Here is a 115,167-nt window from a genome sequence, read left to right as displayed (position 1 = left end):
CCCCTTTAAGGACCCGAGCATTTTTTGCACATCACTTTAAGCATTAATAACTCTGGGATGCTTTTACTTTTCATTCTGATTCCGAGAATGTTTTTTGTGACATATTCTACTTTATGTCAGTGGTAAATTTTGGTCGATACTTGCCTAATTTCTTGGTGGAAAAATCAAAAATTTGCTGAAAAATTTGCATTTTTTTAAACTTTGAAACTTTCTGCTTATAAGGAAAATAGACATAACAAATAAATGATATATTGATTTACATATACAATATGTCTACTTTATATTTGCATCATACAGTTGACATGTTTTTACTTTTGGAAGACACCAGAGGGCTTCAAAGTTCAGCAGCAATTTTTCAGGGACCAGTTCAGTTTTGAAGTGGATTTGAAGGGCCTTCATATTAGAAATACCCCATAAATTACCCCATTATAAAAAAAACTGCACCCCCCAAAGTATTCAAAATGACATTCAGAAAGTGTATTAACCCTTTATGTGTTTCACAGGAATAGCAGCAAAGTGAAGGAGAAAATTCAAAATCTTCATTTTTTTACACTAGGATGTTCTTGTAGACCCAGTTTTTGAAAATTTACAGGTGGAAAAAGGAGAAAAAGCCCCCCAAAATTTGTAACCCAATTTCTCTCAATTACCTCATGTGTATGTAAAGTGTTCGGCGGGCGCAGTAGAGGGCTCAGAAGGGAAGGAGCTGGGATTTTGGAGAGTGAGTTTGTCTGAAATGGTTTTTGGGGGGCATGACACACATAGGAAGCCCCTATGGTGCCAGAATAGCAAACAAAACCCCACATGGCATACTATTTTGGAAACTACACCCCTCAAAAAAACATAACAATGGGTACAATGAGCTTTAACACCCCACAGGTGTTTGACAAATTTACACTAAATTTGGACGTGAAAATGAAAAATTAGATTATTTTCACTAAAATGCTGGTGTTACCCCAAATTTTTCATTTTCACAAGGGGTAATAGGAGAAAAAGCCTCCCAAAATTTGTAACCCCATTTCTTCTGAGTAAGAAAATACCCCATATGTGGATTTAAAGTGCTCTGCGGGCGAACTACAATGCTCAGAAGAAAAGGAGCGCCATTGAGCTTTTGAAAGAGAATTTGGGTGGAATGGAAGTCGGGGGCCATATGCGTTTACAAAGTCCCCAGGGACGTGCACAGACATTTTGAAGGGCAGTGGCTCAGGTAAAAAAAAGAGGGCACTTTTCATAATTTAAAAACGTCTGCCAGACTTAATGGGCAGATGTGCTGCGGCCCAGGGTCACAGTGGACTCCCGCCAGGCCTCCTCGACATTCCTATCCCCATAAAAGTTGGTGTTTTTGTAAAATCGAGTGAAGAACAGTTTCTCTGAAGGTCTGCCATGTGTATATACACTTTGGCTGTGCTGTCAGTCTTATTTACAGAAAACATGTGACAGCTGCCGTATAATATACTGTATTATAGAGGAGATTTATCAAAACCTGTGCAGAGAAAGAGCGGTGCAGTCACCCATAGCAACCAATCAGATCGTTTTGCAGAAGGCTTTTCCTCTGCAAAGGTTTTAATAAATCTCCCCCTATATGCCCCCACCTGAGCTCTATATGACAGAACCCATCACCAATCACCCATCACCAATCACCCATCACCAATCACCCAGCACCCATCACCCAGCACCAATCACCCAGCACCCATACCCAATCACCCATCACCCATCCCCAATCACCCAGCACCCATCACCCATCCCCAATCACCCAGCACCCATCACCCATCCCAAATCACCCAGCACCAATCACCCAGCACCAATCACCCAGCACCCATCACCAATCACCCAGCACCCATCACCCATCCCCAATCACCCAGCACCAATCACCCATCCCCAATCACCCAGCACCCACCTTATGCAGGAATCTCCACACAGCTCTGGTTCTTACACTGAAGAGATGGACACCACACTAATATATACTTACATGCTACAATATACTAGAGTTTGCAAAAAAAAAGAATTATAAATATACAAAGCCGGCCAGGCATAGCACAGCATACAGGATGGAGGCAGGGAAGCTCCGCCTCCATTGCGCACAAGACTTGCAGGAAAATTAATACGTTTAAAATTGTCATTTCTGACCCCTATAACTTTTTTATTTTTCCGCGTATCAGGCGATATGAGGGCTCATTTTTTGCGCCGTGACCTGAAGTTTTTAATGGTACCATTTTTGCATTGATAGAACTTATTGATCACTTTTTATTCATTTTTTCATGATATAAAAAGTGACCAAAAATGCACTATTTTGGACTTTGGAATTTTTTGGCGTGCACGCCATTGACAGTGCGGTTTAATTAATGATATATTTTTATAATTTGGACATTTCCACATGCGGTGATACCATTTATGTTTATTATTATTTTAATTTACACTGGTTTTTTTTTATGGGAAAAGGGGGGTGATTCAAACTTTTAATAGGGAAGGGGTTAAATGATCTTTATTCACTTTTTTTTTTCACTTTTTTTTTGCAGTGTTATAGGTCCCATAATGCCATACAATGGGGGTACATGTGTAGGAGTATATGTAGTGTTTTACTTTTTATTTTTTTTAGTGTTGTGTAGTGTAGAAAACTCGCTGTAAACCCCCTCCCGTGTACATTTACATAGGGGGGGGGGGAACTCCCAGCATGCACTGACAGACCATACATGCTGGGAGTTGTAGTTATTCAAAAGATGGAGGCACATTGGTTGTGCAACACAGAGTTTGTTACTTAACTCAGTGTGCCTTCAGCTGTTGCAAAACTAGGACTCCCAGCATTTACAGTCTCTCAGCGCATGCGGGGAGTTGTAGTTTTGCAACAGCTGGAGGCACACTGGTTGCGAAATAAACTCTGTTTTACAACCAATGTGTCTCCAGCTGTTGCAAAACTGCAACACTCAGCATGCATTGACAGTCAAAGGGCATGCTGAGAGTTGTAGTTTTGCAACAGCTGGAGGCACACTGCTACAACTCCCAGCATGCCCTTTGGTAGTCTGTGCATGCTGAGAGTTGTAGTTATGCAACAGCTGGACGCACACTTTTTCATAGAAAAGAGGTGCCTCCAGCTGTTGCATAACTACAACCACCAGCATGCACAGACTACCAAAGAGTATGCTGGGAGTTGTGGTTGCAACTCCAGCTGTTGCAAAACTACAACTCTTTTTTTTCACCAAACAAAAAGGCCAAATATGGTGACAAAAAATTACAATCTTTATTAAACACTAATTAAAAAACATACATGACATCATTACACAAGTACAGGTAAAATCAGGTTACACATACAGAAGAAAAAGAAGAGGTGAGTATATCACATAAATGGTATAAGCACTGAAAAAGTAGAGGAACCTACATAATAATAGGTGCCTGTATGTGCAGAATATCTAGTAGGTGATGCAAACAATGTAAAACAAGTGCAGAGAACATGCCATGCACATAGGTATAAGGTAAATGGATTGTAGGCTGGAAAAAAATCAAAGGGTTAAAATTACAACAAGTGGCCAAGCCATGCACCCCCACATAAGATACCTCACCTCACCCCGAACGCGTTTTCGCTAATGGCTTTCTCAAGGGGCATGCATGCTGAGAGTTGTTGCTAAGCACTAGCAGGAGGTGAACAGGCCTCACCTCCTGCTGTATCCTTCCGCCGGGACTGCTGCCGCTGCTGCCACTGCTCCTGCTGCCGGGACCGCCGCTGCCGCCACTTCTGAGGGGACCCCCGCCGGACCAGCGAGAGGTAGGAGACCCCCGCCGGCCCCGATCGCCACCCCTCACACCGCCCAGCAGGCCAGTGATTGGTCGATCGTTCCGTGCCACCTCACTCATGCTGGGAAAGGGTGAATGGGGCTGTCTCGGGGTTTGCACGGGGTGCCTGCTGATAGATATCAGTAGTCATCCTGGTCCGGTCACGATTGTTCTTTTTTACATCTGCGTCGTTCACAGCATGAGATGTGTAATGATATGTATTTTAATAGTCTGTAAAATTCCATTTGTGATGATACCAAATATATATTTTTTTATTATATTGTTATTAGATTATATAGTTTGGAAAATTTGGAAAAAGAAACTGATTTATATATTTATTATGGTGGATATTTTAACCCCTTTAGGACATAGCGTTTTTCCGTTTTTGCACTTTCGTTTTTTCCTCCTTACCTTTTAAAAATCATAACCCTTACAATTTTGCACCTAGAAATTCATATGATGGCTTATTTTTTGCGCCACCAATTCTACTTTGTAATTACATCAGTCAATTTACCCAAAAATCTACAACAAAAGAGAAAAAAAAAATCATTGTGCAACAAAATGGAAGAAAAAAAAATGCCATTTTGTTAATTTTGGGGGCTTCCGTTTCTACGTAGTACATTTTTCGGTAAAAATGACACCTTATCTTTATTCTGTAGGTCCATACGATTAAAATGATCCCCTACTTATATAGGTTTGATTTTGTCGGACTTCTGGAAAAAATCATAACTACATGCAGGAAAATGTATCTGTTACGCCGAGCGCTCCGGGTCCCCGCTCCTCCCCGGAGCGCTCGCTACACTCCTCTCACTGCAGCGCTCCGGTCGGTTCCACGGACCCGGGGCGCTGCAATACCGCCTCTGGCCGGGATGCGATTCGCGATGCGGGTAGCGCCCGCTCGCGATGCGCACCCCGGCTCCCGTACCTGACTCACTCTCCGTCAGTTCTGTCCCGGCGCGCGCGGCCCCGCTCCCTAGGGCGCGCGCGCGCCGGGTCTTTGCGATTTAAAGGGCCACTGCGCCGCTGATTGGCGCAGTGGTTCCAATTAGTGTTCACACCTGTGCACTTCCCTATATCACCTCACTTCCCCTTCACTCCCTCGCCGGATCTTGTTGCCTTAGTGCCAGTGAAAGCGTTCCTTGTGTGTTCCTAGCCTGTGTTCCAGACCTCCTGCCGTTGCCCCTGACTACGATCCTTGCTGCCTGCCCCGACCTTCTGCTACGTCCGACCTTGCTTCTGTCTACTCCCTTGTACCGCGCCTATCTTCAGCAGCCAGAGAGGTTGAGCCGTTGCTAGTGGATACGACCTGGTCACTACCGCCGCAGCAAGACCATCCCGCTTTGCGGCGGGCTCTGGTGAAAACCAGTAGTGACTTAGAACCGATCCACTAGCACGGTCCACGCCAATCCCTCTCTGGCACAGAGGATCCACTACCTGCCAGCCGGCATCGTGACAGTAGATCCGGCCATGGATCCCGCTGAAGTTCCTCTGCCAGTTGTCGCTGACCTCACCACGGTGATCGCCCAGCAGTCACAACAGATAGCGCAACAAGGCCAACAGCTGTCTCAACTGACCGTTATGCTACAGCAGTTACTACCACAGCTTCAGCAGTCATCTCCTCCGCCAGCTCCTGCACCTCCTCCGCAGCGAGTGGCCGCTCCTGGTCTACGCCTATCCTTGCCGGATAAATTTGATGGGGACTCTAAGTTTTGCCGTGGCTTTCTTTCCCAATGTTCTCTGCATCTGGAGATGATGTCGGACCTGTTTCCCACTGAAAGGTCTAAGGTGGCTTTCGTAGTCAGCCTTCTGTCTGGAAAAGCCCTGTCTTGGGCCACACCGCTCTGGGACCGCAATGACCCCGTCACTGCCTCCGTACACTCCTTCTTCTCGGAAATCCGAAGTGTCTTTGAGGAACCTGCCCGAGCCTCTTCTGCTGAGACTGCCCTGTTGAACCTGGCCCAGGGTAATTCTTCCGTTGGCGAGTATGCCGTACAATTCCGTACTCTTGCTTCTGAATTATCCTGGAACAATGAGGCCCTCTGCGCGACCTTTAAAAAAGGCCTATCCAGCAACATTAAAGATGTTCTGGCCGCACGAGAAATGCCTGCTAATCTTCATGAACTTATTCACCTAGCCACTCGCATTGACATGCGTTTTTCCGAAAGGCGTCAGGAGCTCCGCCAAGATATGGACTCTGTTCGCACGAGGCGTTTCTTCTCCTCGGCTCCTCTCTCCTCTGGTCCCCTGCAATCTGTTCCTGTGCCTCCCGCCGTGGAGGCTATGCAGGTCGACCGGTCTCGCCTGACACCTCAAGAGAGGACACGACGCCGCATGGAGAACCTCTGCCTGTACTGTGCTAGTACCGAACACTTCCTGAGGGATTGTCCTATCCGCCCTCCTCGCCTGGAAAGACGTACGCTGACTCCGCACAAAGGTGAGACAATCCTTGATGTCTACTCTGCTTCTCCACGTCTTACTGTGCCTGTGCGGATGTCTGCGTCTGCCTTCTCCTTCTCTTCTGTGGCCTTCTTGGACTCTGGATCTGCAGGAAATTTTATTTCGGCCTCTCTCGTCAACAGGTTCAACATCCCAGTGACCAGTCTCGCCAGACCCCTTTACATCAATTGTATAAACAATGAAAGATTGGACTGTTCCATACGTTTCCGCACGGAACCCCTTCTAATGAGCATCGGATCTCATCACGAGAGGATTGAACTTTTGGTCCTCCCCAATTGCACCTCGGAAATTCTTCTTGGACTTCCCTGGCTTCAACTTCATTCCCCAACCCTGGATTGGTCCACTGGGGAGATCAAGAGTTGGGGGCCCTCTTGTTCCAAGGACTGTCTAAAACCGGTTCCCAGTAACCCTTGCCGTGACTCTGTGGTTCCTCCAGTAACCGGTCTCCCTAAGGCCTATATGGACTTCGCGGATGTTTTCTGCAAAAAACAAGCGGAGACTCTACCTCCTCACAGGCCTTATGATTGTCCTATCGACCTCCTCCCGGGCACTACTCCACCCCGGGGCAGAATTTATCCTCTCTCTGCCCCAGAGACTCTTGCCATGTCTGAATACGTCCAGGAGAATCTAAAAAAGGGCTTTATCCGTAAATCCTCCTCTCCTGCCGGAGACGGATTTTTCTTTGTGTCCAAAAAAGATGGCTCCCTACGTCCTTGCATTGACTACCGCGGTCTTAATAAAATCACGGTTAAGAACCGCTACCCCTTACCCCTCATCTCTGAACTCTTTGATCGCCTCCAAGGTGCCCACATCTTTACTAAATTGGACTTAAGAGGCGCCTATAACCTCATCCGCATCAGAGAGGGGGATGAGTGGAAAACAGCATTTAACACCAGAGATGGACACTTTGAGTATCTGGTCATGCCCTTTGGCCTGTGCAACGCCCCTGCTGTCTTCCAAGACTTTGTTAATGAAATTTTTCGTGATCTGTTATACTCCTGTGTTGTTGTATATCTAGATGATATCCTAATTTTTTCGGCCAATCTAGAAGAACACCGCCAGCATGTCCGTATGGTTCTTCAGAGACTTCGTGACAATCAACTCTATGCTAAAATTGAGAAATGTCTGTTTGAATGCCAATCTCTTCCTTTTCTAGGATACTTGGTCTCTGGCCAGGGACTACAAATGGACCCAGATAAACTCTCTGCCGTCTTAGATTGGCCACGCCCCTCCGGACTCCGTGCCATCCAACGTTTTTTGGGGTTCGCCAATTATTACAGGCAATTTATTCCACATTTTTCTACCATTGTGGCTCCTATTGTGGCTTTAACCAAAAAAAATGCCGACCCCAAGTCTTGGCCTCCTCAAGCGGAAGACGCCTTTAAACGACTCAAGTCTGCCTTTTCTTCGGCTCCCGTGCTCTCCAGACCTGACCCATCTAAACCCTTCCTATTGGAGGTTGATGCCTCCTCAGTGGGAGCTGGGGCTGTCCTTCTACAAAAAAACTCTTCCGGGCATGCTGTTACTTGTGGTTTTTTTTCTAGGACCTTCTCTCCGGCGGAGAGGAACTACTCCATCGGGGATCGAGAGCTTCTAGCCATTAAATTAGCACTTGAGGAATGGAGGCATCTGCTGGAGGGATCAAGATTTCCAGTTATTATTTACACCGATCACAAGAACCTCTCCTACCTCCAGTCTGCCCAACGGCTGAATCCTCGTCAGGCCAGGTGGTCTCTGTTCTTTGCCCGATTTAATTTTGAAATTCACTTTCGGCCTGCTGATAAGAACATTAGGGCCGATGCTCTCTCTCGTTCCTCAGATGCTTCTGAAATTGAACTCTCTCCTCAACACATCATTCCTCCTGACTGCCTGATTTCCACTTCTCCAGCCTCCATCAGGCAAACTCCACCAGGAAAGACCTTTGTTTCTCCACGCCAACGCCTCGGAATCCTCAAATGGGGTCACTCCTCCCATCTCGCAGGTCATGCGGGCATCAAGAAATCTGTGCAACTCATCTCTCGCTTCTATTGGTGGCCGACTCTAGAGACTGATGTGGTGGACTTTGTGCGAGCCTGCACTATCTGTGCCCGGGATAAGACTCCTCGCCAGAAGCCCGCTGGTTTTCTTCTTCCTCTGCCTGTCCCCGAACAACCTTGGTCTCTGATTGGTATGGATTTTATTACTGACTTACCCCCATCCCATGGCAACACTGTTATTTGGGTGGTCGTTGATCGATTCTCCAAAATGGCACATTTCATCCCTCTTCCTGGTCTTCCTTCAGCGCCTCAGTTGGCTAAACAATTTTTTGTACACATTTTTCGTCTTCACGGGTTGCCTACGCAGATCGTCTCGGATAGAGGCGTCCAATTTGTGTCTAAATTCTGGAGGGCTCTCTGTAAACAACTCAAGATTAAATTAAATTTTTCTTCTGCATACCATCCTCAATCCAATGGACAAGTAGAAAGAATTAACCAGATCTTGGGTGACTATTTACGACATTTTGTTTCCTCCCGCCAGGATGACTGGGCAGATCTTCTACCTTGGGCCGAATTCTCGTATAATTTCAGAATCTCTGAATCTTCCTCCAAATCCCCGTTTTTCGTGGTGTACGGCCGTCACCCTCTTCCCCCCCTCCCTACCCCCTTGCCCTCTGGTCTGCCCGCTGTGGATGAAATTTCTCGTGATCTTTCCATCATATGGAGAGAGACCCAAAATTCTCTCTTACAGGCTTCTTCACGCATGAAGAGATTCGCGGATAAGAAAAGAAGAGCTCCTCCCATTTTTTCCCCTGGAGACAAGGTATGGCTCTCCGCTAAATATGTCCGCTTCCGTGTCCCTAGCTATAAGTTGGGTCCACGCTATCTTGGTCCTTTCAAGATTTTGCGCCAGATTAATCCTGTCTCTTACAAACTTCTTCTTCCTCCTTCTCTTCGTATTCCTAATGCCTTTCATGTTTCTCTTCTTAAACCACTTATCATTAACCGTTTCTCTCCCAAATCTGTTCTCCCCACTCCTGTCTCCGGCTCCTCGGACATCTTCTCCGTCAAAGAAATTTTAGCATCTAAAAAGGTCAGAGGGAAAACCTTCTTTTTAGTGGATTGGGAGGGTTGTGGTCCAGAAGAGAGGTCCTGGGAACCTGAGGACAATATCCTGGACAAAAGTCTGGTCCTCAGGTTCTCAGGCTCCAAGAAGAGGGGGAGACCCAAGGGGGGGGGTACTGTTACGCCGAGCGCTCCGGGTCCCCGCTCCTCCCCGGAGCGCTCGCTACACTCCTCTCACTGCAGCGCTCCGGTCGGTTCCACGGACCCGGGGCGCTGCAATACCGCCTCTGGCCGGGATGCGATTCGCGATGCGGGTAGCGCCCGCTCGCGATGCGCACCCCGGCTCCCGTACCTGACTCGCTCTCCGTCAGTTCTGTCCCGGCGCGCGCGGCCCCGCTCCCTAGGGCGCGCGCGCGCCGGGTCTTTGCGATTTAAAGGGCCACTGCGCCGCTGATTGGCGCAGTGGTTCCAATTAGTGTTCACACCTGTGCACTTCCCTATATCACCTCACTTCCCCTTCACTCCCTCGCCGGATCTTGTTGCCTTAGTGCCAGTGAAAGCGTTCCTTGTGTGTTCCTAGCCTGTGTTCCAGACCTCCTGCCGTTGCCCCTGACTACGATCCTTGCTGCCTGCCCCGACCTTCTGCTACGTCCGACCTTGCTTCTGTCTACTCCCTTGTACCGCGCCTATCTTCAGCAGCCAGAGAGGTTGAGCCGTTGCTAGTGGATACGACCTGGTCACTACCGCCGCAGCAAGACCATCCCGCTTTGCGGCGGGCTCTGGTGAAAACCAGTAGTGACTTAGAACCGATCCACTAGCACGGTCCACGCCAATCCCTCTCTGGCACAGAGGATCCACTACCTGCCAGCCGGCATCGTGACAGTATCCGTTTAAAATTGTCATCTTGTGACCCTATAACTTTTTATTTTTCCACGTACAGGGCATTTTTTGCGCCGTGATCTGAAGTTTTTATCAGTATCATTTTTGTTTTGATCGGACTTTTTGATGGCTCATTATTCATTTTTTATGGTATAAAAAGTGACCAAAAATACGCTATTTTGGACTTTGGAATTTTTTTGCCTGTAAGCCAATGACTGTGAGGTTAATTAATGATATATTTTAATAGTTTGGATATTTGCGCACGTGCCGATACTACATGCGTTTATTTACACAGTTTTTTTTATGGGAAAAGGGGGAGGATTCAAACTTTTATTAGGGAAGGGGTTATATTATCGTTATAAACTTTATTTTTTCACTTTATTTTTTTTTGCAATGTTATAGCCCCCATAAGGGACATTCAGTACATTGATTCAATACACTGATCTATGCCATTGCTTTGCAATGCATTGATCAGAGTTATTGGCGGTTGATTGACCCATTTTTTTTTTGTCCCACTAGGGCACTTGTATAAACAATCATTCAATTGGTTCTATTGCCATTTTTTTTTTGTTTTCAAATATAAGACATTTAATTAAAAAAATAAAATACAAAAGCGATCAACAAAGTAAAGGCGCTTTTACTTTTTTTGTTTGTTTTTGTTTACAGCGCTCACTGTGCAGGATAAATAATGTTATATTTTATTATTTTGGACATTTTCATGTGGCGATACCAAGTATAGTTTTTTTTTGTAGTTTAGATTTTTATAACAGGGGATGAATTGAATATTTATATGAGTATCACATGATCAGTTCATTGATTTTGGAGAAAATTGTGTAATGCTTCATTTTCCCTGTGGTGGTGCTATAGGGAAAGTGAAAATATTAAGTGGAATATAAGTGGAAATATTCATTCTGGCCTGAGATTCCGAGGGTGGCTGGCGCCAACTGAATCAGACATAACTGTCCCTATAGACAACTATGTATTCTGCACAATAACTAGCCACATTTTTTCTGGTAGAAGCTCCGCCACTACAATCCTTTCATGAGCACTGTGCAGCAGAATCCCATTGACAGCAATGGAACTCTGCTGCAACAGAATATCCAAGTGGAATTTACAAGTGGAATTATGCTCCTAAATTCTGTAGTGGGAACCCAGCCTAACTGACTCCTCCAATGCATTACTGATGATCACTATGGATCTCAGAAGCGGGACTCCCTGCAATTTCCTTATTATCATCAAAACCCTTCTAACAAAAAAGGGATTATCCAAAGCAATTTCTTTAACACCTAGAGGACCCATGACGAGAACATAAAGCAAGCGCAGGAGCTGTGCTTGTTTCATGCTAGGGGGACCTTACTAGGGGAACCTAAGCAGCTGGGACCTTACCAGTAATGGTGGACACGAGGGATCATTCTGTTGTCCTTCATTTACCCTATAGATGTCGTAATCAATGCCGACCACAGCATCTATAGGCAAAATCGGTTCAGATGAGATAATCAGACCCCTACAATGCAACCGCGGGGGTCTGATGAGTGCGAGTGGTTGTCCAAAAGTTGCTAAATTGTGTTTTGTTTTACATTTAATGGTAAAATGTAAGGTGTCATTATGAAGTACAATTGTTCACACCAAAAAAGCAAGCCCTTACATGGCTCTGTGGATGGAAAAATAGAAGATTTGAAATGGATGGATGAAAAACACCAAAATGAAAATTGGCTGTATCGGAACGCTCTGTCCTGTCTCTGAAACCATCTAAATCCTAACTTACGTGTAAACTTTACATAAGTCAAAGATCTTGGTATATGGTATATATATCATTGGGCATGATGTCTGGAAATCCCTTTCCTTAGAGTTCTCAAGACATGAACATGGGCTGGAGGAAAAAGAGACCTTCTAACTCCCCTCCCCACTAGCAACATATGTTTTCTCTGTGCTGAGAATCCTCCGATGACAAGTTGTGAGGTCAGCTGTGCAGCTTGTCACCCATTTCCTTTGAAAACAGAACAATGTTTACCTCAGTACTTGTAGAAGGGTTTCAAGCTGACATTGTAAAGAAATTGTCGGGGTACTCATCTGCTGCCTGGTACTTCCAATTCCACTCTGCGATTGTCTTGGAGGCATATCTTCTGAGAGGGGACGGGTACCTCATTGCATGCAGATGAATCCAGGTCCACATGCGATGGATGTCTGACATCAGGCAACATTATGCAGCTATTGGTCATTGTATGCAAGATGATGTGCTCGCCCAGTATAGGAGTTGCACCCCTGTACCCATGCGACCTTGTCTGGACCCTGCCCCCCCCCCCCCCCCCCGCACTTATGTTCTACCTACTGCCTTAAGTGCCTATGTACTGCAGTATGATGTACATGAAATGTGTTATAGCTTTAAGACCTGTTGTCATGTGATTGTAACCCAGTGAGGTATCAGTGACCATGTGACCTACGGGTGACCTATGGGACCCCTCCTAGTCTCCCCCATATAAGCCCTGGGTGGAGCTAGCTCACTCTCTTGGAGTTCTGCTTTTTCTGCTTAGCCGAGTTGCAGTGAGGTCAAGTCCCCGGTGTGTGTCTGGAGTCCAGAGGAGGCCTGAAGTCAGTCAAGCAGCCACGGATTCTCAAGTCCATTGCCCCACAGGTCAAGTCAAAGCCTGGTAAGCTACAGAAGGGGTGAAGTCAGTCATAGTCTGTCATAGTCAAGTCAGTACAAGTCATCCTTTCTCAAGTCAGCATGGCCTGCATCCAATTTTTCCAAGTCCACTATAAGTCCCAGCAAGACCTAAGGTCTCTGAAGTCACTGGTTACCTCCGTGGGCCTAGCCAAGCTGTATAGACTGTTACATCTGTCTGACTTAGTAAAGCTGCCGTTGTTCCGTAACTTGACTTCAGAGTAATTATTTGCCCCCGTACCTAGCCCAGGATCCGGAGGTATTCGTTCAGGTGGTGTAAAGGATAAACAACGCCCTGGCATCACGAACACAAGGGGTTAATGCCATCTGCCCCTAGGGTAATTCCATTTGCCCTCACCACACCCTCTCCACAATGATGAGAGCAGCGAGCGATAGAGAGAAGTGATCAGCCAGCCATCTGAACACCCAGACCCCAATAAATCAAAACTTTCATGTCTCTATGGCATGTCATTACTTTTGTTAAAGGGGTACTTCGCTGCTAGACATCCTTTGGATAGGGGATAAGATGTCTGATCATGGGGGCGGTCCTGCTGCTGGGGCCCTCCATGATCTCCACCAGCACCCTGAGTTCTAAACAAATGCCAGGTTCCTGTGGCAGTGGTCGTGACGTCACGACCACGCTCCTCGTGATGTCACGCCACATCATCTCCATTCATGTTTATGGGAGGGGGCGTGTTCGTCACTCATCGATACACCTATTATGCAGGGCATTATCGGCATGACAAGGGATTATTTAAAGTTGTCAACTTCTTTTAAAGAAAAAACACCTCTTGTGGTGGTGGTAGGTGATTGGTGTGTGATGGAAGGAGGTGTGTCCCTCCTTGTGGTGGTGGGAGGTGATTGGTGTGTTTTTGGGAGGGGGTGTGTCCCTCTCTTGTGGTGCTGGGAGATGATTGGTGTGTGGTGGGAGGGGGTGTGTCCTTCTCTTGTGGTACTTGGAGATGATTGGTGTCCCTGCTCAAGCAGCCTTGTCCATGAGTCATTTCTGCTGCTGGACTGGTTAGTGTCCCAATAGGTATGGGGACCTCTAGTGGTGGGATTTTCAGGAGCTGTTTTCTTTATTAAATACTCAAAGTTTTTTTTTAACAACCATATTACAAATGGTCTTTACTTTTTATCAGTAACAACATAGAAAAAGTTTTTGGACCTGACAGTGCCCATTTAGCTTGGGGACTTTTTTAGTTTCTTTACACAATCTGTTCCACACATAGTTTGTTTTTGTGCATGCAGCAATGACTTCCTACCACCTGTCATCGGCTGGGTCCTCAGTGTTGGGATTACAGGGACGCAAATATGCCTATTGTGAGATATATTTAGACATTACATTTGTTTTTATGGGTCTGGACTTAAGTGGAGCTGAGCTGTAGATAAAGCAGGAATTTGGCTTCTGTGATTTCCACTAAGAACTGGTTCTATTAATAATTTTGTCAACCTCCTTTGTACAAGGCTTGGTTAACCAGGTAATGGAGAATGTGATGTAGTGTAGAATATACATAGTAGTGTGTGCAGATCAAACAAAAAATCATACACATTCTCTGGACCAGTGTTTCCCAAACAGGGTGCCTCCAGCTGTTGCCAACAGCTGTTATTGCATGATGGGAGTTGTAGTTTTGCAACAGTTGGAGGCCCCTTGGTTGGGAAACACTGCTCTAGACACAACCACCATCCTGAATCCTTTGGTAAATGTCTGATTCTAGTTGCTCATGACAATAGACTAGTGTTTCCCAACCAGTGTGCTTCCAGCTGTTGCAAAACTATAACTCCCAACATGCCTGGACAGCCTAAGGCTGTCCAGGCATGCTGGAAGTTGTAGTTTTGCAACAGCTGGAGGCACACTGGTTGGGAAACACTGGTTTAATCTAAACCCATAAATGATATCCTTTGGCTAGCCGGGTCATCACTGCTAAGACTAGTTTCAGAAGTTGGGGGCCAGACTGATCAGTGGGGAGATCCTGAGGGGTCCAAGCAGTTGGACCCCCCACGATCAGACACTTATCCCCTATCCTGTATATAGGGAATACATTTTTTTTATAACTGGAGTACTCCTTTATAGCTTCCAGCAGCTATTTCTTATGACTTTTATATGTAAGGACTTACTTTATCTGTTTAGTTATCTTTTCATTTTTCTTTAACCCCTTAAGGACTGAGCGTTTTTCCGTTTTTGCACTTTCTTTCCTCCTTACCTTTTAAAAATCATAACTCTTTCAATTTTACACCTTAAAATCCATATGATGGATTATTTTTTGTGCCACCAATTCTATTTTGTAATGACATCAGTCATTTTACCTAAAAATCTACTGCAAAACGGAAAAAAAAAATCATTGTGCGACAAAATTGAAGAAAAAACACAATTTTGTAACTTTTGGGGGCTTCTGTTTCTGCGCAGTACATTTTTCGGTAAAAATGACACCTTATCTTTATTCTGTAGGTCCTTACATGATACCCTACTTATATAGGTTTGATTTTGTCGTACTTCTGGAAAAAATCATAACTACATGCAGGAAAATTTATATGTTTAAAATTGTCATTTTCTGACCCCTATAACTTTTTTTATTTTTCCGCATATGGAGCGGTATGAGTGCTCATTTTTTGCACCGTGATCTGAAGTTTTTATCGGTACCATTTCCGTATTGATCTGACTTTTTATTCGCTTTGTATTCATTTTTTCATGATATAAAAAGTGACCAAAAATACGCTATTTTTGAATTTTTTTGCACGTACACCATTGACCATGCGGTTTAATTAATGATATATTTTTATAATTTGGACATTTTTGCACGCGGCGATACCACATATGTTTATTTTTATTTTTATTTACAAAAGTTTTTTTTTTTTTAATGGGAAAAGTGGAAGTGATTCAAACTTTTATTAGGGAAGAAGTTAAATGATCTTTATTAATTTTTTTTCCACTTTTGTTTTGCACTGTTCTAGCTCCCATAGGGGGCTATAACACTGCACACACTGATCTTTTACATTGATCTTTGTTATCCCATAGAATAACATAGATCAATGATTCTGCCGTTTGACTGCTCATGCCTGGATCTCAGGCACTGAGCAGTCATTTGGCCATCGGACACCAGGAGGCAGGTAAGGGGACCCTCCTTGTGTCCTACAGCTGTTCAAACCCCTGAGCTAACTGGCAGCAGTTAAGTTTAATTTTAGACTCGGCGATCAACTTTGAACCGCGATCAGTGCTGCGTGCTATTAGACACGGGTTCCGGCTGTGGCCCTGCGTTATAGAAAGGAAGTGGACTCAGGGCGTACAGGTACGCCCTGCGTCATTAAGCAGTCAATCTTAATACATTTTTTTAAAGAGAATCTAACAGCTAGTTCACGTGCACTTAATGCAGTATACAGAGTTATAGAGCGGATGAAGAGCTGAAAAATGAGGGGTTACTCATAAAAATCCATAGGTTAGGTGCTGTGTTTTTGTCACGCCGAGCGCTCCGGTCTGGTGCTCTGATCGCGAGCGCTCGTCGCCTCCATCCCCCGGCAGGACCGCAATTCGTATCACGGGACGCACCCACATGTGAATTGCGGCCCATTCGTTACCTGCTGCTGCCCAGCTCTCTGGTTCCCTGCACGTGCGCCCCCGCCTCCTATGGTGCTCGTGTGTGCCAGCTTCTCCGGATTTAAAGGGCCAGCGCACCACTAATTGGTGCCTGATCCTTCCCACATATTATTTAAGCCTGCTCCTCCCCTCTTCCCTGCCGGACCTTCAGTGCCCCTAGCCTGAGATTAAGCGCTCCCTATTGTCTGTTTGCCTTACGCGTATAGTTGACCCTTCCACTACTTTATTTGACTACGCACCTTTGCCGCCTGCCATGGCCTTCTGCTAAGTCTGACTATGCCTCTGCCTCATCCTTCTGTACCTCGTCTTGCCCAGCTGCCTGTGTGGTCGAGTCGTATCAGGGGTAGCGACCTGGGTGTCGCCTGTCGCAGCAAGCCCTTCCTGCCTTGCGGCGGGCTCTGGTGAAGACCAACGGCACCTTAGACTCCGGTCGCCGATAGAGCCCTTGTCATCCTCCACACAGGTCGGAGGATCCACATCCAGCACCATTACAGCTATGCTTGTGAATAGTTTCATCCCTAATGCGCCATTGGAGGGGGAGAGATGACTGGCCAAGCTCCCCTGTCTCTTCCATATTTCCCTTTTTGCCCCACCCTCTTCATAATTATGGTAATGAAAACAGCAGGTGAGCGCAGCCTTCATTAGCATAATAGTAAAGGGAGCTGGGCCCCCGGTGGAATAGGGAGAAGACATTGGAGCTTCGCCAGCCTGCTCCCCGCCTCCAATGCATGCTGGGGCGCATTAAGAATAAAACTATTTAAGAGCATAAGACAGCACCTATCTGGATTTTAGTGAGTAACCCCTCATTATACAGCTCTTTATCTGCACTATACCCCAGTGTGTGTGTATAGTGCGTGTGAAATAGCTGTCTCTGTAGCTGATTCTTTTTAAGATCTCAAGATAGAATTGTTTCAACATGCAATGCTCGTCCTGGAACTAATATTAAATTAAATAATATATAACTGTCCAAATAAAGTGACTATCACAAAGGATATACAGTCCTGACTAGAGACCCTGGGGAAGAGGGTACAGTCCTCCGCCATATAAGCTGATGAGTTGGCTGCAGGCAGGGTGACAAGGAGACGCGCTCACTGGCTCTGAGTAATGGATATTTTTCAGCTCACAGTCAGAGGATACAGAAGTAAATCAGCGCTGCCAGCAGTCCTGCTCCAATATAGAATATAAACACTTAATGTTTTTGTGTTGGTGAAATGTGTTGCTACTGTGGAATTCCTTCCAAAGTTTATTTCTAAGGAGCAATGTTTAGTGATGTGGAGATTAACCAGACAAGCGAAGGAGTCATGGAGACAAGTGCAACATACTGTATATCTGTAGTCACGCACCAACCTCGCTAAACACAGCGGCCTGAGCTATTGTCCTCATATAAATTATTATATGCATTGCTGAGGGGTAAGGGCTTGATGCTGAGCCAGTAATATCCACAAAAGAGATGAAAGTAAAGTATAAGAATTCTATAGAGAGGGTTTATTTTTTCCCCAATGCTTTACATCATCCGCTGCACCATACTGGCATTGATTTTACTGCATTCTGCATTCCACTGGCACTACTATATTGCATTACAATAATACCTTATTCACTGAATTGCCACTAGACTTACTACACTGGCACCTTACTTATTACATTTTACCAGTTGTGCATGTGTGGTGTCGGACAGGGTAATGTGTAATTAACCTTATAGCGACGCCAGGGCGTAATTGGCCTATACACCACCCAAGGTAGGCCAGCTTAACCTGTGCCAGGTACGGGGAAAATAATCACTCCGATGCAAGGTTACAGTAAACTGGCTTCCTTTACTGAGGTTGGAAAGATGGTACAATCCGTTACAGCTCAGATCAGCATGAAGGAGTTGCAAGGTGAATTTAGAGAAGCTTCTCGGCTTGCTGGGATTTATAGCTGATTGTGCTGTATATGACTGATTCAGCCCACGCTATAATTCAGGGACTTGACTAACTTGCTGACTTGACTTGTATAATATGCCCAAGCTTACCGCAAGGCTTTGACTTTCACCTCAGTAGTGGGGCTAACTGGTAGTAGATGCGTGGTTGCTGGACTAGCCCAGTTTAGAAGAGGTTTGCTATGGGAATTTGCTTCTAAACTGGGCGTTTCCCGAGACACGTGTCATCAGAGAGGATTTAGACAGAAAAGAACAACCTTAACTTCAGAAGCTCATAAGTACTGAAAGGATTAAGATTTTTTAATAGAAATCATTTACAAATCTGTTTAACTTTCTGGAGCCAGTTGATATATAAACATTTTTTTTCCTGGAGTACCCCTTTAACAGTAAACGTCGGCATCCCGTTTTTGATGATATGCCGATGGATATGATTAACATGTTCATACCCTGACATTATTCCACTGATGTCCAAAAGATGTGCTTGGACCCTGGGATTGTCACAGGTTTAATGTGGACCAGTAAGCTGAAAATGAAGTCAGTTTCTGCTCCCTTTTTCCTAAGATCAGGAGGAGAATCCAATGTAATGGACCACATGAAGGGCTTCAGATTAGATATACATTCGCCCCTTATATGATTTCAGGTTCAGCATACCTCCTCCAGTGTTCCCATAAGATGATTTGGCCTCTGTACTGAATCACAAATAACTCCACATAACGGAAAGTATGTGTGTGTGCATTAAGGATGAAGCCAACTCTATATGGCCTATCTCATCCCTGCCGTTCAGCGGACTCTATGCCAAGACAAGTAATGTACACTGCTCAAAAAAATAAATGGAACACTTAAACAACACAATGCAACTCCAAGTCAATGACACTTCTGTGAAATCACACTGTCCACTCAGGAAGCAACACTGATTGACAATCAATTTCACATGCTGTTGTGCAAATGGAACAGACAACAGGTGGAAATTATAGGCAATTAGCAAGACACCCACAATAAACGAGTGGTTCTGCAGGTGGTGGCCACAGACCACTTCTCAGTTCCTGCTTCCTGGCTGATGTTTTGGTCACTTTTGAATACTGGCGGTGCTTTCACTCTAGTGGCAGCATGAGATGGAGTCTACGACCCACACAAGTGGCTCAGGTAGTGCAGCTCATCCAGGATGGCACATCAGTGTGAGCTGTGGCAAGAAGGTTTGCTGTGTCGGTCAGCGTAGTGCCCAGAGCATGGAGGCGCTACCAGGAGACAGGCCAGTACATTAGGAGACGTGTAGGACGGCAACAACCCAGCAGCACAAATGTGCATGTGTCCACTCAAACTGTCAGAAACAGACTTCATGAGGGTGGTATGAGGGCCCAACGTCCACAGGTGGGGGTTGTACTTACAGCCAGAGAACACCAAGATTGGCAAATTCGCCACTGGCGCCCTGTGCTCTCCACAGATGAAAGCAGGTTCACACTGATCATATGTGGCAGATGTGACAGAGTCTGGAGACACCGTGGAGAACATTCTGCTGCCTGCAACATCCTCCAGCATGACCGGTTTGGCGGTGGGTCAGTAATGGTGTGGAGTGGCAATTTTTTGGGGGGCTGTACAGCCCTCCATGTGCTTGCCAGAGGTAGCCTGACTACCATTAGGTACCGAGATGAGATCCTCAGACCCCTTGTGAGACCATATGCTGGTGTGGCTGGCCCTGGGTTCCTCCTAATGCAAGGCAATGGAAGACCTCATCTGGCTGGGGTGTGTCAGCAGTTCCTGCAAGAGGAAGGCATTGATGCTATGGACTGGCCCGCCCATTCCCCAGACCTGAATCCAATTGAGCACATCTGGGACATCATGTCTCACTCCATCCACCGACGCCACGTTGCACGTTTCATTCCCCTCTTGGGACAGTCCAGGTTTTCACAGTAGCCCAGATCAGCAGAGGTGCTGAAGACAAATAGTTACTGGGCTTAAAAGCTAAGTGAAGGTCAGTCTGCAAGCTGAAAATGTGAGAAACCTCTGATGAGAGTTGGACTTTCTGAGGTGTACAGCCCCAAAAGCAGACATTTACCTGAGTAAAGTAACACATTTTTAGAGTGGCTGGTAGCAAGCCACCTGCATGAATCTGGTTATATCTGGTTAGTTAGCGCTGGACAAGCAGGATGTTGTATTACTGAAAAAGCCCTGATTAAACATTACTTCTGTGTAGGGGTGGGAATCGCCAAGAATTTGGTGATTCGATTTGAATCATGATACCAGTGTGGCGATTTGATATATCCCGATATTTCGCGATACCGTCTAGGTGACGATACATCGCGATATATCCCGATTCTGTCTAAAAAACAATGTCTTTTACACTTTTATTAAAACTTTATTTTTATTTTATTTTTTTATACACTTTATTAGTCTTTTAGGAATCATTAGATTCCTCAGACAGATGAATAGAGTTCTATTGAACTCCATTTATCTGCGATCCATTGATAGAGCCTGGTCCAGCCAGGCTCTATCAATGACAGAGCCACGGAGAGCAGGGAAGCAGAGGTAAGCCCTCCGGCTACCTCCACAGTGGATCGCCCGCCCGCGATCGCGCTGCGGGGGGGGGGGGGGGGCGATCTAGCCCACCAGGGAGCTTTGACAGCGGCAATCTAAAGGGTTAATAGCGGCTATTAGCGGCGGCCCCCGGCTACTGAGAACAGCCGGGGGCAGCAGAGTATGAAGCGGGCACGAGTCCGGAGCCCGCTCCATACACACTGCAGAGCACCGCATGCTGGATATTAGCGGCGGTGATGCATCAGCGGCCCCCGGATATTGAAATCAGCCGGGGGCCGCAGAGTATGGAGCTGGCACGAGTCGGAGCCCGCTCCATACACCCAGAGCGACGCCGCACCAGATCCGAATGACAAAATGTGGAATTTTTTTCTCCTGATGCCCGGGACATGCTGTTCTGGGGATCAGGAGGTACAAATTCCACATCACTAAAAGAATCGATTCAAAAATATTTTGAATCGATTCAGTATCGGCAAGTGAAAAATCGCGATAATCGCGGGAATCGATTTTTTCTTACATCCCTACTTCTGTGTCCCTGTCTTTGGCTGTTTGTTAGCTACAATTTGACTGGTTCTACAATGCTAATCTCCCACAGTAGATACTGATGTAGTAGATAGTGGGGGGTCCCAAGGAAGGAACTCTTTTTGTAATCATATTCTAAGAAAAAAAAAATTCTGTACACTAAAAGGCCTCTTAACTTTTTTTTTCTTGTCTCTTTAAACAGAACTTTTTACATAGAAAATGCACTCTATTCTGCAGGCATCATGTTATAGATTAGAAGGAGCTGAGCAGATCGATAAATATATATATATACATAAATATATATATATATATATATACATATTGTGAGGACTCGCTCTTGCAAATAGGTGCGGTTGCAGTATAGAGGCAAGGAAGCAGTATTTTCCAAATCAAAGTTCAGTGTTTTATTCACACTTGTCACACAGCAAACAGTCTTTAAATGCAGAACAAAGGAAAACTTAACAAAAAGTCCACCTGTATTCGTTAGGTGTTTGTTCATCAAGCAAGTCTTTTCCAGGCATCCAGGCAGGCTGCTCACCAGCTTCCAACCTTGGAGCAAACATAGGGAAGAACTTCACTCTCAGCACTCTCTGGCAGTGTGAGCTGCAACTAGCAAATCCCCCTCAGCTGGTGAAACAGGTTGCCCTTAAGGCCAACAAAAGGTGGCTTGGATTGTGGGGAATGACCCCCAACCTGCACTTGGTCATTCCCAGTAAGAGCCATCCCGGATTGGCCTTCCAGCCATACTACGGCCATAGTGTCAGTCTGCATCGCAGCACAGACACTGAATAAATACTGGCTCTTACTTCCCCAAAGCCAGGAGCCTTGGTGACACATATTGCCCATCCACCACAATACCTTCCACCTTCTCACATACCCCCGCCTTTGTTTAAGCCTGAGGGGGTGAACACTTGTACAACAGTGGACTCATGATAGAGCATCGGCATTGCCTAGCAAACGACCCGCTCTGTGGTCAACCCTAACTTGAAGTTCTGTAATGACAGAAACCACCTTGTGACCCTGGCATTTTTGTCCTTGGCCTGGCACATCCACTTAAGGGGGGAATGATCCATGACAAGACGAAATTTCCGGCCCAATAGATAATAGTGGAGAGACTCGAGTGCCCACTTAATGGCCAGGCACTTGCTCTCCACTATACTATACCTGGTCTTGGTCGGGGTCAGTTTTGGGCTGAGAAAGACAACGGGATGCTCTTTCCCGTTGACTTCCTGGGAGAGTACAGACAAAAACCTACCTAGAGGCATTCGTCTGTACCACAAATTCCCTTTTTAAGTCGGGTGTCACCAACATCGGAGACAAGTGGAAAAAGCCTGCTCTGCCTGTTCGTTCCATGCACCATGACGGACTTGCCGGTTTGTTAAGGGAGCGGCCACCATCGCAAAATGGGGGATAAACCTCATATAATAACCCACCATTCCTAAGAACGACCTCACCTGCCGGGAAGTGACAGGTTGGTGCCAATTCCGAATGACCTCTATTTTGTTTACCTGGGGTTTGACAACTCCACACCCAATGACGTACTCCAGGTATTTGGTCTCTCCCAACCCTATGGCACACTTTTTGGGGTTATCAATTAACCCGGCCTTCCTAAGGGAGTCTACCACTGCCTGTACTTTTGGAAGGGGACTCTCCCAGTCTGTACTGTGGATGATGATATCGTTCAGATAAGCTGAAGCATACCGACAAAGTTGCTGAAGTACAATATCCATTAGCCTTTGAAACGTAGCGGGAGTGCCATGTAAACCAAAGGGTAATACCTTGTAATGGAACAAACCTTCTGGTGTTATAAAGGCTGTTTTCTCTTTGGCAGCCTCCGTCAAGGGCACCTGCCAGTACCCTTTGGTGAGGTCCAAAACAGAAAAATACCAAGCCTGTCCTAACCTTTCAATAAGCTCATCAACTCGAGGCATGGGGTATGCATAAAACTTGGACAACTCATTAAGTTTGCGGAAGTCGTTACAGAACCGCAACGTATCATCTGGCTTGGGTATTAAGACTATCGGACTGGCCTACTCACTCTTTGATTCCTCAATGACATCCAGTTTTAACATCTGCTGTACTTCTACCGAGATGGCTTGTCGCCGCGACTCAGGTACCCGGTATGGTTTCAACCGTATTTTTACCTGGGGTTCAGTGACAATGTCATGGCAGATGACAGAAGTACGCCCAGGGAGGTCTGAGAACACCTCAGTGTTCCTACTGACAAACTCCCTGGCCTCCTGAGTCTGTGCAGGGGAAAGGCTGTCACCAATTTTCACTGTGGCAACTGCTTCTCTCGCACCAGACTGAGGGACGGGAAACTCCACCCCTAACAAACCTGGTCGGGGGCTGTCACCCACACTAGTCTCCCTATCTTTCCAAGGTTTCAACAAGTTTACATGGTACACTTGCTCTGGCTTTCTTCGCCTGGGCTGGTGTACCCTGTACGTCACCGCCCCTACCTTTTCGATCACTTCGTGAACAAGGGGAAGAGTTCTGTCACCTTGCCAGAAATTTACTGTCGACAGTTGATACCAGAACCCGATATCCCGGGTTAAATATCCGAACCCGAGCCTGGCGATTTTAAATTCTGCTCTGAGCTCGCTGAGCTGCCTCCATATATTCCCTCACCAGGGGCAACACTGTTTCCATCTGTTCCTGCAACTGAGTGACATATTCAATTACACTTTAATGCTGCATGGGCTGTTATGCCCACGCCTTTTTAGCTATCTCTAACAGACCACGTGGATGTCTGCGTTGATGTCTGCCATCTGCCGAAAGGGAACCCAGTGGAAGACTGGGGCACTTCTCGTACAGCGAACATGAGATAGGGCAATAAAAGATCCCAATTTTTTCCATCTCTAGCCACCACCCGCTTCAACATATTTTTTAATGTTTGGTTAAACCGTTCAACCAGGCCGTCCGTTTGCAGGTGATTCACGAAGGTCCGTAACTGTTTTACCTGCAGTAACTTACTGAGCTCTTTCATTACTTTTGACATTAACGGGTGCAGTCATTACCTCTTTAGGTAAGCCCACTCGGGAAAACATCTCCATTAGCTCCTTAGCTATTAGTTTGGCTGAGGTATGTCGCAGAGGCAGCGCCTCAGGATACCTAGTCGCATAGTCCAGGACTAAAAGGATGTGTTGGTGCCCCCTAGCGGATTTTGGCAACGGGCCTACCAGATCCATAGCGATCCGTTCAAATGGGACCTTGATAATCAGGAGCAGAACCAGGGGACTACGGTAATGTGGCAGGGGGCTAGTTATTTGGCAGGTTGGGCAAGATTCACAATCCCTCTCGACCTCTTTATACACACTGGGCCAGTAAAAAACGCTGCAAAATTCGGTCCTGCGTCTTCTGCTGGTCCAGGTGCCCCCCTAGAACATAATGATGGGCTAACTCTAACACCAGTCTCCGATATTTTAAGGTACCACCAATTGTTCCACATTCTCACCCCGCACCTGATTTACCCGGTATAACACTCCCCTGATGGACCACAAAGCGGCCCCCGGTTGTTGTGGTGCACCTTCCACAATTAAGACATTCTCCCTGGCTCGAGATAATGTCGGGTCTTGATGCTGAGCTGTATGGAAATTTTCTCCAGAGACATTGAGGTCTGCCAACTTGGGACCTGACGGCAGTTCCTCCACTTCTCCTACCATTACATGCAGTGGAGACCCCAACTGTGGTTGCTTCCAACTCAGGTTCCCAGGGTTCCGGGGTCACCCCTGAGTAGGGCCAGTCTATTGGGGACACCCCTGCCTCACAGGTCTGGGGAGCTCTTATCTGGGGCCACAAAGACACACACCCTGGAAAGCCTCTCCCAATAATCAGTTAGTGTGGTAACTTTTTAGCCACGGCCACCTCATGAGTCCATTGGCCGTTTGGGGATGACACGGTCACCAGGGCGATGGGATAGTCTTTTAGGTCACCGTGGATACACAATACCCCAGCCTGTCGTTCCGTCTAGTTAGTGTGCGGCACCAGGTTGGACCTCACTAGGGTCACCATACTCCCCGAGTCAAACAACGCCTCCACAACACAACCTCCCACCTTCACCTGGCGGAGGTGACCCGAGTCTCCTGCCCTGGGGATACCGGTGGCATACAGTCTCTGGGCATACAGGGATGGCCGGAGTGCATAGTTTTTGTGTCCATTGGTTCCTGCCGCTGGGGACAATTAGCCCTAACATGTCCCGGTTTGTGGCAGTCCCAACATAGCAACGGGGTGGGGCTTTTAGGGCTTTCTAGGCGCCTGGGCAAAGGTGGGGACCTTCTGGGTTGAACCGCCCCCTCCCGCAGTTTTACGGTTGCCTCGAACCTCTCTACGAGGTCAACCATACCCAGTGCGTTGCTAGGGGAAGCCTGGCCAATCCAGCTCTGGAGGATGTAAGGCAGAGCCCTCCAGAACATATCAGCCAGGAGATGGTCCAGCATGGCAGTGGGACTCAGTACCTCCTGCTGTAGCCACTTCTGCAGCTGCTGCAACAAGTCATAATATTGCGGCTGGGCAGGCTCAGCCGGCTTATATTCCCACTGCCTTACTCTCTGGGCCTGGACCCACACATTTACCCCAAGTCTTGCCAAGATCTCACCATTGATGATGTCATAATCCGCAGCCTGGTGAGGACCTTAGCCCACTGGTCCCGGGGTAACCTCTCCCTCACAACCACTTTTTCGAAGTGTCATAGATCACCAGGTAGGTCTCAACATCATCCGCGGGGGTCATCTTTGGCATCGCCATCCGAACAGCCTTCCGGGCGTCAGGGGTGGTCCGGGTTGTCACTGCGGCTGGAAGCGCCATCACCTGCTGTAGTAGTAGCTGGTTGGTCTCCTGCTGGTGCTTGTTGGCCTTGTTACGCCTAGCGCTCCGGGTCCCCGCTCCTCCCCGGAGCGCTCACGGCGTCTCTCTCCCCGCAGCGCCCCGGTCGGTCCCGCTGACCGGGAGCGCTGCACTGTCATCGCATCCCAGGTCACTTACCCGTCCCGGTCCCCTGCTGTCATGTGCTGGCGCGCGCGGCTCCGCTCTCTAGGGCGCGCGCGCGCCAGCTCTCTGAGACTTAAAGGGCCAGTGCACCAATGATTGGTGCCTGGCCCAATTAGCTTAATTGGCTCCCACCTGCTCCCAGACTATATCTGATCACTGCCCCTGCACTCCCCTGCCGGATCTTGTTGCCTTGTGCCAGTGAAAGCGTTTAGTGTGTCCTAAGCCTGTGTTACCTGAACCCTTGCTATCCATCTTGACTACGAACCTTGCCGCCTGCCCCCGACCTTCTGCTACGTCTGACCTTGCCTCTGCCTAGTCCTTCTGTCCCACGCCTTCTCAGCAGTCAGCGAGGTAGAGCCGTTGCTAGTGGATACGACCTGGTTGCTACTGCCGCAGCAAGACCATCCCGCTTTGCGGCGGGCTCTGGTGAACACCAGTAGCCTCTTAGAACCGGTCCACTAGCACGGTCCACGCCAATCCCTCGCTGACACAGAGGATCCACTACCTGGAAGCTGAATCGTGATAGTAGATCCGGCCATGGATCCCGCTGAGGTGCCGCTGCCAAGTCTCGCTGACCTTACCACGGTGGTCGCTCAGCAATCGCAGCAAATTGCCCAACAAGGACAGCAGCTGTCGCAGTTGACCGCCACGTTACAGCAACTTCTGCCTCTGCTACAGCAGCAACCATCTCCTCCGCCAGCTCCTGCACCTCCTCCGCAGCGAGTGGCTGCTCCTAGCCTCCGCTTGTCCCTGCCGGACAAATTTGATGGGGACTCTAAACTCTGCCGTGGATTTTTGTCTCAGTGTTCCCTGCATATGGAGATGTTGTCAGACTTGTTTCCTACAGAACGGTCTAAGGTGGCGTTCGTAGTAAGCCTTCTTTCAGGAAAGGCCTTGTCTTGGGCCACACCGCTCTGGGACCGCAATGATCCTGCCACAGCCACAGTCCAGTCCTTCTTCGCTGAAGTCCGTAGCGTCTTCGAGGAGCCAGCCCGAGCTTCTTCTGCCGAGACTGCCCTGTTGAACCTGGTCCAGGGTAATTCTTCAGTGGGCGAGTACGCCATCCAATTTCGTACTCTTGCTTCCGAGTTATCATGGAATAACGAGGCTCTCTGCGCGACCTTTAAAAAAGGCCTATCCAGTCGCATCAAGGATGTGCTGGCCGCACGAGAGATTCCTGCCAACCTGCAAGAACTCATCCATTTGGCTACCCGCATTGACATGCGTTTTTCTGAGCGACACCAAGAGCTCCGCCAGGAAAAAGACTTAGATCTCTGGGCACCTCTCCCACAGTATCCGTTGCAATCTACGCCTGGGCCTCCCGCCGAGGAGGCCATGCAAGTGGATCGGTCTCGCCTGACCCAGGAAGAGAGGAATCGCCGTAGGGAAGAAAATCTCTGTCTTTACTGTGCCAGTACCGAGCATTTCTTGGTGGATTGCCCTATCCGTCCTCCACGTCTGGGAAACGCACGCACGCACCCAGCTCACGTGGGTGTGGCGTCTCTTGGTTCTAAGTCTGCTTCTCCACGTCTCACGGTGCCCGTGCGGATTTCTCCTTCAGCCAACTCCTCCCTCTCAGCCGTGGCCTGCTTGGACTCTGGTGCCTCTGGGAATTTTATTTTGGAGTCGTTTGTGAATAAATTCAGCATCCCGGTGACCCGTCTCGTCAAGCCGCTCTACATTTCCGCGGTCAACGGAGTCAGATTGGATTGCACCGTGCGTTACCGCACAGAACCCCTCCTGATGTCTATTGGACCCCACCACGAAAGGATTGAGTTATTCGTCCTTCCCAACTGTACCTCTGAGGTCCTCCTCGGTCTGCCATGGCTCCGGCTTCATTCTCCCACCCTTGATTGGACCACCGGGGAGATCAAGAACTGGGACTCTGCCTGCCATAGGAAGTGCCTCTCCCCCCCTCCCAGTCCCGTCAGGCAAGCCTCAGTGCCTCCTCATGGCCCCCGTCCTGGTGTCACACTGCCCCGTGCCAGGCTTCGCCCTCTGCCCTCCCTCCCCATTCCCACTCCTGCTGTGCTGCCTGCCGTTGAGGAAACCCTCCATTCTTTCCCGGTGTCCTCATCCCAGGGGAGGCAGTTACCGGACAAAGAAAAGGGGAGACCTAAGGGGGGGGGGTACTGTTACGCCTAGCGCTCCGGGTCCCCGCTCCTCCCCGGAGCGCTCACGGCGTCTCTCTCCCCGCAGCGCCCCGGTCGGTCCCGCTGACCGGGAGCGCTGCACTGTCATCGCATCCCAGGTCACTTACCCGTCCCGGTCCCCTGCTGTCATGTGCTGGCGCGCGCGGCTCCGCTCTCTAGGGCGCGCGCGCGCCAGCTCTCTGAGACTTAAAGGGCCAGTGCACCAATGATTGGTGCCTGGCCCAATTAGCTTAATTGGCTCCCACCTGCTCCCAGACTATATCTGATCACTGCCCCTGCACTCCCCTGCCGGATCTTGTTGCCTTGTGCCAGTGAAAGCGTTTAGTGTGTCCTAAGCCTGTGTTACCTGAACCCTTGCTATCCATCTTGACTACGAACCTTGCCGCCTGCCCCCGACCTTCTGCTACGTCTGACCTTGCCTCTGCCTAGTCCTTCTGTCCCACGCCTTCTCAGCAGTCAGCGAGGTAGAGCCGTTGCTAGTGGATACGACCTGGTTGCTACTGCCGCAGCAAGACCATCCCGCTTTGCGGCGGGCTCTGGTGAACACCAGTAGCCTCTTAGAACCGGTCCACTAGCACGGTCCACGCCAATCCCTCGCTGACACAGAGGATCCACTACCTGGAAGCCGAATCGTGATAGTCCTCCTGCTGGTGCCTGTTGGTCTCCTACTGTTGCAAGTTGGCCTCCATGAGCGCTTTCACCACCGCCTCCATTTTGGCAACACTGCAAACACTGGATAGTCACTTATCGGCGGTTCGTTGCCCCTAGCAACAACACAAGTGGGTTCTCCCTGGCTTGGTTCTTGGCCACCGTGTACTGCAATTCAACTGCGGCCCTCACTGCGTTGCCCGCATCCTCCACCAAATGTGATGACTCGCTCTTGCAAATAGGTGCAGTTGCAGTATAGAGGCAAGGAAGCAGTATTTTCCAAATCAAAGTTCAGTGTTTTATTCACACCTGTCACACAGCAAACAGTCTTTAAATGCAGAACATAGGAAAACGTAACAAAAAGTCTACCTGTATTCGTTCCACCACGATACCTTTCACCTTCTCACCCTCCCCCCCCCCCATTCAACATCAGTTTTTTTCTGCAAATATTTTATCACATGCCCACAATTAAGTGGGTGAAGCGGCACTCATGCAAGCTCCCTGTCGCTCTATTCAGAGTCTATGAGATTGACAGAGGTTGCTAAATGCTGTAATGCTGTACTTGGCCCCATCGCATAGGCTTTGAATGGAGCAACAGCAAGAATGTTCAACATCCACTGGATGCAGAATGCACAACTGCAGTAAGAAGAAAAGGGAGACTCAGAGCCCCCATTGTTGTAACCAGTGGGGTTCCCAATGCAGGGGCCCCTAAAGAGCAGACACTCTCTGTATATGTGATACATATTCACGTAAGAACATCCCTTTAAAATTAGAGCAACAACAAAGATGGGATGTGTCTTTCACAATGGGAGTTGCTCTCATAATGGGGGTCCCGAGTGGTGGAACCTTCTCTATAATGTTCATAGGACAAAGCTGAACTTAAACAAGCACTGGGAATTTTTATTTCCTGTGTATGCCTTGTGCTTACCTGTTTTAGCTGATGTGGCAGGCATGCTAATGTTGTCTACACTTCCCATGAATCATATGGCTTTGTAGTGCGAGGGGTTGGAGTCTCATCACTGCACCTGGTCATTTAATTAGGCTTCTGGTGTTGGAGATCACCCAGGTGATCCGCTGGGACTCATAAGTGGGTTGAGGTCAGTGGACATTATGTGCAGTTTTGATGTGTTTTCTTGCCATGATTTTATCTATAATAACAATTGAGATGTTTTATGAAGATTGGAAGTCTTTTGGCTGTGTTCACATGTTAAATATTTTTACTGCATTTTTTAAACCTGTTTTACTGCGTTTTGTCTGTGTTTTTGCTGTGATCTTCCAAAATAGCAGTAAAAATTGCTAATTTTTACAGTGATTTGAACAAATGGGGAAAAAAAAATATTAAAAAAAAATTTGCCAAAATGCAACTTCTCTGATCCCATAGAGATTGCAGCAACAGTATACAGATAGAGCTGGGAAGGGTCTAGGAACGTCTGAGAGGGATCTGATAACTGATGATGTAATTCTGTAGTTCACAGGAAGTCAGCTGACCTAGGACAGACCACTTCTTCTGACAAATTAACTGTAATTTCCTGTGGGTCAGGCTGGTGATCACATGACCCAGTTACAGTACTAAAATTCATGGATGCAACTGTCCTGGAATAAAATAGATGACGCTTGCCACAACTGTCCTTTGAACGGCAATACCAAAAACATCCGCACAGGTGTGACACTGTTTTTGAAAGAAAGCAGCCATGTTTTCTTTTCCTGAACAAACCCCTGAATAAGACAACTCCTTAAAAGTTAACTAAGATACTCCAAAAGTTATGTTCATGCTGGTGGAAGCAGATCTTTGTCACTGGTATATGTTAGGGTACACAATAGAAATTAGCTGAAAAAAATCCAACTTGGCCAGCACATAGCTCCCCCAACATCGGTGGGGCTATTGCCTTCAGACATATTGGGGGAGAGTTATCAAAACCTGTGCAAAGGAAAAGTTGCCCAGTTGCCCATAGAAACCAATCAGATCGCTTCTTTCATTTTGCAGAGACCTTGTTCAAAATGAAAGAATCAAGCTTATTGGTTGTTATGGGCAACTGCACAACTTTTCTTCTGGGCAGGATTTGATGAATCTCCCCCATTGTCCCAGTGACTTTTCCAACTCTGTATGAAAGATAAATGTGCAAATTCTTCACTTCTAAGACTCTCTATCATGCATATTGCAATACAACTGTCCACAGGTAACGCGTGGTGCCACAGATAGTGTTAGGAAATACCTTATCACTTTGTGACGCCAGGGCACCATTAGCCTATACAAAGTCCGAGGTTGGAGACAGTTTCTCCTGGGCCAGACACGAGGAGTAAAGGAACACACCGACATCAGGTTAAGGATAACTGTCTTTACTGAGCAGGGTGCAGATGTTGATACACAGACAGTATGGTGCAGAGTGAGAGGATGCAGTGTAACCCATTGGGAGCCCTGTTGCCTTGCTGCGATAGGTATAACAAGTCCTTTAGTGGGCCCAACACCTGTGCCGCAGGTCTGCCCGCGGAAGTCCGAAGCCACAAGACAGCCTATGGTGTCGGGACACCACACTAGTCCATTGCTAACATGAGTGAGGTCAGATGTGATGGGCCAGAATCTTCTTGTAGCCCTGGTCGGACACAACAACACTCAGTGGGTAACACAGAGTTGTGTGGAAAGAACTTTCCTGAACACCTTAAATACCTTGTGACAGTTCCTTCAGGATATTGTATTACACACATGGCTATTTTAAGCATTATTACATTACATGGACTCTGCTGGATGCTTCTAGTGATCCCCTGTCAGATGCTTACACTACTACGGCTTCTATGAAGCAAAGTTTGATCAACTCAGAAAAGCTATTAACAATATAAATTGGGATAATGTCCTCAATAACAAGAATACTGGCACTAAATGGGAGACTTTTAAAAATATCTTAAATTCTCACTGTAAGATGTATATACCTTATGGGAATACAATGGTCAGAAATATAAGAAAAACCAATATGGATGAATAAAAATGTTAAGGGGGCAACAAATGACAAAAATAAAGCATTTAAACTAAAACAGGCTGGCAGTGAAGAAGCATTAAAATGCTATAGAGAAAAATGTAAAATATGTAAAAAACATAAAAGCCGCAAAAATAGAGACAGAAAGACTCATTGCCAAAGAGAGTAAAATTAACCCCAAAATGTTCTTTGACTATATAAATAGCAAAAAGATTAAAAATGAAAGTGTTGGCCCTTTAAAAAATGACAAAGAAGAAATTATAGACAAGGATCAGGAACAAGCAAATATATTAAACAAATTCTTCTCCGCTGTATTCACCGAGGAAAATGAAATGCCAGGTGAAATACAGCGAGATAAGGTAAGCTCCCCAGTACAGGTCACCCGTCTAACCCAGGAAGAAGTACAGTGCCGCCTACAAAAAATCTAAATAGACAAATCACCACCCCCAGATGGCATTCACCCCTGTTCTCTAAAGGAATTAAGTAATGTACAGTGGGGATCAAAAGTTTAGGCACCAAAAAATGGCGTCAGCAAAAGTTTGGGCACCCTGCAGAGTTAATATCTTGTACTGCCCCCTTTGGCAAGTATCACAGCTTGTAAATGCTTTTTGTAGCCAGCCAAGAGTCTTTCAATTCTTGTTTGAGGTATCTTTGCCCATTCTTCCTTACAAAAGTCTTCCAGTTCTTTGAGATTTCTGGGCTGTCTGTCATGCACTGCTCTTTTAACCCCTTAAAGGGGTACTCCGCCCCTAGACATCTTATCCCCTATCCAAAGGATAGGGGATAAGATGTCAGATCGCCGCGATGCCGCTGCTGGGGAGCTCCGGGATCCCTTCTGCGGCACCCCGCTATCATTACAGCACAGAGCGAGTTCGATACAGGGGACGGAGCCGCGTGATATCATGGCTCCGCCCCTCATGACATCCCGGCCCGTCCCCTTAATGCAAGTCTATGGCAGGGGGCGTGAAGACCGCCGCGCCCCCTCCCATAGACTTGTATTGAAAGGGGCGGACCGTGATGTCACGAGGGGCGGAGCCGTGACGTAACGATGCTCCGGCCCCTGTATTGCGCGTCATTACGTGCAGAGCGATCTCGCTCTGTGCTGTAATGAGAGCGGGGTGCCACAGCGGGGATCCCAGGGCTCCCCAGCAGCGGCACCACGGCGATCTGACATCTTATCTCCTATCCTTTGGATAGGGGATAAGATGTCTAGGGGCGAAGTACCCCTTTAAGTACCAGGCCATTTTACACCTTAGGACCAGAGCGTTTTTTGAACATCTGACCACTGTCACTTTAAACATTAATACCTCTGGAATGCTTTTAGTTATCATTCTGATTCCGAGATAATTGTTTCGTGACATATTCTACTTTAACATGGTGGAAAATTTTTGTGGTAACTTGCATCCTTTCTTGGTGAAAAATCCCAAAATTTGATGAAAAAATTTAAAATTTAGCATTTTTCCAACTTTGAAGCTCTCTGCTTGTAAGGAAAATGGATATTCCCCCCAAAAATGTTTTATTCACATATACAATATGTCTACTTTAGGTTTGCATCATAAAATTGATGAGTTTTTACTTTTGGAAGACATCAGAGGGCTTCAAAGTTCAGCAGCAATTTTTCACAAAATTTTCAAACTCACTATTTTTCAGGGACCAGTTCAGGTTTTAAGTGGATTTGAAGGGTCTTCATATGAGAAATACCCCACAAATGACCACATTATAAAAACTGCACCCCCCAAAGTATTCAAAATGACATTCAGTCAGCGTTTTAACCCTTTAGGTGTTTCACAGGAATATCTTAATTTTTTACACTTGCATGTTCTTGTAGACCCAATTTTTGAATTTTTAAAAGGGGTAAAAGGAGAAAATTTATACTTGTATTTGTAGCCCAATTTCTCTCGAGTAAGCACATACCTCATATGTCTATGTAAATTGTTCGGCGGGCGCAGTAGAGGGCTCAGAAGGGAAGGAGCGACAAGGGGATTTTGGAGAGTAGGTTTTTCTGAAATGGTTTTTGGGGGGCATGTTGCATTTAGGAAGACCCTATGGTGCCAGAACAGCAAAAAAAAAAAAAAAAACACATGGCATACCATTTTGGAAACTAGACCCCTTGAGGAACGTAACAAGGAATTAAGTGAGCCTTAATACCCCACAGGTGTTTCATGACTTTTGCATATGTAAAAAAAAAATAATAATTTCACTAAAATGTGTGTTTTCCCCCAAATTTCACATTTTTGCAAGGGTTTATAGCAGAAAATACCCCCCCCCCCAACATTTGTAACCCCATTTCTTCTGAGTATGGAAATACCCAATGTGTGGACGTCAAGTGCCCTGCGGTCGAACTTAAAATGCTCAGAAGAGGAGGAGCGCCATTGAGCTTTTGAAGAGTGAATTTGTTTGGAATGGTAGTCAGGGGCCATGTGCGTTTACAAAGCCCCCCCGTGGTGCCAGAACAGTGGACCCCCCACATGTGACCCCATTTTGGAAACTACACACCTCACAGAATTTAATAAGGGGTGCAGTGAGTATTTACACCCCACTGGCATTTGACAGATCTTTGGAACAGTGGGCTGAGCAAATGAAAAATTAAATTTTTCATTTTCTCGGACCACTGTTCCAAAAATCTGTCATACACCTGTGGGGCGTAAATGCACACTGCACCCCTTATTACATTACGTGAGGGGTGTAGTTTCCAATATGGGGTCACATGTTGGGGGGTCCATTGTTCTGGCACTATGGGGGCTTTGTAAACACACGTGGCCTTCAATTCCGGACACATTTTTCTCTTCAAAATCCCAATGGCGCTCCTTCTGTTCTGAGCATTGTAGTTCGCCCGCCGAGCACTTTGCATCCACATTTGGGGTATTTTCTTACTCAGAAGAAATGGAATTACAAATTTTGGGGGGCTTTTTTCCTATTTTCCCTTGTAAAAATGAAAAATTTAGGGTAACACCAGCATTTTAGTGAAAATTTTTTTTTTTCATTTTCCCATCCAACCTTAACGAAAATTTGTGAAACACCTGTGGGGTGTTAATGCTAACTATAACCCTTGTTACATTCCGTGAGGGGTGTAGTTTCCAAAATGGGGTCACATGTCGGTATTTATTTTTTTGCGTTTATGTCAAAACCGCTGTAAAATTAGCCACCCCTGTGCAAATCACCAATTTAGGCTTCAAATGTACATAGTGCGCTCTCACTCCTGACCCTTGTTGTGCATCCGCAGAGCATTTAACGCCCACATATGGGGTATTTCCGTACTCAGGAGAAATTGCGTTACAAATTTTGGGGGTCTTTTTTTCCTTTTACCTCTTGTGAAAATAAAAAGTAAAGGGCAACCCCAGCATGTTAGTGTAAAAAAAATATTTTTTTACACTAATAGGCTGGTGTAGACCCCAACTTTTCCTTTTCATAAGGGGTAAAAGGAGAAAAAGCCCCCCCCAAAATTTGTAGTGTAATTTCTCCCGAGTATGGAGATACCCCATATGTGGCCCTAAACTGTTTCCTTGAAATACGACATGGCCCCGAAGTGAGAGAGCGCCATGCGCATTGGATTAAATTAGGGATTGCATAGGGGTGGACATAGGGGTATTCTACGCCAGTGATTCCCAAACAGGGTGCCTCCAGCTGTTGCTAAACTCCCAGCATGCCTGGACAGTCAGGCATGCTGGGAGTTGTTGTTTTACAACAGCTCGAGGCTCCGTTTTGGAATCAATAAGTTTTTAATTTTTATTGGGGGGGGGGGGGCAGTGTAATGGGGTGTATATGTAGTGTTTTACCCTTTATTTTGTGTTAGTGTAGTGTTTTTAGGGTACATTCACACTGGCGGAGGTTTACAGTGAGTTCACTTCTAGGAGTTTGCGCTGCAGCGAAAAATTTGCCGCAGCTCATACTTGAAGCAGAAAACTTACTGTAAGCCTGCCCGTGTGAATGTACCCTGTACATTTACATGGGGGGGGGGGGGGGGGAAACCTCCAGCTGTTTCAAAACTACAACTCCCAGTATGTACTGACAGACCGTGCATGCTGGGAGTTGTACTTTTGCAACAGCTGGAGGCACACTGGTTGGAAAACCTTCAGTTAGGTTCTGTTATCTAACTCAATATTTTCCAACCAGTGTGCCTCCAGCTGTTGCAAAACTACAACTCCCAGCATGTACTGATCACCGAAGGGCATGCTGTGAGATGTAGTTATGCAACAGCTGGAGGGATCGCAACTACAACTCCCAGCATGCTGGGATTTGCAGTTTTGCAACATCTGGAGAGCTACAGTATAGAGACCACTTCAAACTGTGGCCCTCCAGATGCTGCAATACTACAAATCTCAGCATACCCGGACAGCAAACAGTTTTGTTGGCATGCTAGGAGTTGTAGTTTTGCAAGATCTGGAGGGCTATAGTTCAGAGACAACCACATAGTGGTCTCAAACTGTAGCCCTCCAGCTGTTGCAAAATTACAACTCCCAGCATGCCCAAACAGCTGTCTGGGCATGCTGGGAGTTGTAGTTTTGCAACATCTGGAGTGCTACAGTATAGAGACCACTATATAGTGGTCTCGGACTGCAGCCCTCCATATGTTGCTAGGCAACTTACCGGGTTCCGTCGGATCCAGGGAACTTGCTGCAGGACATCGCCGCCCGCCGATCTCCGACGCCGATCGTCGCCCGCAGCCTCCGCAGATCGGTAAGTGGACTCCGGCGCCGGTCCCCGTCGTTTCCCCGTTCTGCCCCGCCTATTGTGGGTGGGCAGAACGGGGAAAACGAAAGTTAACCCCCCCCCGCCCCCGATCTGCTATTGGTGGTCGCGTCTAGACAACCAATAGCAGGGATAGGAGGGGTGGCACCCCTGCCACCTCACTCCTAACTCTTCAGGGGGGTTGTGGGTGTCATGGACACCTGCGATCCCCCTTCTATTCCGGGTCACCATAGACCCTAATGACTTCGCGCAATAGACCCGTAGACCCGTAATGAATTGCGCAAATCGCAAGTGTGAATTCACTTGCGATTTGCGCCGATCGCCGACATGGGAGGGTCTGATGACCCCCCTGGGCATTTGCGCGAGGTGCCTGCTGATAGATATCAGCAGTCACCCCTGTCCGGTCCCCGCCCGGCGCGCGGCGGGGACCGAAATTCCCACGGGCGTACAGGTACGCCTTGGTCCTTAAGGGGTTAAGGTCTATCCATAGATTTTCTATTATGTTGAGGTCAGGAGATTGTGAAGGCCATGGCAAAACCTTCAGTTTATGCCTCTTGATGTAATCCCCCGTGGATTTCGAGGTGTGTTTAGCATCATTATCCATTTGTAGAAGCCATCCTCTTTTTAACAGATTTTTGTGGTGAGGACGTAGAAGAGGTTTTCTTCTGATGACTCTTCCATGAAGACCATATTTGTACAAGTATCTCTTTATAGTGGAATAGTGTACCACAACTCCAGTGTCTGCAAGATCTTTCAGGAGAGATTGTGTAGTGAAACGTTGGTTTTGAATTGTTTTTCTCACAATCCTGCGAGCTGTTCTGTCTGATATTTTCCTTGGTCTTCCAGATCTTGCTTTAACTTCCAATGTTCCTGATGACTGCCATTTCTTAATTAAATTCCGAACAGAGGATATTGACATCTGAAAACGTTTTGCTATCTTCTTATAGCCTTCTCCAGCTTTGTGAGCGTCAACTATTTTCAGTTTCAGATTTCTATACAACTGCTTAGAAGAACCCATGGTGCTGATTGTTGTGGCAAGGTCAGATGAGTCTGGGCATTTAAAACCTTTGAGATTGACATCACCTGGTCTTCCCAGATGATGATTGAGAACAATCCATGACACTGGCAAGTCTCAGCTGTGCAAAGGGGGCAGTGCATGCTTTAAATTCTGCAGGGTGCACAACATTTTTTTTGTTTTCTGTTATTTTGAAAGTGTAAATGATGGAAATAAAATCTAACTTTTGTTGACATATTATAAGAATGTCTGATCTGTAATTTGATGCCTTTTGGAGATTTTTCCATCTTTCCTTGGCTTCTTTATGCACATTAATACAAATTTTTACCTGGGGTGCCCAAACTTTTGATCCCCACTGTAATAGACAGACCCCTATTTTTAATATTCAGGGACTCTATAGTAACAGGGACTGTTCCCCAGGACTGGTGCATGGCAAATGTGGTGCCAATATTTAAAAAGGGGTTAAAAGGTGACCCTGGGAATTATAGACCTGTTATTTCAACCTCCGTTATATGTAAATTGTTTGAGGGTTTTCTAAGAGATGCTATTTTGGAATATTTTGATAAAAATAAATATATAACTCCATATCAGCATGGCTTAATTAGGGATCGGTCCTGTAAACTAACCTGATCAGCTTTTATGAGGAGGTGAGCTCCAGACTGGACCAGGGACAATCACTGGATGTCGTATATCTGGATTTTTCCAAAGCATTTGATACGGTGCCACATAAACGATTGGTGCGTAAAATGAGAGGGATTGGGCTGGGGGAGAATGTGTGTAAGTGGGTAAGTAACTGGCTCAGTGATAGGAAACAGAGGGTGGTTATTAATGGTACTTATTCTGATTGGGTGACTGTTACTAGTGGGGTACCACAGGGGTCAGTCTTGGGTCCTGTTCTATTTAATATGTTCATTAATGACCTTGTAGAGGGGTTGAATAGTAAAATAGCAATCTTTGCAGATGATACTAAACTCTGTAAAGCGGTAAACACTAGAGAGGACAGTGCACTGTTACAAATGGATCTGGATAGGTTGGAGATTTGGACTGGGCAGCTGCTGCCAAGGCAAATAAAATCATGGGATGCATCAATGGGGGCATAGATGCCCACGACAAGGAAATAATTCTACCGCTGTTCAAATCACTAGTCAGACCACACGTAGAATACTGTGTACAGTACTGGGCACCAGTGTACAAGAAAGATACAGTGGAGCTGGAGAGGGTTCAAAGATGGGCAACCAGAGTAATATGGGGAATGGGAGGACTACAGTACCCAGAAAGATTATCAGAATTAGGGTTATTTAGTTTAGAAAAAAGAAGGCTTAGGGGAGACCTAATAACTATGTATAAATATATCAGGAGATCGTACAGAGATCTCTCCCATGATCCATTTATACCCAGGACTGTATCTATAACAAGGGGGCATCCTCTATGTCTATAGGAAAGAAGGTTTCTACACCAGCACAGATGGGGGTTCTTTACTGTAAGAGCAGTGAGACTGTGGAATTCTCTCCCGGAGGAGGTGGTCATGGTTAACTCTGTAAAAGAATTTAAAAGGGGTCTGGATGCATTTTTGAGAGTATTAACAGTACAGGTTATGGATTCTAGATCTATAGGGACAGAACGTTGATCCAGGGATTTATTCTGATGCCATATTGGAGTCGAGAAGGAATTTTTACCTCTAGTATGAGGGTTTTTTGCCTTCCTCTGGATCAACTCCATTAGGACTCATTAGGGTTATAGATTGAACTTGATGGACTCTGGTCTTTTTTTAACCTTATGAACTATGTTACTATGTTATGAACTATGTTACTATTATTACTGCCTATAAAACAGCTGCCACAATAACATTTTTCTTTTTTTTTGTTATTGAATTAAAAGTTTCGAGTCAACCTCAAGAGAGGGATGGACAGGGCCTACACTCCGCACGTTGTGGCAGCTGTTGTCACTTGATGCTGCCGACCAACTGGTCTCCAGAAATAGACTGCAGAGAAGAAAAGGTTTCATAGAGCTTTTGTATAAATGGAATATTGTATTATATCATTATGGGTTTAGGAGACTTGGCAGGGTATGCATTAGTGTTCTGGCTCTTTAGAAGGTATTTCAGCCTGGTATAGGGTGAGGGAGCCCTGCGAAAGTCTACAGCCACCACCAAGCTGTTGGACAGGCAGGGAAGGAGGGGAGGGGTGATGTTCCTTTTATAGGACTGTTCTTTGGGAATGTGGAGGTGCTGAAATAACAGACGTGACTGGGGATTGAGCTAGTTATTAGCTCGGCAGGGCTGACTTCACTTCTGCTCAGCTCTGAGCTGTGACATTTGCAAGGATGGAGAACATAGAAGTGTTCACCTCTGAAGGTAAAGGACGAGGTCTCAAATCCGTCAGGGAAGTTTGGGCTGGAGATGTCATCTTTGCAGAGCCGGCTTATGCTGCCGTAGTATTTGACAAGTAAGTCATTTTTCTTTCGGATTGTTGAGGCAATTGCTATGTGTGAACTCTGCCCCTTTGTCATTGCTTTTCATATAGCACCAAGCTATTCTGTTGTGTTGTACAGAGATTAAAATCACTTAGATTACTCTTCGTCTCCAGCGGGGATCCCAAGCTAGTCTTTCATTGTATAATACACACTGTATAGCAGCAATTAGCCAGCTCACCTTCTTACTGCCAAAGTACACGGACTGGCACGGACCAAGCTACATATGTAAATATAGAAAAGAAGAAGATTGTCCGGCACAAAGCCCGTGCGGAAAGTGGATGCTTTATTGGATAAAATAACGGTGGAAGATAGCTGCTTTGTGCCGGACAATCTTCTTCTTTTCTATAATTCACACTAAGTCCAATTTTAATAGGAAGACGATAACCTATGATTGTGTTTTTGGAAGGTATGGTGAAATGGGAGAAAACCAACTAGACCTGGGGAAAACATACAAACTCTACGCAGGTGCTGTAGGTTCTATTAGTGTGAGAAATAGGTGATACATATCTATGTGTTTTCCAAATGGTAGTGATCTATCCTAAAATGTTGATTTACTTTTGCAAAAACATATTGGAAAAAAGGGTGAACCAGAGTTGTTCATCATTTGCTGTGCCAGCGCAGAGTTGAAAAATTGCACAACATTATAGCATAAGCTCCAATTTTGTGCAAATATTTTTGGCCAAAGTGGGAATTTGTGCATTTTTTTTCACAAAAATGTAGCATTTTTGCCTCTCTGCTCTGGTGCAGGAAATGGTACAATAACCTATAGGGGGGAAGTTTATGTCTGAATACTCTTATTGATCACTATTGAGTGGAGATCTACATCAGGCACATGTAACCTATAGTGACACTGATCAGCAGACAGGAGGCTTTTATGGTATATGTCCAATAATATCTGTACAGTCATATGCCAGGGCACAAGTTATCTATCCTGTGACCTTGTGTTCTGTGCTGGGAAGATGACATGGAAACTGTATACATTGTACTCTACATGACTTTAGGTGTACAATGTGATTTAAAAAGCATGGTGCAACAGTAAAGGGCTGTAGAATGCGTAACAACAGTGGTAGGTAGCCAGGGACTGAAAATCAAAGCAAAACCCATAGCGACCCACCACATGTACTTCTTAATGTGACATAAAATGGGGACATTGAAGCAAGAAAAAGCTTTTTGCATGTTGGAATTTGCAAGAACGGGGTCTGTTGTGACAGATCAGCGAATCCATCAGAATAAATTTGGTAAATGTGCTCTGCATAGAATCTGCATTTCGCAATGGGTGAGGCAATTCGAAACCATTGGGTGTGTATGTCAAAGGAAATGTCTGGGACGCCAAAAGATTTCATAGTCCAACAAGTCAACTAGGTTGACTAGTATGGAACTACAGTAGGAGGTATTTTACAAAAACATCTGGAGATAAAACGAGACAACAAACTGACTTCTGCATTGACTGGCAGGGCCTATTGGAAGAAGAAAAATTAGCTGGAACCTCAGTGTCAAGGTCAAATTCCACAAGATTATAATTTGGGGTTTAGAAAAACCATGTACCCTTATTGAGCTCATGAGGGACCCAAAGAAAACGTATTCTATGCAATGAGCGGGCGCAAAGTCCCTTATTTTTTGCCAAGGATACTGTCACTGGACATGTTAAAGAAATGGCTTATGCTACAGATAGAAGAAGATCTGCCAAACATAGTCTATCAGCAAGATGGTGCACCTCCACATGTCCATTCAGATGTCCACCAAAACCAGATTGAAACATTGGATTGGCCGTGTTGGTAACAACGATTCACCAATGGTTGCACTGGCCTCCATGATTACCAGATCTAACACACTGCGACTTCTTTCTGTGGGGCTACAACCAGGTGTATCTGCCTCCCAGCCACAGTATCTGACCAACCTGAGACAACGCATTCACAGTGGAGTCCATATCTGAGGAGATGCTGGCTGCATCTGGACTACTGCCCAGATATCTACCGACAGGGGCATTACTATAGGAGGTGCAGACGTACCAGTCGCACCAGGGCCCTGGTTCCTGAGGGGCCCCCAAGATATGAGTATGAGTGTCAGATTTTGCATTGGGGCCCAGTAGCTACAAAGCCTCTGTCTGCCCAGTAATCAATGAAAATTTGAGCATGTGTAGTGTATAGATAAAACTTGGATAAATAAATGCGTCTTTTCATGTTAAAGGGGTACTCTACTATAAGGTGATTTTAGTACTTTCCTGCTTGTCTTGTGACTTAAAGGAGATATGCAGCACCGATACTTAAAAAAATAACTGTACCTATCCGATAGATCTTGTAAAGACCTGTCCAGCAAGACGTGTTTGGTCAAAATCGGTTATGCAGTTCTCCTGATATGGCATCCCAAAGATCCCTCTGTTTGCAGCATGGAGGGAGAAAGAGTGATAAAAGACTACATTTCCCAAGATCCTCCTCTCCTTCTTCCTGTATGCTGCTGCCGTCCCCCCTGCTCTCCACACTGAGGAAATTATAATAAAGTAACGCCCACTCCCTCCCATATGCAAATCCCCTCCCATCCTAATGAGGTCCCTCTCCCCACCCTCCCCTGGTCCAATGGAACTGCAAGCTGTGTACTGATTCATTACAGCAGTGTTTTTAAACCGTGTGTGTCCAGCAGTGGCAAAACTACAACTCCCAGCATGCCTGTACAGGCAAAGGCTCTATTACATGTTATACTACCACAAAGAATGCCAGACATTGGCTGTCCAGACATGCTGGAAGTTGTAGTTTTGCCACTGCTGGAGACACACAGTTTGGAAAACACTATTACATGTTATACTACTATAAAGAACGCCGGACATTGGCTGTCTAGGCATGCTGGGAGTTGTAGTTTTGCCATGGCTGGAGATACACTGTTTGGAAACCACTGCTGTAATATGTTGAGTGCCGGCACAGAAGCTTCATCATAGCGGTACCAGCGTTGTTTATTATAGTAAACATGTAATAGTGGTTTCCAAACTGTGTCTCCAGCAGTGGCAAAACTACAACTCCCAGCATGCCCGGACAGCCTTTAGCTGTCCGGGCATGCTGGGAGTTGTTGTTTTGCAACAGCTGGAGGCACCCTGTTGGGAAACACTGTAGTCTGAAATCCACTTGCTGTCCCATCAGAAGCTCAAATTATTGTTCTGCCTCCTCCGACTGCTTTACACTGCAGCTCTTCTCCATCACATCATAGTTAGGCCCTCCTCACACTGCCCTTGTGCTCAGCTGCTAATGGCCATCAGGCTCCCCTTGTTTATTTATTTTTGTCTTTGAAGGCCGTTAGCAAGACTGGAGCGCAATGGGCAACAACGTGTCCCGACGGATCCCATTAACTATAATGGGATCCATCGGGTGCCATTATTTTTGGCGGTGAATAGCGGGAGAAAAAGATGGCTTTGCAGTAATTTTTCTCCCGCTACTCTCCTAACGGGCGTCACACTGAAAATAGCATTAGACTCTAACGGACAATGGAGCTAAGATACACTCACAAACCGTAACTTTCACACTGCCATCATGACACAGCAGTGTGACGCCCGTTAGGAGAATAGCGGAGAAAGATTACTGCAATAGCCATCTTTTTCTCCCACTATTTTCCGCCAAAAAGAATAGCTCCTGATGGACCCTATTATAATCAATGGGATCCGTCAGGACCCGTTGTTGCTTGACTGAAAGAAAAAAAAACAAGGGGAGCCTGACGGCCATTAGCGACTGAGCACAAGGGCAGTGTGAGGAGGGCCTAACTATGATGTGATGGAGAAGAGCTGCAGTGTAAAGCAGTCGGAGGAGGCAGAACAATAATTTGAGCTTCTGATGGGACAGCAAGTGGATTTCAGACTACACCAGTGTTTCCCAACAGGGTGCCTCCAGCTGTTGCAAAATTACAACTCCAAGCATGCCCGACAGCCAAAGACTGTCCAGGCATGCTGAGAGTTGTAGTTTTGCCACTGCTGGAGGCACAGTTTGGAAAACACTATGATGGAGATTTATCATTGTTGTGGAAAGTGAGTTTTGAAGTCATTTTTTATTTTTATTTTTTGCTTTCGCTTTGCTTATGGGTGACAGATTTATCATACTATACCAGGGGGTTGATAAATATGGTGTACATAAGCAAAAAACAATAAATCACTTCAGAACGGCACTTTGTAACACCACCTCTTCTTGTCTACTCTAAAGTCGCAGTGGAGAAAAAAATTGCAAGATATATATAGATATGTGGCAAGGGTACAATGAAGGGCAGATGTTATTACCATAGGGGCAGTTGGCATTAACCCCTTGTGTTCGTGACTCCAGGGCGTGGTTATCCTATACTCCACCCGAGGTGCTGGTTCCTGGACCAGGCGCTGGGCAAATATTCACTCCGATGCAAGGTTATGGAACAATGGCAGATTTACTGAGGCAGACAGATGGAATAGTCTTTATAGCTCAGTTAGGCCTAAGGAGATGACCAGTGACTTAGGAGACTTGTGGGCTCGCTGGGACTTGTAGTGGACTTGGATTTAATCATGCAATCCCACGTTGATTTTAGACTTGACTATGACTGACTAGACTACTCCCCTGTGGTTGCTTACCAGGTTTTGTCTTTCACCTGAAGGGGTACAAAGTTAATGGAAGTGTGGCTGCGTGGTTAGACCTAAGTCTCCATTAGGACACCCGACACTCTCAGGTCTTGACTTTACTGCTCCTCAGCTTAACTCAGAACTGAACTAGCTCCTACCAAGTATTTAAGGGAGGAATTTGGAGGACTCCCATAGGTCACCACACAAGTCACCTGGTCATTGACACCTTCCCTGGTTAAATGACTTAACAACAGGACTTAAAGACATATGCACTTAAATACAACACATTACCCCTTTATATGAACCATAGTGTGACGAGAGTCCTGAAGAGTGAGGAGCCAGGGGACTGGAACCACTGAGCCCACCTGAAAAGACCAAACAGTGTACAGAAGGGCCATTTCTGTACTGGGCCACCACAAACCCCCCCTCTTAAATGAAGCCGTCCTTGGCGTAAAGTCCTTGAAGATGGGTGAGGGACTAGGCCACTGTCCCAAAACAAGAATAAACAGTTCCTGGGGCATTTTTAGTGAATGTCCTGCACAGGGCTGGTGAACTGAAGAAAAGAGTTCATGTGGCATTTTGAAAAACATCCATACATACTCAAACTATGAACAAAGGCAAAGTGTCCAGCGCGAATGTCAGAAAGCAGGATGTTTATTCCAATAAAAGCTACAAAGACCAGGAGAACATGACAAGGTGACGCGTTTCGGTCCTAAGAAAGGACCTTAGTCATACTAAGGTCCAGTCTTAGGACCGAAACGCGTCACCTTGTCATGTTCTTGTCATGTTCTCCTGGTCTTTGTAGCTTTTATTGGAATAAACATCCTGCTTTCTGACATTCGTGCTGGACACTTTGCCTTTGTTCGTTGTTTCCAGTCGGTGCTGCCCACACCGGTCCTGGCGCGATGGGCTGAGGGAGTGAGCTGGACTATAGATACTTTTGCTTGCACATACTCAAACTATAGCGTGTTTTAACTAGGGTGAAATAATCAACAATTTTATATTAGGTTCTTCTGACTTTTCAACTGCTTGGTTATAGTTAACATGGATCGGGCTGCCTGAGGTTCTCTTCCCTGATGCCTGTGCTAACGGGACATGTACACTACTTCTCCCCATAACATTTGATAAGCAATGATATTGACATTGTAAAATACATGACACCAATACTTAAGTACACGATAGCTCTGCTACTTCCATGTGCTACTTACGACCTTCAGGTGATCTCCCTGGCCACAGGAGAACCCTGTGCATAGTGGACAGGAAATAATAGACATTAGACATGACACATTTTGTGGACTGAATATATATTGACTATATAGCTACAGTCCTAACGGAATATGGCATATGAACATTTTTGTACATGATACATAGTATGCACATTACTGACTATTTCATATTTTTACTGACATTCTTTACATGAAATTATATACTTTCTAATGACTAGAAAATAATAGCATGTCTTTGACTACTGACTAGTACATATATATATATATATATATATATATATATATATACATTATATACACTAACGTGCATTTTATGGCAATGAGGTAAGTAGATATGCTTTTCCTGATAGGCTCAGGATACCTCTTGTATAATCGCCTTAGCTAGAAAGAACATTAGACACTATAGACATTTTGTGCAAACATTTTATATACACTTTATTACAAGGTGTCCCAGTGAATCAACTTCACAATAATACTTATTGTTGAATATACTTGTGCAAAAAACAGGAAACAATATATTACTCTTTGTATGGAATAATAGTACCGCTCTACAGTTCTGGTACTCAAGAGTCTGTAGTAAAGGATCACGGCATGAACCGCGCACATAAACTTACGCAGAATGGTTACAGGTAGCTCTTGGCTAGTCCACCGGTTGCATTTCTTGAATGTTACGTTGAACCTGTAAAACAGTAGTGGTACTCCCACAAAACAGTTGTCAGTCTCACGACTTAGTAGTAATAAAAAAAAAAGCAAGATTAACACATGTGAGCTCATCCTGGAAAATTTTCATCCCAGCCTCGCCTATCAGGATGCTTTCTAGGTTGGGACATGAAGCGGGGACCACGGGACTGTGCCCCCTCTAAGGGACTGACTCGTGTGTTCCAAGACACTTGAGAAAGCTTAGAATCAGTGATGGTAGGGCTCACTGTTACCACCATCTGTACTGCAGCAGCTTGCGCCACTGGGGGACAAAGTGTTGGTGCTTGTTGGGATGGCCACACCTCCTCCTCAGCATGCCAGGAAGGGGAGGGGGGGGGGGGGGGTTACAGTGGCAATCTGTGAGGCTATTTCCTGTTGGAGTTCATTCTCTCAAACTACAAATCCCATAATTCCTTGCATACAATTGTGAGGTCAATTTTCTCCCTCCCACACATCAGCCACCCCACCCATTGAAACACACCTGTGATGCCTTCCATGCAATAGACCAGTGTTTTCTGACCAGGGTGCCTCCAGTTGTTGCAAAACTACAATTCTTGCAGAATGATATCCCTCCCACACAGTGGTCGCTCCACCCATAGAAGCAAAGACAAGACATGCTTCTTCTGAACACCTGACTAGTAATGTAATCTCTCAAGCTGCACTGCAACCTAGAAAAACCTGAGACAACATTCCTTTTGTATGCTGTTTAAAAATAAACTTTGGGGCAAAAATTACAGAAGAATTGCGAGATCATCATAAAAAAAAAACACAGGTACAGAAACTATATTATGAACTACACTAACTTTACAGCCCAGAACACGCCTTTAAGTTCTCTCGATTATAAATACAAAGGCTATTATGTTGCTTCATCCTTTTTGTATCCCCCTGTATATCATTTTGTAAGACAGACTGCATTACTGGATGTCTCCTTATTACAGCACAGAACACCTCTATAATGCATAGGACTTGGCATTTTCATGACTGTTCATTATTAGGCTGTGTTCACATGGCGAAAATGTCTGCTTTTCTGCCCAGAAAAGCAGACTGTGGATATTTTGCAGTATTATGGAATTTGCTTTCAAAACACAGATTCCGCTCAAATTCAAAGTCCCATTACCTTCAATGGGGCTCTGCATGGAATTCCACAAATGTAAAGACGTCTTAAAGGGGTACTCTGGCCCCAAGACATCTTATCCCCTATCCAAAGGATAGGGGATAAGATGTCTGATCGCTGGGGACCCCCGCAATGCAGCACCCACCTGGAGCTACCACCTAGCATGCAGCATCCACCTGTAAGTACTGCCAGAAGCGCTGGAGGATCTCAGTCTTATGCCTCCCAACCACGGGGATGGAGTATTGTGACAACACGACTCCGCCCCCGTGTGACGTCACGCCCCGCGGGGCGTGACGTCACATGGGGGCAGAGTCGTGAGGTACTTACAGGTGAGTGCTGCATGCTAGATTGCGGGGGTCCCCAGTGGTGGGACCCCCGCAATCAGACATCTTATCCCCTATCCTTTGGATAGGGGATAAGATGTCTTGGGGCTGGAGTACCCCTTTAAAATTCTTCTGTGTGAATGGCACAGTGAATATAATGTGCACTAAAATATGCGGAATTTCCAAATGGAATTTCCTCTGTGTGAACATAGCCTTAGTCTGGTGACCTGTTGCTATCTGTCTGAGATAAAAATCAGATACATTTCTGACAGATTGATAAATCTGGGGCAACGTGTGCTTACATGTGATGATTTAGTGGTATTGCAATTAAATTACTGTCACTTGGTACAGAGATTGGAGGAAAAACAAATAGGATTGTTATGGAGATGGTTAGAAAGAAGTTTAGAATACGTGTCCTTTAATAAAGCCGTCTGAAGTTCATTCTCTATGAAGCCAGACTGTCTGTGTTTGGCTCTAGAAAAATGCAGGGGAGAAAAGTCTTCCAAGCTGGTCTGTTTAGCATCATGATGTGAGAAGAGATTAATCCCCTGTTGTGTCATGGGACGCGTTACCTCTGTATGTAACCAGACCGAGAATTACAGCTTATACTCTTAGTTCTAGTTATGTATATTGGGCAAAAAGATTTGCATTAAAACATGTTTTAATTACATTTCCTTAAAGTGTACTTGTCATTAGCAAAATCGTTTTATATAATGTAGATAATAACATATGTATATTTGTAATATACATTGGTTAAAAAATGTGTATATTTTTCTCTCTGCAGCTATTGCCTGTGTGTCTCTATGAGGAGTTCAAATACAGGAAGTGAGGGTGGACAATCAGGGCTCTGTACACTGAGGACAAGCAGGGCTCTGTACACTGAGGACAAGAAGGGCTCTGTACACTGAGGACAAGCAGGGCTCTGTACACTGAGGACAAGAAGGGCTCTGTGCACTGAAGACAAGCAGGGCTCTGTACACTGAGGACAAGCAGGGCTCTGTACACTGAGGACAAGAAGGGCTCTGTGCACTGAAGACAAGCAGGGCTCTGTACACTGAGGACATGCAGGGCTCTGTACACTGAGGACAAGCAGGGCTCTGCACACTGAGGACAAGCAGGGCTCTGTACACTGTGGACAAGCAGGGCTCTGTACACTGAGGACAAGCAGGGGCTCTGTACGATGAGGACAAGCAGGGCTCTGTGCAGTGAGGACAAGCAGGGCTCTGTACACTGAGGACAAGCAGGGGTTCTGTACGATGAGGACAAGCAGGGCTCTGTACACTGAGGACAAGCAGGGCTATGTACACTGAGGACAAGCAGGGGCTCTGTACGATGAGGACGAGCAGGGCTCTGTGCAGTGAGGACAAGCAGGGCTCTGTACACTGAGGACAAGCAGGGGCTATGTATGATTAGGACAAGCAGGGCTCTGTACACTGAGGACAAGCAGGGGCTCTGTACGATGAGGACAAGCAGGGCTCTGTACACTGAGGAAAAGCAGGGCTCTGTACAGTGAGGACAAGCAGGGCTCTGTGCACTGAGGACAAGAAGGGCTCTGTACACTGAGGACAAGCAGGACTCTGTACACTGAGGACAGGCAGGGCTCTGTACACTGAGGACAAGCAGGGCTCTGTACACTGAGGACAAGCATATCTCTGTGCACTGAGGACAAGCAGGGGCTCTGTACGATGAGGACGAGCAGGGCTCTGTGCAGTGAGGACAAGCAGGACTCTGTACACTGAGGACAGGCAGGGCTCTGTACACTGAGGACAAGCAGGGCTCTGTACACTGAGGACAAGCAGGGTTCTGTACACTGAGGACAAGCAGGGCTCTGTACACTGAGGACAAGCAGGGCTCTGTACACTGAGGACAAGCAGGGGCTCTGTACGATGAGGACGAGCAGGGCTCTGTGCAGTGAGGACAAGCAGGGCTCTGTACACTGAGGACAAGCAAGGGTTCTGTACGATGAGGACAAGCAGGGCTCTGTACACTGAGGACAAGCAGGGCTCTGTACACTGAGGACAAGCAGGGGCTCTGTACGATGAGGACGAGCAGGGCTCTGTGCAGTGAGGACAAGCAGGGCTCTGTACACTGAGGACAAGCAGGGGCTCTGTACGATGAGGACAAGCAGGGCTCTGTACACTGAGGACAAGCAGGTGCTCTGTGCAATGAGGACAAGCAGGGCTCTGTACACTGAGGAAAAGCAAGGCTCTGTACAGTGAGGACAAGCAGGGCTCTGTACACTGAGGACAAGCAGGACTCTGTACACTGAGGACAGGCAGGGCTCTGTACACTGAGGACAAGCAGGGCTCTGTACACTGAGGACAAGCAGGGCTCTGTACACTGAGGACAAGCAGGGCCCTGTACACTGAGGACAAGCAGGGCTCTGTGCAGTGAGGCTCTGTGACATCCTTTTGGCTCACACATCAGGATGATTGAACAGCCAGGAGCCTGCACAGAGCCCTGCTTGTCCCGCCCTCCTTGTATTTGGTCTCCTCACAGACACACACAGGAAATAGGTGCAGGTACAGCAGTTTTTCACCCAGCAATTAATCATTCATCAGCTGATCAGTGGGATATAGTGACCCTAAAAATTGGGCTACATATCTCCTTGTCTCACTTTTGTAAGTGTGGCTGACAATGAGGTAAGTGAAGGCCGCACTTGTGATCACTTGTGAGTCCATTGGTGTTGCAGATTAGTGTTATAGGGGTATTCTGGGCAAAAACATCTTATCCCTTATCCAAAGGATAGGGGATAAGATGTCTGATTGCGGGGGTCCGCGACTGGGGACGTGACATCACGCCACGCTCACTCCATTCATGTCACGCCCCCACCCATAGACATGAATGGAGGGGGTGTGGCGTGACGTCACGTCCCAAGTCCCGGAAACCCGGAGGTTTCCGAAACTGGAGATGCAGCCCCGCTTAGAATGCAGGTGGTGCAGGGAGATCGCGGGGGGTCCCAGCAGCAGGCCCCCCATGATCAGACATCTTATCCCCTATCCTTTGGATAGGGGATAAGATGTTTTTGCCCAGAATACCCCTATAACACTAATCTGCAACAAACCATGGACTCACAAGTGATCACAAGTGAGACAAGGAGATATCTAACCCAATTTTTAGGGTCACTATATCCCACTGATCAGCCGATGAATGATTAATTGCTGGGCCTTTTACACTGGGAAATTGGACCAATAATTCCTCCATGGCCAGTGCCACTGCTAATTAGTGCTGGGCGGTATACCGGTTCATACCGAATCCCAAAATTTTTTTCCTGCACGATATGAATTTTTCAATACCGGTTGGGCCCCTTCCCCCCCTCGAATGAATGAATTATCAGCCGCAGCGCGCTGTCCCCACATTGGGCAACTAATCATATGTGACCCGCGGGCGCTGTTCTGCTTCTCTCCACCCCCACCCCCGGTTTATCAGCCCAGCGCTGCGCTGTCCCCCACATCGGGGAACCAATCATATGTCACCCACGAGTGCTGCTCCCCCCCAAATAATAAATAGCCGCTGCACTGTACTGTACTATCATGTGCCCGGGCTGCAAAATGTATCTTTATCTCCCCTTCCAATGTTCCCCCGTTGCTGGCCTCACGGTCCCTCCGTTGCTTTTGCTGCTTCCTGGAGATGGGAACATCACAGAGCCGTCAGCCTATCACCGGCCGCAGCGATGTCCCGCCTCAGCCATGTAAGGAGCCGGCCGGCTCCTTACATGACAGTGGGCTCATCCTATCACCGGCCGAGGCGGGATATCGCTGCGGCCGGTGATAGGCTGACGGCTCTGTGACGTCTGAGACGGGGGGGGGGGGGGGGGGGGATGGGGGGGTGGAGAGAAGAAGAACAGCGCCCGCGGGTCACATGATGGGGGGGGGGGGGATACTGTTAAATACCATGGAACCGCCATGATTTACAAAAATACCGTGATACACATTTTTGATCATACCGCCCAGCTCTACTGCTAATGCCTTTACTGTGCATACTAGAGCAGTCTGGGGGGTCAACCTATTCTAACTCTTATTATGTAAGGAAATTCCTTTAAAGGGGTACTCCACTGGAAAACATTTTTTTTTAACTGGTTCCAGAAAGTTAAACAGATTTGTAAATGACTTGTATTTAAAAATCTTAATTCTTCCAGTACTTATCAGCTGCTGTATGCTCCACAGGAAGTTATTTTCTTTTTGTATTTCCTTTCATTCTGACTACAATGATCTCTTCTGACACCTCCAGGATTTGCTCCTACTCTGGACAGTTCCTAAAATGGACAGAGGTGTCAGCAGAGAGCACTGTGGTCAGACAGAAAGGAAATTCAAAAAGGAAAGAACTTCCTCTGGAGCATACAGCAGCTGAGAAGTATTAGAAGGATTAAGATTTTTAAACAGCAGTCATTTATTAATCTGTTTAACTTTCTGGCACCAATTGATAAAAAAAAAATGTTTTCCAATGGAGTACCCCTTTAAGTCTTGTAGCCAGCTTTTCACTAGTTGTTTCACTTTCTTATCTTGCTTAGTGGAGTGACAACATTTTTTTAAAGCTCCTGCCATTTAAGGAAGTTCCTGAAAGTCATGTAATCCGATTTTCACTAGTAGTTTATCTTTCTTATCTACTGATAACACTTATGTATATGTGAAAGTACCACATGGCTTTATTGCATTTTAGTTCCCAGACGGCTGTGTATTCAGCGTCACTCAACTGCCATGATCCCATTATTAGCTATGTATGTGGGATGCCTTGTTTGAATAGGTGGGGGCTGCTCTCAATGAACAATCCCTTGTAGGCCAGTTTCGGACCCTAATGGCTGGATCTGAATTATACTTCTCCTTCCTGCTGGATCAACTTCTGGCTTTGGCTTAAAGGGGTACTCCGCTGCTCAGCATTTCGAACAAACTGTTCCGAATGCTGGAGTCGGCGCCGAGAGCTTGTGATGCCATAGCCCCGCCCACTCATGATGTCACGCTCTACCCCCTCAATGCAAGTCTATGGGAGGGGGCGTGACATCATGAGTGGGTCGGGGCTATGGCATCACAAGCTCTCGGCGCCGACTCCAGCGTTAGGAACAGTTTGTTCCAAATGCAGACTAGCGGAGTACCACATTACCATGTAATAATGGGTAAAAAAAACTGGTGATGGGCGGAGTTATATAGCCACGGGGTGAATGTTGTACACTGAGGGGAGTGTAGTTTATTATGGGAGTAGTTTATTATGAGTGTGGTTGTCCCAGGGTGTGTTTTTCTAAAGAATTTTCCATAAATATTGATCTTGCTGTAAGGACCTTACAGTGAGGACCATACAGAGGGAGGGGATCGCCCATAGCGCCCTTAAACTAATTATTCAGCACGGATAACCAATTTAATTCAGACCTGCAAAAAACACGCCCCAGAATCTGACCCCAGATATTACCACCCGGCATAATACAGATTTCAGAATCAGACCCCAGTATCACCCCCCGGCATAATACAGACCCCAGGATCAGACCCCAGTATCACCCCCCGGCATAATACAGATCCCAGGATCAGACCCCAGAATCAGGCCCCTCAGCATAATACAGATCCCAGAATCAGACCCCAGTATCACCCCCCGGCATAATACAGACCCCAGAATCAGACCCCAGTATCACCCCTCAGCATAATACAGATCCCAGAATCAGACCCCAGTATCACCCCCGGCATAATACAGACCCCAGAATCAGACCCCAGTATCACCCTGCTGCATAATACAGATCCCAGAATCAGACCCCAGTATCACCCTGCTGCATAATACAGATCCCAGGATCAGACCCCAGTATCACCCTGCTGCATAATACAGATCCCAGAATCAGACCCCAGTATCACCCCCCGGCATAATACAGATCCCAGGATCAGACCCCAGTATCACCCTGCTGCATAATACAGATCCCAGGATCAGACCCCAGTATCACCCTGCTGCATAATACAGATCCCAGAATCAGACCCCAGTATCACCCCCCGGCATAATACAGATCCCAGGATCAGACCCCAGTATCACCCTGCTGCATAATACAGATCCCAGGATCAGACCCCAGTATCACCCTGCTGCATAATACAGATCCCAGAATCAGACCCCAGTATCACCCCCCGGCATAATACAGACCCCAGAATCAGACCCCAGGATCAGGCCCCTCAGCATAATACAGATCCCAGAATCAGACCCCAGTATCACCCCCCGGCATAATACAGATCCCAGGATCAGACCCCAGGATCAGGCCCCTCAGCATAATACAGATCCCAGAATCAGACCCCAGTATCACCCCCCGGCATAATACAGATCCCAGGATCAGACCCCAGGATCAGGCCCCTCAGCATAATACAGATCCCAGAATCAGACCCCAGTATCACCCCCCGGCATAATACAGACCCCAGAATCAGACCCCAGTATCACCCCTCAGCATAATACAGATCCCAGAATCAGACCCCAGTATCACCCCCCGGCATAATACAGACCCCAGAATCAGACCCCAGTATCACCCTGCTGCATAATACAGATCCCAGAATCAGACCCCAGTATCACCCCCCGGCATAATACAGATCCCAGAATCAGACCCCAGTATCACCACCCTGCATAATACAGACCCCAGAATCAGACCCCAGTATCACCCCCCGGCATAATACAGACCCCAGAATCAGACCCCAGTATCACCCTGCTGCATAATACAGATCCCCGGATCAGACCCCAGGATCAGGCCCCTCAGGATAATACAGACCCCAGAATGAGACCCCAGTATCAGGCCCCCCCAGCATAATACAGACCCCAGACTCACAGGTGATGTATTTTCTAAGTCAATCACAGGTGACGTCTTCTCTGATCGGAGTCGTTTAATTTTCCTTTTCTTTCTTTTGACTTTTCCTGGCTGACAAAATGTATGTAAGTAATGTACTTTGAGTGGACTGCGTACAAAAATTAAGCGATTCGAGACAGTTAACTGTGTCCCTTCCATGGCCGGGCCTTTGCACTGGGTCTGAAGTGATGGGCCGGTCAATCCGCCCCGCCTTCAGTCAACTGAGAACTGTCAGCAGGTAACATGATTATTAATGAGAACATGGATAATGTCCATATATATTTTTTGTTATTATGGAAATGAAGCTCAAAGGCCCAGGGGGCATTTCCCAGCACGGCAAGAGCCCAGACTGCTCCATTATAGCCTATAAAAGTGGTCTAATCCACATCTACATTGACAGATAAGTTTATAAAACTAACGTGTGGCAGATGAGATACATATAGCATTCTAGGGACAAGGTAATAGAGGACATTTCCAGGAAAGCTGAGAGTTAAAGACAAGAAGCCAGAGAAGAAGTGTTGATGCCATTATGGGTATATATAGAATATGTCATGTTATGATTGTCTTTTCAGCCTTACACATACTGTGTGCCATTCATGCTTCAAGAGACAAGAAAAGCTCCAACGCTGTGGACAGTGTAAATTCGCTCACTACTGTGACCGCACCTGTCAGAAGGACTCCTGGGTCAACCACAAACATGAGTGTGCGGCCATCAAGAAACTTTGCAAAACTCCGAATGAGAACATCAGGTAAAAACTAGTCATTAATAAGCATGTGGTCCATTATAGTCCTTTATAGTCCATTATGAGGTCCAGATTCAAATATTCACTTCCTATGTAACTTGACTATGTGTTTTGACTTTCTGGATCTTTTGGACCAATTCCTCGAGCAAGGATGAGGCCATATTTTTTCTGAAATTCAACCATTTGCCCATTGTTATTCTTGTGGAGAGTGTTATACACACAGAGCTACATGGAGCACCTGCCAACTCCTAATGGGAAATTGTCATTCGCGATGGTTTGTCCTAACCATCTCATAAAGGGGTACTCCGCCCCTATACATCTCATCCCCTGTCCAAAGGATAGGGGAAAAGATGTCTGATCGCGAGGATCCCACCACTGGGGACCCCTGCGTTCTCAGCTGTGGCACCCCAGACATCAGGTGCACGGAGTGAACTTCGCTCCATGCCGGATGACTGGCGATGCGGGGCGGAGGCTCATGACGTCACGGTCACACCCCGCTCGTGATGTCACGGTCACGCCCCCTCAATGCAAGTCTATGGGAGGGGGCATGCCCCCTCCCATAGACTTGCATTGAGGGGGTGTGATCGTAACATCCCGAGCGGGGCGGGGCCGTGACTTCACAAGCTGACGGCACTGCATCCGACACTCTAAACGAGTGGCGGGACCCCCGCGATCAGACATCTTATCCCCTAAGGGTGGAGTACCCCTTTAAGATCTTCATACACATTGCACACGTGGCTGGGACTGGCTTACACGTGGCCGGGACTGGCTTACTAATGTGTATTGTGGCTTTCCAGTTCTCACCCTACAGATGTTGTTGGGCATGTAAAATTTCAGCCTGGCTTTACACATTGAATAGCTATCAACTGGATACTTGTATAGCTAACAACTATTACTACAACAATTACCACATATATAGAGAGAAGGTATTATGCTGTTACCGGAGAATAAAAAAGATCACGAAAGTTGAAATCCATCTGCCTTTCCTTATTTTCCCTTACACATTACATGGTCACATCAAAATCACCGGGTTCAGTTGACTTTAATCTAATGTTTATGACCAGTTCAGGGCAATATTTTGGAGACACATTGCCTAGAACTCTAAATGAAGGCGCATAAAAAAGACCAAGAGGCTTAATGGAACGCAGTGGACTATGACAGCTTTAGTTTTTGCCATTTGGAAGATGTTCTAGTTTAAGTGGGCTTACCATCTCTCTGAACATTAGTGTTGCTCGCGAATATTCGCAATGCAAATTTTATTCGCGAATTCGCGAATACTCACGAATATAGCACTATATATTCGTAATTATTTTTGCACATGCTAATTTTCGCAAGCAAACAAGGTGAGGACCAGCTCACCCCGCCCCGGACAGCAGAGCACGGATCCAGGTGCTGGACGGCACCAGCCAATGACAGGAAAATAAAGCTCAATGCAGGTAAAATCGGGTTTAATCCATAGGACAAGGAAGGAGCAAGTAACGCGTTTCAAGCGCTATAAGCGCTCTTAGTCAAACCAAATGGGAAAATAAAACCACATGCGAAAATAAAACGCGAATATTACGAATATGCAAATTTAGCGAATATATGAAGACTATTCGTCCATATATTCGCAAAATATCGCAAATTCGAATATGGCCTATGCCGCTCAACACTACTGAACATATCCATTTTAGTCGGTCCTCTGTTAGTCCCCCTTGAAATGTATTAATCTTTTGATGGAGGAACATTATATGACTGTTAAAATGATACAAGAAGAATAAAAGGGGTACTCCAGGGGGAAACTTTTTTTTTTTTTAAATCAACTGGTGCCAGAAAGTTAAACAGATTTGTAAATGACTTCTATTTAAAAATCTTAATCCTTCCAGTACTTATTAGCTGCTGAATACTACAAAGGAAATTCTTTTCTTTTTGGAACACAGAGCTCTCTGCTGACATCACGAGCACAGTGCTCTCTGCTGACACCTCTGTCCATTTTAAGAACTGTCCAGGGTAGGAGAAAATCCCCATAGCAAGCATATGCTGCTCTGGACAATTCCTAAAATGGACAGAGATGTCAGCAGAGAGCACTGTGTTCCGAAAAGAAAATAATTTTCTCTGTAGTTTTCAGCAGCTAAAAAGTACTGGAAGGATTAAGATTTTTTTAATAGAAGTAATTTACAAATCTGTTTAACTTTCTGGCACCAGTTGATTTAAAAAAAAAAATAATTAAAAATTTAAGTTTGGCACTGCAAAGACACATGTAACTTTCCGGTATTGCGATGAAGGGTAATTACTGCACTTGTAGAAGTTTATAACGTCAAAGACATGTATCACTCTCAAGTAGTAATAAAGATTGTCGGCACTCACCACATCTTCTTGATATCTTCTTTATTCATAATATACTCACATGAATTACAATGGGGAGAGGATGGGTAGTAGGGGGGTACCACAAGGCAACAGCAGCTGTTTCACACTAACTAGTGCTTCATTGAGGCCAGATGAAGCACTAGCTGGTGTGAAACGGTTGCTGTCGCCTTGTGGTACCCCCCCCCCCTACTACCCATCCTCTCCCCATTGTAATTTATGTGAGTATATTATGAATAAAGATTATATGACTGCATGTGTAATCTTTTTGTACTGGCATTTCATAAACAAAGGGAATTGTCTACAATGCAGGGCCTGTATACAGTAAAACCATGATAACATAGCATGGTGGAAACATATGATAGGAGACTTATCAAAATCTGTGCAGAGGAAAAGCTGCCCATTTGTCCATAGCAACCAATCAGATCGCTTCTTTCATTTTTAACAAGGCCTCTGCAAAATGAAAGAAGCAATCTGATTGGTTGCTATGGGCAACTCAGCAACTTTTCCTCTGGACATGTTTTGATAAATCTCCCCCATGGTTATTAGCAGGGGTTAAGTCCTGGAAAAAAAAAACATATGGGGACTATACTCAAGGGCTGGTCCTTCAGGACTCCTGCTTATGGGAACCTTGAAAAAGTGCAGGAACTCCATTCCCATGTGTTCCTCTAGGACTTGAGCCCTGATTATTAGACAATATGATCTAGGTAATAAAATAATGCATATATCTATGATGTATCCAGGCTTGCCGCTAGAATCATGTGGAGGATAGAGAGAGAAGGAAGTGGCCTGACAGAAGGATGTTTGGTCTCCGTCGATGATCTTCAAAACCACCTAGAAGACTTTGAAACAGAGGAGAAGAACGGACTGATGGATGATGTTCAGAGTTTTCTGGATTATTGGCCCAGTACGAGTAAACAGTTTGGCATGCAGTATGTCTCACACATCTTTGGGTTGGTAAGTTGTAATTGTGAAGACCAACCTTAGTGTTTTTCCTAGGAATGAACTGGACCAAAACCAAGGTCTCATAAATGAATGGTAGAAAAAAAAACACCTCACCTCATCCTACACTTGTGCTCGGATCCACAACAGGCACGGTGCGTCTTGAACAGCAAAGAAGACGAGTAATCCGGCACTGTAACGTTGATGCAGCTTTATTCCATGAAATCATGAATGAACAACACACTTGGTCAAGTCATGGTTCTGAACTTGACGCGTTTCGAGCGCATGCCAGAAAGTTCAACAGATTTGTAAATTAATTCTATCAAAAAATCTTAATCCTTCCAGTACTTATCAGCTGCTGCATGCTCCACAGGAAGTTCTTTTCTTTTTTGAATTTCTTTTCTGTCTGACCACAGAGCTCTCTGCTGACACCTCTGTCCATGTCAGGAACTGGAAGTAATTTAAAAATCTGTTTAACTTTCTGGTACCAGTTAATTTAAAAAAAATATTTTTCACCGGAGTACCCCTTTAAGGTCTCGTACACATGACTGCATTATGAATCTGCTACAGATCCTTAGTATCACTCTCTTAAAATCCTACAGACTTACACTCCTTTAGATTTTATATGGAAATATATAGATGGGTTGGCACTTCCGTAAATGGTGGTGCTCGTGGTGGATCAAGACTAGAGTATAGAGTAGAAGAAATCCCGGCACTCACCAGATATGCTGAAGTATAATTTATTCCATATAGTGAAAGTAGTAACAGGACACTTTTCACAGTAGCGTTCCTCTGCTGTCTAAACATGCGCTCGGAACGCATCCAGATCTATGACTTGACCAAGTGTGCTGTTCATTCACAATTTAATGGAATAAAGCTATATCAACTATATTGTGCTTGCTTACTCGTGTTCTTTGTTTGCTGTTGACTGCATTATGAATATGGGTGCTACAGATCCTTAGTATGGTTCTCTTATACTCTGATAGATTTTATATAGCAATATATATATATATATATATATATATATATGTATATAGATGGGTTGGCACTTCTCTAAATAGTGTAGAAGAAAAATCTTGGCACTCACCATATATGCTGAAGTAGAAGTTTATTCCATATAGTGAAAGTAGTAACTGGACGCGTTTCGGCAATAGCCTTTCTGTGCTGTTTAAACAGCACAGGAAGGTTACCGCCAAAATGTGTCCTGTTACTACTTTTACTTTATGGTGTAAACTTCTAATATACTTCAGACTATCTGGTGAGTGCTTCTTCACTGTGCTCCAGATTTTATATGGAGGCACATTGAGGTTTTGTTTTTTAAAGAACAAAATCTATTAGAATGAAATACGTGGCTTGCACCATTACATACTTTTACAAAGTATTCCCACTCAGATAGTTTCCTTAATGGAGACTACAGTGCCTCTTGTAGGCACCATATGGCACCGAATAGAGTGCAATCATGTCTGTTAGGCTATATTCACATAGCCATTGTGCTCCGTCCCGTTATGCAGAAACGGGTCCAAGCCAGAGCAAAACGGACTCCACCGGGTCACCACCGGATCCCGAAGGATCCCATTAACTTAAATTGGGGATCCAGTAATTTACTGCACTATTTTTTTCTCGGCTAACCCCCTGTTGTTCCAACGGACTTGACGAAGGAGCTCCATATAAGGGAGCCCAATGACAATGTAAACAAGCCCAAATATAGAACCAGGTAATCCGTATGCTGCCTTACAGGGTTTGATTCTTGTCACCATTTACTTATTTTCCACTATTGTGGGGGGAGGATCTTCGATGTAATGAAGTAATGCAATAGATCCAGTCCAACATCCTCAGTAGCACTGTAGCAAAAATAACTACTAAAGTCTTTACAACTCCAATTCTGCTTGTTCTATGATGTCGCCGGGGTTCGGTAAGTTCAGAGTACAATGCAATAAACTCATACTTGGAGAATACATCTATGTATGTATTTTGCCTCCAATTTAAGCCATTGGATTCTGTAAGAGTTGGCATTGGGCGTTTGGCACTTGCAACAATCTTTTAGGATGGAATTGTCGGTGGCTAAGTCATTCAGCTTAGACATTTTTATTATGTGGTATCATGTCACACTTTAACTCACTGACAGTTTCCTCTTTTGTGTCTTCTTACCTCCCCCCCTGCCCCCCTGGTGTTTTTACATGGAAAGATAAGCTGTAATGGATTTACTTTAAGCGATCAAAGAGGCCTTCAAGCTGTCGGAGTTGGAATTTTCCCAAATCTTTGTCTCGTAAACCATAACTGCTGGCCAAACTGCACAGTGATATTCAACAATGGCAAGTAAGTAGGAGATTGTGTGTTAAAATACATGTTGTGCTATATGGAATTGGAAATGTAGCTTTGAAATGTCTACTAAAGCATTCCACAAGAATTTAGACTAAAATCTGATAAAGATGAGAAAGTTATACATTGCTATGTGTAACAAGTATAAACCGCTAAAAACCAAACACAAGGTGACCAAACCACTGGACTTAAAGGGGTACTCCGCCCCTAGAGATCTTATCCTCTTTCTAAAGGATAGGGGTATAAGATGTCTGATCGCGGGGTCCCGCCGCTGGGAACCCCCGTGATCTCCCTGCTGCACCCGGGGTTCATTTAGGGCATTGGGTGCAGCGCTGGAGGCTCGTGACATCATGGTCATGCCCTGCTCATGATGTCATGGCCACGCCCCCTCAATGCAAGTCTATGGGAGGCGGAGTGACGGCCATCACGCCCCCTCCGATAGACATGCATTGAGGGGGCGTGGCCGTGATGTCACGAGCGGGGCGTGACTGTGATGTCATGAGCCTCCGCCCCGCATCACCAGTCATCTGGCACAGAGCGAAGTACGCTCAGTGCACCGCATGTCTGGGGTGCCGCAGCAGAGATCGCAGGGGTCTCCAGTGCCGGGACACCCGCAATTAGACATCTTATCCCTTATCCTTTGGATAGGGGATAAGATGTCTAGGGGTGGAGTACCCCTTTAAGGAGAATGGATTCCATACTGCTAGATACCCAACTGCTAGACAATACAGTAGTGACTGGGCTACTGTACAACAATGGCTGGGAAATTAAACATTGATATCTCTAGACAACAGGAAACCAAACTACCCAGCATCAGAGATTAAAAGACTAAACCTCTATGGGATACAGAAGGATAGTGAGATAGCTACTTTCGATATTTCAACTGAACACAGCACTTAATTGGATAATAGCCCTATCCAACACATATACACTCACTGGCCACTTTATTGGATACACCTGTTCAATTGCTTGTTAACACAAATAGCTAATAATCAATCACACAGCAGTACATCAATGCATTAGGCATGTAGATGTGGTCAAGTTCATCAGAATGAAGAAAAAATGGTATTTATGTGACTTTAGTTGTTGGTGCCAGATGGGCTGTCTGAGTATTTTAGGAACTGCTGGTCTACTGGAATTTTTACCACTAACATCTCCGGGGTTAAGAGAATGGAGAATAAGAATACGAGAAAATGAGCAGCAGTTGTGTGAATGCAAATGACTGGTTGATGTCAGAGGAGAATGGACAGACTGTTTTGAGATGACAGAAAGGCAACAGTAACTCAAATAACCACTTGGTACAACTAAGGTATACAGAATACCATCTGTGAGCACAAAACACATCTAACCTTGAAGCAGATGGGCTACAGCAGAAGAAGACCACACCTGGTGCTTCTCCTGTCATCTAAGAACAAGAAACTGAGGCTTCAATTTGCACAGGCTTACAAAAAATAGCACAACGGAAGACTGGGGGGAATGTTGCCTGATCTGTATTCAGTGGCAGTGTTAGAATTTGGTGTTAATAACATGAAGCCTGGATCCACCCTGCCTTGTATCAGCGATTCAGGCTTTGGGACCCTTTGTACCGATTGAGCATCATTTACACATGACAGCCTACCTCAGTACTGTTATTGATCATGTCCATCCCTTTATGACTATTCCAACAGGATAATGCACCATTGTCATCTCATACATGACAATAAGGTCACTGTATGCCAATGGCCTCCATGGTCACCAGATCTCAATCCAATAGAACACTTTTGGAGCAAGGTGGAACGAGAGATTGGCATAATGGAAATGCATCTGACAAATCTACAGCAACTACAGTGATCCCCCGACCTACGATAGCCCCGACGTACAATAATTTCAACATACGATGGCCTCTCAGAGTAAAGATGGTTAATTTAGAACAAATTACCATCGTATGTTGAGGGATCACTGTACATCATTTCCATATGGAGCAAAATGTTTCCAGCACCTCCTAGAAGGTGGAAGGCGAAAGGCCAACACGGTACTAAAAAGTAAAGAAAGGATAAGGTGCCGTAAAACGTAGTTTTACGGCACCTTATCCTTTCTTTACTTTTTTGTGTTTGATCCGCTAAAGTGTTAGTACCAGGTTGGCGTGCTACCTTAATTCCACACATAGAATTATTACCAACACGGTACTAGCAAAGTGTCCCTAATAAAGCGAACAGTGAGTGTATATGCCTGTTATCATTCAGTGTAGTACTTCACAATACAGTTCTTGCCAGAAGAGAGTACAGTGAGGCGATATGGAAGTATGTTCTGTAATACTATCACACCTATCATTAGTCAGTACTTCTTGGCTGGTCCATAGCTGGGATCCGTGACATGTGAATATCTGTTCCTCTCTATTAGTGAGTTAGTTAAGCATAGTTAGCAAAGCCAACTTATTAGGAGAACCCTCCGTGCTCTTATCCCTTGACATTTATATGACATTTCCATCAGAGAGATGTCACCACCCCCGCTTAACCTAGCTGCACGGAGAAGTGACCCATGATACCAGCAGATAGCAGGTGGGGAGAGCTCAAGTCCTAGCTTTGCTTTTGCACATCATTTTGCTGTCATGTTGAGTAATTCTTCCTCTGACCCTACAGTAACTTACCTCTTGTTTTAAATTCAAGTCATACCCAAAACTCTATCCAGCACCTTAATAGTTTTTTGTAAGGCTACTAGTGTATGAGGAGGGCCCTGGTACATAATGTGTCCCGAAGCCTTTTTCGACACCAGTACCGTAATTGGCACATGGTAGGTGTTACAGATTTTGCATTGCATTAAAAGCTCATGCATTGCATTTACAGATGTGTCTCTGTAAAAATAGTGCTGACAGATACCAAGGGGAAGTTTACAAAATTCTGAAAACAACGCTGATAATACAGTATAGTATAAGTAAAACATGATGTATAGTATAAATCAACCCAAGATAGCTCTGCTCCTCCTCCCTCTCCTTGCACAGTGACTACTGCACTTGTCACAGAGCATGCTCACTAAACTCTCCCTCAGACATCAATGAAACTTTTCTTTGTAGGTTTCTTATGTCCTATTGTAAAGCAATCTGCAAATGCTGTTCAAAGATTTGGAAGGAAAATGAAAGCCAGCATTACTTCCCATCTACTGCAATCTCCTGTATGGATAGAGAACATGAAGAATTCCCTATACCTAAAGGGGTACTATGCCCCTAGACATCTTATCCCCTATCCAAAGCATAGGGGATAAGATGTCTGATTGCGGGGGTACCACCGCTGGGGACCCCCGCGATCTCGGCTCCGGCACCCCAGACATCTGGAGGCTCATGACATCACGGTCACGCCCCGCTTGTGACATCACTGCCATGTCCCCTCAATGCAAGTCTATGGGAGGGGGTGTGACGGCCGTCATGCCCCCTCCTATAGACTTGCATTGAGGGGGCATGGCCATGATGTCACGAGCGGGGCGTGACCGTGACGTCACGAACCTCCGGCGCTGCACCGCAATCAGACATCTTATTCCCTATCCTTTAGGTAGGGGATAAGATGTCTAGGAGCGGAGTACCTCTTTATGGGCAAATGTAGAACTGAATAAGTTTTCAGCTTCAAAATTGATAAAATTTCATACTTTATCGAGAATCTTGATAGAAAGGCATCACTGGGAAAGCTGAAGATTTTCGGACACACTTGGGGAGAGTTATCAAAACCTGTCCAGAGGAAAAGTTGCTGAGTTAACCATAGCAACCAATCAGATCGCTTCTTTCATTTTTGAAGACGCCTGTGAAAAATGAAAGAAGCGATCTGATTGGTTGCTATGGGCAACTCAGCAACTTTTCCTCTGGACAGGTTTTGATAATGGTTTAATCATGGCTGTATAACAAGACCTTGTAAAGACGTGCACTAGTGTTATCACCACACACATCGTGCTTATGGCCAGGTGTGGGTATATGGGAAGGGAAATCGAGCACTTGCTGTTGTTGTTCATGCTGATGTTGTTTGGCCCCATACATTTGGTATTCATACATTTATGCCGAGATCCAGTCTATTTCCCTTTCTATGCAGCAACACCTGGTCATAAGCAATATCTTTGAATGCACGTCTCTACAAGGTCTTGTTATATAGTCATGATTATGCACAGTGTGTCCAAAACGCGTCGGCTTTCCTAGTGATGCCTTTTTATCAAGAGTCCTAATAAAGTATGAAATTTTAATTATTTTGGAGCTAGAAGCTTTTTCCTAAATAATTGTAGATACACAAATATTATACAAAGTATTTACCCCAACCGATCATCTATCCCAGTTTAGAGAAATACATTTTGCTCAACCTGCAAAGAAGAGCAGGAAATAGAAAGTCACCCTACTGATCGTATTTCTATTAAGGTAACATACAAATAGGGCGTACATGGTTTTAATGCATTCACTTTGGGGAATGTAAATATTGAAATGTTACTGGCTATGTATCAAACTCTTACCGATTTGTTATTTGTTACCCATATATGTGGATTTACTGTATAAAGAGTGGATTAATGGCTATAAAGCCATGTATGACATACAGTACATAGTGAAATTTTGCTCATCTCGTGCCCTAAATGGAAATTGATACATAGCCCCATTTATATTGTGATCCCAGAATCTCCCACCCTTTCGATGGAATTTCTTGTACCCATTGTAGACTCTTGTTTTGTTTTTCAGTCATGAGGCTGTAAAATCAATGTATCATACACAGATGAGGTGGGTCGGTGTCACAAGCATCATTGTGAAATCCCTCACTCCTCTCCCTTCCTTGTTTCTCATGGAATCAGTAACCCACACAATGTCTCCACTCCCATATCCCATCGAATTTTTCCAATATATTCCTCCACCCATAACCGCACAGTGTATGAAACCTCCATTAATACTGACCATCCCGCTCTGATCCCACCCCCTGTTCTGTGTATTCCATCTCCACCTCAATAATTGGTGCACAGTGACCTATATGTTCTATGTGGTCCCCTGAAAGCATGGAGCATTGTCTATGTAGAAGTCAATATTAGGCAACTTTTCAGTAATTTGGTTCTGACAACTAATTTTTTTCTAACAAGAATAAAAATACTAAAGTCCGGAAAAGTTTTTTTTCTCCTACATATTAATGATGCCAAATCTAACAGTTATATATGGTGCTGATTCTCCAATGATGAAGGTAGACAAGACCTATGGTGGCCAATATTACTGAGCCAGATGTGTAATATCAGTGAGTCCCAATGAACTGACTGAATGGTCAGCTTAATTTTATTTGTAGATGACCAGTGTGGGGGATGGGATGTATATTCGTAGGATGTATACTTTAGGATAAGCTGATGTGTATACATGGCTAGTGTAAAACTAATATATGGCTTTTTCATCAGTTTTCCCCTTTGCAGGCTGCATCTCTAATTTTATATTGTCCTTGAGATAGTGTGTAGACCCTAACCTCTATTATTGCTCTTGTGCTGCACACACACAAAACCCTGGGATCCATATATTTGTACTGGCAGCATGTAAACTGAACTCTCAGTGAGCTGCTAGTCTGTCTTGTAAATACATAATGAATATATAATTAATAAAAGTTAGTGGGGTATGGGAGAAGAAGGTTGATAAGAGGAGAAAGTATGATAAGAGGAGAAGCCTAAAGTATGATTAAATATTACAAAGTTTCTTATATTCCCTTGTTCTATTGATTTATGAAAAGTTAATTGAAGTGATGGTGACTATTGGAGAGTTGCATATCTTACTACTTTTTAAATCTGTGTGCTCTTACGTTGCTGATATTCCAAATAAACTATTCAGTGGAGGCAACCATTTTATGGAAGGATGATAAGCACCAATGCAAAACTTGTAACATGGCTCCATCATGTGCCATTTATGATACTAGTATGTTCTCATTTGCGAGGGGGGCCTACAGGCCTGTTCACACACCATGGCATGGGGGAGATGGCTACCTCCCCGCACTCTGTAGCTAAGTCACTGTGTACAAATCATAACTAAAGATTGGCATATGTTATCCTAGATCAGAGCTTCCCAACAAGGATTTCTGAGAAGCCAAATGTTTCTTAGAACCTTTTCAAGGGTTCTTTAGAAGTGGTGACTTTGAGAGTAGAGATAATTACCGTAACTAGTTCAACTTGCTCAAAGATACTTGGCACAGCTTCAGACAAAGCAGTCAACAAATCTTGGTAAGTATGAAATAGTCGGGGGGCTTCTCGGAAATATTCTCCAGTGGTTGAAGGACTGAGAACCACTGTCCTAGATAATTCACCAGGATGCCTCCACTGAATGTAATGGAAGGTCACACTATAATAATCACTTTCCTTCATTTCGGCAACTGCAGGCTGGGAGGGTCAGAAACTTTCCAGTGACTAGATTGTTTCCTCCATGTCAGAGGTAGGCATAAGGAATAGTGGCAAGACTTCATCAAACATTGTCTTGTGTCTACCTGGACATTAGTGAATGTGACATAGGTAGAATAGTGGCAGTGCATATTTATAAAAACATGACTCCTTTCTTCCAGAATCAGTTTCACACCAATCTAGGGGTTATGTTTGTAGTATTGTAACTTGGCTTTATTGGAGTATACGGGGCTAAGCGTCAATACCACACACACCTTTCAAAGGGCATGGTGCTATAAAGTGTATTGGCAACTTTAAAGATGACCTATATATATATATAGATAGTAAGGATTTCTCCCTGGGTATAGCTCTGGGATCGTCCTTGACACCACCACAGGACATGTTTCCACTTCAATAAACTGGCGAACAACAGTACTTTATGCAAGTCCAGCCCCTCGCCAGCTTTATTAGACAGGTTGCAGGATAAATAAAAACATAAAAAAGGAACAAAACCCTAAACCGTCCATTGACTAACTAAACACAATCAAGCATGCCCTGTCTATCAACTGGTGGGCTTTTCCCAGCCAGTTAAACCTATGCCTCCTGCAACCTTCTACTCACTGTCCACACACAGCATTTCCAACTTCTTGCTGTGTGTCTTGTCCACATCATTCTTTTTTGGCCACTCACAGCTCGGGCTTTGTGTTCCTCAGCAGGACCCCTGCCTCCCCCTACAGCCACCTTGCTATCTTCTAGGGAGAGCTCAGATTATTCTGTTTTACTTCCTTTTAAACACACTTCCCTTTTCTGCTACCTCATTAATAAGGCCACAGGTGGATGTTTCTCCAGGGTTACCTAGGGAAATACCTAGGGAAATACACGCTTTACATCCACATTGTCACATATCCCCCCCCCCCCTCTCAGACCACCAGGAAGGAGCACTTGTATTTAAAAGGCAGAGTCCAACTGCCTTTCCTTATCCTTAAACAACTTCGTCCAACAGGTTTTGAGGCACTTGGCTTACTTCTTTAGCAGATTTTATATGCACCACTTCAATGGTGCACCCTTCTTTCATTTACACTTTCATCAGCCACCAAGCACAAGACTTTTGGTCACATTTGACAAATTCCTTGTAAAAGGCTCTATTAATGTCACACCTTTCCAATGCCAGGTTCTTCACTTTGGTCTGGGCAGTGCTCTGGACACTAGGTGCAGACAAGGCAGATGCTCCAGGCCTTTGTCTTCTTCTATCACCGGTACAGCTATCGCCCAAACTTTGCTGGTGGCCAACCAAGCCTGTATCACCCATTTGTAGGACATCTGCAGTTATCTCTGGTTTAGCTTCTGCCTCAGAGAACTTCTCAGCCTCAGCATTTTCACAATCTAATGTCCATATCTCTGCAGCTTCAGAGGACCTTTCATAGGGTTTCACCTCAGTCTCAGCTTCAGAGGACTTCTCATATCCCTTCCTCTCATGGTCTTCAGTCTCTACCGTTTCTTGAGTTCATTGCTCAGACTCTTTTAGAGAAAGCATCTCAGTCTCCAGTAGCTTTAAATGTTTCTGCTGCTCACTGTATCCCCCAGGGACAGCAGTTGTTCTATCATCTGTTCATTGTCTTTATTCAGCTGCGCCATCTTGGACACTTTCTACTCATAGACTTTTAGCTGAGCCTCTTGTTCAGAGAGCTGCGTTCTCAGTGAATCCAAGGTAGCTGCGTGAGACTTAAGGGGCGTTTTGTTCTGCTCCTCCAGGCTCTGCACCTTATGAGCCATTACTACTTTCTCCTTCTCAAGCTCTTCCATGGCTACTAACCTAGCCTTGTGATCACTTCACACAGGACATTCACTTCATCATCCTTGAATGACATCTGCTTGGCCAGACTCTCCAATTCTCTCTCCTTGCTGGTCACAAGATCCTGGGAGCGGAACAGTTCATCCTGCAGAGCCACAAACTAATTTTTCTGCAGCTGAAGCTTTGCTTCCTGCTCTTTCAAGCCAACTCGTTCTAACTCTTCTCCTCCTTTAGGGGTTGTCGTCCCCTTTGCAAGGATCTTGGCCTCTTGGGCCTCAGGGTAGTCCCCGGACAGTCTCTCGGGACAGTTTCTCTGCTCTCCGGCAGACTTCTCTTTCACTTCACTACTGTCTCTCCGCTCACTCGCAGAAACATCAAGAGCTCCTGGGTCTGCAACAACAACATCTGGTCCAGTGGTTCGACCTTCCTGGTCACGATCCATCTCTGGTCCAGACATCACATCTCCTTCACTCAGGACTGTATATGACAGTAAGCGCAGCCCCCAGCTCCAAATGTACTCTCTTCAGTATTTCTGCATTATCCACAGACATCTCTGTAGCTTCTTTTCCGGTCACCTCTTCCAGATGACCATGCAATTCTAGCCCCACCATTGGCTCATTTCAGCTGGCGGATGAAACCCATGTTCCTGTACATGATCCGTTTCTGGTTTTACTGAAGATTCTGTTTCAGACAGAGGCACACTTGTAAATTGAGTCTCTGGATCCTCTTGGACTTGACTCATGGTCTGTTCTTCAGCTCTCCCAGCAGTCTGGCAGACCCCTATCTGACATATATCTAGTGACTGCTGACACTCCCTGTCCTCAGCCTCTGTTGAGTAACTCTCTACTAGTGTGTGGTGCAAGTCAAGTGTTGTGGGCCTATCAGGTGTACCCGCTCTAGTCACCTGACAGTGACCTGACAGTCACCCCTAATTGCTGAAAAAATTGAAAATCCGTCCCCAGTATTACATCATACTCCAAGGAGGGCCCTATTGTAACCTTGTGACTCACAGTACCATAGGGAGTAGAAATACAGACATTAACAGTCTTACAACACCAAATAACTGCCTGTATAGACACTGTGAAAAGGTCCGGTTTTACTTAACTTCAGTAATCTGTTGTACTGAAGGAACATATTTCTACAAGCACAATTAACTCCATGATAATGATAATTGTCACGATTCGGCTTCCAGGTAGTGGATCCTCTGTGTCAGCGAGGGATTGGCGTGGACCGTGCTAGTGGACCGGTTCTAAGAGGCTACTGGTTTTCACCAGAGCCCGCCGCAAAGCGGGATGGTCTTGCTGCGGCAGTAGCAACCAGGTCGTATCCACTAGCAACGGCTCTACCTCGCTGACTGCTGAGAAGGCGTGGGACAGAAGGACTAGGCAGAGGCAAGGTCAGACGTAGCAGAAGGTCGGGGGCAGGCGGCAAGGTTCGTAGTCAGGATGGGTAGCAGAAGTTCAGGTACACAGGCTTTGGACACACTAAACGCTTTCACTGGCACAAGGCAACAAGATCCGGCCAGGGAGTGCATGGGAGGAGATCAGATATAGCCAGGGAGCAGGTGGAAGCCAATTAAGCTAATTGGGCCAGGCACCAATCATTGGTGCACTGGCCCTTTAAGTCTCAGAGAGCTGGCGCGCGCGCGCCCTAGAGAGCGGAGCCGCGCGCACCAGCACATGACAGCAGGGGACCGGGACGGGTAAGTGACCTGGGATGCGACTCGCGAGCGGGCGCGTCCCGCTGTGCGAATCGCATCCCCAACGGCCAAGACAGTGCAGCGCTCCCGGTCAGCGGGACTGACCGGGGCGCTGCAGGGAGAAAGACGCCGTGAGCGCTCCGGGGAGGAGCGGGGACCCGGAGCGCTAGGCGTAACAGTACCCCCCCCCTTAGGTCTCCCCTTCTCTTTGTCCGGTAACTGCCTCCCCTGGGATGAGGACACCGGGAAAGAATGGAGGGTTTCCTCAACGGCAGGCAGAACAGCAGGAGTGGGAATGGGGAGGGAGGGCAGAGGGCGAGGCCTGGCACGGGGCAGTGTGACACCAGGACGGGGGCCATGGGGAGCCACAGAGGCTTGCCTGACGGGACTGGGAGGGGGGGAGAGGCACTTCCTGTGGCAGGCAGAGTCCCAGTTCCTGATCTCCCCGGTGGTCCAATCAATGGTGGGGGAATGAAGCCGGAGCCAAGGCAGACCGAGGAGGACCTCAGAGGTACAGTTGGGGAGAATGAAGAACTCAATCCTCTCAAGGTGGGGTCCAATAGACATGAGGAGGGGCTCTGTGCGGTAACGCACGGTGCAGTCCAATCTGGCTCCGTTGACCGCGGAAATGTAGAGCGGCTTGACGAGACGGGTCACCGGGATGCTGAATTTATTAACAAACGACTCCAAAATAAAATTTCCAGAGGCACCGGAGTCCAAGCAGGCCACGGCTGAGAGGGAGGAGTTGGCTGAAGAAGAAATCCGCACGGGTACCGTGAGACGTGGAGGAGCAGACTTGGAACCAAGAGACGCCACACCCACGTGAGCTGGGTGCGTGCGTGCGTTTCCCAGGCGTGGAGGACGGATAGGGCAATCCACCAAGAAATGCTCGGTACTGGCACAGTAAAGACAGAGATTTTCTTCCCTACGGCGATTCCTCTCTTCCTGGGTCAGGCGAGACTTATCCACTTGCATGGCCTCCTCGGCGGGAGGCCCAGGCGTAGATTGCAACGGATACTGTGGGAGAGGTGCCCAGAGATCTAAGTCTTTTTCCTGGCGGAGCTCTTGGTGTCGCTCAGAAAAACGCATGTCAATGCGGGTAGCTAGATGGATGAGTTCTTGCAGATTGGCAGGAATCTCTCGTGCGGCCAGCACATCCTTGATGCGACTGGATAGGCCTTTTTTAAAGGTCGCGCAGAGAGCCTCGTTATTCCATGATAACTCGGAAGCAAGAGTACGAAATTGGATGGCGTACTCGCCCACTGAAGAATTACCCTGGACCAGGTTCAACAGGGCAGTCTCGGCAGAAGAAGCTCGGGCTGGCTCCTCGAAGACACTCCGGAGTTCAGCGAAGAAGGCCTGGACTGTGGCTGTGGCAGGATCATTGCGGTCCCAGAGCGGTGTGGCCCAAGACAAGGCCTTTCCTGAAAGAAGGCTTACTACGAACGCCACCTTAGACCGTTCTGAAGGAAACAAGTCCGACAACATCTCCATATGCAGGGAACACTGAGACAAAAATCCACGGCAGAGTTTAGAGTCCCCATCAAATTTGTCCGGCAGGGACAAGCGGAGGTTAGGAGCGGCCACTCGCTGCGGAGGAGGTGCAGGAGCTGGCGGAGGAGATGGTTGCTGCTGTAGCAGAGGCAGAAGTTGCTGTAACATGGCGGTCAACTGCGACAGCTGCTGTCCTTGTTGGGCAATCTGCTGTGATTGCTGAGCGACCACCGTGGGAAGATCAGCGAGACTTGGCAGCGGCACCTCAGCGGGATCCATGGCCGGATCTACTGTCACGATTCGGCTTCCAGGTAGTGGATCCTCTGTGTCAGCGAGGGATTGGCGTGGACCGTGCTAGTGGACCGGTTCTAAGAGGTTACTGGTTTTCACCAGAGCCCGCCGCAAAGCGGGATGGTCTTGCTGCGGCAGTAGCAACCAGGTCGTATCCACTAGCAACGGCTCTACCTCGCTGACTGCTGAGAAGGCGTGGGACAGAAGGACTAGGCAGAGGCAAGGTCAGACGTAGCAGAAGGTCGGGGGCAGGCGGCAAGGTTCGTAGTCAGGATGGGTAGCAGAAGTTCAGGTACACAGGCTTTGGACACACTAAACGCTTTCACTGGCACAAGGCAACAAGATCCGGCCAGGGAGTGCATGGGAGGAGATCAGATATAGCCAGGGAGCAGGTGGAAGCCAATTAAGCTAATTGGGCCAGGCACCAATCATTGGTGCACTGGCCCTTTAAGTCTCAGAGAGCTGGCGCGCGCGCGCCCTAGAGAGCGGAGCCGCGCGCGCCAGCACATGACAGCAGGGGACCGGGACGGGTAAGTGACCTGGGATGCGACTCGCGAGCGGGCGCGTCCCGCTGTGCGAATCGCATCCCCAACGGCCAAGACAGTGCAGCGCTCCCGGTCAGCGGGACTGACCGGGGCGCTGCAGGGAGAAAGACGCCGTGAGCGCTCCGGGGAGGAGCGGGGACCCGGAGCGCTAGGCGTAACAATAATAGTGATAATAATAACAACAATAAGGATAATAACGATAATAATAACATTTGTTTTAATAAAACTTTTTATAAAATTATATAACAGTAAAATAAGTACTAATTTTCTCACCTCTCTGTCTTTCTTTTGCCTCGTCCTTTGCATTTCCAGTCTGTTCTGAAATTTTAAAAGAATTAATGTATTTTTTTTTCCATATTTTACACTTTTGGTTAATTTTAGAAATTTTTGGGAAAACCACTTAAAAATTCTGAAAAGGCACAAAAGAAAAGATTAATTTCACAGAATTTCTAACCTATGCAATGCCATGGAGATGATGATGATGATGTCTGGGATGATTTAAGATAATGGTTATGGTTTGGTCACATCTATGATGCATGAGTATCAAAGCCTCAAACTAATATTCATTCACGTAATTCGGAGAAACATCGGTGCATTGCCAGGCAAGCTTTGGCACTCCATCAGTTGAGGAACTGCCCAGGACAGCACCACTGGAGTGTCAAACGTTATCTGACCTGCACTGGAGTCTTCTCAGAAGTTCTTATTAACGTACTGATTGGTTCTCTGCTTATCCAATGACAGAATTGAGCTCCGAGCCCTTGGGAAGATCAACAAAGGAGAGGAGCTAAGCGTGTCCTATGTCGACTTCCTTAATCTTAGCGAAGAGAGAAAAAAACAGTTGAAGAAACAGTACTACTTTGACTGCACGTGTGAATACTGTACAAAGGGGACCAAGGATGATCTGTTGTTGGGCGTAATAGATGGAGAAGATAAGGTAAGAATTAAACCTTATTAATTACTAACTAGCAGAGTACCCAGCTTTTCCTTCCTAAAATTTGTGAAGGAGAAAAAACAACATATGAGGACACACTTTTCCTCATATCGTGACCACATATCCCATCTTTATATCCCGTCCTCACAACCTGTCCTCATATCCCATTCTCATATCCTGTTCTCATATCCCGCCCTCATATATTTTGTCCTTATATCCCATTCTCATACCCTATTCTCACATGCTGTCCTCATATCCCAATCTCATACCTTGTTGTTATACCCTGTTGTTATATCCTGTCCTCATATCCCAACCTCTTATCCAGACCTCATATCCTGTCCTCATATCCAGACCTCACCTCTGTACTCATATCCAGACCTCATATCCCATCCTCATATCCTGTCCTCACATCTTGTTCTCATATTCCATTCTCATATTCCATTCTAATACACTGTCCTCATATCCTGTCCTCATATCCCATCCTCATATCCCGTCCTCATATCCCGCCCTGATATTACATTCTCATATCCCGTCCTCACATTCCTTCCTCATAGCCCGTCCTCATATCCTGTCCTCATATCCCGCCCTCATATTACATTCTCATACCCTGTCCTCATATCCTGCCCTCATATCCCGCCCTCATATTACATTCTCATACCCTGTCCTCATATCCCGTCCTCATATCTCGTCCTCACATCCTATCCTCATATCCTGACTTCATATGCCAACCTTATATCCCTACCTCATATCTCATCCTCATATCCCTTCCTCAGGTGGGGCTGAGTTGTGATGGGGACGTGGCCTTGTGGGAGGTGGTGTGACTTGCAAGCCGGACTGACGCACAAAAAAGAGTCACAAATAAAAGAGGGGGTGGCTTGCAAGCTGTACTGACTGATTCTCCAAAATATGCGGAGCTTGTGGAGTAAGGTGGGGCTGAGCTGTGATGAAGAGATTGTGGTTGTATTGGGCGAAAATGGTGTTTTCGGCCTTGAGCTGAAACAAAGACAGGACCTAAGTAGAAGGGGCGTGGCTTGTGGGAGGAAAGAGGCTTTCTGTAGGGGTGGGACTTGCAAACTGGACCAACACACTCACTGGGAGATTTAGAGTGGAGCTCATAGAGTAAGGTACAGGAAGTCCCATAGACTTGCATAAGACTTTACACAAAAAACACTACCCTAGCAAATGGGGGTGGGTTAGGCTTAATTCAACTATACTATACTTTTATTTGATCTATAAGTAACATGTACCAAGTTTTATTGAAATATCTCTAGCGGTTTGGAAGTGATGCTTGACCATACACACAAACACACACACACACCCATAGCAACCAATCAGATGGCTTCTTTCGTTTTGCAGAGGCCTTTTCAAAAATGAAAGAACAAATCTGATTGGTTGCTATGGGCAACTCAGCAACATTTCCTCTTGAGTTTGAGATATATATATATATATATATATCTCAATCAATGTATATTTGCATCCACAGTATATAGCCCAAATGCAACCTGATGAATTGTCAAAAGGTTTAATAAAAATAAACTAAATTCCAAAAACTGTTTAACCAGTTGGAAACATTTGCTAAATTTCTATGTTCCCTTATATGCACCATTATATATAAGTTCATGGATGTAATTTGATTTGCAGCCTACAGAAGATGTGGTGAAAGAAGTCATACAATACTCAAAGAACACCTTGGAGAAAATAGACAAAGCTCGGGCTGAAGGATCTTACCATCAGGTGTGTACATTGCTCCTTATCCCGACCAATTTTATCTCTATTACAAAGGTTTCATTTCTAGGGGTCAAGTCCTGGAAAAAAAAAGTATGTGGACTCACCCAAGATTTCAACTCAAGGACTGGTCCGGAAGGACTCCTGCTAATGGGAACAGAGTTCCTGCTGTGGATAAAATGCCGAAACTCCCATGCATTCCTGCAGGACTTGAGCCCTGATCTTTTCCATAGGAGTTTTACTAGAATGTTGTAAGATCCACAGCATAGTTTTAACCATGTATAGCCACCAGCACTTCCACCGCTTCCCAGTGTGGAGATGGCCATAAGGCCCTATCAATGACACATACTCTCAGCACTGTGGTTGGGTAGACGAAGGATGGGGGTCTTTGTTGCTATACACTTTTCCATTGGACAATATCTACTTGTTTACTAACATGTTCTCTCAAAATTTGGCGTTTAGGTGGTGAAACTTTGCCGTGAATGTCTCAAGAGGCAGGAACCAGTCTTGGCAGACAGCAATATCTACATGCTTCAGATCCTGAGCATAAACTCTGAGGTGCTGTCCTACCTCCAGATGTTTGAGGAAGCTGCTGAGAACGCCAAGAAAATGGTGGATGGTTATTTGTAAGTTGTAAAAGCTAATCCTTCAAGAGAATAAGAAATATGGTTTAAAAAAATAGTAGGCATAAAAAATACATAACAAATGTATTATAAGATGGAAGATACAGATGTTGCAACCATAGGAGATCTGAACAGAAACCGCACAATGCAATTGCAGGATGTCAATCAGTTTCTATGACAGCTGTATGCCTTCTGTTTTGCTGTCATAGTACATCAGCTCATACAGCCTGCCTCAGACAGGATGTACTAGAAGAGTACCGACTGAATTGTTCACTGCAATGCAACAATATTGCATTGATCAATATAAGCAATGTAATGTTTTGATCAGTATAAGCAATCTAATGATTGCTTCTAAAAGTCCCATTTGCAACAAAATGGTGTACAACTACAGATCATAATGCAAAAAAATTTGCCCTCATGCAGCCTTCCAGTACTTATCAGCTGCTGTATGCTCCAGAGGAAGTTGGGTAGTTCTTTCCAGTCTGACCACAGTGCTCTTTGCTTACACCTTTACCTGTGTCATGAACTGTCCAGAGCAGGAGAGGTTTGCTATGGGGATTTGCTCCTGCTTTGGACAGTTCCTGACATGGACAGAGGTGGCAGCAGAGAGTACTGTGGTCAGACTGTAAAGAACTACACAACTTCCTGTGGAGCATACAGCAGCTGATAAGTACTGGAAGGTGATTAGGATTTTTAAATAAAAGTAATTTACAAGTGTTTATAATTTTCTGGCATCAGTTGATTTAAAAATATTTCCCCTCAGGAGTACCCCTTTCATAGAATGGTAATAATATATATATTTTTTAGTTTGGTTATACTGACATGTATACTGTATGTGGATAGTGGTCTACGTGGTAAGTAGGCCAAAAACTAGAACTGATGCTCTGCAATGAAACATTTATCTCTCATGAAGATGAGAGACATATAAAATAATTGACCAGCTTACGGATGTGGAATCATGCTTTGGAACCTTTTGGCAACTGGTGTATTAAAGGGTACCTTTCATAAAAAAAAAACCTTTTAATATATTATAGATTAATGTATGCAGAATAACTTTCCAATTGCATGTTATTAAAAAATATGCTTCTTTCTATTTAATTTTCCACTTAAAAAATATGACCACTAGAGGTCTCCCTACCAGTCCTGGCCGCAAGCCCTTTTTTTTTTTTATAGATTTCAGACTCATGCTGGAGTCCTAAATCTCAGACTGGAGCTGGGACACAGACAAACTCAGCACTTCTCCCTGCCTGTCAATCAGCCAGGCAGGAGCCAGTTATGTGCTCGTAGCACAGCAGAGCATACTCCTGACTCTGCCTTACTGCATGCCCTCATTCATTTTACTATCTAAGCTCCGATCTTTCTTCTCTCTGCACATGAAGTTGTAAACAGAGAGGAGAAGATTCAGAGTTGCCAGCTGAGCTTGTCTGTGTCCCAACTGCAGATTTAGGACTCCAGCAGGAGTCTGAAATCTATAAAAAGGGCTTGTGGCCAGGACTGGTAGGGAGACCTCTAGTGGTCATTTTTTTCAAAGTAAAAAATAAATAGAAAGAAGCATATTTTTTAATAACATGCGATTGGAAAGTTATTCTGCAAACATTAATCTATAATATATCAAAAGTTTTTTTTCATGAAATGTACCCTTAAAAATACAAATATATAAGGTGAGGCGCTTTTACTAATAATCACTTTATTTCCAACAGGAAAATATACCATCCAAACAATGCCCAGCTTGGGATGGCCATAATGAGGGCTGGGGTCACACATTGGCATGCTGGACTCATTGAAGTTGGCCATGGGATGATCTGCAAGGCTTTTGCTATCCTCCTCATAACTCATGGACCCTCTCACCCTATTACCAAAGATCTGGAGGTGAGTCCGTTATATCTGTCACTGAGCTTATATACAAGTTATAGGCCAAAGAGCGATCCCATTTGAATTCTGACGGTCCTCTGGTAGCCAGTTATTGGCATTGCATTGATTGGCATAGGTGATTATATAGTGAGTAGATAGGAGTGGTAACATCTCTATTGTCTCTCTATAGGCGATGCGTGGTCAGACAGAAATGGAGCTGAGGATGTTCCGGGAGAATGAATATGTCTATTACAAGATGAGAGAAGCCGCTCTCTCCAACAAACCCTTTCAGGTTATGGAAGAGCCAGCAAATGAGGCTCCACCAGCCATCTTCAATAAGAAACCATAGGCAGACATGACCCCTCCATTCTTCTGATCCTTCCATCCCTGACCAGTGTCCAATCCACAATGCAGATCTATCAAGACGCTACCACAACGAGAAGAAATATCTATTGATATACAAATGTACAGGCTTGATCTGCTTGGAGTGTTAAAGGGGTACTCCACTGGAAAACATTTTTTTTTTAATCAACTGGTTACAGAAAGTTAAACAGATTTGTAAATCACTTCTATTTAAAAATCTTAACCCTTCCAGTACTTATCAGCTGCTGTATGTCCCAGAGGAATTTCTTTTCTTTTTGAATTTCCTTTCTGCCTGACCACAGTGCTCTCTGCTGACACCTCTGTCCATTTTGGGAACTGTCCAGAGTAGAAGCAAAGCCCCATAGCAAACCTCTCCTGCTATGGACAGTTTCTAAAACGGGCAGAGGTGTCAGCAGAGAGCACTGTGGTCAGACAGAAAGGAAATTCAAATAGAGGAGAACTTCCTGTGGAACATACAGCAGCTGATAAGTTCTGGAAGGATTAAGATTTTTTAATAGAAGTAATTTACAAATCTGTTTAACTTTCTGGCACCAGTTGATTAAAAAATTTTTTTTCCAGGGGAGTACCCCTTTAAAGGGGTACTCCACTGCCCCAGCGTTCGGAACAAAATGTTGCAACGCTGGGGCAGTGGAGTACTCCTTTAAGTAATATATGAAGCCAATGTCTGTAAATGATTAGTTGATGTTTTCGATGCTCAATAAAGATGGTCTATTCATTTCTATTTATTTCTAGGGTCTGTCCGTACACCTGGGGCATCTCAAAATGGATGTCTTTTTTTTATTTACCATTCAGATCAGCAGGGGTGTTGCTAGGTCTCCAAACGATGTGGGGCTAAACCCTGTTGGGTGTGGCTATGTGAGGATAGGGTTGCCACCTTGCTGGTATTTTACCGGCACAGCCAGTATTTTGCCCACCTTGACGGAATTTTTATACTAGAAATAACGGCACAGCACAAAGACCTTCTTAACAGGTCTGTATAATAGTCACTTGGTCATAAGTCATGTACCCCTATTCATTGTATAGCCAACAAACTAAGCAAGAAAGTCTTGTAAATGTTATATTTGTCTAAAAGTGTTTTATTGTCTTTGAGATGGTCATATTAGAAAGTAGGGAAGGTTTGTAGATGGGGGCAAAAGTGCCAAAGCTTTCTAGGCAACCCTAGATTTTTCATGTTTCTATAGGGTCAGAGACAAACAACTAGAAAGTAATTTTAAAGATGACATGTCATGATCTTGTTAAATGTTATTATCCTCCCAGTTCACTGCCTCCATCATGATAAACCACCTCCTGCCTCAATTTTTAATTTAATATTTTTTAGTTTTCTACCTTGATATTTCTCTGTATTGTGGTAGGGCCTTGGGGGTGTAGTGTGGTTGGGGTGTTGCTTCGGTATATGAGGGGTTAATTTAACCCCTGTCAATTGTGACGCCGGGGTGAGGGTTAATACGCTGAGGTAAATCATCGGCCTATCGCCACCCTTCCCAGAAATGAAAGGTGCGTGCTTAAAGGAATGAAGGTCCACAATAGAGATGAAATTGAACTTGTATAAACTTTACTGAGGCACTTGCGGTACATCCAATTAACAGCAACAGTCTTAGCAATACAGTCTCTATGTAGTGCGGCAGTGATTGACAGATGCTGCGGACCATTGACTTATCCAAAGGACTAGTAGAATTAGGATTGATACAGAGATCCGTTCAGATTTTGGGGTCTGTTTAGGTCCGGTGATCTTGCAGACTTAACAGGGATTGACATAACTCACAGTTTTGCAAGATGGCCATTGCCGCAAGGCTTGGACCTGGTCACTGCTGACGACAGCTGCGCAGATCCTCCTCTATCAGCAGCCCACGAGGAAAGAGAGCGAGTAATGGCCGCCGCTCCCTTATATGGGCAGGGCCGTTTTGGGTTGGTCCGTGTCAGCTGTCACTCACCGTTACAATGCATGGTGGGCGATCACCTGACTTCCTCCAAAGGTCCTTGAACCATAAACCATAGAGTTTTGGAACGCATCACGTGACCCGCAGGTCCTGCGACACTACAACAAGGTAAGTACACTTTATTTACATATTTACACATTGAATTTGAATAATTTTAACTATTAAAGGGGTGACAAGGGGCTAACTATAGATGAGGACCCCACCGGTACCTAGGGACTCTGACTTTGAGTACCTCACCACAAGGTAATGGATGCAATCCGGTACCGGGATACCACAAACCCCCTTACTTAAAACAAGTCGACCCCAACGCCTGTCCCCTAAGGTAGAGGAACTAGGGCAGGTAGAACAGGATTGCTAACTAGACAGAATCTATATCCTGACAAAACTTTTATGCACATTAGGTACTTTTAAACCTACCAGATATTTTTTTTTCTAGGCATTTTAAATATTTTTAGACTAGTAATCCTACTAGACACTTATAAAGGCTTCCTGTTCAATTATGAAGCTATCTAGACCTTTAGTTTCTAGCTTCTTAGACATTTTAATTAAGCTTACTATACATTCTAAGCTTACTAAACAATTAGGCAGCTATCTGACATTTAGTTGCTAGCTCCTAAAACATTTTGTTTTAGCTCTCTACACATTTTACGAGGCTAACTAGACGTTAGTACAGCTCTGTATACATTTAGCTTCAAGCTGACTAAACAATTTTATTATCTTACACAATTTTTTTTTTTTTTTGCCAACAATGCGTTACCTGTTAGTACACGAAAGGTATACTGGCTAGCCGGAAGCTAGGTCACAGTAAGACTGGCTGCTAGGGTCTATCCGCTACACGCTACTTACCCCTAGAGCACTTCAAAATAACCTATTTAGGTTACCTTTAGAACTACATGTTTAATTCTATACTCGCAAGAGCACCTACTGGCCAGGTAGAGCATCTCACACAGGCAATACAGAGAAGAGAAATATGAGTGTACCTAACAGTGGCAGGAATTGGGCTACAATTCCTAAGTGTTTTCTTGAAATGTGAGATACATTTTGTTTTTGTGTATGTACCGAAGTAGAATGAGGTAGTACATTTAAGTGAGTAGTCTAGAGTACTATGTGTGCAAGTACTATCTTAAGGGTAGGTTACCCTATTATTTTTATTGAGACAGGTGCTAGCGATTGGCGACTAGAAACAATGTCACTCTCTGAGGAGCCAAGAGATTCACCCATTGAGCAACTACTAAAACACCTTTGAGCATTTTTATACCTTTGTATGTACATGTGTACAAGTATTATCTACATTTTTGTGTTTGGTGTACACGTGCATATAGCGGGCTATTTTCTGTGTACAACCTTTACTTACTTTTTATGTACACAGACATGAAGCTACTTTTCTTGTGTACAAGAACCATATACATTTTTATGATACATTTATTAACACTCCAACAAGGTTCAGGCGCATACACCTGATAAGTGCAACATTTAGCAGAGAGTCCCATAAATAGAGGGTTATGTACATAAAACGGACGTGTAAGGATCTGCAGTCCACCTACACTAGGAGTCTATGGGAAACACGGCTTTACCACACTTACAAATCTCCTACTGGCTAGGAGTCTCTTGACCTGATGATCAGGCACAAAGCTTAATGGTTACGTTAATGAACTTAAAACTGGAACAATCTTAGCACAGTCCTGCTAGGCACATGTCTTGAACTTTTCTGTTACTGAAAAATAAAAGTGGTTAACAAGAGAAACAACAGGACATTACTTTAGAGTATCTTTAGAGGATGTTCTTCCTCACTCTTCTTGTGCCTCTCTGGGTTCCCCTATATCTGCCAAAATTTGGAGCAGGGGAGGAGTTAATGTAACTCTCCCACACCACATTGGTGAAAGTAGAATGGGCAGCAGTAGGATTTAAGGTGACCAGAGGCTCACTAGCCGGAATGTAAATGGGGCAATAGGGCTTGAGCACCATCTCCAAATTAGGAGTGGGCCAAAACACTTTCGCCGGTACCCTGGAAGCAGGCAAACTCTCCATGTCAGAAGAGGGGCTTGGTACATACGTCGGTACCTGTGCAGGAGGCAAACTCTCATTGCTCCGAGAGGGCCTAGGTACATGCGTTGATACCTCTGGAACAGACAAACTCTCATTGCTCCGCGAGGGTCTAGGTACAGTCTTTGTTGCCCGAAATTTAGGCTTACTTTCTTGAACTTGCGCAGGACTTGGCACTTTACTGTACACAGAAGATGATTGATGCTGTAGAGGTTCCTCCTCCTTGAGTACGTTGGTGGAGGCATCAGGAGCAGACCATTTCTGCCTCAGGTTGAAAGGATCCGATTCCCAATCTATAGACGGAAAGTATTTGAAGGGAAGCTGTGTTGGGGCTGTTGGTCTTGTGACCGCTGCAGTCCATTCTCCACACAGGCTCTGGACGGGGGTGTACTCCACAATTTCACCCACCTCCAAGGAGTAGAACTTTTTATGGAGATATGGCCTCTGTACTGCTCGCCGGTTTACGAGGATGGTTTGCCCTGTGTGGCAATCTAGGAGTGTCCCATAACCTCTGACCTTGTCGAACTTGGCCACAGTTGCTCTTCGCCGTTCTAGAGGCTCCTCCCCTTCTCGGGGATGGTCCCATTTGCGGATGAATAAAGCTTCCATTTTTTTAGTATTCTCCTGGTAGCGAATTATTTCCTCAGGAGGCAAATGCACATGCTTAGGGGCGTACAGTTCTCTCTGTTGGGCCTTTAATCTGTCCATTAGTTCAGCCAGCTCGGCTTCTTGACGGGCCCTTTCCCTCTATGTGCAGTTGGAATTGGTGGGAGTGGCTTCCCAGGTATAGGTTGAAGAACCGCGTGCATATACTCAATGAGTCCCAGCTCGTCCCCTAAGATCCACTGGGGCAATTCTGGTGAGCATGGTCGTGCACTTGGCAAAGTAGATAGAGGTATTTTAGCTTCAGGGCTGGAGGAGGAAGAATAGGCCGCCTCTGGGGGGGTACTCACTGCAGACTCCTCCGATGGGATCTCAGCCCACGAGCCCCAAGTTCTGTGGTGAGGGGACAGTCTCACCGGCGATGCACCTCCAGGTGTCCCTGCGCTCGTCGTCATCACCATGCAGTGGGGGAAGAGTGCAGGCCCCCTATTCATCTAATGACAACCGCTGCAGACGGTCAGCAAGTTCTTGGAAAAGTCGGCCTGCGACTGCCACAACTTTCCGCTGTTCCGGCGCCATTTTCCCATCTTCACCACGTGGAATGCTGCTCTCCGCCTTGTCTGTACTCTCCGGCTCCCTGTGCAGACTGAAGAGGTCGCTGTGCGTGGCGTCTTTTATAGTGGGCTTCCCCAAAATGGCGGCCGGCAGGAAGGACCTCATCGGTGCAGCCCCGACTTCCGGTCCCTCCAGAGACGACTCCTGTATCTCCAAGTTCCCTTTTGGCTGCGATACAGCAACTTGGCAGCCACGCCCAGGGGCTTCTTCGCGTGCTTTTCCGGCAGCAGTTTAGCTCCGCCTGTGCTGACCGGACCAGAGGATCGCAGCATGAACTCATTGCGCAGTTTACATTGCATCTTAGTTGCAGATAACTTTTCGTCTCCCCCCCTTACTTTTCTCGTGGCCCCTTTGTATGGCGCACGGACACCGCTCCCGTACACAACAAAACGGTTCACAGCACATAAATAAAGTTCGTTACTTGGGGGGGAGTAAACCTTCACTAGTGGCAACAGTAGTAGGCACACACCCGAATCTTGTTCGTGCGACGCCAAAAAGGCTTTGTGGTGGGGCCTTGGGGGTGTAGTGTGGTTGGGGGGTTGCTTTGGTATATGAGAGGTTAATTTAACCCCTGTCACTCGTGACGCCAGGGTGAGGGTTAATACGTTGAGGTAAATCTTCGGCCTATCGCCACCCTTCCTATAAACGATAGGTGCATGCTTAAAGGAATGAAGGTCCACAATAGGGATGAACTTTAACTTGTATAAACTTTACTGAGGTACTTGCGGTACATCCAATTAACAGCAACAGTCTTAGCAATACAGTCTCTATGTAGTGCGGCAGTGATTGACAGATGCTGCGGACCATTGACTTATCCAAAGGACTAGTAGAATTAGGAATGATGCAGAGATCCGTCCGGATTTAGGGGTCTGTTTAGGTCCGGTGATCTTGCAGACTTAACAGGGATTGAGATAACTCACAGTTTTGTACGATGGCCGTTGCCGCAAGGCTTGGGCCTGGTCACTGCTGACGACAGCTGCGCAGATCCTCCTCTATCAGCAGCCCACAAGGAAAGTGAGCGAGTAATGGCCGCCACTACCTTATATGGGCAGGGCCGTTTTGGATTGGTCCGTGTCAGAACTCATTGCTCTAGACCCTCGGACTCATTTTTATAAAGCCAATGTTGCATAACTATATCAGTCCATGGCCCACACACAATCTGATCTGGTCGGATAACTTTCCACCCCTCTGCTGTGTCCTCAACTTACAGTCCTTACTTCACTATACCTTGTATATTTGTGCTTGGCTGCTTTTCCACTTTGAAAAAATTACCACTAGGGGTCTCCCTACCAGTCCTTTTCTTTTTTTTTTTTTTTATAGATTTCAGACTCATGCAGGAGTCCTAAATCTCAGACCGCTGTCGGAACACAGACAAACTCAGCACTGCTCCCTGCCAGGGAGTAGTGTGGAGCTTGTCTGTGTCCCGGCTGCAGTCTGAGATTTAGGACTCCTACATGAGTCTGAAATCTAAAAAGGACTGGTAGGGAGACCCCTAGTGGTCATTTTTTCAAAGTGGAAAATTTAATGGAAAGGCATATTTTTTAATAACATGCTATTGGAAAGTTATTCTGCATACATTAATCTATAATATATCAAAAGTTTTTTTGATGAAAGGTACCCTTTAAGAGTGAAAAGCAGTGTAAACCGGGTGACCCTGCCTGCCCAATGGGAACCTCTAAATTCGTTAGTATATAGTGTAGTGGGGAAGGATTTAGTGCAAGTCACTGGTGTGTGCTGAGCTCCAGTGTGGAAAGGAGGTGAAGTTGTGTGTGGAGAAATCCTGGGGGAAGCCTAAGAAAATCTCTTCTTAAGTCAACCCAGCCATTCGCAAGTGTTCCCCCTGTACAACAGAAAGTCAAGCCCTGGTGGTGAAGGTAAATGGATCTTGTCAGAACCCTAGCCGGCTTGGAGAATCTACAGTCTCTAATCTCAAGTCAGTATTAATCACGTGGGTGAAAAGCACCATAAGTTCCAGCAAGGCAACAGGGCTCCTAAAGGGTTACACTGCAACTCTTCCACTCCATACTGTCTGTGTAATACCATTTGCAGCCTGCTCAGTAAAAGTTATACATAACGCAACGTTGGTGAGTTTCTTTGCTCCCTGTGTCTGGCCCAGGAGAAGCTGTCTCCACCTCAGACTGTGTGTAGGCTAACGGTTTCCTGGCGTCACAAAGTCGTAAGAAATCCTTGCACCCCCGTGTCACCACAGTAGAACCTAGAAACATTGCACAATATTGTGTGTTTTTGTATAGTATTCGACATAAAAGCACTTGTTTGACATGTTCAAAGGTATGTCTACATAAAAGAAATAAATAAAAGAGAACATATTTTACAATTCCTACCTTTAAAAAGTATTCACATAATGAAAAAAAAGGAAAAGGTGAAAAATTTGCTGTTTAAAAGTGAAATCTATTATAAAGCATCCATTAGGCTTGGTCAGCATTTTTAATAGGACGGACACAGAGGAAAGCTATAATGTAAAAATGTGTTGTTGGACCCACTCACGGTTTTGGCAAAATGTTTTGATAAAAGTACTTTACGTGAACCGAGCCCAATGGGGGTGTTTCAGCTAAAGACATTAACAGATCATTTTAATTTTTGTGTCTTCGTTTTTAAGGTCTTGTGTAGAGTTAGTCAAGTTAGACTTGTACTATAATACACCTGCTTATGTACAGGAATATAACTTCTATAATACTGCCTCCTATGTACAATAATATAACTACTAATATACTGCTCCTATGTACAAGAATATATCTACAAAAATACTATCTCATATGTACAAGAATATAACTACTATAATACTGCTCCCATGTAAAATAATATAACTACTATAATACTGCTCCTATGTACAAGAATATAACTACTATAATACTGCTCCTATATACAAGAATATAACTACTATAATACTGCTCCTATGTACAAGAATATAACTACTATAATAGTGTCCCTATGTTCAAGAAAAGAGCTACCATAATACTGCTTCTATGTACAAGAATATAACTACTATAATACTGCTCCTATGTACAAGAATATAACTACTATAATACTGCATCCTATGTACAAGAAAATAACTACTATAATACTGCCTCCTATGTATGAAAATAAAACTACTATAATACTCCCCTGTATATACAAGAAAATAACTTCTATAATACTACCTCCTATGTACAAGAATATAACTACTATAATACTGCATCCTATGTACAAGAAAATAACTACTATAATACTAACTACTATAATACTATATTCTATGTACAAGAATATAACCACTATAATACTGCTCCCTATGCATAAGAATATATCTACTATAATACTGCCTCCTATGTATGAAAATAAAACTACTATATTACTGCCCTGTATATACAAGAATATAACTACTATAATACTGCCTCCTATGTAAAAGAATATAACTACTATAATACTATATCCTATAAGCAAAAATATGGACTTTTTTGTACTTTATTTATATGTATTTGAAGCATTACTACTAGAAATAGCAATGGCAATTTCTGCATGTGATATCATAAAGTATAGAGTCATTTTTTTCATATTATAGGAGTTTATTTTTCATAGTAAAATTAATAACAGCATTCTCATCTATGCGACCTTCTTGCTTACTGCCTTGTAGACAATGTCTTTCACAGTCATGACCTGAGAGGTAAAAGGGAGAGATGGTAAATATTAGAAATGTAGGCATGTGATATATAGGTGTCTGCACATACTATATCATGAAATTCAATGAAGTCCATTAATTGCTGAAGAGCTGCCCGTCTATCACCCAAATTCTCTAAAAAAAATTAGCAAAAAGGATAATTAGTGCTAATGTAGCAGAGCTGAATTTTAAAACCTCTACATTTTTGCGCAGTAATAATTTAGAATAGTTTAGAACAGTGGTCTCCAAACTGAGGACCTCCAACTGTTCCAAAACTACAACTCCCATTGAGTTCCAAGAATGTAAATGCTCAAAAAAATAAAGGGAACACTAAGATAACACATCCTAGATCTGAATGAATGAACTAATCGTATGAAATACTTTCGATTTTACATAATTGAAAGTGGTGACAAAATAATTACACAAAAATTATCAATGGAAATCAAATGTATCAACCTATGGAGGTCTGGATATGGAGTCACACTCAAAATCAAAGTGGAAAACCACACTACAGGCTGATCCAACTTTATGTAATGTCCTTAAAACAAGTCAAAATGAGGCTCAGTAGTGTGTGTGGCCTCCATGTGCCCGTATGACCTCCCTACAATGCCTGGGCATGCTCCTGATGAGGTGGCGGATGGTCTCCTGAGGGATGTCCTCCCAGACCTGGATTAAAGCGTCCGACAACTCCTGGACAGTCTGTGGTGCAACGTGGTGTTGGTGGATTGAGCGAGACATGATGTCCCAGATGTGCACAATCGGATTCAGGTCTGGGGAACGGGTGGGCCAGTCCATAGCATCAATGCCTTCCTCTTGCAGGAACTGCTGACACACTCCAGCCACATGAGGTCTAGCATTGTCTTGCATTAGGAAGAACCCAGGGCCAACCGCACCAGCATATGATCTCACAAGGGGTCTGAGGATCTCATCTCGGTACCTAATGGCAGTCAGGCTACCTCTGGCAAGAAAATGCCACCACACACCATTACTGACCCACCACCAAACCAGTGAAGCTGGAGGATGTTGCAGGCAGCAGAACGTTCCCCACGGCGTCTCCAGACTGTGTCACGTCTGTCACATGTGCTCAGTGTGAACCTGCTTTCATCTGTGAAGAGCACAGGGCGCCAGTGGCAAACTTGGCAATCTTGGTGTTGTCTGGCAAATGCCAAACGTCCTGCACGGTGTTGGGCTGTAAGCACAACCCCCACCTGTGGATGTTGGGCCCTCATATCACCCTCATGGAGTCTGTTTCTGACCGTTTGAGTGGACACATGCACATTTGTTGCCTGCTGGAGGTCATTTTGAAGTTCTCTGGCAGTGCTCCTCCTTGCACTAAGGCGGATGTAACGGTCCTGCTGCTGGGTTGTTACCCTCCTACGGCCTCCTCCACATCTCCTGATGTACTGGCCTGTCTTCTGGTAGCACCTCCATGCTCAGGACACTACGCTGACAGACACAGCAAACATTCTTGCCACAGATCGTATTGATTTGCCATCCTGGATGAGTTGCACTCCCTGAGCCACTTGTGTCAGTTGTGGACTCCGTCTCATGCCACCACTAGAGTGAAAGCACCGCCAGCATTCAAAAGTGACCAAAACATCAGCCAGGAAGCATAGGAACTGAGAAGTGGTCTGTGGTCTATAATATTGCCCCTATGTACAAGAACAAAACTACTATCATACTGCCCCCTATGTACAAGAAAATAACTACTATAATACTGCTCCTATGTAAAATAATATAACTACTATAATACTGCTCCTATGTACAAGAATATAACTACTATAATAGTGTCCCTATGTACAAGAAAAGAGCTACCATAATACTGCTTCTATGTTCAAGAATAAAACTATTATAATACTGCCCCCTATGTACAAGAAAATAACTACTATAATACTGCTCCTATGAAAAATAATATAACTACTATAATACTGCTTCTATGTACAAGAATATAACTACTATAATAGTTTCCCTATGTATAAGAAAAGAGCTACTATAATACTGCCTCCTATGTACGATAATATAACTACTATAATACTACCCCCTATGTACAAGAATATAACTACTATAATACTGCTCCTATGTACAAGAATATAACTACTATAATATTTTTTCTATGTACAAGAATATAACTACTATAATACTGCTATTATATATATATATATATATATATATATATATGTGTGTGTGTGTGTGTGTGTGTGTGTAGGCCTCCATACTGCCTCTATTTGTAATTATAGGCCCCTATCCTGCCCCCATACATAGTTGTAGGCTCCTATACTGCCCCCATATATAGTTGTAGGCTCCTATACTGCCCCCATATATAGTTGTAGGCTCCTATACCTCCACATAGATATTTGTTGGCCCCCATTCTGCCCCTATATATAGTTGTAGGCCCCTATACTGCGATATATATTGTTATAGGCCTCTTCTGTACCCCCCATATAGTTGTAGGCCCCCTCCTCTAAGCCTCCATTTATAGTAATAGGTAGGCAGCCCCCACAGATATACTGCCCCCAGTGGCCCAGCCATACTACCCGGCTGCTACAGTGCTCCACTGCTCCTCTGGTCCGGGGTCCGGACCTACTGCTATGGCTGGAATATAAGACCGGAGGAGCAGTGGAGCACTGATGCTGACACTGGCAGTAGTTTAGCACCTTCTGTCATATATGTGATTTACGCATTTTGTATAAATATTCCATTACAACATTATTCATCTTTGATCTGTAGATAAAAAAAATCCTTACATTGATGAGGAGATCCCCTGAAAGTTCTGTGACGGAAGTGACGGACTTCAGTTTCCCAACCAGCTTGCCGTCCACAATATTAACCGTGCTCTAGAAGGAACAAAAGTGTCATCCAGTAGTCACACCCATCAGATAAGACTCATATAGGGACAACGTGACCCGAAAAGAAATGGTACTTCACAGCGCCACATCTGTCACGTGTGATATTACAGCTCACTCAGATGCAATACCAGACACAATCCAAGCATGGGTGTGGGGCAGTTTCTAGGAAAAAGCTGCCACTTTTTTTTCGCTATTCTGGACAATCCCTTTAAAATATGACCTTTGGGGTTCTTTACAGGAAAGTACAGGAAATGAAAAACTCTGGGCAAACCTGGCTTATATGATCATATTGGTGATATAGAGTGAACACTTAGAAGAGATGGAATGTCCAGCGCAGACAGATCGGATCAGAGCAGTTTATTGTAAAATGTACCTCAGTACAAGGACATAGTGGACACAGGTGCCGCGTTTTGGCCCACCAAATGGGCCTTAGTCATACCTAATATGACTAAGGCCCATTAGTTGGGCTGAAACGTGTCACCTGTGTCCACTATGTCCTTGTACTGAGATACATTTTACAATAAACTGCTCTGATCCGATCTGTCTGCGCTGGACATTCCATTTCTTCTTACTACATACATCAGGCGTAGCCCACTCCAGTCCGGGCGCTTCGGGCTTTGAGGGAGAGAGCTGGGACTCTGTTTCTACTATTACATAAAGTGAACACTTTACCATGTTGCCAAACTAACTCAGAGTGAATGGGGAGCGCAGGATTTGGGATTTTGGCGTAACCCCTTTTGGATATTTTACGGGACAGCTATAAATTAATTATTAGATACAAAAGAAGTGTCCAAGTGATGACTAACATACAATCTATATATGTATAAAACTCAGCATGTATGTATGTATGTATGTTTGTATGTATGTGTGTATGTATATATGTATGTATGTGTGTATGTATATATGTATGTATGTATGTTTGTATGTACGTATGTTTGTATGTATGTATATATGTATGTATGTGTGTATGTATGTTTGTGTGTATGTATATATGTATGTATGTATGTTTGTATGTACGTATGTTTGTATGTATGTATATATGTATGTATGTATATATGTATGTATGTTTGTGTGTATGTATGTTTGTGTGTATGTATATATGTATGTATGTACGTATGTTTGTGTGTATGTATGTTTGTGTGTATGTATGTTTGTGTGTATGTATGTTTGTGTGTATGTATGTTTGTGTGTATGTATGTTTGTGTGTATGTATGTATGTTTGTGTGTATGTTTGTGTGTATGTATGTTTGTGTGTATGTTCCAGCATAACTTCAAAATGGCTGGAGATATTTTGATAACATTTGCTAAACAGTTACTTACATTATATGTCAACTAAAATATGGTAGAGTTCATTATAGTAGAGTTTAAAGAGTAGCTCCCACCATCCTTTTTTCTTTCTTTCTGTCCCTGCCTATTGCCCATCTATCCCTAACCCCCTCCCTGCCTTTAAATTATTTACTATATTAAAAAAAATGCCTTTTTGTCTGCCTGGTAGTGTGCTCACTTACCAGGCAGACTTCCCCAGCAGGCGCGACGTCACTGATGCCTGCTGGGGCCGACTTCCGCCCTTAGTTCACCTATACAGGGTGCCTCCAGCTGTTTCACCACTACAACTCCCAGCTTGCCCAGTGTGTTACGGCGATGGTCGCAGCTGCCGCACATCCCGCTCCCTTGAACCCCGCCGTGCAAGCCGCCCCCCCCCCCCCTTCCTCCCTTTGGCTGCCCGAAAAAAGACTAAAGTGCAGGGTTAATTCTACCTCACACCGGAAGACCAAATCCTCCTTTAAGGCAATGATCTCCTTACCATGATTTTCTCTCCAGTAAGTGTATTAAATTCTGTCTCTTCCCCGATGTTGAATTCATTACGCAGGACCTTGGTGCCCGTAGTCACCGTCACCACAAAGTGATTTCCATTCTGCTCGATCTGGGTTACACTCTTCATATCTTTTCCAATCTGAATTAAATCATCCGTAATACCTGGAACTAAGAACATTAAAAATCAATCCAAAGGCTCCACAAGGTCCCAGGAAACCTTCAAGGAATTTGTGGACTCTCCAGAGGTGACAGAACCTTTACCATGTTCTTGCTGAGCCCAAGAGAGAACATATTGTAGGCATTCATAGGGATTCATGGAAACTCCAACTAAGTATCCTTACTTTCCAAAATAGAAGAAATATGGTTGGTGCCGTATGTGTTAGGAGGTCTGAAAGAGTCTCCATAGACCAGTGTTTCCCAACCGGGGTGCCTCCCGCTGTTGCAAAACTACAACTCCCAGCATGCCCGGACAGCCTTTGGCTGTCCGGGCATGCTGGGAGTTGTAGTTTTGCAACAGCTCAAGGCGCCCTGCTTGGGAAACACAGTGCCATAGACTCACAAGGTAACTTTTAGGGTATCTGTACTTTATAGAGGGTCATTGAAGTAAGATAATCATATACTCACTGAAGCCCTCAGACAACATATATGGTGGGATGACAGTGGAGCTCTATACAGATCATCACATCATGCTTAGCACTATAAGTATCAGGAGGATCTTAACTTCTACACTAACCCCTATCAGATGGTCTTTAAAGGGGAACTCCGGTGGAAAACATAATTTTTTTTTAAATCAACTGGTGACAGAAAGTTAAACAGATTTGTAAATTACTTCTATTAAAAAATCTTCACCCTTCCAGGACTTTTTAGCAGGTGTATGCTACAGAAGAAATTCTTTTCTTTTTGAATTTCTTTTTTGTCTTGTCCACAGTGCTCTCTGCTGATGCCTGATGCCCGTATCAGGAACTGTCCAGAGCAGGAGAAAATCCCCATTGCAAACCTATGCTCCTCTGGACAGTACCTTATACACACAGAGGTGTCAGCAGAGAGCACTGTGGACAAGACAAAAAAGAAATTCAAAAAGAAAAGAATTTCCTCTGTAGCATACAGCTGCTTAAATGTCCTGGAAGGGTAAAGATTTTTTTAAAGGGGTTCTCCGGTGCTTAAACATCTTATCCCCTATCCAAAGGATAGGGTATAAGATGCCTGATCGCGGGAGTCCCGCCGCTGGGGCCCCCCGGGATCATGCACGCGGCACCCTGTTTGTAATCAGTCCCCGGAGCGTGTTCGCTCCGGGACTGATTACTGGCGACTAAAGGGCGGGCGGCGTGTGACGTCACGCTCCGCCCCTCAATGCAAGCCTACGGGAGGGGGCGTGATAGCTGTCACGCCCCCTCCCGTAGGCTTGCGTTGCGGGGTGGAACGGGCGGAGCAAGATCACGGGGGTCCCCAGCGGCGGGACTCCTGCGATCAGGCATCTTATACCCTATCCTTTGGATAGGGGATAAGATGTTTAAGCACCGGAGAACCCCTTAACAGAAGTAATTTACAAATCTGTTTAACTTTCTGGCACCAGTTGATTTAAAAAGAAAATGTTTTCTACCGGAGTACCCCTTTAAGTCTATCTATCTATCTAATGAGTTACCCAAATAAAACAGCTCTTGCAGATATACTTACCAGGTAAACCAATGTTTCCCAACCTGCTGCTTTCTTTCCAGCTTTTGCCAAACTACAATGTCCATCGTGTCCTGTCAGGGTATGATGGGAGTTGTAGTTTGGCAACAGCTGGAGAGCTGCCGGTTCAGGAACATATAGGGGAACAGTATGTTGCGAATGCTACTAATATTCCAGCAATATACATCAATCCAGAGGTATTTTTTATGACTTTTATACAATTTTAGGACACAAAATAACTATTATAATTAGATATATAATGTTATAATTGGCCATTAAATCAGAGAAATGATTTACTTACCTTTTGCACCCTGCATCCTGGTCTAAGGCTAGTGATATCACTGAATGTGCACTCGGCTACTGAGGATCTTGGGTAAAGGAAGCTCTGGTCCTGGCTGCCTAAGCTTTAATACTCCCTTAGGGTGCGTTCACACGTAGTACGAGTATTTGCTGCTGCAGATTTTGCTGCCCATTGACTTCAATGGGAAGCAAAATCTGCTAAAGCAAATCTGCAGCAGAAAATACGCATGTGCTAACGCACCCTAAGGTTACGTTCACACAAGCGGAACCACAGCTTATTTTACGCTGCAGATTCGCCACTGAAGGACCCCTGCATGGTGGCTTTACATGTGCCTGCTTGGAGTGGCAATACGCCGCTACGAGAAGATACACTGTGACGTGCAAGTCGCAGCGCGCATGTGCAGTATACTCGCACATCGCGGCATCTCTCAGCCTAGCTCATGGAGCATGGGGTGTGGCCATGATGTGTGCAGTACACTGCGTATGCGCGACAACTCGCACATCGCAGTGTGTCTGCTCGTAATGGCGTATTGTCGCTCCAAACAAGCACATGTAAAGGCACCATACAGTGGTCCTTCAGCAGCGGATCTGTAGCGTAAAATATGCTGTGGGTCCGCTCCTGTGAACGTACCCTTAGGGTACGTTCCCACTTGTCGTATATGCAGTGTACGCTGCGTAAAATCTGCAGCAGCAGCGGGAAATATGCTGCTTATTCCTGGCTCACCATACACACAAGGCTTTCTGGCGGCAGCCCTATGTGTGCAGTGAGTTTTGGCGGCGGGGCTGTGTGCCGGTGTGAGTGTGTTGCACGGCTCTGCCTCCAAAACTCACTACACACATAGGGCTGCTGCCGGAAAGCCTTGTGTGTATGGTGAGCGAGGGATACGCAGCGTATTTCCCGCTGCTGCTGCAGATTTTGTGCAGCATGAAATAAGCTGCGTGTATGCCAGGTGGGAACATACCCTCAGGTGCGTTCACACCTGCGTATTTTCTGCTGCAGATTTGCATCAGCAGATTGTGCCTCCCATTGAAGTAAATGGGCAGTAAAATCTGCACCAGCAAATACGCAGCAGATCTGCAGCAGAAATATGTGAACGTACCCTTATTGACCAACCTCTTCACCTCTAAATTCCATTCTCCTTCTCCATTTCATCCAATGTCCTTGTCACTTACCAATCTCTTTCATGAAAGCCTCAAAATTTTCATGGGACTGCAGCTCATAGGTTCCAGCGAAAGACATTCTGGGGAAAGCTCCTTAGCTACAAAGCAAGTGTAAGAGAGAGAGAGATAGAATGCAGGAGAGCTGGAGCAGACCGGGAGCTTAAATGTATTTATTTATCAGAGTGATGTCATCGCCGCCTATATAACTCCGTTCAAACATTAACTTTTGTCATGCAGAGAAATGGCCATGCTGACCACAATGTAATAGCTACTAGTGATAAGAAGCACTACAAAGCCAACCCTATAAGGAGGTAAAAAAAATCTTCTGGCTTTATAAGGAGATAGAGGTAAAGGCCAGAGTCTTACAAGACATCATTGTGCGGTGTGGTACATAGTGTGGCCATTTATATATCTATTATCACTGTTTTTTCACTTCTCGATACATCAAACCACAACAACTATATGAGCTTGTTAAAAAGTACCTGTCACCAAATAAACTTTTCTAAAATAACTCAGGCTATGTTCCCTAACTACTTTTAACACCCCTCCAACCCTTAAAAAATAATTTAGAGCTTTAAAAAGCTCTGTATCTTACCTTTCTTCTTGCTCACTTGCTTGACGTGATCCGTTGCCCCTAGCAAAGCTTTCACCACAGGCTCAGTCCTGCTCTTGTACTCCACAGCTGGGCTTGTCTGACTTGCAACATGCAGGGTGGGTTGCTCCTAGCAACAACTTTACTGCAACTCGACCGTTGGTTGCTCTTAGCAACATGCTGCCCGCATCCTCCACCATTTGTAAGGATTTCTCCCCTGGGATAGCTCTGGGATCATCCTTGACACCGCCACAGGACATGTTTCCACTTCAATAAACTGGCAAACAACAACTTTATTAGACAGGTTGCAGGATAAATAAAAACATAACACAGGAACAAAACAATACCCTAGACCGTCCAGTCACTAACTAAACAATCCAGCATGCCCTGACTGGTGGGCTTTTCCAGGCCAGTTAAACTTATGTATAAAATTTTGTAGCCTTTGGTGCCCTGATTCCAATGCTGTTTTTATTTTGTTGCTCTACCTTTCCATTCCTGAGATAGGGAATTATTTCAAAAAGGCATATGAATACTAAACTCTGGGGGGAGTGAATCTGAATCACACCTGTCAGCCTGAATCCTGCCTTCTCAGCCTCATATTCAACCAACCCCCCCCTCCCCCCCAAGTCTGCATCATGCCCCCTCAACCCCTGAGCCTAGTATTCACACCCATTTTTTAAATTAAATGTCCGGCAGGTCTTTTCTTTTTTGTGTGCTGTCTGATCCAGATGAAGCAGTCGATCCACACCCTGGCAGTGCATGACGTTGCATGGTTAATTTTTACTCCTGCGAGTATACTGTATATTAGAATCAGAGGCTATAAAATGGTAAACAACACTAAGGCGGAGATTTATAAAAACCTGTCCAAAGGAAAAGTTACCCATAGCAACCAATCAGATTGCTTCTTTCATTTTTGAAAAGGCCTCTGAAATATGAAAGAAGTGATCTGATTGGTTACTATGTGCAACTCAGCAACTTTTCCTCTGGACACATTTTGATAAATCTCCTCCAAAGAACTTGAAAAAAAATTCTAATTTAGAGGTTGAAAGTAGATGGATTTACATAACTTCATCAATCTATTGTACTGAAGGAACATATTTCTACAAGCACAATAAACTCCATCATAATGATAATAGTGATAATAATAATAAGCATAATATTAATAATAACATTTGTTTTAATAAAACTTATTATAAAATGTTATAACATTAATATAATTACTAATTTTCTCACCTCTGTCCTCATATCCCATCCTTATATCCCATCCTCATATCCCGTCTTCATATTCTGTACTCATATTACATTCTCATACCCTGTCCTCATATCTCGTCCTGATATTTAGTCCTCACATCCTATCCTCATATCCTGACTTCATGTGCCAACCTTATATCCCGTACTCATATTACATTCTCATATCCTGTCCTCATATCTCGTCCTTACATCCTGTCCTCATATCCTAACTTCATATGCCAACCTCATATCCCTACCTCATATCTCATCCTCATATCCCTTCCTCAGGTGGGGCTGAGTTGTGATGAAGAAATTATATGTGCAAAATAGAAGGGGGCTTGATATAGGGCCTGGAGTCTTAGACGCAGGGACCACATGGGGGCCGCCTCCTCACCCCGGATGTTAGGGTTAATTTAATGTTGTCAGTTAAGGGTTAATGTGTAGTTATTTCCCCTCATTTTCCCTGGGACTGTATGAAGTGGAGCTTAGTGTGATGACATCACCTGTTGTTAAGATACTTCAGGTATCTGGGCAGAATAAAGGTAGTTGGTGATTGGTTGGTATCCCTTCGGCGGGAAGTTTTGATGTTTATAAATATACCTGCTTGTGGTGAAGGCGTGACAGAAGCTACGTGTCAAGCACAGAAGAGGATCCCCCACCCTCCCTTCCCTTATTTTATGCTATTTCTGTCACGGTCCTATAAAATAAAATGGGTGTCACCCAGCCTTGCTGGGCGGACAGTAATTTTGAGCTGGATAGTTATATACTATTTTATTTATTCATTAAGGTTTACATTTATATATTATGCATTTAAAGTTATTTATTATTGGATTATTTAAGAATAAATAAATAGGACCGTGGCCTTTTCAATCGATTAATTTGTCTTGCCTCATTATTTATTTTATTATTTTCCGGGGTTGGGAGGCTAGGCTCCCATGGCTTTGTGGGGACGTGGCCTTGTGGGAGGTGGTGTGACTAGCAAGCCGGACTGACGCACAAAAAAGAGTCACAAATAGAAGAGGGTGTTTTCGGCCTTGAGCTGAAACAAATAAAGGACCTAAGCAGAAGGGGCGTGGCTTGTGGAAAGAGGCTTTCTGTAGGGGTGGGACTTGCAAACTGGACCAACACACTCACTGGCAGATGCAGAGTGGAGCTCATAGAGTAAGGTACAGGAAGTCCCATAGACTTGCATAAGACTTTACACAAAAACTGTGACCCTAGGGGTGGGTTAGGCTTAATTCAACTATACTATACTTTTATTTGATCTATAAGTAACATGTACCAAGTTTTATTGAAATATCTCTAGAGGTTTGGAAGTGATGCTTGATCATACACACATACACAAACACCCATAGCAACCAATCAGATTGCTTCTTTCGTTTTGCAGAGGCCTTTTCAAAAATGAAAGAACAAATCTGATTGGTTGCTATGGGCAACTCAGCAACTTTTCCTCTGGACAGGTTTTGAGAAATACACACACACATATACGTATATACAGGGCCGGACTGGCTTACCAAGATACGGGGAATATTCTCGGTAGGCCACTGCCCTCCATAGTATATAGCCCAAATGCAACCTAATGAATTGTCAAAAGGTTTAATAAAAACAAACTCAATTCCAAAAACTGTTCCCTTTTTTTGCTAAATTTCTATGTTCCCTTATATGCACCATTATATATAGGTTCATGGATGAAATTTGATTTGTAGCCTCCAGAAAATGTGGTGAAAGAATTCATACAATACTCAAAGAACACCTTGGAGAAAATAGACAAAGCTCGGGCTGAAGGATCTTACCATCAGGTGTGTACATTGCTACTTATCCCGACCAATTTTATCTCTATTAGGGTATGTTCACATGTGCGGATTTACAGCGTATTTTACACTGCAAATCCGCTGGTGAAGGCCCCGCTCTATGCTGGCTTCACATGTGCCTGCTTGTAGCAGCAATACGCCGCTACCAGCAGATACACTGTGATGTGCGAGTTGCAGTATACTCGCATATTGGGGGAGCTCTCTGCCTAGCTCAGAGAAGGGAGAGCGTCTGCGATGTGCAAGTATGCCACGCACATCGCTGCACTGTGTCTGCTGGTAGCGGCGTATTGCCGCTACCAGCAGGCACATATAAAGCCAGCATAGAGCAGGACCTTCACCAGCGGATCCGCAGCTAAATCCGCTGCAAAAATCTGCGCGTGTAAATGTACCCTTAGGCTGAGTTCACATCACGTTCTACCACGGTTTTAGGTCCGGTGGGAAAACCGCATACAGGCAAAAATGAAATACTTTACATACGGGCCACATATGGCAGGGATACGGGAGTGCCCGGTTTTAGCTCCCTCCAGCCATATGCGGTCCCGTATTGCCTAAAACGTGATGTGAACCCAGCCTTACAAAGGTATCATTTCCAGGGATCAAGTCCTGGAAAAAAAAAGTATGAGAACTTACCCAAGATTTCCACTCAAGAACTGGTCCTGCAGGACTCCTGCTAATGGGAACAGTGTTGTAAGATCCACAGCATAGTTTTAACCATGTATAGCCACCAGCACTTCCACCGCTTCCCAGGGTGGAGATGGCCATAGGGACCTATCAATGATACATACTCTCAGCACTGTGGTTGGGTAGAGGAAGGATGGGGGTCTTTGTTGCTATACAATTTTCCATTGGATAATATCTACTTATTTACTAACATGCTCTCAAAATTTGGCGTTTATTTGGTGAAACTTTGCCGTGAATGTCTCAAGAGGCAGGAACCGGTCTTGGCAGACACCAATATCTACATGCTTCAGATCCTGAGCATAAACTCTGAGGTGCTGTCCTACCTCCAGATGTTTGAGGAAGCTGCCGAGAACGCCAAGAAAATGGTGGATGGTTATTTGTAAGTTGTAAAAGCTAATCCTTCAAGTGAATAAGAAATATGGTTTAAAAAAATAGGCATAAAAAATACATAATAAATGTATTATAAGATGGAAGATACACATGTTGCAAGCATAGGAGATCTGAACAGAAACCCCACAATGCAATTGCAGGATGTTAATAAATTTCTATGACAGCTGTATGCCTTCTGATGCTCTGTTTTTCTGTCAGCTCGTACAGCACCGATTGAACTGTTCACTGCAATGCAACAGTATTGCATTGATCAATACATTGTAGATTGTTTTGATCAGTATAAACAATCTAATGGTTGCTTCTAAAAGTCCCATTTGCAACAAAATGGTGTACAACTACAGATCATAATGCAAAAAAATTTGCCCTCATGCAGCCTTCCAGTCCTGCTGTATGCTCCAGAGGAAGTTGTGTAGTTCTTTCCAGTCTGACCACAGTGCTCTTTGCTGACACTCTTTTTTTTATTATAAAAGTACAAAACTTATACAAAAACACAAAACAAGCTTAACCAGCTATAACATAAATAAGAAATACACTGGTACCAAAGAACAAAAACAAAACCCTGCCTAACCGGCCAGCCCAGCTTTGCAAAAACCTAAAATATGCCAACCCACCTAACCGAACCACCCTCACACGCATACCAAAAATGAACATAAAAATAGCGCTTGGCTTATCAAAATATGAAAATAAAATTTAGCACTACCTGGCTACAACTCAAAACCATCCATATTCGGGAAACACAAAAAAAAAAAAAAAAAAATACAAAAGCACAACTTGGCTTAGCAAAATATTAACATAAACATAAAATTTAGCACTACCTGGCTACAAAAAAAATATAAAAAAAAAATAAAATTTTATAAAATAAACAACGTAGCAACATGATAAAATCAAGTAAACCACGTAACATAATAACTGGTCCGACTGCCATGACTACTGTAATGTTGTAATATAGAAACAAAATGAAAACAATATGTAAACAATATACATACAAAATCACATGAACATAATAATATAGTATTTAACTAAAAATAAATATATATACACTAAAGAAAACCTACAAAAACAATAGAAAACCCTACCAAAATCCCTACACTAAAACTGTACCCTCTCCCACACCACCCCTCCTGCACATGGGTCAGAGTCCATACCGTTCGTACACAAAGTCCTGTCCCTAACTGACCCATGTCAGGTCCCCAAAAGAAAAGCAAACACCACCACCCACAAATACACCCTCCCCACCTAGCACTCCTCCCAACCAACTTACACACAAACTTATACACACTAACATATACACACTAAACCAAAGCTACCTTAGGCCCAAGTTTGGTCGCCTGTAAGCCCTTCATACCATATCAGCTTAAAACAAAACAAAAAGCTAGCGTGTGCATGCATTAGCCCACCACCAGGAAGAAGGATGGCAGACTTGATACATCAAAATAATTTTAAACTCTTTCCCTAACTCCCCCCTACAATTTTCCCTAATTCTATCCCTCCATTAAAACTGACCCTGCTCTCACCCTATCACTATCCCTATAACACTGCCCCTAAACAAAATAAAGGTACTCTGCCTAAAAAGGTCTAGTACCTAGGGCACATCAAAAGAAAAACCTCTCCACAGGAGAGAAGCCCTACTGGTACCAAGACTGCCATACTCCAAAGAGCTGATCTTCCCGAGGTCACCGGTGATATTCCTACAGACCTCCACCTCAGAGAGGATTTTCTGTTGGGTCGACACTAAACACCGTGCGTTCCACGTGTAGTACCTAACCACTAAACTAACTAAGAATAAAGTGCCCCGATCTCGGCCACCCAGGTTCCTGAATGCCCCATAAGCCCACTCCGGATAGGTTAGGCCGGCAAGTTGACTCCAGCCGATGGAAGCGCCCACCCTGTTGTAAACCCCTATATTAAAGGGACAATGAAGCAGGAAGTGGTCCATGCTTTCCAGCGTGTCCCCGCACTCTTCTCGGGGACATCCCCGGTCATCAGAGTTCCTGCACTTCAGGTTGTCCCTTACATATAGCTTCCCCTGAAAGCAGCGCCAGGCCAAGTCCCAAAACTTCTGGGGGATCCTTTTCATGTTTAAAAGGTACAACCTCACCCTCAGATCCCGACCTGGGCAGTCCCTGAGCGCCAGAGGCTTCTGGAAATGGGTCAACAGAACCCGTTTGTCAAGGAACTGCCTTGACTGGGTCCTGATCTCCCACACTCCCAGACCCCACCGACGTATCGCCTTCAGAGTCGGGGTAGCGTAAGCCGGAAGATATCCATGTGGTGTACGGAGGTCCTTCACTCGCCCTCCTCTCTCCCATTCCTGGAAGAAAGCCCGAAACCATTCCCTGCAGGAGAGTACCCACGGAGGAGCCCTCTCTTTCCAGAGGTTTGCGATGTTAGCTTTCAAGAAGGTGTTCGTAAAGAACACCACAGGGTTTACCATAGATAAACCCCCTAGTCTCCTCGTGTGGTACGTAACCTCCCTCCTGACTAGGTTCATCCTGTTCCCCCATAACAGTTGGAAAAACAGGCTGTAGATCCTAGTGTAGTAAGCCTCTGGCAAGATACATACGCTGCCCAGATAGATAAACAAGGGGAGCAGGTACGATTTGATCAGGTGTACCCTTTCCCTGAGGGTCATAGACCAACCCTTCCACTGGTCCACCTTCTGAGCGGCATCCTGGAGCTTACCATCCCAGTTTTTGGTGGGATAATCATCCTGGCCGAATGTGATGCCTAATACTTTTGCTGATTCTTGGGGCCCTGGAAGGGTGTCCGGGAGATCAAACGTGGGATCCCCCCCTCCCAGCCAGAGACTCTCACACTTATCCCGGTTGATCTTAGACCCGGATGCCTCCGAGTAGCAATCCACCTCCGACATCACCACATCGACCTCCTCCTGTGAGGAGACGAAAATAGTGACATCGTCAGCGTACGCCACCACTCTCTGGGTGACATCCAGCTCCGCCAGACTCATCCCGACTCCCGCCAACGGCCCACAATCTACCCTCCGGACGAAGGGATCGATTGCGAACACGTATAAAAGCGGGCTCAAAGGACAACCCTGATGGACTCCGGACCCCACCTCAAAAGAGCGACCAGACCAACCGTTCACCAGCGGGAAACTCTCTGCCCCTGCATACAAGATCTTAAGCCAATTAACAAAAGTACTCGGTAAGCCATATCTCAGGAGGACGGACCAGAGGTACTCGTGGTTCACCCGATCAAACGCCTTGGCCTGATCCAGGGACAGCAAGTACCCCTTCCAGAAACCTGCACTACTCCGCTCCACTGCCTCCCTGACACTAAGGACAGCACTTAAGGTGCTTCGGCCTGGAACAGAGCAGTGCTGAGTCCCCGAAAGGAGCCGGGGTGCAAACTTCACCAGCCGATTAAACAGTATCTTGGCCAGAAGCTTCCTGTCCGTATTGAGAAGAGCTATGGGCCTCCAATTCTCAATTCGGCTGGGATCTTTACCCTTTGACAGAAGAATCAGGGCTGACCTCCTCATTGACTTCGGCAGAGTGCCCGAGGAGAGACACTCATTGAATACCTCAGTCAAGAGGGGAGCTAAAGACTCCTTAAAGGTCCTGTACCACTCGGATGTTAAGCCATCCGGACCTGGCGACTTCTTAGGGGCAAGCCCCTCGATCGCCAGTCTCACTTCCTCTTCCCTGATTTTTTCTGCCAAAACAACAAGAGAGGAGTCTACCCCTGGCTCATGAATGGTTTCAGCCAGGAAAGCCGACATCCTGTCTCAATCTAGATCCTTCCTTCCCAAGAGGTGCAAATAGAAGGATCTGACGACCTCCAAGATCCCTGATCTGGACCGATTCAGAGATCCCGTACTATCAATCAGTCCTGAAATGACTTTACTACTCACTGACATCTTACAGTTTCTGTAAGGGTCGGGCGAGCGGTACTTCCCGAAATCCCTCTCAAAAACCAAAGATGCGTGCCTATCGTACTGACACCTCATCAGCAAGGATTTCACTCTGGAGATATCCTCTCGGCTACCTCCAGTCGAGACGAGAAGCTCGAGTTTCCTCCTCAGACCCTGATACAAGCGATACCTGTTCAGGGACCTGAGGCTCGAGAGCTGGCGGAAGAACCCCGCAACCCGCTTCTTGAATATCTCCCACCACTCCAGCTTATTACTACAAAGATCCAGTAAAGGTACCTGACTCTGAAGAAAATCCTCAAAGGACTGTCTTACCTCCGCTTCCTCCAGGAGGGACGAATTCAGCTTCCAATAACCTTTTCCCATCCGGGGGGTCTCTGAAACATTCAGGGAAAACAAAATCATACAGTGATCGGAGAACTCCACCTCAACCACGGACACTGCGGAAGAGACGGCTTCCTCCTTCAAATAAAACCTATGTATTCTAGAACTGCGACTACCTTGATGATAGGTGAAACCCGCGTGGCCCGAGGGGCTCCGGATGTGGGCATCCTCTAGGCGAGCTTCTCTAGTTATGCTAATCAGTGCCACACTATCGCAAGTCAGTGGACCATTGGAGCCTCTCCTATCTTGGGACCTCGTGACATTATTGAAGTCCCCTCCAAAGATCACCTGCCGACTCGTAAAAAGAAAGGGCTTAATCCTCATAAAGAGATCTTTACGGCCCCGCTTAGTTTGCGGGGCGTAGATGTTAATGAGTCGGAGCTCCTGTCCCTTCATGAAGACATCTAAGATCAGGCACCTCCCCATTTCTAATTCAATAACCCGTCGGCATTCAACAGGAGCGGTAAAAAGGACCGCCACCCCACTATACGACTCAGCCGCAAGAGACCAGTGGGAGGGGCCGCGCCTCCACTCTCTCCTGGCTTTTACCAGGGAGGCTAGATCTGACAACCTGGTCTCCTGCAGATACAAAATGTCGGCTTCAACATGGCCGAGAAAATCAAAGGCTGCAAATCTAGTCGTATCCGACTTTATGCTGGCACAATTAATAGATGCCAGCGTCAATGGGGTGAGTGCCGCCATACAGGGTGATTGAATTAGATGGCCTCACCCTTTATTTCTTTTTCCCCTTCTTTTTAGCCCCCTCATCCCCCGAAGACGACGAAAGGGCAGGACCACTCTTACATCTTTTTTTAGACTCCGATTGGTCCATAAGGTCACCGTGTCCGTCCAGCCCCGGTCTAGCCCTGCCCTCTGAGGAAGGTGCCTCGACAGGACAGGGCCCAGTTCCCCCCAGAGGCTCTTTCTCCCGAGGCACCCCGCCCTCACCTTCCCCCTCCAAGGAGGGGGAGGAGATGGTATCGAGGACGAGGTACCGGTTTGACAGGTCAATCAGAGGGGGGGCAGCCAGGCTTCTGCTTTGGACCTGGCCCGTAGTACCAGGAGCTTCAGAGGGCTCTGACCTCTTCTTTCTCCCTTTCCTATTGCCCTTTTCTTTCTTTTTGGGCCTCACCCCACTCTCCTCATCCACACTTTCATAGTGGGAGGAATCGGAAGCGTCGGCCATATTGCTTTCCTCTCTGTGAAGTCTCCTGATCTCCTCATCCAGCACATTCTCCACCAGGGCTTCAGCAGTTACAGGGCCAGCTTCAGGAGCAGGGACTGAAGCTACCCCCGCCACCTGGGCACTCTCCAGCTCCCTACTCCTTCTACGATTTTCCTCCCGCCTTAGTTTGGCAGGGCCCTTTTTCCTCCTCACTAGCCCTGTTGCGCCCCCATCCCTGCCCGTACCCTCCCCAGCCGAGGCAACTTCACAGCTCTCCTCAGCTGGAGCGGCCGCTGCATGGGCGAAGGCGCTAGGACAACGGCTGAAAGGGTGTCCGAGGACACCACACAGGTGGCACCGGATCTGCCGACAGGATGCGGCCAGATGACCCACCCCACCACACAAAGCGCAGACCTGCACAGTACAGGCTGCGCTAAAGTGGGTGGGGCTGCCACACCTGTGACAGACCTTAGGCTGCCCCTGGTAGAAGACCTAGATCCTATCACGTCCAAGGAAGGCGGCTGACGGAATGTGGGCAACCGTACTCCCTGAACGCTTGAGTTTGACGGAAAACGTCCAGGCCCCGGACCAGATCCCGTGCTCATCCAAGTTTTTCTTGGGCATGTCCGTCACATCCCCATACCGTCCGAGCCAGGTCATGATATCATAACAAGAAAGTGACTCGTTACGGGTCAAAACGGTCACCTTCTTGACAGCATTCTGACGGGAAATCGCCTTTACGGCGAACTCCCGCCAGCCGGGCTCGTTTTTTGCCACTTCGTAGTTTGACCAGAAGAGTTCGAGACCCTCTGGCCGAACAAAACTGACATCAAACTCAGACGAACCGTAGGGGTGGATCAGGGCAAAGATGTCACATGCCCTGAATTCCATCTGGAGGAGGAGCTCAACCACTTTAGCGCGAGGCGGGCACGCATCCTCGCCCCTCCAAATCAGACGGACCACATTCCTACGGTTATTGTCCTGCCCGGTTGTCGGGAGGGACCAGACCACCTCCCCATTCCGCTCTCGGAAAGCCCCCAAACCGTGCCTCTCTATCCAGAAAGACAGGTCGACCTCACCCCTCCCCTCTACCTGGATCGACCTGTCGCCCCTACGCAGAGCCTCCAGGAGGCGCTGTTGCAAGTGGCCTCCAGAGCCGGCCGGAGACGGGGACCCCCCTGAACCCCCGGCAGCGACATTAGCATAACTTCTAGGAGCAGTCACTACCGGGGGGGGGGGCAGCCGGACCAGACCCAGACCCATCAGTACAGCCACTCACACCACTACTCCCATCTTTATTCCCATCCATACCAGACTTCCCATTCTTACCACTACTACTCCCACCATCATTCACTCCACTTACACTCCTCACATCCACAGCTCTACTACACTCAGCATTCTCACATCCTCCACTCTTTTCCTGCCTAATGGATTCTGGGCTGGCTGGGACCTGTAGTACTGCTGGTCTTATTATGGTTTTCTGTGCTGGGGTCGATGCTGCTGCTGCCGGGGTCGACACTGATGACTCCTCCTCCATATGCGATGACACCTCCTGAGTCTGGGGCTGCCCCTCAAAGCGCACCCCAGCTCCTCCCACAGCGCCATCGCTTGGTTTGCCTAACCACACAGGCTCTGCAGGGGATATCGGTGCCCGGACACTCCCCCCCCTCACAGAGGAGTGCCCCGCAGCACCCACAGAACACACAGTACTCGGGGGACCGCCCCCCGAGCACACAGACACTCCGCTCTCCGCCACCGGTGCCCGGACACTCCCCCCCCTCACAGGGGAGTGCCCCGCAGCGCCGGTAATGCCCACAGTTCTCGGGGAACCGCCCCCCGAGAACACAGCAGCAAAACTCGCCTCTGGCACTGGGACACGCCCCTCGCCACCCTGACTGCTGGAAAGGGACAAACATGTACTTTACTGTCTCCTGAGTCTTCTGCTTCTTACGCTTTACTGCCACATCATCGCACTGGTCATCTCCAAAGGTAAAGTTCTGGAGGTGGGCTGGGGACTCCTGCATAACAATCGCCCTCAGTAATCCCCCAGCCTCACTCTCCAGTTCATCCTCCTCGCTCTCACTTAATGGAAGCGCCACCTGGGCTGGCTCTATGTAGCTGTCCTGGGTGTTATAGGGAGTAGCTACAGGCAAGACATCCATTTCCACCACTTGTGCTCTTTCTCCCACATTCTCCTCCTCCTTCTTCTTTATGCCTTCACCATCCACACTTTCTTCACCGCCACTACTCTCCCCATCATCCACCTCCACCTTACCTGGGGATTTCATGGCGGCAAACCGGTTGTTGTTCTGAAGCTTCTCCTTGAAGAGACCGCTCCCCTCCAAGATCTCTGCTCTCCTCTCCTCCAGCTGCACAATCTCAGCCTTCGGTGCTGAGATCTTTCTTCTTAGCTCTGGTCTGCTCTTTTTGGGCGCAGTGTTCACCAGATTCTGAGCCCCTTGCAGATCTTGTCTGGCCAACTTCAGCTCCTTGCCACAGCGATCATATTCAGCAAACCGCGCGGCCATGCGGGAGCAGTAGGTGGCGCTGGACTCCTTGGGCCCTCTCTCTGCCCACAACTCCACACTTCTCCTTCTTGCTTTTCTTTCACCAGTCCTCTGGCTGGCAACCGTTGCCGGGGGTGTAGAGCCTGCATTGCTGCAGACTCTGCCAGATCTTCTCCCCCCGGCCGGAATGGCTGTTGCTGTTTGCTCTCCACCCCCCGCCAGCCTTGAAGAACGGGAGGTGGAGGCCAGGGACACCATGCAGGAAGGCTCTCCCGAGGAGGCTGCCACACTCCTGGGGAGGCTGATGAAACACCTTCTCTGGTCTGCTGGAAGTCTCTGGAGCTCACACAAAGAGACACACCTGAATGAGCTGCACACTGAACTGCTCTGAACTACAGGAAGTGCTCTCTGCTGACACCTCTGTCCATGTCAGGAACTGTCCAGAGCAGGAGAGGTTTGCTATGGGGATTTGCTCCTGCTCTGGACAGTTCCTGATACGGACAGAGGTGACAGCAAAGAGCACTGTGATCAGACTGTAAATAACTACACAACTTCCTCTGGAGCATACAGCAGCTGATAAGTACTGGAAGCTGATTAGGATTTTTAAATAAAACTTATTTACAAGTGTTTGTAATTTTCTGGCATCAGTTGATTAAAAAATATTTCCCCTCAGGAGTACCCCTTTAATAGAATGGTAATAATATATATTTTTTAGTTTGGTTATACTGACTAGTGTTGAGCGACATAGGCCATATTCAAATTCGCGATAATTCGCGAATATATGGCCGAATATTAGTCATATATTCGTCATATATTCGCGTTTTATTTTCGCATATGCGAAAATTAGCATATGCTAAAATAGGCCAAAAACTAGAACTGATGCTCTGCAATGATACATTTATCTCTCATGAAGATGAGAGACATATAAAATAATTGACCAGCTTACGGATGTGGAATCATGCTTTGGAACCTTTTGGCAACTGGTGTATTAAAGGGTACCTTTCATAAAAAAAAAAACTTTTGATATATTATAGATTAATGTATGAAGAATAACTTTCCAATTGCATGTTATTAAAAAATATGCTTCTTTCTATTTAATTTTCCACTTAAAAAATATGACCACTAGAGGTCTCCCTATCAGTCCTGGCCGCAAGCCCTTTTTTTTTTTATAGATTTCGGACTCATGCTGGAGTCCTAAATCTCAGACTGGAGCCGGGACACAGACAAACTCAGCACTGCTCCCTGCCTGTCAATCAGCCAGGCAGGAGCCAGTACTGTGCTCGTAGCACAGCAGGGCATACTCCTGACTCTTCCTTACTGCATGCCCTCATTCATTTTACTATCTAAGCTCCGATCTTTCTTCTCTTTGCACATGAAGTTGTAAACAGAGAGGAGAAGATTCAGAGTTGCCAGCTGAGCTTGTCTGTGTCCCGACCTCAGATTTAGGACTCCAGCATGAGTCTGAAATCTATAAAAAGGGCTTGCGGTTAGAACTGGTAGGGAGACCTCTAGTGGTAATTTTTTTCAAAGTAAAAAATAAATAGAAAGAAGCATATTTTTTTAATAACATGCAATTGGAAAGTTATTCTGCATAACTTAATCTATAATATATCAAAAGTTTTTTTTGATGAAAATTACCCTTTAAAATACAAATATATAAGGTGAGGCGCTTTTACTAATAATCACTTTATTTCCAACAGGAAAATATACCATCCAAACAATGCCCAGCTTGGGATGGCCATAATGAGGGCTGGGGTCACACATTGGCATGCTGGACTCATTGAAGTTGGCCATGGGATGATCTGCAAGGCTTTTGCTATCCTCCTTATTACTCATGGACCCTCTCACCCTATTACCAAAGATCTGGAGGTGAGTCCGTTATATCTGTCACTGAGCTTATATACAAGTTATAGGCCAAAGAGCGATCCCATGTGAGTTCTGATGGTCCTCTGGTAGCCAGTTATTGGGCATTGCATTGATTGGCATAGGTGATTATATTGTGAGTAGATAGGAGTGGTAACATCTCTATTGTCTCTCTATAGGCGATGCGTGGTCAGACAGAAATGGAGCTGAGGATGTTCCGGGAGAATGAATATGTCTATTACAAGATGAGAGAAGCCGCTCTCTCCAACAAACCCTTTCAGGTTATGGAAGAGCCAGCAAATGAGGCTCCACCAGCCATCTTCAATAAGAAACCATAGGCAGACATGACCCCTCCATTCTTCTGATCCTTCCATCCCTGACCAGTGTCCAATCCACAGTGCAGATCTATCAAGACGCTACCACAACGAGAAGAAATATCTATTGATATACAAATGTACAGGCTTGATCTGCTTGGAGTGTTAAAGAGGTACTCCACTGGAAAACATTATTTTTAAATCAACTGGTGCCAGAAAGTTAAACAGATTTGTATATCACTTCTATTTAAAAATCGTAACCCTTCCAGTACTTATCAGCTGCTGTATGTCCCAGAGGAAGTTCTTTTCTTTTTGAATTTCCTTTCTGTCTGACCACAGTGCTCTCTGCTGACATCTTTGTCCATTTTGGGAACTGTCCAGAGTAGAAGCAAAGCCCCATAGCAATCCTCTCCTGCTATGGACAGTTCCTAAAACGGGCAGAGGTGTCAGCAGAGAGCACTGTGGTCAGACAGAAAGGAAATTCAAATAGAGGAGAACTTCCTGTGGAACATACAGCAGCTGATAAGTTCTGGAAGGATTAAGATTTTTTAATAGAAGTAATTTACAAATCTGTTTAACTTTCTGGCACCAGTTGATTAAATTTTTTTTTCCAGGGGAGTACCCCTTTAAAGGGGTACTCCACTGCCCCAGCGTTCGGAACAAAATGTTGCGAACGCTGGGGCAGTGGAGTACTCCTTTAAGTAATATATGAAGCCAATGTCTGTAAATGATTAGTTGATGTTTTCGATGCTCAATAAAGATGGTCTATTCATTTCTATTTATTTCTAGGGTCTGGCCGTACACCTGGGGCATCTCAAAATGGATGTCTTTTTTCTATTTACCATTCAGATCAGCAGAGGTGTTGCTAGGTCTCCAAACGATGTGGGGCTAAACCCTGTTGGGTGTGGCTATGTGAGGATAGGGTTGCCACCATGCTGGTATTTTACCGGCACAGCCAGTATTTTGCCCACCTTGACGGTATTTTTATACTAGAAATAACGGCACTGCACAAAGACCTTCTTAACAGGTCTGTATAAAAGTCACTTGGTCATAAGTCATGTACCCCTATTCATTGTATAGCCAACAAACTAAGCAAGCAAGTCTTGTAAATGTTATATTTGTCTAAAAGTGTTTTATGGTCTTTGAGATGGTCATATTAGATCCTAGGGAAGGTTTGTAGATGGGGGCAAAAGTGCCAAAGCTTTCTAGGCAACTCCAGATTTTTAATGTTTCTATAGGGTCAGAGACAAACAACTAGAAAGTAACTTTAAAGATGACCTGTCATGATCTTGTTAAATGTTATTATCCTCCCAGTTCACTGCCTCCATCATGATAAACCACCTCCTGCCTCAATTTTTAATTTAATATTTTTTAGTTTTCTACCTTGATATTGCTCTGTATTGTGGTAGGGCCTTGGGGGTGTAGTGTGGTTGGGGTGTTGCTTCGGTATATGAGGGGTTAATTTAACCCCTGTCAATCGTGACGCCGGGGTGAGGGTTAATACGCTGAGGTAAATCTTCGGCCTATCGCCACCCTTCCCAGAAATGATAGGTGCGTGCTTAAAGGAATGAAGGTCCACAATAGAGATGAAATTGAACTTGTATAAACTTTACTGAGGTACTTGCGGTACATCCAATTAACAGCAACAGTCTTAGCAATACAGTCTCTATGTAGTGCGGCAGTGATTGACAGATGCTGGGGACCATTGACTTATCCAAAGGACTAGTAGAATTAGGATTGATACAGAGATCCGTTCAGATTTAGGGGTCTGTTTGGGTCCGGTGATCTTGCAGACTTAACAGGGATTGAGATAACTCACAGTTTTGCAAGATGGCCGTTGCCGCAAGGCTTGGACCTGGTCACTGCTGACGACAGCTGCGCAGATCCTCCTCTATCAGCAGCCCATGAGGAAAGAGAGCGAGTAATGGCCGCCGCTCCCTTATATGGGCAGGGCCGTTTTGGATTGGTCCGTGTCAGCTGTCACTCACCGTTACAATGCATGGTGGGCGATCACCTGACTTCCTCCAAAGGTCCCTGAACCATAAACCATAGAGTTTTGGAACGCATCACGTGACCCGCAGGTCCTGCGACACTACAACAAGGTAAGTACACTTTATTTACATATTTACACATTGAATTTGAATAATTTTAACTATTAAAGGGGTGACAAGGGGCTAACTATAGATGAGGACCCCACCGGTACCTAGGGACTCTGACTTTGAGTACCTCACCACAAGGTAATGGATGCAATCCGGTACCGGGATACCACAAACCCCCTTACTTAAAACAAGTCGACCCCAACGCCTGTCCCCTAAGGTAGAGGAACTAGGGCAGGTAGAACAGGATTGCTAACTAGACAGAATCTATATCCTGACAAAACTTTTAGAACACATTAGGTACTTTTAAACCTACCAGATATTCTTTTTTTCTAGGCATTTTAAATATTTTTAGACTAGTAATCCTACTAGACACTTATAAAGGCTTCCTGGACAATTATGAAGCTATCTAGACCTTTAGTTTCTAGCTTCTTAGACATTTTAATTAAGCTTACTATACATTCTAAGCTTACTAAACAATTAGGCAGCTATCTGACATTTAGTTGCTAGCTCCTAAAACATTTTGTTTTAGCTCTCTACACATTTTACGAGGCTAACTAGACATTAGTACAGCTCTGTATACATTTAGCTTCAAGCTGACTAAACAATTTTATTATCTTACACAATTTTTTTCTTTTTGCCAACAATGCGTTACCTGTTAGTACACGAAAGGTATACTGGCTAGCCGGAAGCTAGGTCACAGTAAGACTGGCTGCTAGGGTCTATCCGCTACACGCTACTTACCCCTAGAGCACTTCAAAATAACCTATCAAGGTTACCTTTAGAACTACATGTTTAATTCTATACTCGCAAGAGCACCTACTGGCCAGGTAGAGCATCTCACACACGCAATACAGAGAAGAGAAATATGAGTGTACCTAACAGTGGCAGGAATTGGGCTACAATTCCTAAGTGTTTTCTTGAAATGTGAGATACATTTTGTTTTTGTGTATGTACCGAAGTAGAATGAGGTAGTACATTTAAGTGAGTAGTCTAGAGTACTATGTGTGCAAGTACTATCTTAAGGGTAGGTTACCCTATTATTTTTATTGAGACAGGTGCTAGCGATTGGCGACTAGAAACAATGTCACTCTCGGAGGAGCCAAGAGATTCACCCATTGAGCAACTACTAAAACACCTTTGAGCATTTTTATACCTTTGTATGTACATGTGTACAAGTATTATCTACATTTTTGTGTTTGGTGTACACGTGCATATAGCGGGCTATTTTCTGTGTACAACCTTTACTTACTTTTTATGTACACAGACATGAAGCTACTTTTCTTGTGTACAAGAACCATATACATTTTTATGATACATTTATTAACACTCCAACAAGGTTCAGGCGCATACACCTGATAAGTGCAACATTTAGCAGAGAGTCCCATAAATATAGGGTTATGTACATAAAACGGACGTGTAAGGATCTGCAGTCCACCTACAGTAGGAGTCTATGGGAAACACGGCTTTACCACACTTACAAATCTCCTACTGGCTAGGAGTCTCTTGACCTGATGATCAGGCACAAAGCTTAATGGTTACGTTAATGAACTTAAAACTGGAACAATCTTAGCACAGTCCTGCTAGGCACATGTCTTGAACTTTTCTGTTACTGAAAAATAAAAGTGGTTAACAAGAGAAACAACAGGACATTACTTTAGAGTCTCTTTAGAGGATGTTCTTCCTCACTCTTCTTGTGCCTCTCTGGGTTCCCCTATATCTGCCAAAATTTGGAGCAGGGGAGGAGTTAATGTAACTCTCCCACACCACATTGGTGAAAGTAGAATGGGCAACAGTAGGATTTAAGGTGACCAGAGGCTCACTAGCCGGAATGTAAATGGGGCAATAGGGCTTGAGCACCATCTCCAAATTAGGAGTGGGCCAAAACACTTTCGCCGGTACCCTGGAAGCAGGCAAACTCTCCATGTCAGAAGAGGGGCTTGGTACATACGTCGGTACCTGTGCAGGAGGCAAACTCTCATTGCTCCGAGAGGGCCTAGGTACATGCGTTGATACCTCTGGAACAGACAAACTCTCATTGCTCCGAGAGGGTCTAGGTACAGTCTTTGTTGCCCGAAATTTAGGCTTACTTTCTTGAACTTGCGCAGGACTTGGCACTTTACTGTACACAGAAGATGATTGATGCTGTAGAGGTTCCTCCTCCTTGAGTACGTTGGTGGAGGCATCAGGAGCAGACCATTTCTGCCTCAGGTTGAAAGGATCCGATTCCCAATCTGTAGACGGAAAGTATTTGAAGGGAAGCTGTGTTGGGGCTGTTGGTCTTGTGACCGCTGCAGTCCATTCTCCACACAGGCTCTGGACGGGGGTGTACTCCACAATTTCACCCACCTCCAAGGAGTAGAACTTTTTATGGAGATATGGCCTCTGTACTGCTCGCCGGTTTACGAGGATGGTTTGCCCTGTGTGGCAATCTAGGAGTGTCCCATAACCTCTGACCTTGTCGAACTTGGCCACAGTTGCTCTTCGCCGTTCTAGAGGCTCCTCCCCTTCTCGGGGATGGTCCCATTTGCGGATGAATAAAGCTTCCATTTCTTTAGTATTCTCCTGGTAGCGAATTCT

General features: G+C 45.5%; 3 protein-coding genes across 6 annotated transcripts; 2 read left to right on the top strand and 1 right to left on the bottom strand.

Annotated features, from left to right (window-relative positions):
* Positions 1-40,135: 40,135 nt before the first annotated feature.
* LOC130339633 (histone-lysine N-methyltransferase SMYD1-like) lies at positions 40,136-79,153 on the top strand. 2 transcript variants are annotated; one of them, XM_056554067.1, is made up of 10 exons: positions 40,136-40,266; positions 55,580-55,756; positions 58,837-59,050; positions 61,221-61,351; positions 66,033-66,071; positions 74,247-74,439; positions 76,078-76,170; positions 76,624-76,787; positions 78,485-78,653; positions 78,826-79,153. In XM_056554067.1, exons 1-10 carry the CDS (start codon positions 40,145-40,147, stop codon positions 78,982-78,984), a joined length of 1,461 nt encoding a protein of 486 aa, XP_056410042.1. In that variant the 5' UTR covers positions 40,136-40,144; the 3' UTR covers positions 78,985-79,153. The 2 variants fall into 2 exon arrangements, with proteins under 2 accessions (XP_056410042.1, XP_056410026.1); XM_056554051.1 differs by lacking the exon at positions 66,033-66,071.
* An 8,608-nt stretch (positions 79,154-87,761) lies between these two features.
* Positions 87,762-96,813, bottom strand: LOC130340442 (fatty acid-binding protein 1, liver-like). Of its 3 annotated transcripts, none has more exons than XM_056554192.1 (5): positions 96,258-96,813; positions 95,675-95,760; positions 92,520-92,698; positions 90,614-90,703; positions 87,762-87,868 (listed from the first exon to the last, which is right to left on the bottom strand). In XM_056554192.1, the coding sequence occupies exons 2-5, from the start codon at positions 95,739-95,741 to the stop codon at positions 87,815-87,817; spliced, it is 390 nt and encodes a 129-aa protein (XP_056410167.1). In that variant the 5' UTR covers positions 95,742-95,760; positions 96,258-96,813; the 3' UTR covers positions 87,762-87,814. The 3 variants fall into 3 exon arrangements, with proteins under 3 accessions (XP_056410167.1, XP_056410184.1, XP_056410186.1); XM_056554209.1 differs by having other exon boundaries at positions 96,274-96,813; XM_056554211.1 differs by lacking the exons at positions 95,675-95,760; positions 96,258-96,813 and adding an exon at positions 94,503-94,541.
* Positions 96,814-100,167: 3,354 nt separating this feature from the next.
* Positions 100,168-110,567, top strand: LOC130289792 (histone-lysine N-methyltransferase SMYD1-like). The gene is made up of 3 exons (XM_056537633.1): positions 100,168-100,355; positions 110,015-110,183; positions 110,357-110,567. The coding sequence occupies exons 1-3, from the start codon at positions 100,168-100,170 to the stop codon at positions 110,513-110,515; spliced, it is 516 nt and encodes a 171-aa protein (XP_056393608.1). The 3' UTR covers positions 110,516-110,567.
* Positions 110,568-115,167: the final 4,600 nt, after the last annotated feature.

This window comes from Hyla sarda, chromosome 1 (genome assembly GCF_029499605.1).
Source record: "Hyla sarda isolate aHylSar1 chromosome 1, aHylSar1.hap1, whole genome shotgun sequence".
NCBI lineage: Eukaryota > Metazoa > Chordata > Amphibia > Anura > Hylidae > Hyla > Hyla sarda.
Note: the sequence above shows the minus strand (reverse complement) of the source record. Positions and strands in the feature narration are given on the sequence as shown.

What these genes read in the sequence shown, in the direction of transcription:
- LOC130339633 (XM_056554067.1), top strand. Translation starts at nt 40,145, where the DNA reads ATGGAGAACATAGAAGTGTTCACCTCTGAAGGTAAAGGACGAGGTCTC. An exon ending in ACTCCGAATGAGAACATCAG is followed by an intron (nt 55,757 to 58,836) that starts GTAAAAACTAGT and finishes TGATGTATCCAG; the next exon opens with GCTTGCCGCTAGAATCATGT. An exon ending in AAAATGGTGGATGGTTATTT is followed by an intron (nt 76,788 to 78,484) that starts GTAAGTTGTAAA and finishes TATTTCCAACAG; the next exon opens with GAAAATATACCATCCAAACA.
- LOC130340442 (XM_056554192.1), bottom strand. Translation starts at nt 95,741, where the DNA reads ATGTCTTTCGCTGGAACCTATGAGCTGCAGTCCCATGAAAATTTTGAG. An exon ending in GGCTTTCATGAAAGAGATTG is followed by an intron (nt 92,699 to 95,674) that starts GTAAGTGACAAG and finishes TAATGTTCTTAG; the next exon opens with TTCCAGGTATTACGGATGAT. An exon ending in TTACTGGAGAGAAAATCATG is followed by an intron (nt 90,704 to 92,519) that starts GTAAGGAGATCA and finishes TGTTCCTTCTAG; the next exon opens with AGCACGGTTAATATTGTGGA.
- LOC130289792 (XM_056537633.1), top strand. Translation starts at nt 100,168, where the DNA reads ATGCTCTCAAAATTTGGCGTTTATTTGGTGAAACTTTGCCGTGAATGT. An exon ending in AAAATGGTGGATGGTTATTT is followed by an intron (nt 100,356 to 110,014) that starts GTAAGTTGTAAA and finishes TATTTCCAACAG; the next exon opens with GAAAATATACCATCCAAACA. An exon ending in CTATTACCAAAGATCTGGAG is followed by an intron (nt 110,184 to 110,356) that starts GTGAGTCCGTTA and finishes GTCTCTCTATAG; the next exon opens with GCGATGCGTGGTCAGACAGA.